The sequence below is a fragment of the Uranotaenia lowii genome, chromosome 2 (assembly GCF_029784155.1).
Source record: "Uranotaenia lowii strain MFRU-FL chromosome 2, ASM2978415v1, whole genome shotgun sequence".
NCBI lineage: Eukaryota > Metazoa > Arthropoda > Insecta > Diptera > Culicidae > Uranotaenia > Uranotaenia lowii.
In genome coordinates this window covers 283,551,419-283,695,597 of record NC_073692.1, presented here as the reverse complement: position 1 = coordinate 283,695,597, position 144,179 = coordinate 283,551,419, and the positions used below count along the sequence as shown (strand labels likewise).

Here is a 144,179-nt window from a genome sequence, read left to right as displayed (position 1 = left end):
ATTTATTTACATTTCTAACTTCGCGAAGCGTACAACATCGAAATCGAATAACTGACCCAGGAAAACCTTTCCTTGGACGATGTTTTGGGCGCTTGATCGGTAATTTGTTTTGAATGTTCCGAGTTTCCCCGAATTGATTTTGTGCGCATTATTGAACCGCCAACTTATGACGGGCGATCCGCGTTTTCTAGAGCGATCGTTTTCCAACTGCGCAAATCGGTTCGCCGTTTTTGTGGTTAATTAGTCATACATGATTGCAATATTTTTCGCACGCACTTAAGTCAGCTTGGCATGTCACTGTCTGTCGGATTTGGTGCTCGGATTTAGGCAAATGAGGGATGGGTTTCTAAGTTCTCCTCAAATGTCGCTAGGGGCGGTCACTGCGTTTGCAGAATAATCTTGGTAATCTACTGTATGACAGAGATATTAATACCGTTTTTATGGCTCCGTCGTCCTGTCTGTCAACGAAATATTTGTTTGGGCTAGTTTGGAGTGATATTTTGTAGATGAATTTACTTTTACATTTTACCATATGCCTTTGTTTCTATCAAATAAATAACACTAGTTTACAGCATTTTTGAACTTAGTAAACTGAAGGTCATTTTCAATGTAAAATCTGACGCTGAATCCGAAAATGAAATTAAAAAAAATCTCAGTAGAACAGTTTTTGAGTTATGCTCCAAATATGAAATTTTGGAAAAATAAAAAAAGTACATATACTTAGATTAAAATATCTCGGACTGCATAACAGTAATTTGAAATCTCTGTTTTGCATATTAAAGGTGAAGAAATTTGCTATCGATCATTCGAACATCATTTTTGCGTATCATCAACAGTATTGTTGATATTAGCGGCTTTATGAAAGAAAAATGATAAAAAACGCAATTTTTTAGAGAAAATTTTGTTTGAGTGAATGTTTTAGACTCGATGGTAACATTTAAAAAATCTGATTTTCTATGGACCTTAAATGTGAAATAGAAACAAAGATTTCAAGTGGTTATTTTTCAAAAACGGTTGGAAATTGAAGAGGTTACGGTTACTTTACCATAACAGTAATTTTCTGCATTTTTGAAAAATTAAACGAACCGCAGTATACTAAACATAGTATAGGAAGAAATTAACATGGTAAATCTCACTCGCTCCGAGTCAAAATTATTTTTTAGCTTACCAGAAGGTCACATGCCAATTTTCAGAACGATCTGACCATGGGGAGGGGTTGATTGAGTCCCAAACGTGAATAGGATTTTAAGGTTTAATGCTCGGGAGAAGCAAAAAATACTGTTTTTTCAATAATATCTTTTTTATTCACCAGCCGATTATTATTCCTGATGGATTTTATTAAAGCCTAAGTTAAGAAAAACATTTCACTCGAAGACTGCAACACGATTGGACTTGAAATAAAAAAGTTATTGCGATTCGAAGATTGTATTTCGGCCGATAATTCTCGTATAAATCGCAATGTGTAAAAAGTACTCATTGCGTGTTAGACAAGGTTTGCGGCCTTTGAACCGCAATAACTTTTTTGTTCAAGTTCAATCGTGTTACAGTCTTAGAGTGAAATGTTTGTCTCAACTTAGGCTTCAATCAAATCAATCAGAAAAAACAATCGGCTGGTGAAGAAAAAAGTTATTATTGAAAAACCAGTATTTTTTGCTTCTCCCGAGCATTATATCTTAAAATCCTATTCACGTTTGAGACTCGTGAAACCCCTCCCTATGGTCAAATCGTTCTGAAAATTGGCATGTGACCTTTTGGTAAGCTAAAAAATAATTTTGACTTGGAGCGAGTGAGATTTATCATGTTATATTCTTCCTATACTATGATAAGTGTACTGCGGTTCGTTTAATTATTCAAAAATGCAGAAAATTACTGTTATGGTAAAGTAACCGTAACTTCTTCAATTTCCAACCGATTTTGAAAAATAACCACTTGAAATCTTTGTTTCCAATTCTTATTCTATGCCAATTGAAAATCAGATTTTTTAAATGTTACAATCGAGTCTAAAACATTCACTCAAACAATTTTTTTTCTTAAAAAATGCGTTTTTTATTATTTTTTCTTTCATAAAGCCACTAATATCAACAATAATGTTGATGATGAGCAAAAATGATGTTCGAATGATCGATAGCAAATTTCTTCACCTTTAATATGCAAAACAGAGATTTCAAATTACTGTTACGAAGTCCGAGATATTTTAATCTAAGTACATGTATTTTTTTGATTTTTCCAAATTTCATATTTGGAGCATAACTCAAAAACTGTTCTACTGAGATTTTTTTTTTAATTTCATTTTCGGATTCAGCGCCCGATTTTACAGTAAAAATATAGGTCGGTCAATAAAGTTCACGATTTTTTTTTTAAATTTTGTAAACTTGTGTAATTTAAACTGGGAGAACTTTGATCACCGGATATATTACTAAAAATGTTGTTTTAAAGTTTTAAAATATCTGCTTTTTCGAAGACTCACAAACAAACAAACCTGATAAAATGATAGCATTTAGGAGCAAATGGGTTGTTTTATTTGAAAGTTAAACCGTTTTCCTTTGTATAGCTATAGTTTTAGAACTATTTTTATGGTCATTCTATGATAATTTTTGGATATTATAAAAACGGATATTTTCTATGAAAAAGCCTGTTGGCTAAAAACCCAATCAAATGGCTAAGTTTGAATAGAAAAAGAACATAAGAACAGGAGGAGGACCTAGGGAAATGCATGATGATAAAATTTCATTTGTTTTTGAAGCCAAAAAGTATTGAGAAATGTTTATAATTTTTGTCCCTAAATGTATGCAGCAACATTGTCCATCTTTTGAGTGTATTTGTTTTTGAAAGAAAACGTTAAAAAATTCAATTGAGTCCAAACAAAAACTTATTGTTACTGATGTATTAAGACTTCTGTGCTAATTGGCATCAAAACAATAATTTTGAAGAAGTTGAGATACGTTAAAACCATAGTGATCAAAGTTACCCCAAAACATGAAATCTGGGGCGGGATTATGGAACTCGAAACAATCGAGTTTCGTTCGATTCGACCAACTTTGGCATTACAGATCTCGATTCGAATGGAACGTTTCGAGATGATCTACCACCAGATTTACTCGAAATCTAATACGTTAAAATTTAGAACTCGAACGAGATTCGTAATACTGATTCTAACTCGATTCGAGTTCAACTCGAAACGGGTAACTCGAATCGAATAGGATTCATAATTTCACCCCTGGTTTTGTAACAAACATTTAGTTATAGCCACTTATGTCTTTTGAATATTGTGCAATTAATGATCATGTTTTACACTCCTTAACTCGAGTGTTTTAAAACTTTTTAGTGTTAGAAAAAAGCAACCCCTTCCAAAATATTCAAAAATGAATAAAAACTTTATCAATGTTCCCCCAGTTTACGGTACGACAAATGATGAAAAAAATGAGTTTTTCAAAAAGTCACATGTGCAATTTTTGCAATGCCGGAAATACCCATGTAAAAATAAAGTTAAACCTGCATATTACGGTTGCAGTTTAACAGTGTTTAAAATCAGCACTTTTTGACACTTTGCAAACTGTATCGAAATACACTTTCCGATATTGTTTTTATTTTCGGTAGAAAAAGAAGGCGTTTTCAAACAAAAACTTTGTTTTGAAGATAAATCCATTGCATGGAATTGCAGAAAAAAACTTTCGAATGCTCACGTTCAGACCGATTGCTGATGGTGGCTCCAGAGAGGATAAAATTCGTTAATAAAGTGAAAATTGATTGGGTTCAAGTTTCCATTAAGCGCATTTCCAAGAATGGAACTTATTGTTTTATCAGTGGTTGCATACTTATAATATTTTTTTAAACAATAATATTTTTAGCAATATTGAATTAGAGTTACGGATCATGTTTTTTTTACTACAGCAAAGCCTTTCATATTTGTTTGTTTTGAAGAGATATTAAGTCAGTAGGGGAGAGTGGGGATACTTGATCCCCTTTTCTTATTTTCACCATATCTTTTAGGAAAAAATTAGCAACTCGCCGTCTTTGACATTTTCTGACAGCTTGTAACTTCAAGTTTCTATGCTCCAAAAATTAGAACGATACTTGAACCCGTTGATGAACTAGAAGCATTTTCGTGGGAGTAAAAAAATTGCGATTTTTCTGAAGTTAGGGGAGACTTGATCCCCTATTGAAGGAGACTTGATCTTTTATTCAGGAAGCCCTAATCCTTGTATAAAAATCAAATAAAACCCCAAAATAGAATGTTAATTGACTATTTTGGTCATGTTTGTTCTCATTTAACAATTTATAGCAGACATAAGAAGAAAATCCTATAACTTTGTCTTAACGCTAATGACATTGCATACTTAAAGGCGCATTTTTTTTATAATTAAGTGAAAATTAATTATTGTTGCTCTTATCTTCAAACAATTGTTAGATAAACATTAGTTTTTGGATAAATATTAGTAATTTCGTAATCAGCAATCATGACGATCAATTCGGAAGAAGAATATGCCGTTTGGAAGGGGGATCAATTGTACCCAACTCTGGGGGATCAATTGTACCCATAATCAACATTTTAGAAAACTTTTTCTGAAAAAACATGAGAGTTTTCCATTGCTTTGAATATATGGCGTTATGAAGTTCATTTTACGCTCGAACGATTGATACATTGGAACAAATATTTTTTTCATAATTTTCCCATGTAAGGAACATTTTAAAGTGATGAAAAAAGATCTTCAAGTTACATTTTGTGAAATTTTTCAAACAAAGTTCAATTACTCAAACAATTATTTTGTTAAAAAAATTTTAATCTGCAAGCATTGTTATTTTGCTCATTTTGGCACATTTTTCTAGAACATTTGATCTTTGTAAGACATTCCAGTTTCGAGATATAGCTAAGGAATCAAGTATCCCCAGGGATCAAGTATCCTCATTCTCCCCTAAATATTTAATTTCATATAAAAATTTATTTCATCAATGCATATATGTACAACTTTTTTTTTAACTATGAATAAATTAGATGCCACAAAATGACGAAAATAACATTTTTCTTACTAAAAATAGATTGTTAATCTAGAAAATTAAACGGAATAACAAAGATTTCATTCCGTCAAATTTTGCCGAAGATATAATTTTGATTTTTCCACCCATTAAGGCCAATCAGCAACAGTCAATTCTGTAGAATGATTCACTTGTTTGAAGCTGGCTTTTGCAAGTATTCCTTGAACTTTGGCCATATAATATAACTAAATTGATGCCAAAATGTGAACCGTTTCGATGCCGTGGCTGGTTAAATTGCTGCATCGGTGCCAAACTCTCTGCTCGATTCATTATCATGGGATTCATTTGGATCATGGAAGGAGCAGAGTTTTGGTGAAGAAAAACTTACCAGATAGGTACGTATCAGAAAATGTTACATTTGTTGTTATTTTAGGAGTTATTTATCTTTTAAAGACGGTGTATAATCTCAGGTTTTAATGATTTTTTCGTATTATGAAATTTATCAAATTTAACTCAATTTCGGATTATTTAATGTAGCTTGACTGACTTCTCTATCTACATTAATGACATTAAAAATACAATATGAAAAGATGTTTTTAAATTGAAGAACATTTTGCATTGGCGAAAAACAGCAACATATGCCTGCATGTTCAACAGTTTATGATGCGCCATTTCGAGTTCTAATCGGCGTAAATTACAAGACATTACTCACGCCTCTGTGCCTTCAAATCAACACCGCATGAAGAATGAAATCGTTGCCAACTTCTGCCGCTTTCGAAAAATTTAAACCGTTCGAAAGTGCTTTCCTGCTGGATGAAGGTAAGTTGGTATGTCGCTTGGAAAAATATCACTTCAGCCTCAGCATTCGGTACAACACCGGGTAACAAAAAAGATGGTTGAAAATTGTACGCGGCGCAGGGTGTTCGCAAACTGTGGCCAAATAGTGTTCCTCTAGGGGAAAATTTTGCAATTTGTGTACACCGATATTCCCTTCCTCCTGTACGGGCTTGTAAGTACAGCACCATTAGCCCTCCGCCGTTAAATTTTGTTTCGTAAGGTTTCACCTCAGTTGAGAATGTCACTCAAGCGTGGATGGTGCAAAAATTTTAAGTCAACGTTTGATGGTTGGAGCTGAAGGGAGTGAATAAAGCGATTATTTTTATGAGGAACCATTAATTAATATATGAATAAAAAAAAATCCAGGTGCGCTGTTGAGAAACTTTAGTGAAGTTTATTTATGTGATATGCAATTTCAAAACTAAATTTTTGGTACCATTTTGATACCAGCACGAGAAAGTCTCTTATGAGGTGCATAAATTCAAAGACAAAATGGTGATTTCAATAGATAAACGAGATATGAAATTTCCTAAAATCGATCCTAAAAATATTTTAAGTAGGTACCTGATGCGATAGAAGGTTTAGAGCATGGGTGGCCAACATTTTCAACAGACGGACCAAATTTAAAAAATGAGATTGGCTGGCGGGCCAAAAAAACAAATTGTTCTGAAATATTCGAAGAAAACGAATAATAAAAGAATTTTAAAATACTATAAACAACATTTGCCTTGGTCACATCAAATATAGATAAATCTTGCAAGATTACCCGATTTTATCCGGGTTTTCCCAGAATTTAATACAAAATTTGTGAAAAGTCCGGTCCGGTTGGTTGCCCGGATTTCATTAAAAAATGCTCGAATTTTGCCCGAATTTTCTCACCTTTTTTGCCTAATCGAAAATTTTTTTATTTATTATTTATTTATTTATGCGTCTAAAACGCGATTTTTTAGCAAGTTTTATAAAAATAATCATGAAAGGTTTTGTGGGAGCCTAAAATACAATTTAAAATCTGTTCTTAAGTTTTACGGGATTTTTTTTCAATTTTTTTTTAGTAGTTCTTGGGTATTTATCAAATTTGCCTGGATTTTTGATAGACAATTTTGAAATCAAATGCCCGGATTATGCCAGGTTTTTAGATAAAATAGCCTGGATCTGTCTGGCCTGGGTTTTGACTGAAAAAATTCTGGAAACCTTAGTATAGTTTCATCTTAATGAGTCATTTTTGTTACTAGCATATTTTTACAAACTTTGCTCAATTTTAAAAACAGTAGGAATAATATTCAATACGAAATGATTTATTTCTTCCAACTTATGTAGATCAATCTTTTAAGGTTATTAAAACTTTCTTGGTTTAATTATTCATCCCAAATATGTCAAATAGTGTGACTACAATGAATATTAAGTGAATTTCATGGTATCTAAGTATTAAAAAATGATCGCCCATTTTTGAAAGTTTTCAAGTTTACCGTTCTTTTTAGAAAAGTTTTATAGGCAAATAAAAAAATTGATTGTAATTGTTGAAATAAAGTAACGTCACATGCTTTTTACATTGAGAAGAATACTTTTTCAACGAACTCTAGTTAAACCATAAATAATATTGATATTTCAAAGTACGGAACTCAACATCTCTTCAATCCAACTATTTTTTTAAAATTTTCCAGCACCTCGATTTGACAAGTGTATTGGAAAAGCCTTTTATAAATAGGATGAATACGAATTTGATTCTTTGATAATCATGGCACTTTTAGTAAGTTTAAAATTTGGGGAGAGATTTGTCAGTACAAAACCGATTCTAGTTGAATTCTACTACTGAACTGTAAATTCTGTTTAGTTTTTCATTATTGATGTGCTTGTGCATAAATACAAAGCAAGATGCCAATTAAAATGTATATGGAGTTGGTTTAATTTTCATAAAGCTTAGCAAAAAATAACTGCTGTGAAAAATGTTCACAGCAAACTTTCGATATTTTACAATATTTGAAAAAGTTTTAAAATTTGGAAAGATGAAAGAAGTTGTTGAAATAGGATTCAAGTTACGAATGGTTGAAGTTGATGTAAAATTATTGTTTTAATTATGATGTTGATAAAATTCGGTGTTTTTTTTACGAGTTTCAAATGATTTTGAAACGATTTTACTATCTTTCTGAGGCTATTCAAACTCCTCAATATTAAGACTAGAGTCCGCTTGAATGCTCTTTAAACCAATGATATGTAGTCACCAAATCCCAATCGGAAAACATTGAAAAAATTGTTACGAAATTCACAGATAATGTGTCAAATACCGTAAAATTTTGATAACTTGAAAACCGTAATTTCAGCGACGGTATACTTTTTGGTATAATTATATGAGATCCTCAGAGCCAAAGACGTATATGTAAGTGCGAAAATTATCGATTTTGAGTAAATAATGCCAAACGATTGTCGATGATTCAAATTAAATTTGATGATTTTTTTAGATTTTATAATTATATCCTCATACATGTACGCTCGAATGAAAATTACAACTGTTTGAAAAATAAATGGAAAATAGTAAAACACAATAATTTAAAAGCATGTTTACTCGAAATTAGTTTTTAAACACTTTTACCCCTTTGGCTTATATCACTTCAAGGAGATTTCTAGATCTCTGAATATTGTTAGTTTAGATTCAGATATATTAAATATAAATTTTATCCAAATGATATTCGCAGACCAAGAAAAATGTCAAATTCTTAGACCAAAACTTTTCCAAAAAGAGCTTCGCGGGCCACAAAAAGTTGGTCGCGGGCCACATGTGGCCCGCGGGCCATGGTTTGGCCACCCATGGTTTAGAGCCACGAGGATTACAAAATGATGAACTATTTCATGTATGGCCAAACCGGCATAAAAAATATAGCGTTCTACAGTTATCGGAACTAAAGATAAACAGAACTTTGATAGCTCTCTAAAAAGTTCTCGGACTCTCTAGTGTTGTGTGCCATACATTCATTACACTAGTTTTCAAAGTTTTCAAAAAATCGTGAACTTCATTGATCGACTCAAATTTTTAATGTGAAATCGGGCGCTGAATCCGAAAATGAAATTGAAAAAAAATCTCAGTTGCACGGTTTTTAAATTATGTGCCAAATACGAAACTTTGGAAAATTCAAAGAAGTTTCTGTACTAAGGGGGCATTCATAAATTACGTAACGCTCCTAGGGGGGGAGAGAGTAAGCTCGAGCGTTACGAATTGTGACATAGGGGAGGGGGGGAGGTATGCTCATCGTTACGTAACGATTTTTTCTTTAAAAATTTCAGTTTACTTAATCGCAGCTATTTTAATGTTATGCTATTTTTGGAGAATTATAAACAAATCAAAATCAGCTTTGAATTTGTAAGCTTCAACAAGATTAATACTGGTTTGTAAACTTTCCTTTTTAAAGATTCTGAGAGAGACTCCTCAAAATGTGTATTGAATATCAGTGAAATAACCATTGGCAAACCGAATATTAGGTACATTTAGCCCCAAGAACTCAATCCAATCTGAAACGGAAATTTTACTAGTTTTGCATTTTGATTATTCCGACGAATATTACTCAGTGGAGTACATTTTGCATAAAAGTTTTGCTCCTTCATCAAAATAAAATAAACATGGTAGATCATCAGTGAACAATCACAGAGCAACTCGTAATAAGACAATCGATTTATTTTATCAGAGATTTATGTCATCAGTGAGTCATCAATGTGTACTAAGAAGCGATTTGGGCTAGATATCAACTCCGTTTTAAAGAACGTTTAAAAGTATTATTTTAAAATCGTTTTTTGATCTTCGAAAATCAGTAGGGGAGAATGAGGATACTTGATCCCTGGGGATACTTGATTCCTTTGCTATATCTCGAAACTGGAATGTCTTACAAAGATCAAATGTTCTAGAAAAATGTGCCAAAATGAGCAAAATAACATTGCTTGTAGTTTAAAAATTTTTAACAAAATAATTGTTTGAGTAATTGAACTTTGATTGAAAAATTTCACAAAATGTAACTTGAAGATCTTTTTTCATCACTTTAAAATGTTCCTTACATGGGAAAATTATGAAAAAAATATTTGTTCCAATGTATCAATCGTTCGAGCGTAAAATGAACTTCATAATGCCATATTTTCAAAGTAATGGAAAACTCCCAACTTTTTTCAGAAAAAGTTTTCTAAAATGTTGATTATGGGTACAATTGATTCCAAACGGCATATTCTTCTTCTGAATTGATCGTTATGATTGCTGATTACGAAATGACTAATATTTATCCAAAAACTAATATTTATCAAACAATTGTCTGAAGAAAAGAGCAAAAATAATTAATTTTCTCTTAATTATAAAAAATAGCGCCTTTAAGTATGCAATGTTAATAGCGTTGAGACAAAGTTATAGAATTTTCTTCTTATGTCTGCTATAAATTGTGAAATGAGAACAAACATGACCAAAATAGTCAATTAACATTCTATCATGGGATTTTGGTTGATTTTTATACAAGGATTAGGGCTTCCTGAATAAAAGATCAAGTCTCCTTCAATAGGGGATCAAGTCTCCTCTAACTTCAGAAAAATCGCAATTTTTTTACTCCCACGAAAATGCTTCTAGTTCATCAACGGGTTCAAATATCGTTCTTATTTTTGGAGCATAGAAACTTGAAGTTAAAAGCTGTCAGAAAATGTCAAAGACGGCGAGTTGCTAAATTTTTCCAAAGAGATATGGTGAAAATAAGAAAAGGGGATCAAGTATCCCCACTCTCCCCTATTAAAAAACAAGAGAAGATATGGCGAGGGGGGGGGGTAATTATCAGCGTTACGTAATTTTCATAGGGGGGTACGTCGAAGCGTTACGATTTGTGATAGACGGGGGGGAGGGGGTCGAAAAAGTGTATTTTTTGCGTTACGTAATTTATGGATGCCGCCTAAGATTCAAATATCTCAGACTGCATAATATAAATTGGAAATTGCTTTTTATCATATTGAAGCTGAATAAATTTGCTATCGATATTCTGATTTTTTTTGGTGTATGATCAACAGTATTGTTGATATTGGTGAATTTATGATGGAAAAAATAATATAATATTTTTTAAATTAAAAGTGATCTTTAGCTTACTTAGTTCAAATATGCGGTCAACCAGTGTTATTTGTCTTAAATATATAATTGGATTTATCTTATGTGTCAGTAAATTAGTATGGGAGAGTGGGGAATCATGATCCACTTTTTTTCGTTGTTCCATAACTTCTTTACTTCAAAAGATAAAATGAAAATAAAAAATGGTGTGGTTTTCTACATTTTCAAGGTATCATAAGGTTTTTTTTTTAATTTTTATTGATTTATTTTCCCCAAATTTTGCCTATTTAAAAAAAAGCAATAATTTTTAGATTTTGAAAAATGGTGGGAAACCCAAATTGACCAAATAACATGCAAAGTTTATTAGTTGACCCAAAACTGTGATTTCCGAATTCATATCGTTATTTTAAAGAAATTTCAGAAGATGAAATAAAAAAGAGAGCTGTGTATGATCGCATAGATTCCAAAACCTGGCTCGCAAACGTTTTGGCAAAATTTCTTATATAGGATGAACAAAATATTTTTCATAACTCTTCATTTGGCATAAGAAAACTTTAGGGGAGAGTGGGGATACTTGATCCCCTTTTCTTATTTTCACCATATCTTTTTGGAAAAATTTGGCAACTCGCCAACTTTGACATTTTCTGACAGCTTATAACTTCAAGTATCTATGCTTCAAAAATTAGAACGATACTTGAACCCGTTGATGAACTACATGCATTTTCGTGGGAGTAAAAAAATTGCGATTTTTCTGAAGTTAAGGGAGACTTGATCCCCTATTGAAGGAGACTTGATCTTTTATTCAGGAAGCCCTAATCCTTGGAAAAAAAATCAAACAAAACCCCAAGATAGAATGTTAATTGACTATTTTGGTCATGTTTGTTCTTATTTCACAATTTATAGCAGACATAAGAAGAAAATTCTATAACTTGGTCTCAACGCTAATAACACTGCATACTTAAAGGCGCTATTTTTTTTATAATTAAGAGAAAATTAATTATTTTTGCTCTTTTCTTCAGACAATTATTTGATAAATATTGGTTTTTGGATAAATATTAGTAATCTAAAATTGAAAGGCAACTACTGTCCATGGATGTCACTAGATCTTTGGACACTCATAAAAATTAAAAATAACTATTTAAAACGTTCTAAAAGGCACCCCGATGATGCCCAACTAAAACAAATGTTGAGTCATATAAATAAAAAATTGTATTTAAAAAAACAGGAATGCAAAAAGTTATATTATGAACGTTTACTGAACAACACACCACATTCGAAGCTTTGGAGAAATATAAACACCCTCATGGGTAAAAACAAACCAACCACATCAATCAACCTGTCTGATGAAGAAGGCAGCACTACCAACAATTTAGAAGTTTGTGAAAAATTAAACAGGCACTTTTCCACAATTGAACATTGTACAAAACAAACATGTACGTATTGAACATGTACAAAATACAATATTTCTACATCCAGCTACTGTGAATGAGGTAAGGGTAGTCATTCTATCCCTTAAAAATAAGAAGGGCTGTGGACCTGATAATTTCCCAGTAAGTGTCTTGAAAAATTACCATGACAAATTCTCTATCATACTTAAGGAATATTTTAATTACATTTTAGAGACTGGAATTTATCCTGAATGCCTCAAAATCGCAAAAGTTATTCCTGTTTTTAAGGCTGGCGATTCCCATGATATAAACAACTACCGTCCAATATCTACCTTAAGTGTTTTTAGTAAAGTGTTTGAAAAACTTCTTGTGACCAGAATTGTAAATTTCCTGAACCAGCATGACATACTTTATAAGCTGCAATATGGTTTCAGATCCGGCTCGAGCACACTAATTGCCATCTCAGAACTAGTCGACTCCATTATATCTAAAATTGATTCCAAAAATATTGTGGGAGCATTGTTTTTGGACCTTAAAAAAGCTTTCGATACATTGAATCACGAAATATTACTATCCAAACTAGACAAATATGGAATAAGAGGAACAGCTAATAATATCCTTCGCAGTTACTTAGAGGGGCGGAAGCAATTTGTAGTGATTGAAAATACCAAAAGCGTGGTAAGAAATATTGATATTGGTGTACCACAAGGTAGCAATATAGGTCCGTTACTTTTTTTGTTGTATGTTAATGATCTCTGTAACTTACCATTAAAAGGCACAGCACGCCTATTCGCTGATGATACAGCAATCTTCTACTCAGCAGCATCTACTGATATTATCATTCAACAAATTGAAAATGACTTGAAATTGTTATCTAAATATTTTAATACCAACTTGCTCTCACTCAACTATACGAAAACCAAATACATGTTATTTCATTCTTCACATAAAAGATTACCTCCGAATATTGACCCAACGATAAATGGAAATGTTATTGAGAGGGTAAAATGCTTTAAATATTTAGGAATCTACCTAGATGAAACTCTTTGTTGGAGTCGTCACACAGAATATCTAGAGAAAAAAGTTTCTCCTCTTTGTGGTATCCTATGGAAATTGAGAAATTTTGTGCCTCAACATGTTTTATTGAAATTTTACTTTGCGTTTATTCACTCTCATATTAACTATCTTATTATGATATGGGGAAGAGCTTCCTTGTCAAATTTACAAAAACTTCAAACTCTCCAGAATAGATGCCTAAAAAATATTTATAGACTACCGTTGCTCTTTCCTACCCAACAGCTCTACACCTTAAGAGCCCATAACATTCTTCCATTAAAAGATCTTTGCGATTTACAAACTGTAATATATGTCTACGACAATTTACACACAAGTTTCAGTAATCAAAACATCCATTTTACAACGGGATTGCGTACTCATAACACTCGCCAGTCAGATTTTTTACAACGAAGCCGATCCGTGACATCCTTAGGTCAAAAAAGAATATCATTTATTGGTCCAACTAAGTACAATGCCTTGCCTAATGAAATAAAAACCATCAACAACCGTTCCACGTTCAAAATCAAAGTAATACAGCTATTAAAAGAAAAATTGAGTCGTTAAAAACCGTTCGATCAGTGACCAGTTTTCTTCTTTTATAATTAATTTTTTGTGAATTTTTGTAGCAATTTAGTTTCTTTGTGTGTTCTTTTTTTTTTTTATTAATTATTTAAATTATAATGTCTTATTTGATTAAATGTTTGCTTAGTAGTATTAATATCAAATAGTGGATCTCTTTAAAGGAAATCTGTTTTCCATTGAGATCCATGTAGTATTTAATTTAGTATTATCATTACATTTCCTCGCACTAAATTTAAACATTTCAGTTCTCAGCATGAGTAAAATTTTGCCCGCGTTTTTATTATTATTTTTTGTTGCTGCCAGACATGCTGAGAACAGTAGCGTCCATTACCAGGGGGCTCTAATGAGCTTTTTGGTGTGGGGGAGTGTGGTGGGCCGCTACAAAATTATAAAAAAAAAAAAAAAAATCTCGTAATCAGCAATCATAACGATCAATTCAGAAGAAGAATATGCCGTTTGGAAGTGGGATCAATTGTACCCAACTCTAGGGGATCAATTGTACCCATAATCAACATTTTAGAAAACTTTTTCTGAAAAAAAGTTTAGATTTTTCTATTACTTTGAAAATATGGCATTATGAAGTTACGCTCGAACGATTGATACATTGGAACAAATATTTTTTTCATAATTTTCCCATGTAAGGAACATTTTAAAGTGATGAAAAAAGATCTTCAAGTTACATTTTGTGAAATTTTTCAAACAAAGTTCAATTACTCAAACAATTATTTTGTCAAAATTTTTTAAACTACAAGCATTGTTATTTTGCTCATTTTGGCACATTTTGGGTGTTTTTTTAATTATGTAAGTGTATAATTTTCTAACTTTTTTTAGCTTGATAAATAAAATAAGTATATGATGCGTATTTCAGTCAACAACATATAGAAATATATGCTCACGCAAAGCGACGGCGATGACAGTTGGTTTGAGATTTTTATCTCAACACACATCTGAGATATTAAAAGTGGCCCACGTTTCCCCATGGCCCATGATACCCCACTCTCCTCTATATATTGTATCATTTTCATGAAAGACGTTTTAAAACTTTTACTTAATCTGAAAAATCTGTTCTTAAATCTGAATACTATATTACAGAGTACAGGACAAAAAATCGTGGAAAATTATATTAAACTTCTATAATTTTTGCAACCTCACAGTGAAATTATAATAATGAAATGAAGATGAAAGTATTATGATTATCATGAGGATGATGATTGATGACAAAGGTATAATTTAAGGACACAATACCATATTTTTCAAATGTTGCTAAGTCTATTGCGTAATAAATTCTAAGCATTTTATGCCATTACTACTGCAATTAGACGAAACTTTTTCATGCTTTGAAAAATACCGGTTTTACCGGTTTTATCTGTTTTATAAATTAAGAATACCGAAATACCGGAATTGAATCCTACACTTGAAATTTTAAATTCTTTATCTAATTATGATGATTGAGTAACATTATTCAAGAGAAATCTAGAGTAAAACTCGAAAACTAACCCCAAGTTTAGAATTCCATGACTGTTTTTCAAAATTTTTGTTCTGAATTTTAAATTCCATATTAAATTAAATTGATTTCGGAAATTATGCTTCTATATTACCAAAGCGAAAATTGTATTTCAAATCTCGTGTTTCGTATCTGTATCCAGTTTAGGATTCTGATTGATTAAGAAATGAGAAGCTGCTTTTAAAAAATGGTTCAAATTTAGTGTTGCTTTTCATACCAAATTTAATTCATGTTTTTCGAGAATCATATGCATTTAAAATATTTGTTTAGTATTGAGATTTGAAGTTTTTAAACTTCTTTTGCAAAATTCTAATATAACAAAGCTTCAGAATGGTGATCAAGAATTAAAAACTCAGAATCGGATTTATCGTTCAAAATTTATATTTTTATTCAAGTCCACAATTTGAGTAAGAAATAAATAATCTGTGTAATAAATTCAGATTGGATTCCAGAAAAAAAGTATTAAAATAATAGGTTCATGATTGAGGTCTCTAAATTTTCGGTATATTTCAAAAATGGTATTGGCAGATTCAAATTTCAGGTTTTAAATTCAGATTCAAAATACAGATAAAGAATGCAGATTCTAAATTCAGATTCAGTTCGTAAATGAGTATTACAATCAAGATAAAAAATCGAAATTACTTTTAAGTTTAAGAATTCAAGAGATCGGAATCCTATCAGTTTGCTTGACAATTCAATTTAATTTTTTGTATTGTTCAACATTATTTATATTGCAGTTTATCAAACGCCAAATTTCCAACTGCTACCGAAAAATCTTTTACTTTTATTTTCGTACATTTGTTCTCACCGATGGTTTAATTCTTTGAATTTGATCATGAGCTTGGAAGAATAAGATTATTTGATTTGAGCATAAAAACGTGTATCTGGAAGTGCAGGCTTTCTTCTAAAAACTTATTCTGTGCTGTAATAAATAACAAATAAGCATACTCTTCCAGACTCTTGAACAAAAGTAAAGATTTTAACCTTCGATGAAAGGAATTCTCTATTTTGTTACTTAAGACTTCATCAAACAAATTCAGTTCACCAATTTAAGAACAAGAAGAATAAGAGATTTTAGAACATATTTTCTAAATTTACTTTTTAATAAGAAACACTACGAATGTTAAAGAACTTAAAAGATAATCAATCAAATGTAATTCGTTTTAAAGCTTTTTTTTATTCATAAATTGATTGAGCAAAACTTGCAACACACTAGAACCGATTTTATTGAACATATACTTCTTCCGGAACACACAAGTACGTTTTCCAAATTCTATCAACCGAATGCTAAATACAGCTCAATTGTAGTGGATGAAGGAAAAAAACAAATAAAAATGTGTAAAAATGAAGTCAGTATAAAGCTGTCCACACTGGCTCCAGGTATGATTTTTTTTACAAAACACTTTAATTTTGTCTTCATTTTAGGTTTTTTTTTAAAAAAAAACTCTGTTTTCTTCATTTGATACCACCGTTATCTTTTATAATTTGTTATTTTGAATGTGATTATTTCTTACATTAAAATTGCAACTGAAAACTATGCACATCTACTCGACATCGTAGTTAAATTATCAATTTAACAAAAAGTCGCTTTTAAAAAACGTTATTATCGGAATGGATTTTTACAGTTATTTGGGTAGATAACAAGTAAATTTTACATTCTGCATTTGAAGTTTGGAAAAGTAGGGGGGGGGGGGGGGGTAGCGTCTAACACTTTAAAAAAATCGATTTTTTTATATTTTTATTTTCTTATTGTAAAACATTTCAAGAATGTTGTGTCAAATTTTCAAGTCAATTGAAGCAAAACTGTAGAAGTTATAGGCCTTTATCTCCTCCTATCTAATACTGCAAGAAAGCAAGAGCAGAAATTTCAAACACGTTTTTCTCGAAAGCACATTTTTAAAGTCCGTGGACATCGTCATTTGAAAACTACTTATCCGATTCTTTTCAAATTTGGAACATATTTTCTACATATAAAATACCAGACCCCAACGTTTTCCATTTTTGTTTTTTTTACTTTGGGGAGATTATACAGGTGAAAAATGGCGGATTTTTTCGTGAAAAATCGTAGTTTTTACTTTAAACAGCCACAAAAATTTCATAAAAATTTTTTTAAGTTAAATAAAAACGTTGGGGTCCAGAAAAACATCTATTACAAATATTTTGCTATGATTTTTTGATTTCAGATGATTCTGTGCTGAGATACAGTGTCCACCGCAAATCCTGTTTTCTAAAAGGCATCCTCGAAAGTGCTCCGTCACCGGCTCATTTTTCAATATTTTTCTACGAAAAAATTACTAAATGTTTTTTTAACAATGCTTTGTATAATGCAAAAAATTTGAATACATTTGTTTGAACGATAGCTCTAGAAAAAAATCGTGAAAATAGTGTTTTTTTATACCCGTTAGACCCTACCCCCCCTTAAGGGGTACACATTTTTATAAAAAAAAAACTTATACAGATTAGTAGTTCGCATATTTTTCACGAATGAAATTTTACTGCTTTAAGACTTTTGTAACAAAACTATCCAGTTCAAGCATGTGGAAATGACAGGAAAAATATTCACAAAGCTGCAAATTTTGTTGAAATTTTTCCCAGATGGGTCACTGCAATAAAAAAACACCCTTTTAATTGAAATGGTTATATTAAATTCAAGTGAATAAGTTAAGACCTCAATGTTATGATTTTGGAAATATTTTATTATAATTTAAAAAAAATCAAAATTGAAAGAGTGGTATGTAAAAATTGAAAGATTTTTAATATTATCATCCAATTTCATATCTTTTTAGGATTATTCTTACTGAATAAATAATGAACATACAGAATTTGACATTAGTTGAATATTCTGAAGCATCTCAAAATAATGCAGTCTGTAATCTAAGTTTTTTTTCATATAATCTGTTAAATCGTAAATTTCTTGGCTATATGATGTTTTTTTCAGAGAATTAAAAAATATCTGATTTGATAAGGAATCTTGTTTTCGGTTTAAATATGATTTAAAGTTAGAATGAAAACGATCGTTTTTTTTCAAATAATTAAATTTTAAAATTTATCCTCATCACCTCCTGAGCACTTTCAGTGACATTCATTGCTGCCTGCAAGCTTTTGAAACATCTCAGAGATGAAATTTTTGAGTACCTTCTTACGTATTGGGTGAAATCTATTTCTTAGCTTCTATTTTCTTACTGGTTTATGTTATTTATTTCGATTTTCTTCTATTTTTCATAATCCTTCCTTCTCCTTCTTCAAATTAGAAGGTATGTACTTGGTAGGTACTGTTGAGATTTGTTCTACATGTCTTGATATAGAAACTGTATAAATGTGCAAAAAATGGAAACTTTATGGGCATGGTATTTAAAAAAAATGATAAAAACTGTTTATTGAGAAAATTTCTCTTTAGACAAATTCTCCATTGTCAAGTTAAAGAACTTGAACAAATTCATAGTTTCTTTCTCAAAAAATGTATTTTTAATAAGTGGGAATTAGAAAGACAAAAAATTCAAAAGAAAGGATAGTCAATAAAGTTTCCAGTTAAAACATGTGTTACATTATAAATCTGGAATGTTGGTAGGTGAAAGTCTTTATATTTTATAAAATTTTTATAAACTATCTGTTTTAAATATGTGATTCTCTTTCCCTACCTGACATGTACCTTCCACATGATAATGTGTACCTTCTTACTCGAACGACTCTTGCAATCAATTTTTAAATCGCCTTCAAGTATGCAATATTTTGTAAAATGTTATCTAAAACGTTGCTCCATTTCTAATACGGCTATTTCGAGAAAGCTTTCAATCATCACTGGATGGAGCTGAAATAAATCTAATTACCTATCCAGCAGAGAGAAAAACTTGGCAATTGGAAATGCGGTTGCAAAGTCCCAACAATGAAAATTCATAACTGGAGCTTCTCAGTGAAAAACTTTGAATGCATTTCGTACTTTTCCCACAACCAGTGATCATAAATTTATGAACGAAGCACGAAGTTTGCAAGTGGGAATTTTCAATTTACTAAAACTTTGTTCTAGTGATTCTAGATGTACATTTTCCCTCCCGAGATTGCGTGGAAAACAGTAGATTTCGGATCTGCCTCGACAGCACAAAGAAGTTCTGCGCTCTCCCAGCTGAAAAGTTTCACCCGGTTTATGATTTAGTGTAACCATTTCCCTTGACCAGGCGTAATCTGAACGGCAAATCTCGGAAGCAGCAGTTCGATGATGGATAAAACTCGCATCGGCTACACTTTTCTTCTAATAACCTTCTAAAGGCTGCTGGCGGGAATGTGCTCGAAATCTGTCAGGATTGGGATACATTGATTTATCTTATGATATTTTATTTTATATGGCATAGCTTAGGGAAACATATTTTATACCATGAGCTTCTCAATTAGATTGAGGACACGAAAAGGTTAATCCTTGCTCTTGTTTCTGCAGTAAAAATTGATGAAGGGGTGTGAATGTCGGCCAGCTGTCGATGAGATGGCCTTAGCAGCACTCCATAAATGGCGCAAGTGGCAGTATTATGGAAGCCCGGTGAATGGTCGTTCTCTGTAGAGTAAGTTTTTCCTGCCTTTGCCTTTGTACTGCCACAACCGACTGCAGGAAATTGAAACTGTAATATTTCTTTTGTCTATATCAAAGTTTATCTTTAGTCAGAAGAAATTCTCGTGATAGAACCCAGCTTTCGTCGGATCGATTCTAATTGACGGTCGGCTTTCGGTTTCTAGGGTGGAGTCGGCAATAATCGAGTTATCGTTAAGGATAATTTGAACGTCGAGGAGTCCAGGGACAATTGCTTCCCCATTTTATTCTGGCCTTGCAAGGGTTAATCGAGAGATACTCATAGCCAGGTCTACAATCTCCTATGATCGTAGTTAATATTATAAACAGGAGAAAATTTACTATTATTTCCAACCCAAAAAAATATTAGCTTTCAGCTTTAACTTGGATTCTAGGAATAATTTTTATAACTTGACTATTTTTTTACCCTGGATTTAACATTTCTTGAAATATATCTAAGCTAGATAGTGAGATAAACTATAAAAATTAAGGACATTTTCTTATTTAAAGAAGGATGAAAATTAAAACGATTGATCAGAGGCATAGCGTAACGGACCTATTTTGGACCGCTTTGGGAAGTGACTATGCTATTTCCTGAAATAAAAAAGTACATGTTACAATTTTTGACTGTTTTATCTGTTCATTACGAAGATCAAGGCATTCTCTATCGAAACAGATAGTCGTGTGTTGCAATGTGACAAGATTTAAGCCTAAAAACGCGTTTTCTCGATCATTAGGGGAGAGTGAGGATACTTGATCCCCTTTTCTTATTTTCACCATATCTTTTTGGAAAAAATTAGCAACTCGCCGTCATTTTCTGACAGCTTGTAACTTCAAGTTTATATGCTCCAAAAATTAGAACGATACTTGAAGCCGTTGATGAACTACAACCATTTTCGTGGGAGTAAAAAAAATGCGATTTTTCTGAAGTTAGGGGAGACTTGATCCCCTATTGAAGGAGACTTGATCTTTTATTCAGGAAGCCCTAATCCTTGTATAAAAATCAAACAAAACCCAAAGATAGAATGTCAATTGACTATTTTGGTCATGTTTGTTCTCATTTCACAATTTATAGCAGACATTAGAAGAAAATTCTATAACTTTGTCTCAACGCTAATTACATTGCATACTTAAAGGCGCTATTTTTTATAATTAAGAGAAAATTAATTATTTTTGATCTTTTCTTCAGACAATTGTTTGATAAATATTAGTTTTTGGATAAATATTAGTAATTTCGTTATCAGCAATCATAACGATCAATTCAGAAGAAGAATATGCCGTTTGGAAGGGGGGATCAATTGTACCCAACTCTAGGGGATCAATTGTACCCATAATCAACATTTTAGAAAACTTTTTCTGAAAAAAGTTGAGAGTTTTCCATTACTTTGAAAATATGGCATTATGAAGTTCATTTTACACTCGAACGATTGATACATTGGAACAAATATTTTTTCATAATTTTACCAAGTAAGGAACATTTTAAAGTGATGAAAAAAGATCTTCAAGTTACATTTTGTGAAATTTTTCAAACAAAGTTCAATTACTCAAATAATTATTATGTTAAAAATTTTTAAACTACAAGCATTGTTATTTTGCTGATTTTGGCACATTTTTCTAGAACATTTGATCTTTGTAAGACATTCCAGTTTCGAGATATAGCTAAGGAATCAAGTATCCCCAGGGATCAAGTATCCTCATTCTCCCCTACTGTGTTCGGTATTTTGGACCACCAGGTATAAATTTTGGACTACCCTCTGGACCTATTTTGGACCACCTTTAAACTAAATAAGTAGTTTTTTTTTAATTTTGCTATATTTACGACAGCGATTGATGCGGAATTATGCGAATAATTCAATTAATCTTGTCTTTTCTTATTCTTGTATTCAAGTTTTGTTTGTTCGATAACAATAGAGCAAAAACTGCACACTGCACACGAAATTTGTTCTGCAGTGTTAAATACTGGCTAGTTGGCTTATCTTTAGGATCAATTTTCAGGACGCGAATCTCCTTCAGGCGACTCAATGATAATTTAAGAAAGCCTGACATCGTCAACTTCGCGACATCAGTTGATGCATTTTGACTTCCAAAACCTTAGTGGATTTGGTTTGGCTTCAGTTCTGTAGAAAACATAGATTCAAAATGATAGAAATATGTGAGAATTATGCGATTTTTTTAACCATAAAAAAGCCGGAGTTTATTCGCTGAAAAACAAAATTCACAAAAATTCTGTTTTATCTTTAAAACAACTTCTAGGAAATAAAAACCGTTTAAGTAAATTTTTCAACGATTGTTTTAAATTGCATAAGCACAGGGGCTAAAAAAACTAGATTTTTACTGCTTTTTTGCTTGTAATTTTTACACATTTAAGAATTTTTTTTCCCAAGTTCTGAAACATTTAGAAGCATGGTTGAATATATGTTTTGTTACAATTGTTTTGATATTAATTGAGATATCTCAACTGTTACAAAAATTAAACTCGTTTGCATAATTGCCAAATTGTTGTCGCAACGCCTGTTTTTTCATGTTTTAAGTTTCTTGAAGCTATCTGTAGCTTTTGACAACTGCTTATCAAACAGTTGCCATAAATGTGGATTGATAGATTAACGTGGTTTAAAGCAAAGTGAACAAAAAGTAAGTTAAAACAATGATTGGATTGGTTTTATGCCGATTGAAGTCCCGTCTAAAGACGAGTTAGGGTTTTGGCGAGTTGATTAAATAAAATAATGCCAAAAATCCAAATTTTATTTATAATAATTGATTGAAAAAGTGTGTATAATTCTTTCATATCGTCGTACAACGTCTTATCACGTTCATGAACATTCAACAGCAAGTTCAATACCCAGGTGATGGTGAGTGGTCCAAAATAAGTCCCTAAGTAATTAAGTAGGACCTATTTTCGACATAGGTCTAATTGCTATTAAAACAAGTTTTTTAGTTCTTCGAGCTTGCAAACTAGATTGCAAGTGTTTTATTATAGCTGTGAACATGTTTATAGTTGTTAAATACATCACAGCTATGCAGAAAACCTCTTGAAAGTTGACTCCAATAAACGCACGTCTTCCTGAAATGACCTTGATTCGGTCCAACTGTGAAAAATCAAATCTTTATTTTCAATTTTCTTTCCCTTATCAGCTCATTTGAATGAAATATTAGAAATGATTAGCATCATAAGAAGTGGCTTTAACTATATTTGTTCAAAATTTTCATGATTAACATAATTTTTGAGCAAAATATGGGAAAAAAGCTGCAAGGTGGTCCAAAATATGTACCCGGTCCAAAATAAGTCCGTTACCCTATAAAAAAAACATAGATTTTATATTATTTGGAGGGAATTTCTCATGTAAAATATTGATAGAACAAGCCATCAAAATTAAACTGATTATATCAGCTCGAGTTTATGAGATTCAAGGGATCAGTTTATAATGTACTAGGTTAAAATTTATATTAATACAATGTTTAATATTTTACTTATGGGAAAAAATTGAGCAATTCCTTTTTTTTGTTCACCGTTCTGTAAAATTAAGGAGTTTTATCAAAAAATTTAAAACGCTTGAATCAAAAAGGAAAAGTTGTTTGGATTATTTTTTTAAGTCTAAGAAACGTTTTGCAGCCTTTAACGAAGATTAAAATAATTAACCACGTACATAGAAGAGATTGCAAAAATCCATTAGCAAATCACTGTGCCAAAAATGCGCTGAAATATGTAGGGAAGAATGGGGATACTTGATCCCCTTTTTGGAAAAAATGGCTAATACAATAATTACGGAATCTTAAACCGTATTTGTTAATCCCGAGTGTTGCCCTGGGCTTGCACTGATGCACCATTAAGTGTTGTCATTGTGTTTGTTGTGGTTATGACTTGGTGTCGCACTGCCATCGGGCGGTAGTGCATCGAAAATTTTGTCAGTGTTGCGAGAGAGCGAGTGAGTGAGTGAGGTAGCAATACACTGGCGATGATTTGTGTTTATTTTTATCGGGTTAAGTGTAACACGGAACGAGGGAAGAAAACAAATACGGTACAACATCTTTCCAATCATTTAGCAAAAACCAAAATTGATTGTTTACGGCTTTTGTTATGTTAAAGTAAAAAGCCAAAGGCTAAATTTTGTTTGATTAAAGGATAAGATCGTATTCCTTCGCGCAGACGAATCCTTCTGACGGTGCACCGGTCGGCATAGAATTTCTTTGCGATGTCTTAGTCCCAATGCCCTAGGTTTACCTAGATCGTTCTCAACACCTTCAAATGCAGTTTCCGATCTTTAGGTCCACTATAACGCTTGGTATGAACCTGCCGATCGATAGTGTGCATCTCACGGAAACGTTTGAGAACGCTGCACACGGTCGATTTGACCATCTTTAGGGGAGAGTGGGGATACTTGACCCCTTTTTCTTATTTTCATAACATCTTTTTGGAAAAATTTAGCAACTCGCACCCTTTAACATTTTCTGATAGCGTGTAACTTCAAGTTTCTTTGCTCCAAAAAAAAAAAGAACGATATTTGAACCCATAGATGAACTAGAAGCGTTTTAGAGGGAGTAAAAAATTTGCGATATTTTTTAAGTTAAGGGAGACTTGATCCTCTTTTGAAGGAGACTTGATCATTTATTCAGGAAGCCCTAATCCTTGGAAAAAAATTAAACAAAACCCCAAAATAGAATGTCAATTGACTATTTTGGTCATGTTTGTTCTCATTTCACAATTTATAACTGACGGAAGAAGAAAATTCTATAACTTTGTCTCAACGTTAATGACATTGCATACTTAAAGGCGCTATTTTTTAAGAGAAAAATTAATTTTATTAGCCCTTTCTTCACACAATTGTTGGAAAAATATTATTTATTGGATAAATATTAGTATTCTCGTAATCAGCAATGATCACGAACAATTCAGAAGAAGAATATACCATTTTTAACTCTAGGGATCAATTGAACCCATAATCAACAGTTAAGAAAAAATTTTCTGAAAAAGTTGAGAGTTTTCTATTGTTTTGAGAATATGGTATTACGAAATTTATATTACGCTCGAATGATTGATATATTCGAACAAATATTTTGATTATAATTTTTCCATGTAAGGAACATTTTAAAATGATGAAAAAAGATCTTGAAGTCACATTTCGTGAAATTTTTCTTACAAAGTTCAATTACTCAAACAATTATTTTCTCAAAAATTTTCGAGCTTTAAGCGTTGTTGTTTGTTCCATTTGGCACATTTTTCTTGAACATTTGATCTTTGTAGGACAATCCAGTTTCGAGATATATCTAAGGAATCAAGTATCCCCAGGTATCGAGTATCCTTTTTTGGAACAAAACGAATCGTAATGAAATTTTCAGCCCTGATAGAGGAAACATTTCCGAACGAAGTACTATCAAAACATTCCAGATCCGACAACTAGGAGCGCTATGGTATAATAAACAGTGCGTCCAGATTTAAGAAGATCCATGCTTTATTCAAAGAAAAAGAAAGGGCTTATAAATTTTACTATGAGAAAAAGTAGGTTTCCTTATTGATAAAACGTTATTTCCGATTCATGCGCTTTCGATTTTTGTACAAGTCTATAACGCAACTTGCTGTTATGCGTGTTTCGGACTGTTTGGGTGCTAATTGCATATTCAAAAGTTCCGTCGTGCGGGGTGACTATGGGCCAAACATAGTGTTGTATGAGTTATTTCTTCAAAAGCTATTGCAATTGTGCTTATTTAGAAAATATAAGAAAGCAGATTTGTTCTTTATTAGAATACAACTGCACTTAATTTGGTTGAAAAACATAATTTTTTGAAAAAGTTACAACACAAAGACAATTTGCCCATTCTCACCCCTTAGAGAGGGTGACTATGGGCCACCGTTGTAATAGTTGTCTGATTTTAGAGAACATGTTACCGAAAATTAGAAAAAAAATTGAATCCATTTGTTTAAGTGAAGAATGATCCCGTAGAGTGAAAAAAATTCATCTGTCATGGATTTTGGCCTACAGTTTCGTTTTATGGTGATCAATACAATGAATATTAAACAGTAAGTTCCTTTACTTCAAACGAGGCTATTCATTCAACAGGAGCAAATAAAATCATTCTTCGTTTCTATCTCATATTCTAATCCGTGGTACTACATTCCCTCCCTTTTTCCATTCTTCAATTTCAATTATTTCGATGTACTTCATTTGACCTATCACTTTGATGAGTCGATGCCAACTCCAATATACTTGGAGTGATTCCACTGCAGAGTTGTAGCCTATTCTTTTATGGGGTGGAATGCATTTAACTCAAATATTCCCGCTCCAACACCAATCGCGATTTACTGGATTTTCCAGCTCTTTTGTGAAGCAAAAGCATAATCCGAGAGTACCGCTGACCACCTCCAGTATAAACCAATTTATGACGTGCGTGGCATTAGAGTGCCTTCTGACACCATTTGAATCGAGGTAAAATAACGTCTTCTACGGAAATCAGCTGAATCGTAGCGTAAAGTTCTGGACGTGTGTTGTAATAAACACGAGTCCAAAATGATTGACTCTCGGTTCGGACTCGACGAAACTTAAGTTGTTAAAAAACAGAGGTCAGGCCTCGTATCATCAAGAAGACATACATTGGTTTCTACTGGAGGTGGTAAGCGGTGGGCTGGGATTATGATTGCTTCGCAAAAGAGCTGGAGACTCCAGTAAATCGCGATTAGCGTAGGATCAGGCAATATTTGAGTTAAATGCATCCAATCCCATAAAAAAACAGGCTACAGCTTTGCAGTGGAACCACACCAAGTATATTGGAGTTGGTCTCGGCTCATCAAAATGATAGGTCAGATGAAGTACACCGAAATAATTGAAAATCGAAGAATGGAAAAAGGGACGGAATGTAGTATCTAAGTAGTCAGGTATTTCTATGCTGTTTATCTTATGTCAACTAAAGATCATTTTGAGTTTAACCACGGCCAATTTGCAGCATCTTGAACCTTCAAGATCCGTGGTTAAACTCATAATGATCTTTAGTTGATATAAGATAAACAGTATAGAAATACCTGACTACATAGATACTACAAAATACACCTCTGCTTCTCGTTGAATTTTACCTTTATATTATTTCTCGTGTAGGTAACTTTCGCGACACAGACAAAAAAGTAGGACTTTTAAGGTCAAACGGTAGGCCAACTACATTAAAAAATCAGTTTAAAGCAGTCATATTCAAAATTCAGATTCAGATTAAAAATTAGAAATCATGGTTAAGTTATAGAATTAAGACTCAGAATTAAGTTCCACATTTCATATGTTGAATCTGAGTTCAGAATTCTTATTCCTATCTCAAGTTCCGAGTTCCCATTCCAAATTGGGAATTCAGAATAAGAACTAAGATTTCAATTCAGCTGAATTAACATTGAAATGTCGGATCTAGAGTGCTTAGAAACAGAAAAAAAACGATTTTCTAACCTTCCATAGTGTGAGGAATAGCTGGTCGGGTCTATATGACCCGAAACGTACATTCAGATCATCTTAATCTTCAATTAAATATACTGAAGAACTGAGATTTTTGAGAGACCAAGTATGTTCTATGAAAATGATAACCAAATTAAAGAGAAAAAAATAAAATTTGAACCTTAGATATCGGTTCATTGAGAAATGAGATATAGCGTAGCAAAGCCAAAATTGGATGTCATTTTTTGAAGTTAGACATCATATTTATACATCATCGGATAGATTTATTCATGACAATTCTAAAGATAAAAGAAAAACTTAAATAGAGCAAAGTCATCTGAAGTTATAAACAATTTCAAAATAATATTGTTTTTCGGGACATTTTCATTCGAAACCAACTACAGATAAAATGCTTAAACATATCTGCATAATTTTGAAATATTCAAAAATCAGAACAAATTATCTACACAATGAATCTAATATCATCATTAGAGATGTACCGAATAGTGGTATTCGGCGAAAGGCCGAATACCGAATATTGACCTTTTCAAGTATTCGGCCAAACGAATATTCGGCCGAATATTCGGCCGAATATTCGGTCGAATATTTGGTCGAATATTCTGTTGAGTTTTCAATAGAAATACTTGTATTTGTACTGCTTTTTGTGATAGAAATCTTCTATTTCTGCCATTTAAATGTCCCTTAAGTTTTAGGTCGATTTTTTCAAATGGATGGATAAGATCTTGTAGAGGTCTCTTTGATTTCCAAAATGTCACCATTAGCTTAAAGGACATCAGATGATTTGTCGCTTCTAGGACGTTTATCACAAAAGAGATTGGATTCTGGTGAAATCTGGGACAAAATATATCAAAACAGACTTTAGCTATTTGAAATTGCTTTATTTTTATATCGAATTAGAGGAATATCCAGATTTTGCTAGATGTCAACAAAATAGTTGCCAAATAGAACGATGAACTTTAACCTTACGCATATAATGTTTTCTACAACACGTATCCACACGGCCAGGTCTGAACGTTTTTTTTCAAAAATTTGGAACACATTTCGAATATTTAGCCAAAATATTAATTGTTGCAAATTTTCAACAACATGAAATGGTTATACCTTTTTGTTCCTCACACAAGACAGCTAGATATAAATGTTTACTCTTAGTTTATCTTGCACTAACCATAGTTTTAGCTCAAAAACTTCGTAAACCTAGTGTTTGGACACCATTTAGATGGGGGTAGAACCTATGTATGCCGGTTATCCACCATGGGTGCATGGATTCACCGCACAATCTAAAAAAAGTTCATTCTCGGCTGACAACAATGAATTATAAAACCTTCTATAACAGAAAAAGTGATTATTGTATATGGTATACTTATTTGCAAAGAACCAAGTTACTTGAAAATCAGGGAATACAAATTGTTGAAGAAACAATTTACATTGTTTATTGAAACACCAATAATAAAAAAAAAAACAAAAAACAATATGTTCAATATTCCTTAATAAAGAAAACCGATGAATAAAATACCTTCAAAATGCACTCATATAACTTTTGTTGATTTTTTTTAATCATAGGTTTATTTATTAAGGCATTTTACTTTTCATTTTACCGAGTGGATCACGATTTAATCCATGTTAGTAGAGGAAGGAGCCGTTATAGTTGCGGTGACTCAACTGTTAGCTTTGATTCTAATTTGGAAGAGGGAAGGGGAACGTTTGGGGTTCAATATCGAAAACGATTTTCCGATGGTACACATTCAGAAGAGTTAACGGAATTATAAGTAGGACAAAAATGAAACTGCTATTTCACCATAATGCACCGTTTCCTTATCACATTCGTTCTGAAAACATAAGTACTGTTTAAATGATAAAAAGTAATTGAAGCACATTATGGAACTCATGTTACAAACTAGGGTACTACATTGTATAATGTTGAGAACATGTAATGCATTTGCTTTTAAAAATTCAATGTACTGGTATGGAAAAAGTTTGTTAATAATTAATTTACTAAAAATGCGAAAATATTTATTTCGAACCCAGAAAATCTTTCCCGTGGATCACAATATAATATTTTGAATCATAGAAACACAGCGCTTTTTGTATTTCAAAAATTGAAGATTCAAACTATTACTACAAATACTTCAACTACTCAAAAGTCACAAATTTGTACCAAATAAGACCCTTAGGAAATATATTATCGAAATTAATAATCAGAGAATACTTTTGAAAACATACTTAGGCAGAAACTGCGGTGAATCCGTGCACCCATGGTGGATAACCAACATACAACATACATACATATGTGACCCTTTGGAAATACAATTTTTCAATTTTCATGCAGGATTTCTAACGAGGTTTCGTAATTAATGCCATTTTTTTTACTTTATGATACTAATGGTTGATGATCTAGTCAAAAGGGTTTTTACTGTTTTTTCCCATATTTCTACAGTTGGTAGCCATTTTGTTCAGTTAGAGGCTAATGCATCTGCATTTTGTTTTTAAATGTCTCGATAACATGATAATATAACATTAAAATAATAATACTTTCATTGGGAAACATATACACTGTTTAAACGATGAAACTTTCGAAAACACACTTTGTAGTCCATATACGTTACTAAAGGTACTACCGTTGCATGATGTTGCAAATTTGTAACAATTAATAAAAGGCCATTTTTTCAGACAAAAATTAAAAAAAAATCTTCAAATTGTATTCAATTACGTTAATTGCATTACTGAAAATGCGAAAATATTTTTTCCAGTCCATTTTTTTTTCCTCGGTGCGAATTGGACTAGGTCAAAATTCTGAAAAATAAGCCTATTTTTACATTTCATATTTTTCAGATTGAAGTTGGTCTAGTTTGTACATGTATACTCGGAAATTCTTTTTTTTTCTATTGAACGGTATTTAGAAGTTAGAAATATGATTGTCGTGAAGAAAAAAGTTGACTATTTGGATTTCTGCATAATTTACAACACCTTTAATTAATTGTTGCAAATTTGTTAGTTTATGAAACGAAGGGTTAAGTTTTTTTTAATCTGAATAAAGAGATTTATTAACAAAAAACAAATGTTACAATTCTCGAGTACAATGATACGCAACTGCACCCTAGCAATGGGAAATCGTTCGAACTGCCGCTTGGCAGAAGCATTGCTATGTAATTTTGCAATTACCGGAAATGGATTTTTATTTGCTTTCGCGAGCATCCGTTTGAACTCTTCCTCTCCTATCGGCACAGTTGAACTCATTCGTTCACGATCCAGATATCGGACGTGCAATCACCACCGGGATATCTATCAAAGGGAAGGGGAAAATTTAATACTTCTCTCGTGTAACAATCAATCTGATTAATTGATTTTTGGATCGCTAAGCTTACCTCATTTCGTGCGGGAGGGATGGACCGTACGGCTCGTTACCGAAATCGACCAAAAAGCTTTCGTTGATCTTCATGCCCCCATTGACCGTGTCGATATCAATTAGTGCAATTGTCCCACCTGCCTTGACCATGTCCGGGTAGAATTGTTTATCCCAGGGCGAGAACAGACTCGATGACACGTACAGACGTTTGCCGTCCAGTGACAGTTGTAACATCTGGGGCCCGCCCAGAAGACGTCGGCCCTTAATCAATGTTGGGTCCGGCTGTTTTGTCAGTTCTTTGTCTTCCAGGACTTTTGTTTTGGAATCACTCAGGATGGAACCACCCAACCAGACTTGGCCGGTTAATTTGGGATTCCGGCGGTCAGTTATGTCGTACTGGCGAATGTCTCCGTGCATCCAATTGCTGAAGTAAAGGAACCGGTCATCGAGAGAGATAAGAATATCGGTCATCATGCCATTGACATATTCCGGTTCCTTTCCATCCACTGATACTTTCTTGGCCGGGCAATCAATTACCTTTTCCGTCAGATACTTGTCCGAGTTTTCGTCTTTGTAGAAACGATAGACATTGGAATATAGAGTGCAGCCCACATAACCTTGGTTTTCTTTTGGATTATGCAAAAATCTTATCTCTAGTGGAGTCATTCCTTCTTCGCCGAGATCGATTGTTTGGAACAATTCGCGTTCGTTCCATTTGTAAAAATTTAAACGCCGCCCGTACTGAGTAGGGTCCTCGATGTCCGAAGGATGATAGCCACGACGAAACAGACGAGGAGCACCCCATTCGGAGGCGACCATAACATTGAAAAAGGGCTGATACCAAAAGTCATATCCACACATAGCCACTTTATCTCCCTTGGTCCATGTTCCGACAAAGTTGAAGTTCTTATCAAACTCCACAAAGTCTCCCTTGGCTTTCCCATCGGCATCGCCCATAATCGAAATCATAATGTTTCCGTTTGGCAAACAGTGGGACGTATGAGGAGCAGTAACGTTCGCATTCTTCAGCACATCTGGTTCGATAACTTTGTGAACGGTAGGCGCCCGTGGATTTGTAGCGACGTCAACCACGAAGATCCGATCCGACGTCAAACACGGTAGAATCAGCCGATCTCGTTTCGGTGCTTTGCTTTCATCTCCCACGAAATGGCAGCTCGAGCAAGTATTCCAGCCGCTATGATGAAGCTCATTTCCCTTGCTATTCGTGAAGGTACGATGTATGACCTGTGCATAACACAAACACATCCATAAAAGATGTAGGTACTTTAATCTTATCATTCCGAGAGCAACCAAAATTAGCACCCACCTGACAATACGTGGAGCTCTCCGGGTCAACATCGACCGTCGACAGATAATCCCCGTGGGGTTCGTCCAAATCCGGCTGAACAGTGACCACGTACAGCAACTTCTCCCGGGGCCCATCGCGTACAGCATCCAGTGGAGTGGCGTAGCCTGGACCACAATAGCATTCTGGAACAAGAGCGAATTATGTAGGCAACGAGGACCGTACAGCAAATAATATTATTGTTCCGATAGCAGTTTACGCTCTTACTTGATTGCTGCATGGCTTCTATAGAAGGTAAAGGGGACACAGCAAGAAAGCGACTGTTGTTGACCGGTTTTGCCGGAATGAGCGACACTTGAGCGAATCAACTGGTCAGCAGAGATTTCGTTTGCATGAATGAGTGACTTGTTGTTTCGAAAAGATGGTAGGGTGGATAGAAAATAAACAAATTATGTCAAGCAAATTAATTTGTTGAACAAAAAATTTGAATTACTTAGGTTAAGTTTTGAGGAATAAAGCTCTTGAAAAACACAGTTTGTTTATCGCAATAGTTAATGTTAATAACTCTTGTTGAAGCTCCACAAGTCACTACAAAAGACAAGCAGTTTGATTACCCAAACCTCCCTATAACAGTAGAGCGAGTATTGCTGCCAACGTAAAGTTTGTGTTCTCTTTCAAAATGTGATACGAGTAGGTAAGCTTATCGTTTAAATTTAATTGTTTGCAGCACTCGCTGTGCCATTTTCAGCACGAATGGTTTTGGTATTCAAATGTTCAATAGGTGGCTTTCTCCAACGCATTGTTGCACACAATTTCAATATCATCAACAAATATTATCTATCTTTGTATTCAAATTCAACTAGCAACAGTGCTTCTTTCAAATTGTTAAATGAGTGATAGCAAGTAGAGATGATACAAATGTCCCTTGATAACGTCGTGCGGAGATGACTATGGGTTAAAATAAAAAAAAATTGTTTTTGATATATTTTTCTATTATTATTGAGAGCATCTGTTTTTTCACGGATGTGGACTTTCGAGGTAGTTAATCGACACGATTCAGCTGGGCAAGATGTACATTTATTCAACGAACAAACGGGTTTCAAAAATACAGCGCGACGGTTCGGATCAACTAGAAAGACTTTTTATTGCTTGCTTAGGTACACGGTACGACACAGGACAGACACAAAAGATGCGTGTGATCTGCTGGCCGTTTATTGCAAGTCTGTTTCTGTCTCTAGGTACTATTCTAATTGCCAGCAGAGTACTAGCTATTGTGTGGCGCATGGGTAGTTTCGAGTGGCGCTAAATTTTCTTGTCTCTTGGAGACTGCGAGGTAGAACGTTTGATTGATTGAACTGATTTGTTCAATAGGGATTGCAATACAACCTGATTTTCAGACAAACATACCGGCCGCCTTGCAATACTACCTATACTAACTAATCCTAATCTTTGGTAACCTAATCTAACCCATGCGCACGACTTCTATCACTAATAATGCTAATTATAACTAAACTAACAATGTACTGGTAACGAAGACTACGATGACGAAGACTACGCTGACCAAAACTGCGATGACGATACAGGTAACGGTGATTCACAGCCCAGGACTTCCAACGCAACGCCGACCCTGTGAGGGAGAACAAGTAAGTTCCTAACAAGATGGATGTAAAGCAGGGTACTTAACGTTGGGTGGGGTTGGGGTGACAGGTCCGACCCGTCCGATCGCGACCGCGTCACCCCCCATGGCTTTAGGGCTGGAATCCTGCTCAGACTGGCTGCGTCTGGTTGCGCTTCTGCAACTACGGGACTGGACGATCCTTACCAACGATACGGAAACCGGACGATATCTACCAACGGTGACAAACGACAGGACACGGAGACACATATCGCTTGTAGTACGGATGGCGGTTGAACGGACGATGTGGACTGGACTGGACTGGACTGGACTGGACTGGACTGGATGACGTGACGACAGGAGAATGGAACAACTGGATGACTAGATGGCTAGATGACTAGTTGACTAGATGACTGGATGTGGTCCACCGGACCGATTCGACCTAATAAGATGAGAGGGTGCTTTTTTATCTTTTTAATCACACATTACAAAAACTTCCCTGGAGCGGAGGCCTCCTGGCCTCCGCGAGCGCCCCATGCGCTGATGACGATGAAACTGCGATGCAAAGCTACGACGATGATGGAGGGTCACTGTCAGCTCACGATGACCCCCAGGTAAAGTTGGCCAAACTCGCTGAAGATCTTGTTTGCTGACTACGTGCAGAAAACATGTACCATGGATTTGTCTTCGACGTACTTGAAATCCACCGGTGATGTAGCTCGAAACAACAAGACGTGTCGATGGGAAAAAAAGAAATGGGTCGAATTCGGTGGACAACTTTACTGATGATTTTTAATCTGCTTAATATGATGGTGAATCTGGTTGGATGATGGCTTGGTAATCGACTGGAAAGTTTGCTGTTCTAGGGGGGATGAATTCGGTTTCGTCGTCTACGGCGGAATGGACAACAAGTCTCTGGAACTGTTCGTTACGAAAACGCTGATGAAGTTCATCCAATCTTCTCAATCCCTCACGCACGGAAGTAACAAGAAGCTGAGCTTCGGTACGAATTTTCGCAAGGTAATGTTTAATCCACAGGATCATCGCATATTTTCTATTTTCGCTAAGTGCATGTACGCGCGCTAGCCGGCCGCCAACACGAATTATGCTAACGACAAACACATGATACAAGAAGAGGATCGCGAATGATGCCTTAAGCGGTCGTCCTCTCTTGAGAACGTCGTATTTCCCTGGGAAACATTCTGGTTGACGATCGACTCGGGGGATGGCTGCATACTGATTAGGTTTCCACAGTAAACTCACAGTCTTCGAAGCTACAGTCGTAGAATCCACTGTCAAGGAAGCGCGCTCGTCGCTAAGGTGATCCGGTAATGCAGACAGTACTTGTGCTGAATTTGAGTTGAACTTTCTCAACAAAAAACAATCTGCTGCTGCTAACTCAGTCACCTCCTTTCTTAACTTCTTCGCACTGTCAACTGAACTCGCTACAGTTAGCGAATCATCGACATGCGTTCCGTATTGAAGACTATTAGCTGCTTCATGATATGATTCCTCCCCACTTTCTGCTAGCTGCTGAAGGCACTTGGTTGCCAAATAAGGTTCACATGTTGTGCTATAAGTCACAGGTACGAGCTCGGACATACGAACGGGAATTTCTGGAGATTCTCTCCACAGACTACGGTGCAGAAGATGACCTTCGACTTGTACCTTCTTTTCGCTGTTGGTAAACTGGTTTTCTACGCTGGAAGACCGTTTCAATGCTGCGTTACGCGACTCCCCCAGTTGCCGAATTACGTGGTCACGTTTCGGCAAAAAGACACCTTCTCTATCGCAGTCACGGTTGTTGGTTTCAGCTGAAAACTCCTCGTTAGTCGACCTTTCAACGGATTTTTTACTCGCTGCTACTGGACATGCCACAGTGGAAAACGAATAGCTTGCAGATTCTTCCGGAATGGTGCCTGCGATGATCCATCCAAGTACGGAATTTTGCAGACTAGGGCCATCCTTCGTCACTCTAAATCTGCCTTCCAGAAGCAGATCGAAAAAGTATTCTGCGCCGATAATGATGTCGATCTCTCCTGGTTCCGAAAACCTGGGATCGGCAAGCTGATCTTCTGTGGGTAAACTCCAACTCTCGAACTCTATTCGTTTTGCAGGAAGTGTGGCTGTCAGCTCAGGTAAAACAAAGAAATTCATAGCAGTGTTGAATGCTGAAATGTGCGCGGTGCGAGCACTAACGGAAGCTTCCACCAGTTTGCTTGACACAGCTCGTGATCCACCGATGCCTTGAACGGTGAGGTTTTCTGGAACGTGTCGCAGTTTTAGTTGTTGGCTGAAACGAGTGGTCATAAAGCAAAACTGGGAGCACGAATCGAGCAAGGCTCGGGCTAGACGGGTATTTCCAAGAGTGTCTTGGATTCGAACAATGGCTGTGGACAACAGGACTTGTTTCGTAAGGTTCGGTGTGTGGGAGGGAAGTGCTATGGCTTGCTGAGGGTCTGTGGTGAGAATGGGCTGTGTAACTGGATACGAGGTCGAGGGTTGAGTGTTGGGAGGGTGGCTTGGGGTTGGCTGGTTGGATATCGGTGGGGTGTGTGGTGGTGATGAAGACTGACGACGAGGCTGAGACACTGAAGGTGTAGGACGAGTCGATTGCTGCGAGACGGAGGATATGGGGTGTAAAAGCGAGTGATGACGCATTCCGCAATGGTGACAGGAACCTTTCACACAATCACGAGCTAGATGACCGGAGGACAAACAATTGTAGCACAATCTAGCTCGCTTCACTGATCCACTTCTTTCACTGACAGTTTGTTTCAGAAATTTGGTACACCGAAAGGCAATATGAAACACATCACCACAAAACGGACACTTCACTTGGGATGGAACTGCAGGGTTGCTAACACCAAACTTGAAACGATTCTCGCTGCTTTCTGGTCGTTGAGGTCCCCGATGAGCGATGGATTCCAACATCGAACAATGGTTGCGCAGGAAACACATCAGGTCGTCGTACAGCGGAACCTCTTTGGAATTGTGGTGGGTTTCCCACTGGCGCAGGGTGGATTGATCCAGGCGAGAACACAGCATGTGAACCAGGAGCGTGCTCCACTGGCCTGGGTTCTCGCCTACTTTTTGCAGCATTTGGAGGTTCCGCTCGAATTCGCTGAGCAACATGTTGAGTGAATCGTAACTCTCCTTCCTCATCGGCTCGATGGAACACAGGGAGTCCAGGTAGGATTTCACCAGCAGCTTCCGGTTTTCGTACCGCTTTTCGAGGGTAGACCAAGCGATATCGTAGTTTGCGGCGGTGATGTCCACTGAAGCAATCGCTTGTAGAGCTTCACCCGTCACGGCCGAACGAAGGTAGCAAAACTTGTCAGTATCGCTGAGTTGATTGCTGGAGTGGATCAGGCTTTTGAACGAGTCTCGAAAAGTTACCCATTCTTTGGTCTTCCCACTAAAGAACGGCAGGTTAATTTCCGGCAACTTCACCCTTGCCAGAGTTGATGGGGGACCAGGAGATTCGGCTGCACTTGCTGGAGTTGCGTGGGTTGAGGCTCGTATCGCTGACAATTGGCGCCGGAGTTCACTCTTCACCACACAGTAATCTTCCTCGAATTCTATCAGAATTCCCACATTCTCGTCCTCCCTTGCTTGATCCAATGCCGTTTGTTCACTGAATTCGTCCGTTGAAGCGCTCAGGTGGTCAGTTTGCAGCTCAATTTCGGTTCTCACTTTTTTAAACTGTTCAAAGGTGGATTCTAACAGTTCCAACCGCACACTTATAAGTTCACTGTTGTTGCTTTCACTGGACGCAAACTGACGCACCGAGTTTAAAGTTCTTCGCAGGTTTCGATCCTGCTTAATAAGCTCACGCAATTCACTGGGCATTGTCACAAGCAAGGGTTCACTGGGTAGCACTATTTCGCCTTCACTGGATCACCGAATACACCTTGACACCCGACCGATCAACTCAACGTCTCGCGCAAATGATTGACAGCAATAATAAAGCAGGTTTTCCGGAGCTGATGTACCGCAAAAATCAGCCAAATGTCTCAGCCTAGCAGTTAATCAAAATCAGCCAAATTCCGATTGTGGTCCGGGTGCAAATCCAACCAGCAGTTAATTTAAAGTTTTCTTCTCGACCAACACTCAAGCGAGAAGTCCAAAAAACTTTACACAGGCCAAAATGTGTGGGATTCTAATTTCTCGATCACCACAGCCCTCAATAAAAAGCAAAATAGTACTTCCCTGTATTCCTGTTGGCCACGAAGATCCTCTGCGATGGAGAACAGCATCCGTTGCGACTCGTCCAGAATCGCACAAACCAGCAACGAGTTGCTAAGAGGCAGCACGGGTGATCAAACGGCCAAAATGTCGTTCAATCGGCAGCCACCGAAAGTTCGGCAGCAAACAGCAACAGCACCAACTCCTAAAACCGCTTCGCAGTTTCTTGCCAATCCTGGCTCACTTTTTGCACTTTTTATGCACTATGTGCAATCACTTTTCCCCCGATATATCACAAATGATCGTCACATTAAGCGTAAGCATAAAATTCTTGTGTTTTACACAATTCAACATCAATCACCGTATTGTTTACGCAACATTAATCCCCCACACAAAGCACAAATAATTTGCAGGAATTCCAAATATTCAATTTGGTTTTAAACGGAATAATCATCCGCCAATTAATCACGGGAAAACGGTACAATTTTTCTCTTCTCAAAGTGGCAAACGAATATAGCGGCAATAACTTGCCAATCAGCCACGAGAAAACGGCACTTTTTACTTTCCCCCCAAGTGGCACACGCTATTTTTAGGCGGCAATATTAACCCGCCAACCAGACAGGACAAAGCAATTTTCTTCTTTCCTGCTAACCGACGCACTGATCAAAACGACTCCTTTGGTGCACACTTAGCACGTACAAAGGGTCAACGACCGAACAACACACGCTTGCCCAGCACTTTGTCGCAGCTCACGGTGTTCACCAAGATCACTTGTTCCGCGGTGGCTTGTAAAAGTCCCGACATCCGGCTCTCGAAGGACCAATGTTTTTTCACGGATGTGGACTTTCGAGGTAGTTAATCGACACGATTCAGCTGGGCAAGATGTACATTTATTCAACGAACAAACGGGTTTCAAAAATACAGCGCGACGGTTCGGATCAACTAGAAAGACTTTTTATTGCTTGCTTAGGTACACGGTACGACACAGGACAGACACAAAAGATGCGTGTGATCTGCTGGCCGTTTATTGCAAGTCTGTTTCTGTCTCTAGGTACTATTCTAATTGCCAGCAGAGTACTAGCTATTGTGTGGCGCATGGGTAGTTTCGAGTGGCGCTAAATTTTCTTGTCTCTTGGAGACTGCGAGGTAGAACGTTTGATTGATTGAACTGATTTGTTCAATAGGGATTGCAATACAACCTGATTTTCAGACAAACAGCATCGAATTCAAATTTTTACACAAGATAGCTGGCAAATAACTTCATTTTTCATTGTAAAAGTAATTTCTCAGAAATATTTAGTTTGAATTATCGATCTTCTAAAATTATTTTTGATGCAGCAGAAAGCAAAGCTTTGACTAAATGCTTCGTTAGAATGTTGTCAAACTATATTTAGTAGAATTATAGGAAAAAATATCAAAAGTCAACACACTAACACATTTTTAAGTCCTAGAGTAAATGATCTTGAGCGGAACTAGTCGAAATCTGATCTTGAGCTGAACCATTTACCTTTCCTAAGATCTAGGCAATGATTGTTTATGAATCTTATCAAAATGTTGAAAAAACACTTTTTCAAGATCTTTTCATACAACCACTGACATTTTTATTAACAAAACAAAACAACAAAATTTATTAACTGAAATAATGTCATTAGAAGATTTAAAAACATACGCATTTCTGCTGCAAATTTCATCAAATTACGCTGACTTTGAACGTCAATTTATGTCACCCTTGACCGTTAAAAACTGATTCTTAATGAATAAAATGGTTGGAAAACTTATAAAAAAACATTATTCGGGTTTTTGTAACAAGTTTTCTATCAAAATATCAATTTATGGAGTAGTTTTTAAAAGTAAAATATGATCTTGAGTGGAACCATCTTCGATCTTGAGCGGAACTACTTGCTTTCGAAATAAACCGCTAGGTGCGCTGCCTTATGCCTAATGTCTCACACGCGGTTTTAACCCCTGAATGTATGCAGCACCTTTGTAAATTTCTTATTATATCAGCTTAAGGAAAGAAAAGATACAAAATTAAGTTCGAATGGAACAAAAATTAATAAACTTGTGTAACAGCGTACCAAAGGCACACAAAAAGTTTATTTTTGTTGGTACAAGAAATTTGTTTCGACGACGGGAAGGAGGAGGAATGCTTGCATACATATTTTTTGGCATAATTCGAGAACTAATGAAGACAACAAAGTTAAGTCATTATTTCAGAATAAGAATCAATCTTCATTGAAATTACTATTCGTACTTTGAGAAATACCTAGCTTTCATTTAAAGAGGTTGTTTTAGAAGAATTCCAATTGAAAACGATATACTACCTAATAAACTAAAATTCAAATTGATTTTTACACACATTCCTTCACATTTCACGAAATTTGGAGGAAACTTTTATCACAGCATCTGTGTCACAGAACACGAAATTTTGAAATATTTACATAATAATAATAATAATATTTATTAGAGACCTTTTAACCTTGAGAGGTCATTCGGGTCTGAAGTTGAAATATTTACAGATTTCATAGATTTTTTGAATTTCGAATGGATTTCCATAATTATAATTATTTGGTTTCTTACTTTGAAGTAGAAAAGTATGAAAAGATTTTCAACGTAAACTGATTTTTCCCAAATGAACTATAAAAATGACACTATTTATCATTAATTTCCAATGAAATTAAAGGAATAAAGGGAATAAACAAACACAAAAAACAGATTTTTTTCTCAAAAACATTGATTTAGAGCAATGTACAGTTTTTTTTTGAAAAATCTGTAATTTAAGGCATCTTCTTTTGTATTACTGACTTTGTCGTTACCTTCAAAAGTTGTTCGGGACAAAATGACCCTAAAGACGCACATTCAAATAATCAATCAAATATACTAACGAATTTAATTTTTGAGGTTAAAAAAAACTAAAATTTGAGTTTAGATAATCGATTCTTTCAAAATAGGATACAGTGAATCAAAGTGAAAATTTGACTTTCTTTAAGCTGGAAATAAATTTGAACGGATATTTTGAGAACAACTTTGGGACGCTAAGTTTCATTTCTTAAGAAAAAACATTAATTTTTGAACTTTAAAATCTTCAAAGATGAAATTTAATTGAAGTTTTCTCAGTTACACAAGTATTAGGAATAAGAGCTATTAAAGATGTTGACATGCAGAAGAAAATGGTTCCGCTCAAGATCATATTTTAGTTCCGCTCAAGATCAGAATTCTTTTTTTTTTTCAGTAAAACAGCTTTTGAGTTATTAGGATTTACTCTAAAATTTTCTAAAAATCATCATTAGAAAGCAGAAACCAAGATCTTTCCGCTGAACTTAAAAAAAAATTGTTCGGATATAATCCATAGCCTTACCGCTTGATCAACTTATCCGAGTTGCGTCGAATCGAGCCATTTAGTTTCGCTCAAGATCATTTACCCTACATATAAAATCTTCGAAAAAAAAAAACCTTGCGCTTTACAAAATCTGTAAAATGATAAGCTTTTCAAGCTTAAAATTGAGCATATCTTTCGGGCGCTCTTAGAGAAAACTCTTAACTGTATGCTGCTTTCAATTAAACTTATGTGCCAATTTCTATAGAACTGAACTATCAGCGGTGAAATATTTCAAATTTTCAATAAATACAATTGGGTCATTTGGGAGCGCCACGGTCCTCGACTGGTCCGGAAGGCGTAAAGCATGGATCATCTTAAATCATCGCTCCTTGTTGTCGGATCTGGAATGTTTTGACAGTAGGGGAGATAAGGGCATAACGAGCACCCAGGGCATAATAAGCGCTCCTTTTTTTTTTTTTTTCTAAAGTACGTATTTTCTTAAACAAATTTTCATGAGGATTTGTTTCGTACTACCAATTGCATAAATTTTTCACGAAAAAGGAAATATCCTTTTCATCTTTACAGATCTATTAAATAATAACCAGCTAGGTTCTCAAGTGACGAAAATATAATAATTTTTGAGCACCACCAAATAAGCTTTTATGACCTTTAAATCATCTTGATCTAAAATGTATGCACTGTAATCAATTATAAAACGCGTTTTTACATAAATTTGTTGACCTGGGGTGAACAGAGCACTATTAATCAGGGCAGTAAGAGCATTTTATGCCTTATAATCTAGCAGCGAATTCATCTCGATGAAGTCAACTGAATAATAGAGCTACAGCTTGACTTATTTCATCTGTCGATTTGGCTTATTGGTAAGGTGTCGGAGAGTAGTAGACTCGAGTTCGATTCCTGTTCGAGAGGATTTTTTTCACACATCATTCATGATTGATTTTTTTGATTGTTACATCATACGGCTAAGAGCATCATCCGTCAAAAAAAACACCAAAAACATAATGTATGAGCATGTGTTAATTCTTTGAAATCTACAAACAGACCTAGATTATTTTGTTATTGCTTTGTTTGATTAATCTACGCCTCACCGTTTAGTGCAAAATACATCGATCATGAATGATATATGAAAAAAATCACCTTGTCCAGGAATCGAACTCGAGTCTACCTGTCCGACACCTTACCAATAGGCCAAATCGTCAGATGAAACAAGTCAAGCTGTAGCTCTATTATTCTGTTGATTTCATCGAGTCAAATTCGCTGTTAGATTCCCCGCCAGAAAACGCTCATCGTGCCTCGATTAATGGTGCTTATACTGCCCCAGGGGGGGTTCTCATTATGCCCTTTCTGTGACTGATTTTCAGCTCACGGCAAAAAATTTGAAAATGCATTTTTAATCGTTTTTATCTACTTTTCAAGTTTCATCTAATTAGGCAATAGACTATTTGAGTGTCTGAACACGAAACAATGATGTAATTCACATATTATAGCTGTTCTCTATGGTTAAATAAGCGTTTTCCTTAAGGTGGCCACTATGCCCTTATCTCCCCTACGATTTGTTTTGTTTCAAAAAAAAATAACACGAGATGGAAGCCGCCAGACGAAAATTAATTTTGGACATCCACGTTAAAGACCTGCACGATAAGGTTCAAAAACCGCGGAATCGTTAAAAATGGTTAAATTTACCGTGTGCTGCGTTCTCAAACGTTTTCGTGAGATGCATACTATCGATCGGCAGGTTCATTCCAAGCGTCATAGTGGAACTAAGGATCGGAAACTGCATTTGAAGTTGTTGAAAACGATCACGGCAAATCCAGAGCAGTCGGACTAAGACATCGCCAAGAAATTCAATGCCGAACTGTCGTCTGTGCGAAAGAATACGATCTTATCGGGCCAGTAAGCAACCAAACCGGACATTGAAGCAGAATGTAGTAGCCAAAGGACGTATCCGGATAGTATACAACAAGGTTCTAACGAAGTACGGCAGATGCATCCTCATGGATGACGAAACGTACGTGAAGATGGATTTTGGGCAGCTTCCTAGCCAAAAATTTTATAAAGCCACTGCAGTGGTGCACTGTACTGGTCGGAGTGATGTCCCCGGCATGTTCGAATTCGTTTTCGCTGATAAGTTTGCAAGAAAGTGTTTGATCTGGCAAGGTATTTACAGCTGCGGACGAAAAACACCGGTTTTTGTGAAAAACAAGGCCATGGACTCCGAAATGTACAAGGAGGAGTGCCTGAAAAACGTTTTTTTTTTCGTACATTAGATCTCACAAAGGACTAGTAAAGTTTTCGCCAGATTTGGCAAGCTGCCACTACAGCAAAGAGGTACTACAGTGGCATCAGGCCAACGTGTGGATTTTGTCGAAAAGAACATCAACCCACCCAACTGCCGTCAATTCCACCCTATCGAAAAATTTTGGGTAATTGTCAAGCAGCAGATGAAGAAGAATGGTAGGACGATTCGAGATGGAACAGAGATGAAGAGATAGTGGAACAAAATGGCCGCTGAGGTCAGCGAATAGTGGGTCCAAACTATAATGAGTGGTACTCGACGATTTTTTAAAATTATTTTTCCTTTAAAGTGCTATAATAACTCTACATTTGAAGTACAAAACATTTCTATTTCTTTTACATAGCTCCGAGATAGACCCGTTTTAATGCGTCCAGATTTGTCGGGATCCATGCTTTATTCAACATCGAGGAAATTTTTCAGTTTGGAACAAGTTTAAATTTTTTAATACCAAAAACAGGTAATATGCTCTAAAAATTTTATATCACATTATGACATCACATATGAAGTTTAAAAAGATAATTGAAATACAAAAGATTTGGGAGAATTGAGTGGTAAAGTAGTGATAAATTGCAAAAGACTCGTTTTCTCAAGAAGTTTAATCATTTTTTTCAATGAGTTTCCAAGGATTTTGAAGCTTTTTGAATGACAGTTTTTATTAGCTTAATATAAATGTTTGACTGTATAAAGGGTGATACGGTCAAAATTTGGTCAATATCAACTTAACGTATTTCTTTCAATTTTGCATTTAAAAAACCTGAACACCCCTCATTTTGAAGGTGTGTGTGTGTGTAGAATGTTGCTCCTATTTTGATTTTGGAATTCACTCTTCAGTTGTCAAAATGCCGTACAAGGAAGAAGAGCAGCATATCAAAATTTTGCTCGCGCATCGCGAAAATCCGAGCTACTCGCACGCAAAGCTGGCAAAATCGCTAAAAGTTGCCAAATCAACCGTAACAAATGTAATTAAAGTGTTTGGGGAACGTTTGTCGACAGCCAGGAAGTCTGGATCGGGAGGAAATCGAAATCCGGAAGCCGCTGAGACGACAAAGAGAGTTGCCGGTAGTTTCAAGCGAAATCCTAACCTCTCCGAGATACCGCAAATAAGCTGGGTGTATCGTCTACAACCGTGCATCGAGCCAAAAAACGAGCCGGACTATCGACTTACGAGAAGGTACCCAAGCAACCAAAAGTCTCATATCTACTTAAAATCGTGCATCCAAAGTTCGAATTACGCTGGACAAAGATTCCAAAGGGATTTGGTATCGAATTTTCTCGAATGTGAGCATGAGAGTTACAAAAGTTTCCTCAAAAAGCCTTCTATGGACTTGAAGTTCCTAAAAGTTCCTCAAAAAGCTTTTTTTGTGACATATAAATCGTATCCACACAGCATAAAAGTTACAAATAAGGTCTCAAATAGCCTTCTGTGGACTTCAAGTTCCTAGAAATTCCCCAAATAGCTTTTTTGTGACATGTCAATCGCACCCACACAGTATAAAAGTTACGAATTAGGTCTCAAATAGTCTTCTGTAAACTTCAAGTTCCAAGAAGATCCTCAAAAAGCCTTCTGTGAACTTCAAGTTCCAAGAAGTTCCTCAAATAGCCTTTTTTGTGACATGTCAATTGCATTATTCAGAATAAAAGTTACAAATCGGGTCTCTAAAAGCCTTTTATGGACTCGAAGTTCCAAAAAGTTCCTCAAATAGCCTTTTTTGAGACATGTCCACCATTTCATGAATATTAAATGTGAACGAACATCACAAAAGGGCATATAATAAAAAAATCATTTTTTGAAGCTCGGAGGATCGGGTTCAAATCTGGTACCAGGACTAATTTTTTCCATTAGGTTCTTTGATTGCTTGAGTAAGCGAATCAAATAATTGTGTAGCAGAACTGGCGTGCGTGCTGGCATGTATCGAACAAAGTTAAAAACAAAGCAATTAAGTAAGATCAATTGAGGGAGGTGATGGATGCCGAGAAACCGGCAGTGGCTGATGATGACCAAAGTAAGAGAGGAGAGGAGAATAACTTTTTAGTTTTTGCTGATTAAATGTTTACTTGTGGGCTGAATAGAAGGCCGTTCAAATCTGTAATGGAACTTCAAAGTTTCAATAAGAACTTAAATTTTGGGCTGAATAAAACGAACTTCAGCACATTGATTTTGCTGATTAAGCTGTGTTCGACCTTTTTAACGAGAATTTTGGTTGCTTCGGTAGTGACTCCAAATCGCGATGATAAACAAAATACGACGGCCAAAGCGCGATCCCGGAGGCTGTACACGACGATGCTGACGAAGTGTGACTGCGTGATAATGGACGACGAAACCTACGTCAAAGCCGACTACAAGCAGCTTCCGGGACAAGAGTTTTATACGGTGAAAGGAAGGGGAAAGGTAGCAGATATTTTCAAGCACATGAAATTGTCAAAGTTCGCGAAAAAATATCTGGTTTGGCAAGCCATCTGTACCTGTGGCTTGAAAAGCAGCATTTTCATAGCTTCCGGGACTGTCAACCAAGAAATTTACGTGGAAGAGTGTTTGAATAAACGTCTGCTGCCTTTCCTGAAGAAACACGGTTGTTCCGTACTGTTTTGGCCGGATTTGGCATCTTGCCATTACGGTAAAAAGGCCATGGAGTGGTACGCCGCCAACAACGTGCAGGTGGTTCCCAAGGACAAGAACCCTCCCAACACGCCAGAGCTCCGCCCAATTGAGAAATACTGGGGTATTATCAAGCGGAACCTAAAGAAGACCAAAAAACTGCTAAGGACGAGTAGCAGTTCAAGGAAAACTGGCTTTCTGCGGCGAAGAAGGTGGACAAGGTGGCTGTACAAAATCTGATGGCAGGGGTTAAGCGTTAGGCCCGGCAATTCGGATTTGGAAAAGCGGAAGCCTAACTGAATATTTTTCCTGATATTTATACTAATCAAACTTGAAAAAGAAATTTAATTTGATTTTTTAAATAAACGATTTCTCTGATTTACACGCGTTTTCCCTTGACCGTATTTCGACCGTATCACACTTTAGTTGGCAGTTGGAAAAGACAATATAAACGTTTATATTCATGAGAGAAATACGCCTGCAACTTAGATAATTCACAAAAATATGTCAAAAAATATAACAAGATTGTTTAATTCAATGAAGAAGTTAAAAAATTTGTGTGATTAATAATCACCAGATTTTACGATATTGTTGATTTTTTTTGTTTGAATAGGAAAAACTATTAACTTCCAAAGATTATTGCCTCGATTACAGAAATTCGTTCGTAGGGCTTGTGATATAGCTCAGTTGGCAAGTCGATTGCTTCCTGAGCCGGTATCCGTGAGTTCGAGCCCAAGAGTAAACATCGATCACAGTTGTACCGGATAAGTTTTTCAATGACTTGTCCGCCAACTACATCGTTGATATAAGTCGCGAATGACATAAAGATGTTAAAACGACTATAATCGAAACAAAAAAAAAAAAAAAATTCGTTCGATAATAACAAATTTACAGTTTTAATACCTATTTATTGAAAATAAATTCTGGGTGAGGCCTTTCTTGATGATAGATATTTGAATTTGCGAGTCTTAACATCAATTGTCCTTTTCCTTTCATTTATATTTGCCAGAAATGTATATGGCTCAATTCAATATGAATAAGAGTTACAGCAAAAAACTTTTAGGAGTTTTAGAAAATTATGGGCTATAAATAATGAAACCTCAATCATACTGCTTAGTTTACAGTCTGATTCAATAGTTTCAATAAGAAACTTAGACATTTCAGGAGATCAGCCATCACTTTTTTGACTACAAACACTCTTCACCCCCACTTAAAAAAACAGAGATTCAAACAGATCCCTAATTTGTTAGTTTTTTCTACTGTTTTTTCAACAATATTGATAAAATGCCGAAGCAGATTTTGATAATTCAATTTGCTGCACAAATTGCTAAAACTGACGTCTTTTGAAAATAACGTCTTTGCACAGCGATCAAAGAGGTTGATTTAAAAACAGCACTTAAACAGTGTTGATTGACGTTTTCAAAGATTATCTCGCAGTATAAAGTAGAAAGGCGTAGAACGTTCTCCGTCCAAGAGTGGCGTTATTTTAGAAAGGTTGGAAAATTCGAGCAAAACATGAAAACGTCAAAATAGAATCTTGGAAAAACGATCACCAACACAAGTCCCGGGACGATATTTGTAGTGGTAAATTTTCACGAATTCCCAATGGTCGAGAAAATAGGGGAAATGATCGCAACCGGCTTGGCATGTATCGCTAGGTTTTACTCACGCGACTTTCGTGAAGGAAACCGTGCCTAACCGTGAGAACAACACAAGCTGAGGAAAAATCTCAGTCCTCGTGCGATCATTGGAATGGAAGCTTCTTTATAGATTAGTGCAACTCGCGGCCCGGTTTGTGCGGATGAAAATTATTCGGTTGAGATCTTTTTTTTTTCGCAATTCCTAATTTGGAATAAAAGTTAGATTCCACTCGCGCTCGAGCTAATAAAGTCTTATTCTAGTGCTAGTGGCGAGGCACGCGATTTTTAGAAGTGCTTTTTCCGTTCCCTGCTGAAAGAATATTATTTCATTTCGTGATTAAGACAGTATCGCTGAGGGTGCTAAATCGTTGGAAAAAGTAATAAATTGTAAATCTGACAAAAGGAAACTGCGCTCACGTTTATTCTTTGCGCTCGCGTTTGAGGAAGAAAGTTCGTCCAAGTGGAATACATCTTGGTTCCGTACATTTAACAACAGTTCCGGACGGCAGCGTGTGAAGGGAAGTGAAACGAAACAATGGTATCGGAGACGACGAAGACGACCGAAGGCAGCTCGGCAGCAGGACAGTCTTCCGGTTCCGTGGCAACCGGCGGGGCACACGACGTCGTCGTCGGCAGCAAGGAAGTCCCCGGAGGAATTTGTCCAGTGTGCAATCAACCGGCTAAGAAGCGCTGCTCCGGGTGCAGTTCTGCGTACTATTGCAGCGTCGACCATCAAAGGCAGGACTGGAAGCATCATAAAAATGTTTGCCATCCATTCAAAGTATGTTTCCGTTTCAGGGCATCGGGAGAATGGGCAGCATGAAGTGGCATGGCATGGGATGGGATGGGAAGGCGAATTTATTATTATGCGCTTTTTTCATTTGACGGTGAAGGAAATTTCTGGTTGTTCGCTCGCTTTTCCCTGTTGTGCCTTTTTTGCAACGCTAGTAATAGTGAAAGTGGGTTAGAGGTGTTCAAAAATAGCTCCGATGGGTATGATATTTTTAGTGACCTTTGGATTATTAATTTCAATGATCATTATGCTTCTAATGATTTAATGAAAAATACTTTAGTTAAAATTCTATCGGTCTAACAATGTAAATTTTGATAGTTTGTGGTTTGATGGTTATAGATACGAGATATGAGAAAATTTTACCGGTACACGAAATGTAATTTCGGGTACACGAAGGTACACGGAATGTAATTTCGTGAGTTGTCTGACAACTCGTTACTCGCACATTTCTCATTATTTCACGATTAATTAGCATTCTCTAATTGAGATAGTGGAAAGACTAGGCCCGCAGCTCAATCTATTTATGAACCATGACGATAGATGCATACTTTTGCAGCAGTTTTCGTACAAAATTGTGGATTGAAGTTGAAAAGCAAAAAATTCAAGTTAGGAACGTATGTTTAGAACGTTAATTGATAAAACTTTCAGGTCACCATTTTCATTTTACTAATCAGTGGGAAGTATCCCTATATGCGCATCCCGGGTTAAATAAAGGTAAATAATGATATCTCATCAAAACAGTTATAAAGCATTTTGTTGTTATAAGTTGAAATTTAAAAATCATGTGTATCATGAATCTTTAGACATAAATGTTAATATATAAAAAAAACAAAATCAAACATTTATCAAAAGTTTCAGGATAAGATATTCAAATAGGAAACTGCTGTTGCATGATGCCCCGTTTGACGGTACATAACATTATGAATCCATCAACATGGCGTAAATTTGTGCCTTTTGATTTTGCAACCAACATGGCGTTAGTCAATTCATTGCTTAAAACGTTTATTATTGTCAGGTAAATGGCTAATTATCTTTGTAACGGTTTTTATGAGAGCCATATATGTAAGTATCTATCTGAAGCCATCTTGAAATCGACTTTTAATCCTATGAAACCCTCAAATATGGGTAAATAGGCTAAACTAATAGAAGTCAAGTTTCTCTTTCTGACGCCATCTTGAAATCCAAGATGGCGACATCCGCTTGCTGAAAATCCCATTCAACTTATACCCATATTCCGAGGGTTTCATACGATTTTCAGTCATTTACAGCATTTTAAAGTTGAGCGGATGAATCCAGATCAGATCAGCTCAAGCGTTGGACTGAGCATTTTGAACAACTCTTCCGAGTTACAAATAGCAATGGCCAACAGAACCCGCAGCTCGAGGCGCCCACAGTAAGTCGCATTAATGGCGTAAACTCGGAAGCGCCCTCGCTGGCTGAAATAAAAGCGACAATCAAGGACATGAAATCCAAAAAAAGCGCCTGGAATCGATTGCATTCCTGCTGAAATGCTCAAAGCCGACCCTGCCTTGTCAGCACAAATGTTGCACCGTCTTTTCGCTGACATTTGGGATACTGCAACATTCCCGGCCGACTGGATGCAGGGTATCCTCGTAAAGGTCCCGAAGAAAGGAGACCTAACAGAGTGCGGTAACTGGCGTGGCATAACTTTGATCTGTACAACCCTCAAAGTACTCTGCAAAGTGATCCTGAACAGGATCCAGGAGAAAATCGACGCTACACTCCGACGGCAACAAGCTGGATTCCGATCCGGACGATCATGTGTGGACCACATCACAACGCTACGAATAATACTGGAACAAATCAACGAATTCCAGGACTCTCTTCTGCTGGTTTTCGTTGATTTCGAAAAAGCATTTGACCGACTGAACCACGAAAACATCTGGGCTGCTCTTAGACGACGAGGGATCCCAGAGAAACTAGTCCATCTCATCGAGGTACAGTACGAGGCATTTTCGTGCAAGGTCTTGCACGACGGTGTCTTGTCCGAACCAATCCCGGTAACTGCTGGAATGAGACAGGGATGTGTTTTGTCACCGCTGCTTTTTCTCATCGTAATGGATGAGATCTTGACAGGATCGATTGACTGTAGACCAAACCGAGGATTGCCGTCTAATCCTTCAGCAATTGAGCATTTGAACGACCTTGACCTGGCAGACGATATTGTTTTGCTCGCCCAAACACAACAAGACATGCAGAGCAAACTCGACGACCTCACCGAAAGCTCCAAGGCAGCAGGTCTCAAAATCAATGTCGGAAAGACCAAGTCGATGGAAATCAACACAGAAAATCGTTCCAGTTTCGTGGTAGCTGGACAACAGGTTGAGACAGTGGAGTGCTTCCAGTATCTTGGTAGCCAGATTACGCCTGATGGTGGTACCAAGAAGGACATCGAAACCCGGATCAGAAAAGCCCGATTTGCGTTTGCGAGTCTACTACGAACTAAGATCCGAATCTTCAACTCAAACGTCAAATCCGTATTGCTGTATGGGTGTGAAACTTGGTGCACATATGCGGTGACGACGCGAAAACTGCAAGTTTTTGTGAATCGCTGCCTGCGGAACATCATCCGCGCTTGGTGGCCTGGCAACTGGATCTCAAACGTTGAACTTCATCGCCGGTGTCATCAAAAGGCGCTAGAAATCGAGATTCGGGAACGTAAGTGGAGATGGATTGGGCACACGCTGTAAAGAGATGAAAACGAGATTTGCAGACAGGCGCTTGACTGGAATCCAGATGGGCATCGAAGAAAAGGCAGGCCCAAAAGCTCGTGGCGAAGTCTAGCCGCTGAAATCCGCACAGTTGACGAGAACCTTGGCTGGCAGCAAGTGAAGACGCTGGCTCCGGATCGCCAGCAGTGGAGATCTTTTATCTCAGCCCTATGCGTCGGTCAATCGGCGCCGGACCCTTAGGTAGGTAGGTAGGTAGGATGAAACCATCTTGGATATCAAGATGATGTCGGACAACGAAATTCAACTTCCGTTCGTTTAGCCCTTTCACCCAATACCCAATATTGTGGATGTTTCATGAGATTGTCAGTCATTCAAAGCTTTGAAAAGAGAAGCGAAAGCCGCTTTCATAGATTTATGATGGCCTCAAGCAACACATTTTTTTCCTACTAGTTGGGCCCTTTCACTCAATACCAGTGATTGAATTTTGCTGAGCATGAATTGATCAACCATCTCTCGCTCAACGCTTTACTCGGAAGCAAAGGTTGCTTTGAGGAAGCGAAAACGACAAAACCGATGATGCATACGCTCTCACATGGCCCGCCTTCAAGAAGCAATATACATTCGAGGCAGCGAATCCTAAAAACCAAACGAATGGCTCTCACTCATCTCCTGTTACATTCTTTAGGGAACCGAATTCAAAAGGCAGAGCAAACCCGAGTCTCCTCGTTTGTGCCTGGATCGAATACCCGAGTTTTTTCTGCTATTGCTATTATTGCACAGCAACCGCACGCAGGCAGCTAGTTTTTTCGTTTCTTTTCCTCCCCTCTCCTTGCTCCATACGTTGCGGGCCTATGCAATGCAATAAGTTCGGTTGTTGTCGTTGTTGCCTCAACCTTTGCGGCGAGGTTGAAGATGTTCTCCTCAACGACAGCTATCGGCTTGAGTCCATCAAATTCAATAACGTAAATGAGTATGTGTGCCTCGTCTACTTCATGCATCATGTAGCGACCGAACGTTGAGAGAGTTCGTTCTGAGCAGCGAACGGATAGTGTCTCTCGGAGCAGATCCTCCTCATGGGGGGAGATTTGAATGAATGTATGTGTATCGTCTCCTGTATTACTATACGAGGCCTCAAAGTGTGTATTTTGAATGCCTCTGATGAGAAAATGGTTGAGGATTTCAATCACTGCTCAATACTAAAGAGATGTTCATACCACTCTCGGAAACTTGAAGTATTTCAAGATATTCATACATATTTTTCAATTAACTCAAAAATAACACACATGACTTATCAAAAATGTGTAAATGTGGGAGTTCCAGTACATGCAATCTAGTCTGAGCGTGACCTGTTTTGTTATTTTGATCGAGAACTGTCACCTAATTTTATTACGGTTTTAAAATCAAGCACTGCGTGCCTTTATAAAACTAGCAAAAATGCTAGAGACAAACTTCTTAGTTTATGTTTTAAAGGAGTTTATATAGTGCATTCAGAACTCTTTCAAAACAACTTAAACAGTACCCATAGTAAAAGCTTTATAAGCGTTTTTAGAATTACCTAAAAATAAATGGTTGAATCAAGAATCTAAGAATTTTTCATACCATGAAAAAAACAGTTATAAAGTTTGCTGCATATAAAATGTCATAATAAAACCATAATAAAATTTTCAAATGCTAATTGGCTTAATCTGTGTTACTTGGGAATGCTTTGTTATTGGAAAAAACAGGTTATCCAAACACAATTTTTGCTTTTCATAATTGACACATTAAATCTGAGCTCCAATCACAAACTTACGGTGATAATAGAAATTCTTAATGCTGGTATAATTAAAACTATCAAATGGATGAAATGGTATCATAAAATAGCAAAACTCTTTGTGTTTTATGTTGAAGAATTTGTAGTTTCTTTAATCTCACCAAAATTTACCAAGGCAACCAAATTCATATTTTCACTAGGTGCACAGAATTTGAGACTAAATTTTTTAATGTAGGGGCGCTGAATCTTAGTATGCAATTTTTCAATGGCGAATAAAAATTCATTTTAGAAATAAGTGTACTGTTTTGAAAATACTGTTAAATGATATAAAATTTTATAAATAAAGGTCAATGATAGACTTTTCCATGTCCTGAGAATAGATTTGACTTCTGAGAAAAAAAAATTCTATTTGTTACAGTTTTCCCGTTTTAAAAATATTAAGACTGTCATGAGTGATGAAACAAGAACTTTTAGGCATAATCTATTTCGATTGAATTCTCGAAGTTCATCAGTTAGGCAGAAAAGATTGATTTCACTCAAAACCAGTGATTGAATTTTGCTGAGCATGAATTGATCAACCTTCTCTCGCTCACTGCTTTACTCGGAAGCAAAGGTTGCTTTGAGGCAGCGAAAACGGCAAAACCGATGATGCATACGCTCTCAATATGGCCCGCCTTCAAGAAGCAGTATACATTCGAGGCAGCGAATCCAAAAAACCAAACGAATGGCTCTCTCTCATCTCCTGTTACAAGCTTGAGGGAAGCAAATTCAAAAGGCAGAGCGAACCCGAGTCTCTTCGTTTGTGCCTGGATCGAATGCGTGAGGTTTTTCTGCTATTGCTATTATTGCACAGCAACCGCACGCAGGCAGCTAGTTTTTTCGTTTCTTTCTCCTCCCCCCTCTTTGCACTTTACGTTGCGGGCCGTGCAACGCAATAAGTTCGGTTGTTTTTGTTGTTGCCTCAACCTTTGCGGCGAGATTGAAGATGTTCTCCTCAACGACAGCTATCGGCTGGAGTTATTCAATTCAAGAACGTAAATGAGTATGTGTGCCTCGTCTTCTTCATGCATCATGTAGCAACCGAACGTTGAGAGAGTTCGTTCGGGGCAGCAAACGGATAGTGTCTCTCAGAGCAGATCCTCCTCATGGGGGGAGGTTTGAATGAATGTATATGTATCGTCTCCTGTATAGCTATGCGAGGCCTCAAAGTGTGTATTTTGAATGCCTCTGATGAGAAAATTGGTGAGGATTTCAATCACTGCTCAAAACAGATCAATTCCAAAACTTTCAATCGCTACCTTACTAAACCTGGAGGTTATAGATAAAATTTGGCAAAAGATTCGAGTTCGCCAAAATTTTCGAAAATCTGTTTGTATAAAATTGGATTTCTGTCCGTCTATCTGTCTGTTTCCTAAAGACTTGGAAACAACAATACCGATTTGCGTGAAATTTGGCAGGTGGGGTATTGGAGGTCGGGGAAGGTTCCTATTATAGTGTAAACCCCACCCTCTTACAAGAGAGGAAGAGGGGGCCTCTCAAACAAAAAACAAATTCTGGCAACTCCTAAACCGATCAAGAAAATAGTACCAAATTTGGCGTCAGAGGGTTTTTTGGTATGAGAAATATTTCTATGGTTATTTGAGATTCCTCTCGCTTTTCAATAGGGATATAAAAAGGGAGGAGGGGGTCTCCCACCATTTTTACATAGCTCAAAAAGTTATCAAGCAAAATTTGATGAGGGGTGAAAATTGGTTCAATGAATATTTGGAACCCGTCCATCACGACAGGCATTACATTTGATCAGTTCCGCGGCCCTAAGGAGTGTATTCGAAAAAAAAATGCAACACTTTGATTTGCGAATAACTTTTGAATGCATGGGTATAAATTGATGAAATTTTCAGCGAAGTTACCTGGTAATGCGATGCTCACATATGCAAATTTTTGTGGTGTTTTGTCAAGTTGATTTTAGATAGCGTCCGATGAAGAAATATTTCGACTTTAATTTTTTGGGCAACACGTGCGCCATCTCTAATGCATACTATGAACCACCTTTTCTAAAATCAAGGCTAATTTTGATTACGTTTTCTGCTTTCTGAGGTTTAACCTTCAAAAAAACATAAAATTTTAAATTTCACCGAAGTTATAATAAATTTAGCCAAATGTCCTCCTTCGGCAAAAAACAACATGTTTGACATTTTATCTCTCCACCGTCGTTTCTGCGTAATGGCATGTTCAATTTAAACAGAGTATAAACTTTTTGGGACCTATTGAAAAGTTGGCAGAGAAGCGGTAGCATTTGCAGGCAGTCTTTTTGTATTTTTAGCCATTAATCCTGTAAATCGCAATGAAATTTTCCGTCTTAGACATTAAATTTTCAAATTTTGTATCTTTGTTTATCTTCAGAAAATACAAGCGAGACTTGTCAACGAAAATTTTCTGGTTTGAAATCTGCCAAATGACTCTTCAGTGGGTTTGTTTTGCTGTGAATTACGATTTAAAAAAAAATATACATCCCCACAAGCAGTCCAAATATTTTGCGCACGATTTGACCACCGTATTTTGTTTATTTTATCGGTGGGCAGCTTTTCTACCTTGTAGACATGAAGACAAGCCTATTTATAAGTCAGCTAGACAAATCAGTCAGAAAAATTTGACTTTTTTTTATCACTTACTCATTCATATTTTCTGATTGAAAAAATCTCTCACATTTCTTTTACTTCATGGAATCAATAATCTTCACCTTAGTTCAAAGTTTAGCTCACTGTTGGGTCCTCTAAGACTTCTTAAACGATTGACCATGTGAACTTTGATCGAATAGTTGATATCCAGCTGATTTAGGGTCTTCCACGGGGATTTTTTTGGATTTTTCTTGATACTGCCCAAAATTTTTTGTCAATCAACTTCAATATTTGACGCTATTCTAGAAACCACTTGATTGATTGTCACCAAATTTTGTGCACATACAACTTACACTACTAGGTAGCTTCACTGAAAATTTTATCAATTTCCTTTCGGCAGTCAAAAGTTATCTACGAAATAAAGTGTAGCATTTTTTTCGAATACACTTCTTACTATGATCATGACGTTTATTCGGATCTACCCCTCTTAGCCCTAAAGCGGAGCAAAACCAAAATTTAAATGCTTTTTAAAGTAAGATTTTTTCTACCAGGATGTCCAGTATAACGTTCAAAATTTTCGTTAGACCTATATTTATACATCGTCGGCTAGATGTATTCTTGAATAATTCAAAAATCAAAGAAACACCTAAATACAAAAAAAGCTACCAGAAATTATGAATAATTCAAAACAAAAATTTTTTTTCACCCTTTTTTCATTCGGTACCAACTTCAGATAACCTGGTGAATAATATGTACTTAAATTTAAATTGTTGAGAAATAAGTTAAATTTACCTACACAGAGAATCTAATATCATCAAAATCGGTCAACATTTGCGGCCACGGGAAGCCCACAAACTGCAAGTTACACATCTCCGAATCGCATATTTTGCAATCAGCTTTGGAGGGTTAAGATGCGATGAAAGGTTTTTAAAAACTATTGTTATATCTGGAATTAAACTCTCGGAGGTTGAAAAACTTTTTCTGGTTTGCTAAGTAGAAGGCCGCATGCAAAATTCCAGCTTAATTTTTAGCTTGAACTGGGGGAACTTTGATCCCTTTTTTCATTCATTTTTGAATATTTTGAAATGGGTTACGTTTTCCTAATACCTAAAAGTTTTCAAACATTTGCTGAATAAAGGAGTATGAAGCATGGCCAGAGGTTGCAGATTATTCAAACGACATGAATTGCTTTGCTACAATTAAATGCTTATCAAAAAACCAGTTTCGAGTTTCGGGGTACCTTTGTTTAGAGCAGTTTTTACGTATCCCAACATGTTCAAAATAATGAATGCATAAAACATCAATTACAGTTTTTTTTCTGGTTAAGATAAAACTATTTTATAAGGCTTTCTGCCAAAAACATTTGTCATTGAAGGATTTACAATTATGCTGCATAAATTAAGGGGCAAAAATTATAAAAAATGCTCAATATTTCTTAGCTACATAAGACTCTTATGAAAAATTAATTTATACTTCTAGAAGTCATAAGATCTAAGTATGTTATGAAAACCGTAATAAGGATTCGCCTAAGCGTAGAGCAAATAGCGGATACCCTTAAAGTCCACCAAAAAGCTGAAATTTGGCATGGGGCCTTCTGGAAGGTCAAAGTACGATTTCAGCTCCCAAGGATTTGACTCCGGAACAAACCTTTATTTTTTAACAACTTTAAGCATGTCAATGTAAACTTGCAATGATACGCGATGATTTTAACACATTAGGAACCGCAAAGAAATCTAGGCCGAAAATACAAAAATTTGGCACTATATATCTCAGAAACCCCTGAACCAAATTTTACAAACTTATTATTTATGAATTTGTGATCGTATTGTGTTCCATTGAGTTAAATATAGTTTCCTTACCAATTTATAATATTTACGTTATGCTACACCGCTATACCTAGCGAACTCCTGGCAACCAAAAAAACAAGGTATCTCGTATTTGGTCCGCAATGTGTCAAGATAAATATTCTGAATGTTCTTAAATGGTCTTCGGAAGAAAGTTTTAACTTCAAACATATCTTTGAAAGATCGATTTCATTATGTAAGGTAACGAGTTTTTGAAACCCTTCATCGAACGGTTTCTCACGGTTTATTTAACCACCAGAGCATTATTATTTTAAAATTGAATTCAATTTTGAAATGCAACTGTAAAATACGGAACAACACTCCACGGCCATAGAGCACCGAAGTTGTTGTTCTCCTGAGAAAAACAATGATGATTTCGTTCTATGGTAAAATTTTTTACGACCATACAGCATCTTTACAACCGAAACGGGGCAAACGGGCGCGATCGGTCGAAGTAAAACGTGACGCCCGGGATCTCATCAACATCGTCACCGTGTCGGCTGTCCGAATTTGAGGGCAAATGGAGAGGTGGGACGGTTTTACATCTTACCGTATTTCCTATATATTTTTGGCTGAAGGAAAGTGGCAGATGTTTGCAAACATCTCGTCATTTCTAGAGCCAAAACACAAGTCTCGTAGGAAGGTATGCTAGCAGGGCAACGTTTGATATTTGAGCAGCGCCATTCCCAACAAACCCAGAGCCATCATAGTGCATAACCTCACTCTCTCTATCTCTCTAGTTCGGCATCAACTGTGACTTAACTTTGATATTTATTTATTCATTTCTTCCATCATCAAACACCACGCTGAGCGCAGATATGCAGTGATGAACGCTATGGCCGGTATCTGGTGGCCACAAAGGACATCAAGGCCGGGGAGGTCGTCCTGAAGGAATCGCCACTGGTGCAAGGACCGGCTCAGATAACGGGACCCGTCTGTGTTGGCTGCCTCGAGGTGAGTATTACGACGATGATGGTTGGATGTTTGGTGATGCCTTTCAGCGTTTCCTGGCTCCCAGATGATAAGCAAACCGAGCGATGCACTTTGGATATAGGTATGAGCAAGCACAGATATCGGAGTTATTTTTAAAAGCTAAGTGAGTTTACTTTTCAACATAAGAACTTCTGGGAAAATTTAATATACTAATTTGAATAGTGATGGCTAAATCGTTGATAAATAGAAAATTATTCAATTAAAAACATTAATTAAAAATCGTAGGAGGTATTGTAGAAAATTATGGAACGGTGGAAATTTTTCTCCATGGATGCATAGACTAAGGTTGCCAGAAATTTTTCAGCACGTATTCGACCGGACAAATCCGGGCTATTTTTTCTAAAAACCTGGCAAAATCTGGGTATTTAATTTCATAATTGTCGAGCAGAAATCCGGCCAATATCCGGGTTTATCTGGTATGGAAGCAGAAATTACTCAACAACAACCAAAAAAAAACCTTGGAAAAAAATTCCATTAAAACCCATTTGCAGATTTTTAATTGTACACATTTTAAGCTCTCAAAAAACCTTTTATGATTATTTTTATAAAACTTGCACAAAAAATTTCGTTTTGGAAGCAAAAATGACCGGACTTTAAGTAAAACTTGGATTAAATATCCGGGTAAACTCGGATAAAACCGGGGTAAACCCAATTAAAACCGGGCAATCTGACGAGCTTAGCATAGACCCACTCAAATTTTGCAAAATTGACGATTGCATACTAGACTGAGTCGATTTGGGGTCATTTTTGGATTATTTCAAACCCTGGGGTCTAAAAAGCTTCGTTTTGATTCAAAACTCATCCATGATTTTTTGCAGAATTTTAAAGTAACATTGACATGAGTAAATTTGAACCTTTAGGTTCGTAAGGGAAAATTGATTATTTTGTACTGAAAAATCAACATAATTTTTGTTTCTTCTGTGGAACCGAGCCTGCTTAAGGTTTTTGTGCCAATTTATATTCTCTAAACAAACAATTTTGTCCAATTCCATACCTTCGTTTTTTATTAGACAAAAAATTTATTGGCTGTATAAGAGGGGAATGACTTTTGACATAGAAAAACAATAAATTCAATAGACATCACTGCTCGTGCCTCGCGAAGTATTGCGTGAAAAGTAGTCATGCACCATAGTACTTTGAAATATACAAGGTAGGCTATTCCGCTCTCTTTCAACGTATTGGTAGGAGGCCCCGAAAAATAGTTATGGAAAAAACTGGCAAATGTATGGAATTTATCAGAAAATTACATATTTCTTAAAATAGACAAGCATTAAAATTATGAGAATAATATGCACGTATGCATTTTTTATGCAACAAACAGTATTTGGCTTTTCAACATCTCTAAAAGAAATATGCAATGGGATTTTTGTCGATTTCAAACTAAAATCTGGTGATATTTTTGCCTTGTGTGGCCTTTTTCTTGTGCGATTTGAATAAAAATTCAAACAAATTGACTTTTTATCACAGAAACAGTGAAGTATTTTAGATCATTTATCAAATTTTTATATGGACAAAAGAAAATATTACATAGCTTGCTCTCAAAAAACAGGGACGGCGATGAAAATTTCTTTTGAATGCTTATTATTTATGGTCCAGATCCAAAAATCCAATGCAAAAAATAGTTTCCGATGACCCTGAAGAAACAACCTTTAATCTGAAGCCCTTTTCAAAAGAATCGAATGGCTATCGACGGAGAAATTAACCCGATCAGGAGAGCATATCAAAATAATAACTCAAACGTATCTCACCAAGATATTTACATCTGATTCAGTTATAATTAAGTACTGAAAAATTTAGATTTTAAGTTTCTCCAATCTGAATTATATCTTATTCTGATTGACAGACTTGAATGGGGTTGAGATAATTTTCAATGATAAAGAATTTTTTCGGGTTGTCCCAAAATAAAATGATTATATCTTATTTTGATATATGTACAACTTTTTCTGAAACACGGACATCGAAGTCAACGGCCCAAACCCTATATATTAATGAGTTTCGCTCAACAGATCCATAAAATTGGATCCAATTTTTTGGGAAACCAAAAATGGAACATGGTTTTAGCAAATAATATGGTTTATTGACATTCCACTAGAAATTTTTTTCGAAGCACTCATATCTTGATAAGTTATAATTTTGATAAGTTTTGTTCTGCCCAATATCAAACAGTGCCATCTGAACGAGATATAATCTTGATAGGAGCATATCTAAAATTGATATAATTGAGCTATGATCGTATAGATTTTTTGATATAATTTGAGATATTTTAACATCCTACGAGTATTAAATTATATCTCATGCAGATAGGAAAAAATTGAATATCAAAATATCTCATCTTGATATAATTTAGTTTATCTCTTCTGATCGGGAATAATTTTGATTGCCATTCTATATAAAACTGCCAAATTCTCATAACTATTTTTGTTGGTATGCAAGCATGCTGTGTACACCCGATCAGAAGAGCATATCAAAATAATAACTCAATCGTATCTCACCAAGATATTTACATCTGATTCAGTTATAATTACGTACTGAAAAAATTAGATTTTAAGTTTCTCCAATCTAAATTATATTTTATTCTGATTGACAGACTTGAATGGGGTTGAGATAATTTTCAATGATAAAGAATTTTTTCGGGTTGTCCCAAAATAAAATGATTATATCTTATTTTGATATATGTACAACTTTTTCTGAAACACGGACATCGAAGTCAACGGCCCAAACCGTACATTAATGAATTTCGCTCAACAGATCCATTAAATTGGATCCAATTTTTGGGAAACCAAAAATGAAACATAGTTTTAGTCAATAATATGGTTTATTGACATTCCACTAGAAATTTTTCTCGAAGCACTCATATCTTGATAAGTTATAATTTTGATAGGTTTTGTTCTGCCCAATATCAAACTATGCTATCTGAACGAGATATAATCTTGATAGGAGCATATCTAAAATTGATATAATTTAGCTATGATCGTATAGATTTTTTGATATAATTTGAGATATTTTAACATCCTACGAGTACTGAATAATAACTCATTTAGATAGGAAAAAATTAGTATCAAAATATCTCATCTTGATATAATTTAGTTTTTCCCTCCTGATCGGGCATACACGGAGCTTCGAAGTGAGGTTAAGCGCAATGGCCTATCTGTTATTTACCATGTACTATGGTCATGCACACCGCCCGGTCAGAAGAGAATAACAAAATTATATCAAGATGAGATATTTTGAAAGTCAATTTTTTCCTATCTAATTGAGATATAATTTAGTACTCGTAGGATGTTAAAATATCTCAAATTATATCAAAAAGCCTATGCGATCATAGCTAAATTATATCAATTTTAGATATGCTCCTTTCAAGATTATATCTCGTTCAGATAGCATAGTTTGATATTGGGCAGAACAAAACCTATCAAAATTATAACTTATCAAGATATGAGTGCTTCGGGAAATATTTCTAGTGGAATGTCAACAAACCACATTATTTGCTAAAACCTTGCCCTATTTTTGGTTTCTCAACAGCTGGATTCAATTTCATGAATCTGTTGAGCGAAACTCATTAATGTACGGTTTGGGCCGTTGACTTCGATGTCCGTGTTTCATAAAAAGTAGTTCGTATATCAAAATAAGATATAATCATTGTACTTTAGGACAATCCAAAAAAAAAAATTTGATCATTGAAAATGAGCTCAACCCCATCCAAGTCTGTCAATCAGAATAATATATAATTAAGATTGGAGAAACATAAAATCGAAAATTTGGAGTACTTAATTATAACTGAATGAGATGTAAATATCTTGGTGAGAAACGTTTGAGTTATTATTTTGATATGCTCTCCTGATCGGGCAGGGCTGGAAACAGAAAATAATAAAGGGTGATACGGTCGAAATTTGGTCAAGGGAAAACGCGTATAAATCGGTGAAATCGTTTATTTAAAAAATCAAATTAAATTTCTTTTTCAAGTTTAATTAGCATAAAATTCAGGAAAAACATTCAGTTAGGCTTCCGCTTTTCCAAATCCGAATTGTCGGGCCTTACGCTTAACCCATGCCATCAGATTTCGTACAGCCACATTGTCCACCTTCTTTGCCGCAGAAAGCCAGTTTTCCTTGAACTGCTGCTCGTCCTTAGCAGTTTTTTGGTCTTCTTTAGGTTCCGCTTGAATATAGCCCAGTATTTCTCAATTGGGTGGAGCTCTGGCGTGTTGGGAGGGTTCTTGTCCTTGGGAACCACCTGCACGTTGTTGGCGGCGTACCACTCCATGGCCTTTTTACCGAAATGGCAAGATACCAAATCCGGCCAAAACAGTACGGATTAACCGTGTTTCTTCAGGAAAGGTAGCAGACGTTTATTCGAACATTCTTTCATGTAAATTTCATGGTTGACAGTCCCGGAAGCTATGAAAATACTGCCTTTCAAGCCACAGGTACAGATGGCTTGCCAAACGAGATATTTCTTCGCGAACTTTGACAGTTTCATGTGCTTGAAAATATCTGCTACCTTTTCCCTTCCTTTTGCCGTATAAAAATCCTGTCCCGGAAGCTGCTTGTAGTCGGCTTTGTCGTAGGTTGCGTCGTCCATTATACCACGCAGTCAAACTTCGTCAGCATCGTCGTGTACAGCCTCCGGGATCGCGCTTTGACCGTCGTATTTTGTTTATCATCGCGATTTGGAGTCACTACCATCGGTGCCACATTTTGATCGGTATTATCAGTGTATCGCTTTCTGTTATATTGAGACTTTTATGGGTGAGAATAAGATACACTGATAATACCGATCAAAATGTGGCATCGATGGTCACTACCTTCTTGTAAGTCGATAGTCCGGCTCGTTTTTTGGCTAGATGCTCGGTTTTAGACGATACACCCAGCTTATTTGCGGCATCTCGGAGAGAGAGGTTAGGGTTTCGCTTGAAACTACCGGCAACTCTCTTTGTCGTCACAGCGGCTTCTGGTTTTTCGATTTCCCCCCGATCCAGACTTCCTGGCTGTCGACAGACGTTTCCTAAACACTTTAATAACATTTGTAACGGTTGATTTGGTAACTTTTAGCGATTTTGCCAGCTTTGCGTGCGAGTAGCTCGGATTTTGATACGCTGCTCTTCTTCCTTGGACGGCATTTTAACAACTGAAGAGTGAATTCCAAAATCAAAATAGAAGAAACATTCTACACACACACACACCTTCAAAATGCGGCGTGTTCAGGTTTTATAAATGCAAAATTGAATGGAATACGTCAAGTTGATATTGACCAGATTTTGACCGTATCACCCTTTAGATGCCACATTTTTGTTTCGATTGCAACCAAAATATGGCATCATCGTGCTTTCGAAATTGCTATCGGAGGGCAGCCCAAATGAGTTATCAATAGGCTTTAATTGAAATAAAAATTTGACTCGGTTACATAAATTGGGACCGCATTCATCGCATCATTTTTATTCAGGCAAAACGGTACCAAATTTTCCTATCAAGGCATCATAGCAAAATAGTTATTATAGATTCCGTATTTCTTTTTTTTTCATTTCAAATTAATCAAAACTAACTTTAAACATGGATGAAATTTTTAAAATATGGCTCAGTTATATAACCTAGAATTAAATGATAAAAAAAAAAACTAACGGGAATTGAATTCTTCATTGGAGTATTTTACTGAATCGTGATTTGGAATTTTAGTACAGTGAGCGAAATAAGAATAGCACCACTATGTGTTTTGCTTGTTAAAATATGAATGATTGAAAATTACGAAAATTTTCTTCCACAGATTGTTCTGAATTGCTTAACGGATAAATCAAGCATAAGCTCACTTTTTTTGGACGTAGCAATTGGCGTTGAGGACCAAAAATGTGGAAAAAGGGTGCGAAATAAGAATAGAACCACTTGAGTTTTTCCAACAAAAACGAGATTAATTTTAAAAACTTACTGTGTAAAAGTGAATAATAATACTTCTACGAGTTATTTGAATAGATAACTGCATTTTAGGAGTTTTCCAGAATTCCGAAGGTTTTCAAAGGTTTTAAAATGGGGGTTTTAAGAGATGCTCCTCTAGCGTTAAGGAATTAAATATTTGAGCTATAAAACTTTATCAAACTGCTTGATTTCTTCATTTACATTCATAAGTATGATGCAAAATGATGAAACATAGATTTGAGGCTGAGTTTGAATCTAAAAAGTAGGTTGGAATTCAAAAATACTAATGTTTTTTAATAATCAAACACTATTTCTCTAGTTTTAAGTCATAGATGGCAGCACTATCTTGCCATTTAACCAAATTCATGTCCATTTTCGAATATCAGGGATTAATAAGGGATAGTTAGATGATTTTGGTCAAGAAATAAATACATGTACCGTGTGAACGCTTTGGAAATTCTAAGATCACTAAATCCAAAAAAATAGAATTGCATCAAGTTCACTAAAAGTGAATTTTACGTCCGATTATCAGAATAAAGTTATACTTTGGGATGCAGCTTGATGGACCAGACGGCTAGCAGTATTATTGGTATGATTTGCAATTGGATTGGAAGTTGAGATGAGCAGGAATTTTTGGCGGTTGTACATTTTTGTGCTGATAATTCTTTTGCAAATCCGGAAAAGCTTTCTGCAGCGTGAACTTCCACAAAACTGTAATGGTAAAATACCTCGAAATGATGAATGTGGGCCTAAATAAATCTGGAAAATCAATATTGAGACAAAATTTGGATTTAACTGCAAGATAGTGCTGCCATCTACGACATGAAACTGGAAAAAAGTGTGGTTTACTGAACAAAATCAAAGTTTTTGATTTCCAACCTATTTTTTTCTGATTAAAATTTAATCCCGAATGTTTGTTTCATCATTTCACATCATTTTAATGAAGAAAGTTAGTAATTTGATAAAGAAAACCTTTGAAATCCTTTGGAATTTTGGAAAACTCCTAAAATGCAGTTATCTATTCAAATAACTCGTTGAAGTATTATTATTCACTTTTACACAGTAATTTTTTGAAAATAATCTTGTTTTTGTTAGAAAAACTCAAGTGGTTCTATTCTTATTTCGCACCCCTTTTTCACATTATTGGTCCTCAACGCCAATTGCTACGTCCAAAAAAAGTGAGCTTATGCTTGATTTATCCGTTAAGCAATTCAGAACAATCTGTGGAAGAAAATTTTCGTAATTTTCAATCATTCATATTTTAACAAGCAAAACACATAGTGGTGCTATTCTTATTTCGCTCACTGTATTATTATTTTCAAATTGAAAATTTTTGTTTGTTTTTTTTTTTTCAATTTCTTAATATATAAAATCACCACTTGTGTAAATATAAATTATGTGGAAAATACGATTAGCAAAATCAGTTTCTGAAGTATGAGGCTACTGGAATCAAATTATGTTTGATTTGCTCTTGAATTTAAAGTTATCATAAAAAATTTCAATTTCAATTGTACAAAAACGAATGAAATAGTCACAAATAAAACAAATAATTATAAAAAAGTGATTAATTCTTTTTTATTATTCATGTAGGTATCTGCACATAATTCCAAATTTTTTAAATGATTTTGAATTATAATAAAAAAAATGAAATGAAGGGTTAATTCTGAAAGTTAATACTATTCTTTAGGGAACTGTCTAAATCATTTGCAATTGAAATAGCCAAGCTTTCAGATTCAGAATATCAAACCTTACGCTAAATTTTAACTAAAAGTTTCAATATTATTGTGTAGATGAGCTGAAAGCAGTATCGGCGAAACAATTGGTGTAGATCTCGAAATCCAGTAGTATCTATAAGTTAAAAATCACTGAAAGATCTTCCGCCTGTTAAGCATGATAGATTGCCTTGTTGCCGAAAAAATAGTGGAATGATAAAGGGATGGATCTAATTCACAAGGGAAAAATTAAAACAGAGGCAAACTGATTATGGAAGATTTTTGCATCTCAAACTCAATTTTTTTGCCAGATTTCATCTCTCACTTCTTATTTTCTAGCGTTTAGTAATTTTAAATCTTAACAGTTTAGAGTTAAATCGATCAATGATAATAAAGTAAAGTAACTAACCTACATGAACAACAAAAAAATGTTCAATCTTTTCATTATCCTTTATTCATTCAACGATACAGATTAGAGGGAAGAATTCCACAAAGAGGCCAATTCCCAAAAAAAAAAACAATTCAGATTTTGTCTAGTTAAAATATACAAAAATATATTGAACATTTTCCTTTTGCTTTTGCTAACTTTTGCTAACATCACAAAAAGAAGGTTTATTTTGTTAATTATTTGATACTAAAAATTTTGATCATTTTCACAACTATGTTGAACGCTGAAAAGTATTTTCTTGTGCATTATCATAAACATATCTGGTTGATTTTGGTTCAAAAGTTTTCAAAATTCCCGTATTTTACTAAATGAGGAAAAATACTTAATTCTATAATTTTTTCTCCCAGAAGTCATGGTAAATTACTCACAGTCTTCAATGAAATTGATCATTAATTGATAATTTTGCTGAAAAGTGCACAAATTTTTGTAATGAATTTTCACCTTGGATTTTCAAAATTTATACTGGAAACAAATTTGCATTTAGTGCTCCTAAATAAACCGAAATCAGTTTCCAAACTCTTTGCACCTTGGAAAATGTGAATTTTGTTTCCTTGTGTTATAGGTGTGAATGTAAATTTTGGGTTCTGAAGATGGATTTGAATCTCTATCGCGAACACCAATTTCTTCATATTGAAACAGCTTTTATAAATACTTTTTTGTTCCTTTTTGGCTCAAAAAACCCATAGGGAAAGCAAAAGTTGTAACACGTAATCTCTTCTTTCGATTTATTGTTGCTGGAATGTCTTGTGTTTCAAGTTTTCTAAATTCAAGCTGATGAAATTTAGAAATTTTGGGAAGATTTAAAAAAAAATTTAAACTGTTATGAATATTCTACATTTGATTTCTGTTCAGCAGTGTTTGCATTTTTTTAATGGTCATTCATGATATGAATGTTAGATGTGATACATTGCAAACTGAATTAAATAAAATCGAATCTAAAATTTTATTTTTTTTTTGAATTTCATAAAATAGGTTATTAATTTTAAGTTTATAATTCATATGAGAATGATGGAAAATTGAGGGTGAAAAAACTCGTGAAAAAGAATCTTTGCTGTGATTCAGAATCTGAATTCTTATTTGCCAAAGTCATAAATTCCTTGTAAACGCAAGTCAAAAAAGCACAGCTTTAGATTTTAAAATGAGGTTAGAAATAGACATCTGATATGACTTTATAAAGTTTAAAAACTCTCAATAAATCAGCTGTGAACAAACAAAAAACAGAGTTTTAAATTCAAATTTATAAATCAATTTCAGATAGAATAAGCTTTTTATACTGTAAAATATTATTAGAATAAATTGTCCTGATTCTGAATTTATAATTTTCCATCGGTTTTAAAAATATTTTGATTTAAAAAAAGAAATTCTAAAGGGGGGGGGGGGGGGGAACTTTTCGCTACTCAAAACTTTATCAAAAATAAATTTCATGCGGCATCATCACTTGTTATTTATTGCGATTGAATTTGTTCAGTGGAATATTGGTGAAAGACAAAAAGAAAGATTAGAAACTTAGAATTGAAGTCATACGTTTCTTAAGCGCCTACTGGAAAATTGTGCTTGCGATGGAGAACTTGACTAAAATTTAAATTTCTTACTTTAAAGGCAATTTAACACTTGAAACATGGTAGCACATGGTAGAAAATTCTTAAAATTAAAGAAAATTGAAAGTCGCATGATTCCGTACGTTAAAAGTTTAATGATTTTTTATTGTCATCTGCTAAATCTGAGCAAATAAAAAATGTATGACGACAGCAGAACAAATATTTCAAATATTTCAGTCTTTTAACCATATTCACCCCCCTATGACTTTTTCAAATTTGTCATTTCATTAAAATTCAAAACAAAACTGAGAATTTAGAAGCTCTGAATTTAAAGCAAATACAAAATTTATAACGATTTGCTCGTGTTTATTTAGGCATATGAGGGAAATTAGTGACAATAAAAAAAAAAGTTGTCCCTACATTCCATTATTCAAAATCAACACTCTAAGTAACTAAAGTTATTTGGTATACTTCAGTCCATTGAATTGCAAGTTAAAGCTGCTTGAATTTGGTGGACTGACTTTATTCAAAATTTAGCCTTTTAAGTGATAAACAAACTTTTTTGTTGAATATTCACCCCCACGGAGTGGAAAATTTTTAAAATTTAAAAGCACATCAACTAAGAAAAGGTTAAAGTTTTTATAGAAATTCAAGCATTTGTGGGTATTTTGTAACGATTTTCTACCGCTTAGGGGGAAGGGGGGGTGATCACCCTGATCACCCCCCAAAGGACCGCGCCTGATTCAGGCATAGGTATTAAAACCTTGAAATAAGCTTGCGAATATCCCTCAAGTCCAGTTTACCCAAAAACTTTATCGAATTAGTTTATCGAATTCGATTTGTAATCGTTTTGTTTAAGTGAAGCTTATTTATGATGAAGTTGATAATCTATTCGGATGTAATGAATAACTTGCAATAATGTAGGATGGATAACCAAAAATTTAATATTTTTCTAACATAATACCTTGTTAAACATTTGCGTAGCAAAACACAATTGTAAATTGAATGACATTCAGCGATTTTCCGTTGTTTGTATCCAAATCTTGTCATGTAGCGCTTCCGCGAGCCTTTCGAGTTGCTGTTTCAATGCATATTCTCCTGAGTATGACATATGGGACAAATAATTTTATAGCATTATTCTGCAACCGATAAGCTACCTGATTGGGTTCGCAAAGCCATGGAGTCTTATCCTCGAAATGTGCATCACCAAACAAGCATCGGCTGCAATCATGACGGCGCTCAGTGACGACGCCAAGCACTGGCACAGGGCGGCCACGCGTCCGTAATCAAAATCCATTTCCGGTAAAACTAATCCTTTCTGTGTTCTGAAACTTGCGCTACTTCCAGGGCCTGAAGGAAAACCAATTTCTGGAGTGCGAAAGGTGCGGTTGGCCTGTTTGCAAACGGGAATGCCAGAACAATCCGAGTCATCTGCCGGAGTGCAAATTCACCATCGCTCGCGGTAGCAAGGTAAGTAAGCAAGGTGTAGCGGCCGTCAAGCTGTTGTAATTTGTTGATTCCTTCACTTTAGCATTCTTTTTGTTCTTGTTCTAAACTAACTGTTTTAAACTGTCCTGCGTTAAACGTTAAATGACCAATTTCAGTTTTAGTTAAGTTAAAATGGTTAGAAAAATAAATAATTTACACTCTACTGTTGCATCCACAGTATGGATTACTGCGTTATGGTGAAGATAATTCCAAAAGGAGCTTAGTAAAAGCGGGCGCGCGGGTGGTCTCAGAAAATAGCTTGGCACGTGGAATTGTATCGATTGTTGTTTCAAACCGGAAACTAGCTCATTCTGGAACCGGAGATTCCGGCGCCCCGGCCACGGTTATGCCTTCCTAGGTTCTGTGGTAATCCCCGTTAGAATGCAAATTTGCGGCGATGCTTGAAGCCTCAATTGATTGGATGCTGGGCATTCGCGACAGTGTTTCGGTAGGAAAAGTTGGCACTCTCTGGACAGCTTCTGAGAATTTGATTCTTGATATATTTCTCTGATGTAATAGAAAGATGTCACAAAAAGTAAGGCTATGATCATTTAGTATCCGGGCAGTTACAAACGTGTGTATTTTAAAAACTATTCATTTGATCGAAAAACTTTCTATGAAGGAAATGAAGGTGTTAATATGACATTTAAACTAAAAATATAAAAAAAAATCATCAATGATTTCAAGAAATACTCTAACTTTTTCATAAAATCTCTTTTTCATCTTTGCACACTTTTTTCAGTCATGTTTTGATTTATTTTTTTTTACCACAGAACCAAAACCTTTGCAAAATCATGATATTTTACACAAACTCACCTGGAAAAAGCAATTGGAATCTGGTTGGAACCTTTTCATGAGTTGGTATCACGAAGAAATTGATCTCTTATATCCGGTTTTAACATAAATTTTTTTGTCCATCAGAACACATCTGTCACATCTGTCATATAACCGGATGCACAGATTGCGATCTTTGGATCTGATCATTATTAGTTATTTACTTGGTGTCTACTAGTCAGGCAATACTTTTTGCCTCTGCCGGAAATGGATTTTTTGCATTATTCAGGGAGTCTTCATTCAGTTATCCCAAATAACCATAAACTTTTTACCATATTTAAGATCAAGAGTTGCACTCCGATGGTTGATTTGAACTTCGAGTGGTTCCTATAGTGGCTCCTTATACTTAATAACCATTTGGTACGAAAAAAAATCAGAAAAATCAACAGTTCATGAGCTTTCGAGTCAACAATGAAGAATTTTCGAGGCACAAAATGCGCAAAAGGAGCAAATTTGTGCAAAATTATTTTTATCACGTCTTTTTGCATAGTAAATATCTCATACACACGTAAACTTAAAAATCTATCAAAAATAGGCAAGATAGTCTTTTTCATAACCAACACAACGCTAAAGTTTTGCATATCCGAGCTCTATTAACGCAGCTATCACCAAAATAAAGTGCCCGGATACTAAATGATCATAGCCTTATTTGGCTGTCCATTTTTTTTTATCTCCGAGCTCACTACTTAGCTTTAAAGGGATCTTGAAAAAAAAAATCAAATTATTTCCTCAAATTCATCCTCACAACATCCTGTTTTTTGTAAATGTTGTTACAAGAAAATTAAATTCCCCAAATTTGGATGTCGACAATCAAACTCATTATTTAAGCCATTCCTGGTAAACCACTTGTTTCTTCCACACGGTATAGATTAACTGTTTCTTTTGTCAAATAAATTGATTCGATAATTTTCGGTTTAAAAAATGACTAATAATTTCTTCCAATAATCCAGTTGCTGTTATTGGCCAATATTCTTCCAGATTACAAAAATGTTTTGATTCCGAATAACACTGGTGTCTTCAACAACAGTGACAGTATTTAGGGTGTCAAATGTTAAAAAGAGAGATGGCACAATTGATAAAATAAAGCTAAAGCATTGAATTTGCGTATGAAAACAATATGCAAGATTCGCTTTTCCGGACTTTTTTGAACTGTTATCATTCTAGAGTTTTACAAATTAACTGTAGAATGAAAAAAATAGCGAACGGTAAATTCAGTACATATCACCTCAAATTCCTGTTCTTTCTGAGGAAATAGAATATTGATGTCTTAGAACAATTTGTGATCGAATTATATACCGTAAACTGGGGGAACTTTGATCACTTTTTTTATTCATTTTAGAATATTTTGGAAGGGGTTGCTTTTTCATAATACCAAAAAGCTTTAAAACCCTTACTGAGGTGAGGAGTTTTAAACATGATCATGGATTGCAGTAAATTCAAACGACATTTATGGTCATAATTAAATGTTTGTTATAAAACCAGATTTCAAGTTTCGGGGTAACTTTGATCCCTATGGTTTTTACGTATCTCAACATCTTCAAATTTGTTGTTTTGATGCTATTAAACACAGAAGGCTCAAAACATCGCTAACAGTGATTTTTTGTTTGGACTCAATTGAATTTTTCGACGTTTTCTTTCAAAAACAGATATACTTGAAAGATGGACAATGTTGCTGCATACATTTAGGGGCAAAAATTATAATCATTTCTCAATATTTTTTGGCTTCGAAAACAAATAAAATTTTACCTTCATGCAATTCCCTAAGTCCTCGTACTGTTCCCACGTTCTTTTTTTCTTCTAACTTTACCATTTGAAAGGGGTTTTAGCCATTTTTCCTAACAGGCTTTTTCATGGAAAATGACCGTTTTTTTTTTATTATCCAAAAATTATCATCAAATGACCATAAAAATAACACTTAAACTTAACCTAAACCAAGAAAAATAGTTGAACTTTCACATTAAACAACCCATTTGCTCCTAAATGCTTAAATTTGATCAGGAGGGATGTTTCTTTGTGAGCCTTTTAAAAACCAGATATTTTAAGATTTTAAAATTATATGTTAAGTTATATTAAAAATCCCCTAAGAAAAAGCAAATTTAGCTTGTTTATAACTCAATTTACAGGCTTTCTAACGTAGTAAACAGTTTTCAGATATTTTAATTTTATACTTAGTTAATGATGATTATCTGCAAAAATTTAATGTTGATCAAAGTTACCCCGCTGATCAAAGTTCCCCCAGTTTACGGTACCTACAATTTGATATATGTAGCGTTCTGATTGAATAACAACAAACAAAGTTATGCCTTTTTAAAGTTGTGACGTGAATTCACTCAGTTTGAACAACCCTATTGTGAACTAAATTCACATAACGATATTTCTACACTCAGGCAAATTCTTATTACTATTTTCGTAAGATACGATAAGATCATTCTTATAAACCGCTTTTTAGAGTGCAAAATTAGATTCAATAAAAGTCTAATGAAGTTCTTTCAATAAAGGGTGTTACGGTCCAAATTTGGTCAAGGGAAAACGCGTGTAAATCTGTGAAATCGTTTATTGAAAAAAATTAAATCAAATTTCTTTTTCAAGTTTAATTAGGTGAGTGCTCCTACTTTGGACCTAGAGCCTACTTTAGTCCTAAAATGCCGGAAATTGTAAATAATTCATTTTGCTGGCATAGGATAAAGACACTCTCCTGCACACAATGAACTCTAATTCTTCTTGAATCCTACCATACCGCTTTTTGCCATAAAAAGTATTTCTCATAGAATTTTCAATGTTTTTAAAAATGTACCTCCTCATCGGTGGTAAATCAGACAACTCAATTAGTGAGGCGTGATTTGAGAGATTAGAGTGAATATGGAAAAATCCCGTTTTCTTACTGTCCAAGCCAAAAAAAGGAGAAATAACTTTCACTGTGAAGAATATGAACCATTCCACCTATTTTTCCTAAAATAAATAAAAAACAATGGAAATCCCGGAAAATTTGCAATGGGCCAAAAACAGTAGACTTTTGACTCTGATGTTCCATTTTTAGACTTAACATCACCAAAACTTTGTTTCTATACCAACAAATCAACAAAAGTGCAAATTATTATTTGGGGAATAATTCAGAACCTTTGTTGAACATTCGTGGATCTCTCTAAAGAAAATCTGTTTTCCATTGAGATCCATGTAGTATTTAATTTAGTATTATCATTACATTTCCTCGCCCTAAATTTAAACATTTCAGTTCTCAGCATGAGTAAATATTTGCTCGCGTTTTTTATTATTTTTTGTTGCTGCCAGACATGCTGAGAACAGTAGCGTCCATTACCAGGGGGCTCTAATGAGCTATTTGGTGTGGGGGAGTGTGGTGGGCCACTACGAAAAAAAAAACATTTCTAACATTTTTTTCAGCTTTACGCAAATAAACTACAAGTAAGTAAACACAAAAAAGTTTCAGCTGTTGTTCTGCTGATAGAGCTTTTGTATGATAATATTTGATTGAAAAAAGCATTTTTAATGAATGTAGTTTTATAGTTTCGGAAAATCATACTTTAGATGAGAATTTTTGTTCTAGGTCCAATGAAAGGCACCAGTTCAGTACCAAAATAGGAACAGTAGGTTCAAAGATGGAAATTTTGATCTTCTATATCTTTGCAAATCTTTCAATAACGGCGAAACCTATGTTGAAATTTTTTATTGAAACTTGCAGATAAGATCATGAACTATAAATAAATTTCCTGAAAGATATACACCTCTCGTCAATTCATGAGAAAAACATGATTATTTAAAAACCACCGCTTAATGGGTCCAAAGTAGGGCAACTAACCCTAGTATAAAATTCAGGTACAGATGGCTTGCCAAACCAGATATTTCTTTGCGAACTTTGACAGTTTCATGTGCTTGAAAATATCTGATACCTTTTCCCTTCCTTTTGCCGTATAAAACTCCTGTCCCGGAAGCTGCTTGTAGTCGGCTTTGACGTAGGTTTCGTCGTCCATTACCACGCAGTCAAACTTCGTCAGCATCGTCGTCTACAGCCTCCGGGATCGAGCTTTGGCCGTCGTATTTTGTTTATCATCACGATTTGGAGTCACTACCTTCTTGTAAGTCGATAGTCCGGCTCGTTTTTTGGCTCGATGCACGGTTGTAGACGATACACCCAGCTTATTTGCGACATCTCGGAGAGAGAGGTTAGGGTTTCGCTTGAAACTACCGGCAACTGTATTTGCCGTCTCAGCGGCTTCCGGTTTTCGATTTCCTCCCGATCCAGACTCCCTGGCTGTTGACAAACGTTCCTCAAATACCTGACCAGCTGGCAACTGATTGAACATTCCTATTATATAGTCAGTTATAGAATGAAACTCATCTTACCTGTCGGAAATTTCTGGGAATCGAACCCAAAAGTTTTTCTTGCCGATACCGGGAATCGAACCCAGTACGCCTGGTATACCAATACCAGACTCGCGCCAGCCTATCCGTTAGACCACAACGGCGCTTCAATTCAAACTTCCTTAAAAATGATGGTTGTGAAATAAGAATGCCAGATATTTTTCCGGACGTATCGGGACCGGACAATTCCAGCCAATTTCATCAAAAAACTTGGCAAAATCCAGCATTTGATTTCAAAATGTTCAACCCGATATCTGGCAATATCCGGAAAAACTTGTCAAAACCGCGGAGTTATGTAGTAAAAATAACAATTTTGTTTTCATCAAACCACATCAGCAGATTTTAAATTGTATATCAAGCTTCCAAACACAAGTCATGATTAATTGAATAAAATTGCCATTAAAAATTTCTTTTTGGACGTAAAAATAAAAATTATAATTATTAAATTTTAGTTACATGTTACATTTTAAAAAATAAATTAATACATCCGGGCTTTTTCCAACGAAATTCGGGCAACCGGGCCGGACCAAACTTTCCTCAAATAATGAGTCAAATGTGCAGGCAAATCCGGAAGAATCCGGGCAACCTGGCAATCTTAGATTAAAATACAAAGAGCGAAAATCGCTATCGTAGCAGTCGAGCGAAATAAGTTTGTTCTGGTTCACGAATGAGCTTTCAACTGACTGACAGATATATCGACAAAGCTCGACGAAAGCGTGAGAATGACTGAGCCGATCAGAAGCTTTTTAATTTGTTGACGCCTCGGCTCCATTCATGGCAGCTTGAGCTTTCTACACTGATAGAAATTCAAATTCATTCTCATTCCGTGCTTTCAGAAAGTTGCAGCACTGACTAGAAGTCCGAAAGAAATGCAACACTTTATGCATTCATGGCACAGTACTTTAGGTTTCTCTACTTTGTTGAGTTTTCCAAACGATGAATAAAAATGGAAAGCATCACAAATCGATTAAAATCTAAACTTTTCGTTAAAAATAAGAATTCTATTTCATCAGCAGTACTATTCAATAAGTAAAATACAACAACTTCGACAGTTTTTAAACCGCCTTTAAGAAAAGCTTCTCTTAGGCCTCGAAATAAACTGTGCAGGCAATCAGCGCCTTTGAATATGTAATTAGCGCCCAAACAGTTGGCAAAGAGCACAACAGTAATTTAAACTCTATTTGAAATACAACATTTTCTCATATTTGCGATGTTTTGATCTCTATCTCATCGAATTATCCAACGATCCTTTGACTTATCACTAAAAATCTGCAAGAAAATTAACAAAAACTACAAACGATAACTTTCAATTTGTTTAAGTATTATTTATCAAATTGTCAAGTAAGTCACATAACTAGCAACTTATTGTCACTTTTATAGCTTTAAATTTCCTGGTTTCTCCGGTTGCTATTAAAAAAAATATTTCAATATACTCTTTTTGGCATTGAAAGATATGGTAACCCTAGTAGAAACACTCCCAGAAAGATGGGTGTCGAAAAATAGATTATTAGGTAAATTTTCAGCGCTAGTTTTCGACAGCTCAAAAAACAGTTGAAATTTCATAAAATATAGGCAAAAATATGAAACAAATTACCGAAAAGATTGATTTCGGAACCTTATAGGCACATCCATTGATTCCATTTATGTTGCTTCTATTCGAATAAAAGGGGGAGGTTTTTCATGATTCAAAATCATTCTTATTTGGTCGATGGCATTGAATTTCACAGGTGATTTAGAATGTCACTTTTAAATTATTCATTTAGTAGTAAATAAAGATCTTCTTTAGAAGAATTTTCATGTTCAACGTATATTTAACTGGGAGAGTAAAAATAGAAAAAAATGAACATAGATAGCTTGTGCCACCGAATGGAAAGATAGCTTTTCATTAAAAATTTGTCGAAAACTAGCTCCTGTCGAAATCTAGAGTAGGTATCCACCCTTTTTATTTTTAAAAAGTCGTAAATCAGACCTAATTGACTATCTATTTTGTATAAATTGTCAAAATTTAAACTTTTTCTAACAAAAATTTTGATATTCAAAACATTTTTCTTTTTCGTCCGTTGTTTTTTTTTGTATTTGAAGATTTTGAGAATTTTCGACTCGAGAACGGATAAAAATCACTAGTAAGTGGTACAAACAAGTGGAATGAACCCAATATACTTTATTTTTGTGATACTGAAGTTTTTGAAAAATTGAGTAAGATTATATTAAGTTGAACTGTTTCTTGAATAAGCTAAATAAAAAAAAATATGTTGTTTTGTTTAAACCCCTATTAAATGTAATTTTTAAACGAGCTTAAACTTCTAAAAAAATCACATTTGATATTCATGTTTGCAGAATATTATACAGATTTTTTTCTGTTTTGTTTGCAGTATTTAAAATGAAAAAAGTCTACTTTGAAAATATTTGCTTACCCTTCTTAAATAAGTGAGAATTTGTACCACCACGGTTCAAATCTCAACCTAATCTCTAGTCGTTTGGCTGCCGAGGGCGCTAAATTGATTGTTCGGAGTTAATTAACTTCGCATGGGTCATTGATAAATGCAATAACAGTAATTCTACCACCCATTTGGGTATCGGTCTCTGTAATTTCAGATGTCGCTGCAGCATTTCTACGTTCCCCATCCGGGTTATCAGTGCGTGACCGCCTTGCGGTGCCTGCTGATGGCTCAGTACGAACCGGCCAAATGGCAAGCGCTAAGTAAACTTGAGTCCCATGATGAACAGCGCCGAGGAACGGAACAGTGGCGTAACGATCGAACTTTTGTGGCCAGTTTTATTCCCAGGTTCGTATTTTTCTGACATTTTGATTTCAAGCCATTCAAATTTATCATTGAGTTTAGTTTTTTTTTCGGATAAATAAATAGAGAGGAAATCTGTTAGACGTGCATGTAATAACTAATTAATTTGCTTTATCTCCTTACACGGCTGATTTGAATCGTCCACTCGACGACACTGAACGCACGTACTGGCTTCCTGGTGTTGACAACGCAAATTATGCTTGGATGACATGCCGTGAATTTACTACCTTCGATTGTGGGGTCCTTCGAACGTTCGAATCTCACCTACCGACCACATTTGCTCATCTCGGCCTACAGATTCTTCAAGTGCGAAAACAAATGGACTGAAGATGAAATATTGAAGGTGGTTGGTATACTGCAAGTGAATGGCCATGAGATTCCTCTAACGGAACCGCCATCGGTGGCTGTCTATAATAATGCCTCGATGATTGAACACTCCTGCCGGCCGAATCTGTCCAAGAGTTTCACCAGCAAAAAAGAGATTGTCTTCTGGGCTCCGAGTGCCATCAAAAAGGGTGAACGGCTGAGCATCTGCTACACGGACGTCCTTTGGGGCACGCCCAGTCGAATGGAACACCTGCAGCAGACCAAGCTGTTCCGATGCTCCTGTGCCCGGTGTTTGGATCCGACGGAATTTGGCACCTACTTCAGCGCCCTGAAGTGTTCCGGGTTCAAGAAGGACTCGGACTGCAACGGGCTGTTGCTTCCGGAAAATGCCAGCAACTGGTTCGGTAGTTGGATATGCAACAAATGCCGTAGTTTGGTGGATGTGAAGGAAATTTCCAATATAATGGACAGGGCCCGAGTGGATCAGAAAGCGATGCAAAAATCGAACGAGGAACACTGCTCCAAGTATATTGCCCACTACTCACGGTGGCTCGCACCGAATCACCACTTCATCGTGGACGTAAAGTTGTCCTTTTCGCAAATTATCGGCGGCGGTCCACCACCGGAAGCGATCCAGAAAATTTCCGACGAGAAGCTAATGACCAAAATTAAATATTGCCAGGATTTGATTGGCCTGTTCGAGAAAATATGTCCAGGTAATAATTGATTACCCTGAACTTTGACAAGATTTTTTTTATAGAATACTAACTCAACCCCTATTTGCATGGCAACACACTCATATAAAAACAGTTTCAACTCGTAAAGAAAGTCATCTTTGATAAATTCCTTATCTTCCTTCATGAAATTGAATAAAATTTATTTTTTCCTGTCCTAAAGTGGATACAAAACAGTAGCAATATCAGTTGGTTTACTTGTAGTAATTACGCTAGACACAGTCGATTTGGGGTCATTTTTGAATTTCTCAAACCCTGGGATCATAACATCTTCGTTTTTATTCAAAACTGATCAATGTTTATTTTGCTGAATTTTTAAGTAACGTTTACATGAGTTAATTTCAACTTTTATGTTTGTATGAGAAAATTGATTATTTTTCTCCGAAAAATCAACATTATTTTGTTTCCTCTCTGGAACCGAGCTTGGGTTTTGTGCCAATTTATAAATTCATCAAAGCTATTTTCCACTGAACAACTTTGTCGAAGATCGTAACTTCGTATCTTATTAGGCAAATAAGTTATAAGCAGTGGAATATGGGAATGTCTTTTGGCATTGAAAACCCATCAATTCTTCTGACATCACTGCTGGTGCCTATACTTTTCAAGCAATACTTCGATACGCATTAGCAGTGATGTCAGCAGAATTGATGGGTTTTCATTGCCATATTCAACAGCTTATAACTTTTTAGCCTGATAACATACAAAGTAACGTTTTTCCTTTTTTTTCCTTTTTTATAGGAATTTAACCCATTAAGGTCATTCTTCCTCGAGTTACGATTTTCGACAAAGTTGTTTAGAGGAAAATTCCTTTGAAATTTTTTGAATTGGCAAAAACCCACTAGCAGGCTCCGTTTCATAGACGAAACAAAAATGATGTTGATTTTTCGGAACAAAATATTCTGTTCTTCCATACAAATATAAAAGTTTAATGTAACTCATAACTTGGAAATTCTGCAAAAAACATGGATGAGTTTTTGACCAAATCAAAGCATTCAGACTCCAGGATTTGAGAGTTTTTTTTTCGAACCGTGTATTACACAGCCATGGACACTAGAAAATCAAATTGCTCGTTCTCCTTTGTAATTTCAATTAGACTTTCATAAAATTAATTTAATTCCTAGAGGAATTAAAAATTTATCTTTGGGAGACTACAAATGACCGAAATTCCTGTTAAAATTTAAAAAACATCGAAACGTGCTTCATTTGTTGCTCGTGTGCAAATCAAGTCTTCAACGGATTTTTTTTTCTTGGATTTTGATGATTCTTTATTAAAAATTCAATCATCAAAGACTTTAGGACTTATTTTTCGAGTCGGGTCAGGTGACACGTGAAATTTCATTTCTATGTCCTGACTCAAGAAAACGCGTTCGGAATGAAACGTAAATTCGTTTTTTTTTAAATTTTAAAATGGTTATTGAAGTCATCGTTTATCATGGATATCGGTGTAAAATATCACAAGTCACATCACGTGACTCGCAGAAAAAGCTCCACCGATATCCTGACTCCAATAACTATTTCAGGGTAAAAATGTTAGCTCGGTCGAGCTGTGATCGGTCTACGATTCACTTCCAAATTTACGTTTCATTCCGAATGCATTTCCATGAGTCAGGACAAAGACTAGTAGAAAATACTTCCCCTTACTACTAAAGTATCTTTATAAACTGCTGCTTTGTTTGGTTCAGATGAATCTAGTTTATGGCCAACAATGCTTAGCCACTTAAAAAAGTACAGCTTGGAATTACGTGTAAAGCATACTTTCTAACATTGCGAAATCCGAACGTCAATTGATTAAAGCTTGCTTTAAAGGGTGAACATTATTTCAGTTTTTCTTTAGCTCTTTTTATGCACTCGGGCATATACAAAACATTATCTACGATATGTTTCTACAGGTTGACTCCGGAGACAGTTTCGGATTCCTAACAAAAAATTATAAGATATGTATTGAATATTTTCGAATATGAAGAAATTAACATGATGAAAATATTGATAAGGAATATAACTCTTCAACTGTTTCTTATTGACTGCACTCAAATTTCTATAAACGCTAAACAGCATTCCAGTTCGCTTTTGTTCAGTCATTAAGCTGAAACAGCAATTAGGCTTTAACTCAGCTCTCGTTCATTGAGCTGTCGTTTTGAATCAGCCTAAATGTTTATTGGGAACTCTCTTCTCTCCATGAAGAACATTTATATACTGAATTCAACTAAAATGTTTATGAATTAACAGATTTTTATTACATGTTTACCAAAATTTTTATAAAGGCCCTCTTTTCTATGAGGGGGACGTATTTCAAAATTTTAATAATCAATTCTGGACCCCAAAAGTTTCCTAGTCGATGCGTGACAAAAAGACATAACAAGCCTGTTATATATTCTCCTTCATCTTGCTGGGTGCTGATAGAAAAAAAATAATTTTGTTAATTATTTATTTTGATTATTGATATGTGGATGTTCTAGCGAACATATCTTCACAATAGAGTGACTCAAATTATTTAAGATTATAAAAAATAAGTTGAAAAAGGCCAAAACTGCAAAACAAAAAGCTTCAAATTTTCATGGACCTTATTGCAGGCCTTGGATCAACTTTATTGAAATTCGGGTCCATTCTATTTGAGGCCCTTGGAGCCAAAGGGGTATAAGTGCATAAAAATTTATTTCGAGGAAACACGCTTTAAAGTTTTTGTGTTGGGCCATTTTCCATATATTTTTAGAAAATTTGTATTTTGCTCTCGAACGTAAAAGCATATAAATAAAATTCAAAAAACCTGAAAAAATCACCAAATATAGTTTGAAATATGAAATTCACTCATAGTATACATGTTTGTATGTATGTATTGAAATGTATGAGATATTTCCATCATAGTATTTCGAAAATGAACCAAGTCAATGCTGTTATTTGGTCCAAAAAACTTACCTGCTTAAAAATTAGCTCAATCGGACTTGGCTTGGTGGTGCCCCAAAGAGTTTTTTTTCCTGAAAAATCAACTTACAAAAAATAAAAGGAAATAAGGGAAATTGGAATGACAAGGAAGTACAAAGGAAGTCGGGGTCTGGTAATATTTTTTAAACACGAAATTTTGGAAAAACATAGATTTCGATGGACCATCAAATGTTAAAAAAAATAAAAATGCCAGAAATTTAAAAATTACAAATATCACAAAAATAAATGTTTGATATGTCTTTTTGTGTAATTTTTGTCATTTTTGTCATTTTTGTCATTTTTGTTATTCTTGTCATTTTTGTCATTTTTGTCATTTTTGTCATTTTTATCATTTTTTTCATTTTTGTTTTGTTGTCATTTTGTTATTTTTTTTTATTTTTGTGATTTGTGTCTTTTTTGTCATTTTGTCATTTTTTAAGTAAAAAATATGCTTTTGATGCGATGCCTTATAATCACTCGAATGGTTAATATGACCTTAGGAGCGATATGGGATTTATTTTATAACTGTAATCTGTAATTTTAAACATTCTTTAAAAAACGGCTTCAAAAGCCTTAAGACAATTCTTTTTTTTTCCGAAGTAACATTTGATCTCTTCGTTTTATGCATTTCTTAGTTATTTGGCATCAAAATTAAAATTTCGATCTTCTCGAATTTTGGTGGTCTCCTATTAGCGAAATTTTTAAGGTCAAAAATGGTAATCAAGTCTGATTCAATAAACGAAATATATTCAATCGACATTTCAATCAACGAGTAAATCAATAAATTAACAAAAATATATAACAAGCAAACAACATATTATATTTGGTCTGTGTTTGAAATTTGATATTACTATTTTTGCTGCCACTCCCATAACAAAGTTGTACAGGGTGACAAAAAAGTTCGGTCACACAGGAAAAGCATAATATCTCAAAGAATAAGAAGAAAATCTGGATCTGACTTTCATAGCTTTATTCAGTAACTCATAAAGATACTTTACAGACGATATCTCGGAATTACACCACCTTCATCTGATCGAACCAGCTTCAGACGTCTCGGAAAGTCGTCGCAAGCGGCGCGCACCTGCTCCATCGGCATCTCGTCCCAGATTTTCATGATAACTCGCTTGAATTGTTCCAAATTTGCTATTTTATAGTCGTTCAGCTTCGACATTATGTATCCCCACACGAAAAAATACATTGGTTCAGATCCGGAGATGACGGAGGCCATTTATTCTTCGAAATGAAATCGGTAAAGTTTTTTTCACACCACGCCTGAACAACCTTTGCGGTGTGGGATGTTGCGCCATCTGTCAGGAAGCAAGACTGACGTCTTATTTCGGAACCGGGAAACGTTCAGCTTGTCCGCAAGAGCTAGCTGGAGGCTCACACTCCAAACTCGATAATTTTGGCGATTTACTGTTTGCTCCAAAACGAACTCGTCATGTCCGCTCGTCATCTGCGCGCCAAACCGACCAGCGATAACAGCTGCCCTTAACTCTTCCATGGCCCACAATTCAATGTTAACAAATTGCACAGAAACGAAACTCTTCCACTTTGGGCAGCAAGGTTAACCCTTTCATTTGACATATAGAAGACACCAGATAGATGCATCGTGTAGGCTACAGGTGACCCCAAAAAAGTGTGACCGGACTTTTTTGTCACCCTGTATACTTAACAAGATTATTGAAAAACGAATTGAAATTAAAACTCACTTTTTAAATTCTATTTCCAGCTGAAGCCCGAGTTATTGGTGCCACCAGATTTGAGCTGCATGCAGCCTTGGCCGAGTTTGGCCGTCGAGGAGTGGAATCTAAGAATCCAGCCGTTCGCAGTGCCATGGAGGACTCGCTGTTCAATGCCAAAGAGTGTGTCCGGATGTTGTCCCATGAGCCGAGTGAGCTTCCGGAAAGTAAGATCTGTGAACAGGCCCGTATCAATGTGGATTCGATAAATGTTTTGTTGGGTTTGAAGGAGGGTTAGGTCATAGCTGTGTGGAATATTTTTGATAATTTTGTTTTTCCCAAAAGACATATTTGTGTCGATAGTTGTAGCTGATAGTTAAGTGCAACATTTGTAGGCTATGCAATGTACGAACTGCTTTTGTAAAAGTTATCACCTGAAACGATTTTCAAATAAAATACTCATAAAATGTTTGCTTTAAATTTGTATTTTTATCTTTGAAAGTAATTTTGTGAATTCGCGCGACGTTTGAAACTTATAGGTTAATATGGCTAATATTATTAGCCCTTAGCTTACCCTTTCTTCAATATGACTCACTCCACATTTGTTGTTGGTGATTTGGCAAACACCACCTTAGTCTAAGTCAAAAGCTTTAAAACATTGAAAGCATGCAGGATCCGAAAATAAGTATGATGTCAAAATTCGTGATATTAGAGCCCGCAAAAAAACTAGACTCTAACGTTTGTCTGTGAATGCGTTACGAAGAGACATACTCGGTATGGCATCAGAATAGGTAGAACTTTTCGAACAAGTGAACGTGACAAACTATTTTTATACATTTTTTAAATGCCCCCTTAAAAGGAGGCATGTTACGTGACGCTTTTTATGATTGATTTTTTTATTTCTACTTGGAACTTCCGCTTTTCACTTCAAACGCTAGCTTCATTCAAATCGGAAGTCGTTCACCACAAGCAATATGTTACCGGAAACCATATCCCAATTTGGTCGCTTCAAGGATTCAAGCGACATGCTTAGTACCAGTTGCACAACGTTTACTCGTCTTTTCAGATCTCTTTGGTGGACACGTCTGGATTAGTAAATAATTGTTGGTTTTTTGGTTTTTTCATAAAACGTAAAAAAAGTCGCTGACAGGTTATGTTTTCCTCGTCAAAGTAAAAAAAATCTTGACAATTTTTCTCCAATAAAATCCTTTCTAGAAACACTTTGCAACTTTTTCGAGGTCATTTGGTGCAAACAACATCTCTCTTCGATAGTTATGTAGTGCACATAAAAGGTTATTACCCCACCAGATTATTTTTTCCTATCTTATCAATGTAAGTATTACACAAAAATTTGAAAATTTCTTATTTGTCGAGAATAGAATCTTTTTTATACAGTTCGGCTTATAGATTGTGAACACATCGGAACTTTTGTTCCATTTCTTAAGCAAACTTGTATATGAAGATAATCACTATTAAAATATAGAATTAATCATTTAGAAAAAAAAATCATCTTGGGTCTCAGAAGTACAAAGTAGCTCTCGCAAATATCTTTGACACTTCACTATGTATGAACCGTAAACGAAATTAAAATGACTGTTTGTGTATTTTATTGAGATCAACAAGTTTGCTGGAAACATGAATACAAAATTCAAAATTGCTTTTGAATGCAAAATGTATGAAAAATCGACATACTTTCACTTTTTTTCTAAAATATGTTTCCAGTATGCTAGAAGGCTCAGAATTTAAGAAATTGTAGTTCAAACAATGACAACAAGTTTGTAGAAGATTGTGACGCGATACGAGTTTACTGTGATGAGTTATTTGCGATTGAATGTGTGTTTTGTTTTCGCATTTCATCGATATATCGTGAACGGTGTATGGGCTTATAATCGCACTTACTTGATCGCATCGTCAAATGAGAATAACAAATAGAAAGTTTGTGTCCTCGGCAAAGTTGCGAAAAAAGCTCTGACAAACATTATTGTGAGGCATTTAGACCTTCTTGCATTCATTATTATTGAGTGGCAGCGTGATGATTCAGCTCCTTTTGTCGCTAGTTCCGTATATAGACACTATAATTTCATATAGTCTGGCAAAGAGAATGACGGGAGCCAATGGAACTGTCCGCGGGAGCCAATCGAGCAAACTTTCTAAATATTGGAAAATCATGGTTGAAGTATTGCGATTCATAATGCTTTTTTTGGCTTCTTAGCAACATTAACAAAAGTTATTGAGCATAATTTTCACTATTTTTACACCTTTACATTATGTTATATTTTACAAAAGCCATTTCTAGTTGAACTGACCAAAATAGCATGTAATTACGAATCTGATAAACTATTTTTTATATTGCAACTGGAGAAAGTTATTAAGAGCTTGAACATTATCATAGAATGCTCGATTGGCTCCGCGCGAATGACAGTTCGATTGGCTCCCGTCATTCTCTTTGCCAGACTATATGAAATTATAGTGACTAAATAAGCTACCTTCCATTCGACAAGTACAACAAGTTTTGTTCTACAATTTAAAAAAAGTAAGGCTTAACCTTAGAAAAAGTGCAGCCAGTGGCCAAGGAAGCACAACTGTTTTCGGATAAAGCAAGAATAATGCATTGATGAAATGCGAAAAAAAATCACACATTTAATTGCAAATAACTCATCACAGTAAACTCGTATCGCATAAAAATCTTCTGGAAAATTGTTTATCATTATTTGAACTACAATTTCTGAAACTTTGAGCTTTCTAGCATACTGGAAACATACTTGAGAACGCATAGAGTAAAAGTATGTCGATTTTTTATACATTTCGCCGACAATCTCCATACATATTTGAAATCCAGCTCGCCAGCTCGTGCTTCTGCTAAATGACCTTTCAGAAAGTCATTTTTTCACCTGAATGCACCAATCTAGGGGGCGTCCCGTTGAAAAAAAAATGTTGTTAAAATCATCCCATGCTAATCTGGGCCAGTCTAGGCCGCACTGCCTTTAGCCATTAAGGCTTTCATCAATTCTTCCACGGATTTAATTTTTTTTTATACAGATAAGAATCCCTTTTTCTATTTCCATTTATTTAGTGTTTCAATTCATTAGATAATAAACTCTGGATAAACTTTTTGAAGTTCCGTTTATTTTGAGATAGTCGTTTTCTTTTCTTATCTCTTCAATGAAGAGTTCCCGATATACAAAGTCTCTGAATTTTATTTGTAATAAAAATGGATGATCAATTGATTTTTCTCTTTTTTTTCGGGAATTTATTAAATTGAAAACGTTTTTATATTCATCCGGTGGTGGTTCGTAAAGTATTTCATGGTTGTTGTTCATTGATAATAAATTCACAAAGTCACAAAAATAAAGCAGAACACTTAAAATTTTCGAATATTTAAAAAAAAACCCGCTACGGTTATATATGGTTAGTAATGTTTTATCGCTGCTTTATATTGGTTTGCTGTTTATTCGATTTTTTTTTATAATCTCAGCGTTTTTTTTACTTATTTTAAAGATGTTTAACCGTAGGATTAAAATAAAAAAATTACAAAATAGCAATGCATTGTCAAAGAATTTGTGGATTCATTAAATCTTGACAAGAACATTTCTTAAAATGTTCTTGTAAAAGCTCTAGCCTGCAAAACCTACCATTTTCTAACAAACTTCATTGAATAAAGATTTTTTAATTTATAATTATTTTATTTTATAAATTTTTTTTTTGAGTGTTTAGCATATTCTTATGTTTCGAAATAAAGAAGCTTAAAAATAGGGAAAAAGAAACGTGTTGCGCTAATTCAGGAATCAGCCAAATCATCTCAAATTTTACACTGATGCATGGTGTTCCAAAAGACATCGAAAAAAATATGGAAGGAAAAAGTCATTTTTGCAGCGGTTTAGTACGCATGTAAGTATTTCGTGTAATCCGAGGTTTCACTTACTCGAGGTTGTACTTTCCCCGTCTACCTCGAATAAGCAGGGTTCTACTGTATTTGTATTTTGTAATATTTAGGTCTTATTTAGTTCCTGCTTCTGCCTTAAATATTCAAAACAAAACCTTTAATTCAATATTTTTTCATCAGTTTCATTTTGATCATTTAATGAAACAAATTTCTGTACTTTGTCAGGCTTTTCCCCAGGATAGTGAAGCGAAGCCTATCCAGTGCTTGCAAGGGAGTAGGGTGGTCATGGCTTCCTCCATTCAAACGAATCATAGCGAATAGGTTCTCAACAAAGTCTTGGTTGAGTTTGTTTGTCATGATAAAATCGATTCCATATTTAGCTCGCATTGTTTGCAATAGGCACTTAGTTGAATGGATGGAAATCAAAATGGCCTTCTGAAATGTCTGGGAAAAGAGAATAAGTTGTTGGTTATATATGTTAAAACTGTTACCAAAACAGGGTACCTGTAAACAAGATGCAGCGGGTTAAGCATGGTTTCTTAGCGTTCTCATGTTAGTCAGAAGCTCGGCCATCTGATCAAGTATTTTGTTCTGAGCTTCTTCGGCTAATCCATAACACTTTTTATCAGGTATTGATTGGTGCAAGCTATAGGAGTTCATAACGTCGAACCACAAATTTGTAATATCGATTACTTCGGCCAACAAAAGCGCCTCCTCGTACTCTCCAAAATGTCGTCTGAGGTTGACCGCCGTAGTGTGGCTTAGAAGTTCTGCTGCTAAGCGAACATTTTGTTTTTCTGGTCCCTCAGCTGTGATGTGTTTCAAACTCATTTTGAACATAGCATTAAGTTCTACATTTTTAACATTCCCTTCAGTTTTACTCAAAGGCGAGTTCAAGGTCGACGCTTTTTTGATCAGTTCAACCAAAAAATATTTCGTGATCAGCTTTTCTGAAAAATAGGCATAATTAATTGTTCCTTCCAGATGGTTCCTTTCATTTTAAAAGTTATAATTACCTTTATAATAGAATCCGTGCTTCACCAACCAAGTCCTTACGAGTTTCAACAAATGGGGTCCATCGGGGAAAAAGAACATGTCGTCTTTTGTGACGGGGTGTTGGATAGAAGTTTTTTTTGTAACGTGGCTTATATTGGCTTGTTTCCACAGAGACAAGTTGCCTCAGACACAATCATGGACGACTGCTGCCACTGTGAATCCAATCGAGTGCAATTGACTAGTAACATCGTTGAGAATCTCTAAGGTCATTGGGCAATCCAAATCTGCAAATACAGGCGTTTTCCATTTGGAAAACAGACCCCGTATCGAGATAATTTGGTCGTTCCTTGTGTCCATTTCAACAGCGTTTTTGACGGCCATCTCATCATATGCCAAGACTGCCACTCGCTCTCTAGACGTCATGTGTTTCCCAGTCGCTTCGAGTACTGATAACATATCCTTCAGTACACCACTTCGCATGTGTATTCCTGAAGCATACTCACGAAGACTACGTAGGCTGGGCAAAGGAATTTTCATCTCTTTTCTGACTATCTCGTACGCTGGCTGACTGTGGATCTGGTAATAACAAATTGATTTTATGAATCAGTGATATGATAAGCTTTAAAAATATATTTTAAGACAAAGTAATATCGGAGGTAACATCCTGGTCATCGTTTTACCATAGTTTTTTTTTTTTAACAAAGCGATCATACCTTAGTGAAAATGCTGTCATGATCTCCTCGGACGTCCACTTAACTTTCTATTTGCATCCTAAAATCAAATCGGTTTCATTTTTGTAAAAACTTTTGCAAAAGCTTCATCTACTTCTTTTTTTATCAACTGTTCTGGAACACGCACAAGCTCTTGGTTGGATTTCCGCAACAAGTCTATCTGCCTTTCCTGCGCTTTCAACTCCAACGCATACTTACGATGGAGAAACTTAATTTTAGCATCCTTTTGTTTCTCCTAGAACAAAGAATTGAATGAATATTGATGATAGTGGCTTATTTATAAGTTTTACCCGTGTACGTAAAGAGCTAATTGTTTTCCGCTGATCAATGATTATCTGTTGTAACGCAGTTTTTGTCAGCGTCTTCGGTACTGAAATGGTTTTGGTCAGTGTGTTCGTCTCCATCTCGATCGCCTTACAGATTAACTCGAGACCATCGAAGTTCATATCTGCAGGTTGAGACAGTACCGGATCAAAAGCGATTTCGTGCAACGGTTGGTCAGAAACAGTATTATTCGCAAGACGACTTGGATTACTTTGGCGATTTGTTTCGACCGCGTCAGCACTGTGGATCGCAGTGCAAAGCAGGTCAGAAGTTTGCTGATTGAGGAAACGATGACTCTTCGGTGCCGGTGTTCTTCAACGACAAATCAAATATACCTCTGTCGTCGTTCTCAGGGTTCACATTCGACGACGCTTCTTTCCCAGAAACATCGGCGCGTATTCCTAGCGGTTCACCATCCATGGCCACCTCACAAAGGAGGTCGAGTCTACAGAGGGCTGCTGATTCAGAAAGTGACGGCTTCTCGAGACATGTTTTATGCGAAAATAGTTCAAACACCTCGCTGTTTCCATCGTACGCAGGATTTAGATTTGGAATAACTTCTTCCGGCCAATCAGAGTTGGTTTTCAACGGATCGCTTATCGCCTCACAAAGTAGGTCTAGTCCCCGGAAGTGATCATCAGTTTGGTCTGGTAGCTCTTTGTCCTTGACTTTAGTGCTGTTCTATAGAGACTCGATTGAACTGTTGTTTCCCACCCTGGATAAGTTTGCATTTCTCTGTAGAAGTTCTTCGACCACTTGCTTCCGGTTCCTCACTTTAGCTCTGATGGATCGAGCAGACTCAGTTGGAGGGCAACGAATGGATGGCAAAGCTGAGAGAAAAAAACGAAACATAAAGAATATTGCGATAATGGCCTAAGTTAGAAATACTTACCAGATTTTATAAGAACCCTCCTTGCGTTTTCCATATAAACATTGACAAACTCCGTCAATTCGAAATGCTGGGAGCACACGTATATGCCGGATCCATCCTTACGGCCACAGAACGCGAGCTATTTTTTGCTTACCGCGGGTTCCTTCGGTAGCTGATGAAAACTCACTGCTCTTTTTTGCTTCTAAGCGTCGACATGCGAAATTTTGCAGGTTTTTTGCAGCACTTGGTCATTTTTTCATTAAACAAAAGTTATCTAAATCAAAAACTCTTCCGTAATTGCAACCCAAACAACTCTTCTGACGTCATTGATGCGAATTAGACCGCATTGCACGCACACCAGTCTGAAGATATTGATGTATTTATGACAGCATCAAAATATCTCCGCACCTTATGTAAAGCTCATGGGTCCAAAATAGGTACCCGGTCCAAAATAAGTCTGTTGATTCTCAACAGAAATGGTCACTGTGAGATAAACGCCACGTTAGCCCCTTTTTATTGTTTTCTATGTTGTGATCTGCTGAGTGTTGCCAGTTCATAGTTTTAAGAGTTTTTTGTATCCTAATTTTAAGCGGGAAAAAACTGTAATGTTAAGCGAATGCAAAATAAATGATTCTCTTTATTTCAAGTCGTTAGCGCAAGAACAAGTCTTTTTATGCATCCGGAATGGTCTGACACAACAAAGTCCGTTACCCTACAAGAAGGAAAAAAAATGAAAAAAATATTATTTTCGCATATTTCGGCTATTCAGTAAAACTATCCATTGTTGCAAATTTGCAACAACACGAACCGGTTTTACCTTTTTGTAATTATAAATACCTAAACTTTGCAAAAGTTCAAAACTTGTATTGAATGTGACCCTTTAGTATCAAGAAAAATTGATTTTTCAACATTTTGCAGGATTTTAAAATGGTTCTAATGAATGTTGCAAATTTCTTCCTTTTAAGAACGAATGGTGGTAAATGATCTAACCAATACATGGATTATGTACTTGTTTTTTCCTCCCTGTTTCAATAGTTGGCCGAATTTTTTTTTTTCAGTCAACCATTATGATAGAAAAAATACTAAAACCAATCCGCAAATTGTGGTCACCCTGTGAATTACTTTTCTGAGAATACGAAAAAGAAATTTCCAGTAACAAAAATCTCTCAATGTAAATAAGACTAGACCCAAAATCTGGAAATAAGGCTTTTCAACATTCCATATTTATAGATTCAAGTTGGTCTTGTTTGTACCCTTGTACACTTTAAGTCATTTTTTTAACACGTTAACATTCGAAGTCATATGTACTTTTAATATTGGTTGAAAAATAATAAATTGTTGAAGAAATTCGCGAAAACTTTTTCGCGCTTTTTTCTTATTTGCACTGTTAATGGGACACACTTACATCTCGAAATTTCATCTCAAAATCTTTTTATACATAAATGAACAATTTAAACTTAATAGACGGTTTTCGATTTCACCAGAGCACTTATTTACGTGTATGTCCTGAGAGTCGATGTGGTCTAGTGGATAGGCTGGCGCGAGTCTGGATTTGGTATGCCAGGAGTACTGGATTCGATTCCCGGTATCGGCAAGAAAACTTTTGGGTTTGAATCCCATAAGTGGCCGACAGGTAAGATGTGTTTCCTCATATAACTGACTATATAATAAGAATGTTCAATCAGTTGCCAGCTGGCCAGGTATATACAGGGATGCCGGAATACCTGTAAACTAGCCCACCTGATTGATTCGTTCTTCCAAAATATACCTACATCAACACACGCAATACATTCACTCCATAAAAGTTCATACGAAGCCATGGGGTCCGGGTATGAAGTACGCGTTGCATTGGAGATTTGTCGAACTTAATAATCTAAGAATGCTTGTGAGCACATACTTAGGCAGAAACTGCGGTGAATCCGTGCACCCATGGTGGATAACCAATATACATACATTGTTGAATCTCAACAATAATGGTCACCCTGAATCGAACGTCACAATTGTCGATGGGTTACCTTTTGTATCGTACCCATTTTGTTGAGTGCTTATGGTTGCCAATTTGTAAGATTTCCCCCATTTATTTCTTGTGTTTTACGCGCGAAAAGTTGTCATTATGGCAAAACATGAATAAACTTTCTCTTTTCAAATCTACCGTTAACGAGACAAGTTGTCTTTTCATTTAAAGCCCAAAATCATTCGAAAAGTCTGGAAATAAACATACATACATACAGCACTTATTTACGTGTATGTCCTTTCAATGTTGTTTTGGTTATGGTGTTCGCTTCAAATAAACTCAAAGTGGATAATCTTCTACAAATAAAACTATTTATTTAGGGATGGATAAGACTTAAAAAAAACAACAGCTAGTCAATCCCAAGCGGCTAGAAAATCATCTTTGAAATTGGTTTCGCGGTAGCATGAGTTGGCTCTCGTATTACAAATTCCTTTTAATCTTGACTAGAAAGCCGCTAGCAAACGCCAAACTTTCCGAAAAGGCAGAAACCAGGAACAAACAATGACACATTTCCTGGTGACCGACAAATTCCAATGCTCCCAAACGACCGAAAGTCAAACTTCATTGCCGGAACGGGAGCTCACAATGTCGATATTCGTTTTCGTAAACCCCAACCCAGGCCCCAGGATCTGGAACTGAATGGCGGACGGCCGGGTGTATGAGTTGAGTAGCATCAGGCATTCTTCACGAAAAACTGCAAGGAAAATGAGAAAACTTTTCATTTATTGACATCTCCATTCGGAAATCGTGCCGGAACAAGTTTCCGAGGGATTCTTCATCTTCCGGCAAAAAAGCCACATCACGAACATCCGAAGATTTCCGGAGGCGGCAAATGCGAAGAATGTGGGTCTGGTTGGGCGGATTCGGATAGCTAGCTAGCTGGTTAGAATGACTACTTTTGAGACGGAACAACCTAATATGGCAAGAGGAAGATGCTAGAAAACGGGGTTTGAGTATTCTTTTTTTCCCTTCCCTTCTCATACACGCTGCTGTGATTCTGAGTTACAACCATACGGTTCTGGATGTGACAATAATGAACTTTTCGATGGAATACGCTAGTTACATTCTGGAACAGGAAGCATTGCAGCGCGACAAAATCGTTAGGGAACACAAACAGAAGTAAGTCAATAACGATTTTAATTAAAGTCACACATCCACACGCACACCTACATACACATCTGCACACGTACAACCCAGCACACGTACATACACACGTGCGTTTCAGGGAGATTGAAATCTGGGCTCATCATAGATGGCTTAAATACACGCTAGGTGGATACTTCACGCGCCCAATGTGTGGTTTTGTGGAGTTTAATTAATTACCGACGTTAACTAAACATAAATTGGGGAAACCAGAATAATATGCTAATAGATAATTCTGATGCCAATCGTTTGCTCGCTTCAGTTGCCTGAACCGGATGATTTCCATTGAAGTACCTACCTGTATGTAGAAGACGCATCGTGCTTTGTTTCAAGTACAATAAAGCAGGTAATAAAACCCCATCAAATTAAGCAATTTTCAAGCGTCTGTGAGTGCTTGCATATTATTGATAAAGTTTTATCATCTTCTTGTTTTTTTTTCTTTTCAATGTTTAAGTCTTTTCCTGCATGTGTTGTGTTGTTTATGTGTTAATGCATGAAATATTAGGCAAAGATTATTTTATATTGAAAACATAAAGAAATATTTGCCTTGAGTTCGAATCTGTCTTAAGTTTTTATCATTGGCTGCATGAAATATGAATATGCTTGTCAGAATACCCGGTTTTATTCGAACTTGCCCGGATACTTGTTATACAATTTAAGAAAAGTCCGGTCCGACTCGGTTGTTTGGATTTCGTTGAAAAAGCCAGGTAGAGTTAGAAGCTTTTTCGAGATCCAAAAAAAAAAAAAAATGTGCGGAAGAAATCTAATTTGATTTCAAGAATTCTTTATCTTTCATTCAGGGGACAATTACCTTCGTTAAAACAAGCAAGATTGATAGATAAGAGGAAAAATAACCATGTTTTGGCCATGTTGCATCTTATGTATGTTGGAGTATATAAGTCGTATTAAAAGAGATTTCCAAAAAGTCTTCTATTTATGAGATTTAACAAAAAATCAGCTTATGACTGTTTAGTCCATTGCAAAAATCTTCAAAACCAAATCTATATTTTTAGTCTTTTTTTTTTTACCCCAATCCGCTCTTGAGTGTTAGTTTGGCGACTTGTACTTTTATGCAAGCGCATCCAAATAATTTTTTTCCTGGGATCCTCAATGAATTAATATAATCTTGAAGCATCATTCCTTTTTATGGACGTCTGCAAGCTCAGAAAAAAAATCCCTATTCAGACGTTAAGTGTTAATTTGACACTCCTCGCTTAAAATCGCTATATATGTACATATCTCTAGTTTCTCTATCGATTTTAATCAAACTTATAGTTTTGAAACTTCTTTATGGAACTTATATATGATTCTGAGACAGTATTCAGCTCCAGCTATTCATTCTTTAATCCGAAATTATGTTTCGCATAAAGACTATAGACCAGCTACCAAATGCCCAAAAAATCACTTAGTGCCTAAGAAAGCTGAAGCTAAATAGAAGCTTCATGTTACCGATGAGGATTTTTTTTAAGATCATGACCACAAAAAATGTAAGAAAATTGGTTCAAAAACAGTACTTTTCAATCATTGAACCTTCAAAACGGTTTTATTCACATCAAGTACAAAAACTTTGAAAAGTGGATTGGAAGGTTGGCGTTTTACACATTTTTGCATCTTCAGAATCTTAAAATACGAAGCACATATTTTTTGACGAATTTTCAAAGGCATCTTTTTTTAAACTTTTCATCAAATTGCGAATTCTTAGATTTTTTTAATAACTAAATTCTACTTTGCACTGGATTTTGAGTACATTTTCAAATTCTCGTTCTTAGAGTGCCATTTAGAATAAATGATGCCTTTTGAAGGTTTTGAGATCAATTGAAACCGAAGGTAATTTTTGAAAACTTGATCACATCAAAATCGATATTAAATCTTTGCTCTGAAAATAAAGCATTATTCTTCAATAATTGACATATGAGAATAAATGTTTATTGTTTCGTTGCTGTTTTTTATGACACGAATACCAAAACGTTGGTAAAGTGTCACAAAAGAAACAAAAAAAATGTGTTTTTTTTTTGTTTTGTTTATTATTTATGATTGCTTCTCGATGAAAAAGTTTGGAAATGAAGATGATTAGCATTTGAATAATTATTGAAATTAAAAATTTTAAATTTTTAAAAGTTTAGGCAAATTGGTATTACTTCATTTGTACACTTTTCTTGAACATTTATAACATTCTATAATTCAGAGATCTGACTAAGAAGGGTATCCTTTGCAATCATCAGAACAGAAAAATTATAAAAAAATCCACTGAAGTCTTTTTTGACGCGAGGGATACGTATTTGAAGCTTTAAAAGTAACCACGTGAAAAACCACGTCAATTTGTGAAAACTACTTAAATGACCTGGCAAAATCCAAGACTATGAAAATAAGTGCGCAATGGATATGACGTGAAATCTTATGGAAATGAATACACTCGTAGTTTATTCAGACACCCACCTTTGCCAGATGATATTAAGATAATGAACAAATAATTTAGAATTTGTATCAACTACTTATATTTGTTTGAAGTCAGATTACAAAGCTAAAAAGGAGAAAGCAAAACATTAAAAGATAAAGAAAGATAAACGATGGAAAGCAGGACAAAACAAAATAGAACAAGATAAAATAAAGTTTACCATGGAAACAAAACTAAACAAAATAAAATAACACAAAGTTAAAACAACATAAAACTAGCTAAAATTATATAAAGAGAATAAGTAAGGTAAAACAAATTTAAATAAAATATTACAAAGGGAAACAAGATAAAACGGAATAAAACAAGGAAAAAAAAAACAAATCAAAGATGAATCGAGGAAAAATTAAAAGGACAAAATGGAACATAATAAAAGTTAAGTATCAAGGTGAAATAAGACGATAAATTATTATAGGTAAAGCATGTTTACGAGGTTAAACTTGATAAAACAATTGAAAATAAGATTAATAAATATTAACATAATAAAAATATAGAACAAATTAAAACAATAAAACACAATATAAACTCAGAAAAAACAGGATAGAACTACATCACCCAAAATAAATAAGGATGAAACAAGATAATACCAGATGAAACAGGATAAAACAAATAAAAAAACAATTCATATCAAGATAATACAAAAAAAAACATAAACAAGACCAATCTAGATTGAACGGAATAATATAAATATGATAAAGGTATATGAAACAGAATCGAACAAAAGAAACAAGATTCAAATATATGTAACAATATAAAATCAAACAAAAAATGATAAATAAAGAAAAAATAGTCAAACCAAGAAAAAATGATAAACAAGTTCATCCAAAATTAAACGAGAAAACAAGGCATAAAAAGATTTAAAATATGATGAAATTCGATTAAAGTTAAGGTCATTCCATAATAATGGCTTCCGTTAAATTTTATATGTTTTTTCGACAAAGTTAATTTTCTTTATCTTTGTTTGTCTTTTAAGTTGTATTTAATGTAGTTTTTCCTTGTTCTGTCTGTTTTGACAATGTTCCGCATTGCTTTATGTTGTAAAATCTAGTTTTGATTTAGAGTATTTAGTTATTTTCCATGTTGTTTCATGTTGAAACTTGTTTTATTTTGTTGTACCACGTTTTATTTAATGCTATTCAGTTTGGTCTTATTTTATGTAATTTTCCCATGTTTTATCTTAATTCCTAGTGTTTTGTAAAATTTTTCTATTTTTTATTTCTTTCTATGTTTGGAGCATAGTTCGTTATTTTACGTTAAGCCCTCCCATTTAATACCCATATTAAAGGATTTCATGTGATTTGTCGTACAGCGAAAAAAAAAGACTCCAGAGTACTTTGCACAATAATGTGTGAACTTGTTTTAGATTACAATTACATAGCTTCATTAAATCATTATTTGGGTTAAAACAAAAATTCCTATCTGGAGAACAAAAAAAATAAACTGTTTAAATTTCGTGAAGTCGTAAGAATCGAACAACTTAAGTTCTTTAATAAAAGATGCTAAGTTTTAGTCTACTTTTATGATCCAGTTGATAAGTTTGGGTTTTGAGGTGGATCATATATGTATGTTCATTGGAAAGATTACAACACATGGGGTGCAAATGAAAACCAAGAAATAGCGGCAAAACTCATTAATCTCAAACTAAAACGATCCTGTTTTATAAAATATTTCTTGTGTATATCCATTCATCAAAAGTCCAAAATTAAGATTTTTGAAATTTTCATTTTTATCGTGAAAAATGGCAGCCATGACACTTGGCATCGAGCAAAACAAAATTGAACGTTTTGCAGAAAAAAAATCCATACCTAACTTTTAATATTTTTTCACATCAGTGGTTATTTTAGTTGATGGAATATCTATTCCGAAGCGAAAAAACTTTTGACGGAGTGATTTTCATGAGTATTGATAAAAAGCTTAACAAGAAGAAAAGTACGTTTTGTTCCCAGTGTATCACCGGTGATCCACTCTACTTATTCGAAAATGTGTATGATTTAGTAATCAAAGTAAACCACTATTTGATTCTGCTTGGATATGCAACCTTCTACACGTCAGTATTTTTAGCTGGGGATAGTTATGAAAGCTCCCAACCCCCCCCCCCCCCTCCCTCTTTTGACTTGTCAAAAAAACCCGAAGGGGAATAAACAAGGTTTTATGAGGCTTATTCTGCCACTCGAGTGACGTGACTACGAAAAGTCATTTCATTTTCCTGGCTTAAGGGGGGGGGGGGGGTAGGGTCTAACGGGTATAAAAAACACCATTTTCACGATTTTGTTCTAGAGCTATCGTTCAAACAAATGTTTTCAAATTTTTTGCATTATACAAAGCATTGTTAAAAGAACATTTAGTAATTTTTTCGTAGAAAAATATTGAAAAATGAGCCGGTGACGGAGCACTTTCGAGGATGCCTTTTAGAAAACAGGATTTGCGGTGGACACTGTATCTCAGCACAGAATCATCTGAAGTCAAAAAATCAGAGCAAAATATTTTTAATAGATGTTTTTCTGGACCCCAACGTTTTTATTTAACTTAAAAAAAAAAATTATGAAATTTTTGTGGCTGTTTGAAGTAAAAACTACGATTTTTCATGAAAAAATCCGCCATTTTTCACCTGTAAAATCTCCCCAAAGTAAAAAAAAAACAAAAAAGAAAAACGTTGGGGTCTGGTGGGCTTGTGATATAGCTCAGTTGGCAAGTCTGTTGTCTCCTGAGCCGATGTCCGCGAGTTCGAGCCCAAGAGCAAACATCGAACACAGTTGTACCGGATGAGTTTTTCAATAACGATCCGCCAACTGCACCGTTGATAAAGTCGCGAATGCCATAAAGATGGTAAAACGACTATAATCGAAACAAAAAAAAAAGTTGGGGTCTGGTATTTTATATGTAGAAAATATGTTCCAAATTGTAGAAAATATGTTCCAAATTTGAAAAGAATCGGATAAGTAGTTTTCAAATGACGATGTCCACGGACATTAAAAAGGTGCTTTCGAGAAAAACGCGTTTGAAGTTTCTGCTCTTGCTTTCTTGCAGTATTAGATAGGAGGAGATAAAGGCCTATAATTTCTACAGTTTTGCTTCAATTGACTTGAAAATTTGACACAACATTCTTGAAATGTTTTACAATGAGAAAATAAAAAAATAAAAAAATCTATTTTTTGAAAGTGTTAGACCCAACCCCCCCCCCCCCTTAAATAGCCTCCCTAAAGTCTGCTTCATTTAATATTGGAACAAATTCTTTTGCTCATTGTGGCGCTCCTAGTGGACGGATTTGGAAACTTTTTTCACCCACGTGTCGGGAAATTCATTACCTTTCACCATGTATTTATGTCATAACACCAAACGATAGCATTTTGTAAACAACCGCCATGGAAGCCGAACGGAGAGATCAAATTGTGCACAGTTTTCTTGAAAATCCATTGTTGTCGGCATCGAAGCTAGCTAAACAGCTTAAAATGCCCAGAAATACCGTATGGCGTGTTATCAAGCAGTACAAGGAAACATTGACGACGGCTCGGAAGCCGCATTCGAAGCGTCGGAGTGGAACTGTCGACCGGAAACTGCGTGGGAAAGTCATCAAGGCCGTCAAGAGGAATCCCAATCTTCCAGACCGCGATTTGGCCAATAAGTTCCAGGCCGCTCACAGTACGGTGCGACGAATTCGTCTCCGGGAAGGAATAAGGTCATTCCGAGCCAGCAAACAGCCAAATCGGACGCTGAAGCAGAACAATGTGGCCAGAATCCGTGCTCGAAAGCTGTACGACCAAGTGCTGACCAAGTTCGACGGATGTATTCTGATGGACGATGAGACCTACGTGAAGGCGGACTTTGGGCAAATCCCAGGTCAAAAATTTTATTTGGCGACGGCTCGGGGGGATGCACCTGCAAAATTTCAGTTCGTGTTTGCGGATAAATTCGCCCACAAGTACATGATTTGGCAGGGGATATGCAGTTGTGGACAGAAAACCAAAGTCTTTCTCACTGACAAGACAATGACATCAGAAGTCTACAAAAAAGAGTGCCTACAGAAACGTATTCTGCCGTTTATTCGTGCCCACGACCGTCCAGTAATGTTTTGGTCGGACCTCGCAAGCTGCCATTACAGCAAAACGGTTATGGAATGGTACGCAACGAACGGGGTCAGCGTAATACCGAAGGACCTCGTTCTGAAGAATTTTCTGAAGAATTTTCTGAAGCCAGGACGAATATGTAAAATTTCGTGAGTCACGTCACTCGAGTCGTAGAATAAGCCTCAATGCCTCAATGTTGGTAATTTCTACTAGAATTCAAACAGTTGAATGAGTTTAAGTCAGTAACTGTATAGAATGGGAATCATATACCGTAAACTGGTTGCTGTTTTGTAACACTAAAAGGTTTTAAAATACTCACTGAGGTAAGGAGTATGAAGCATGATCATTGATAGCTGAATATTCAAACGACATTAGTGGCTATAACTAAATGTTTTTTACAAAATCAGATTTCATGTTTTGGGGTAACTTTGATCATTATGGTTTTAACGAATCTCAACATCTTCAAATTTTTTGAATTTTTCTGTACAAATATTCCAAAAGGAATCGGTACCGAATTCTCTCGAATGCGAGCATGAAATTTACGAAATGTTCCTCAAATAGCTTTTTTGTGACATAATGTCTGCATATTCGCCTTTCCATGAATAAGAAATTTGGACGCATTCTGCCCCAGTTTTGATATGATTGTTTTTAGTAAAAAATTGAGAATGAAATATATTCACTCGAAAGTTAATACGAGAGAATATAAGGGTTACCATATCCCGCAATCCTAAAAATGAGTACATTGAGATCATTTATCAAATAAATCTGGAGATACTTAAACAGTAGAACCCCGCTTATCCAGTTTTGTGAGCTCCCGGATTATCCCAGTCAGCAGGTTGAAACGATATGCACATACAAACCATACAAGCTTTGCGCCCGGATGGTATGCAAAAGGATGTACAGTAGAATCCCGCTAAGGTAAGCGGAATAACTTCATAAAATGGATGAAATACGTTGGTTTTTCTGATCAAATGTCTTTGAACAAAAAAAAAGAGTACATTTGATAAAATTCCACAGAAAGAAGAGTAGTGTAGTCTTAAAAGAGTACGTAGATATGGAATCCCTAGAGGATATACGAAAAGCTGTAGTTTATTCAGACTGTGCAGGCTGGTGTATCATGAAACTTATATGTTAACCATGAAAAATTACAAGTTTTACACAGATTTGACTCATCCTTTTGTTTCCAAGAATTAAATCCGTTTTAGTTAACCTTTCACGTAAGAAATGATAGAAAAGATTGTTTGCTACAACATAAATGAAGAAAAACATCATTCGAAGCCATTGGATAGTGTGTATTTGAGAAATACTGGCATGGTCCACCCTACCCAGTTTTTCTCTATCACGAAATAGGGCTAATGATGACCGCAGTAAGAGATGAGATGTTTTTTTTTGTTTTTGCTCATTTAACGATTACTTGAGTACCGAACAGAAGGCCGTTCAAAATTATAATGGGACATCAAAGTTTCAATAAGATCTTGAATTTTGAATAAACTGTGTTTGACTTGTTTAACGTGACATTTGGGTTATTTATCCGCTAAAAACGTACCGAAAGTTTTTCAGAAACTTTTCTCACTGGGTGGTTTAGTTCTGCGGGTATAAGATTAAAACAGTTTTATGAATAAAAATTGTGTGCTTCTTTTTTCAGCTGACTTTTAATTTTAGTTTTCTTGAAAAGTTTATGTTTGCTGCTATCTAAAGAAAAACTTCAATAGGGTAGCAACACATTTTTGTTTCATACAACTCTTCGAAATAGAAAGCGGCGTGTAATTATAAAATCTAATTAAAATTAACGCATTATAAAATCTATTATTTTTTGCTGGATAAAACTTCGAAACCTTTTCTTTTATAGAATCAAGAGAAGACTAGTTGAAAGTTTGTCGCTACTGGTTTATCAACCCTTCTTATTAGATATTCTATGAATGTCATTACAAGTTCAGATCAAAGTTGTAAAATGCTTAACTTTTCACCGTACGGTCAGTGGCAATCCTCGTTTCGGGAAATAAAATGTCCCCCTAGATTCTAGGTTGAGGCTTAAGGTACACGCGAAAGCAGACTGTTTTCCTTGGAAAATACCGGCTAGTGAGCAAAAGCAAAAGAGAACGTTTTCCAAACACCATTACCCACCACTCTGTACCACAACTTGAGCAATCTCGGAAACCCAAAGAAGGACTTCAGTGGGGCAAGCAGGAAACAGATATTAATGTCATCGTACCAATCTACAGCTTTTTTGGCTTTCTTACAGAAAGGCATAGGGAACGGTCAGTTGGGGATATCATTAATTAAGGGTCCAAGACCCCACTTTATAGGTACCAATCGATTCAGCTCGACGAGTTACGATGATGTCCGGGAATTTGTATGTTCCATAAAAACGTTCTTAACACATTAACTCCTATTCTAGGTTTCACGATTTTGATGAATTTAGTATCAAAAAATTGGATTTTTTTTCTTGTAGGACCTATCTCAAAACCAAAAAAAAACAAAATTGTTTAAAATTTTTCTATTCCATAGAACATATCATGCTTACGTTGGCTCCAAAAAAGGTAGCCATTTGCTCAGCAGCAGTAGCCAGCAATCGCTAAATTAATTACAAAGGCGATCAAAAATTTGACAAAAATTTCAAAAAACAGCAGAGAATCGATCCCACGCCATCTAGCATGAGAGTTTAGGAGGTTAACCCCTTGACCACTAGTGAGCGTCGAGATATGTGGCTCTCAAACTTTAACAGTTTGAATTATTTGGATTATAAATGAACTCGTTGAATATAAGTTCGTGTATCCTCCAAAAAACGTACTGGGCACCTTTTTTTTATATTGAGTTTAGTAATTTTTGCTATCGATTTTCTTTAATCATAATCTTTTTTATAGATTAATAATAAATAATTCAGAAATAAGGAATCCATTATTGTGTCATTTATTTCCAAAGATAATTGACACTCTGTAAGAAAGCCTCCAATCCACTGATAAGTGTATTAAATCGGGTTTTTTTCTCTTTTACCCGCTCCTTTTCTCGTTTTCTTAGTTTTTCATTTCCATCGTCAAGTTGAGTTTAAAATTTTCATTGCACTAAGACAAAAGAGGCTTGTTAGTTTTCCGGTTGCGCTTGAAAACTTTACTATATCTTAATGGGACAAAATGGATTCTTTCTGTAGAAACTCGGCCGTCTGGAGCTGTGTCTTTGGCTGTTGTCGTCGTCGTTGAAACTTTTGTCCGGGGGAGCATTTCTTCCGCGATTCCGGCCAACCTGCGAAGCTCATGGCGAAAGTCGGCTTAAACTTTTCCCATTCGTCATCCTGCACAATACATACAGGATGCAGCATGCATCGCCATTGAGAGTGGAAAGAAGCGGGGGACGCAAATGCTTCTTCAACGTTTCCGCATCAACTCGCTGACACCCACGCTGCTGCCTCAAATGGGAAGGAGAAAATGCAATAGAAAAAAAAACCAGAGACGAACTCAAATAAACCAAAGCGCAGTATGAGGATTGGTGGAGGAATTCATTTGTCACGTTGTTGAATCGTCGCTGCAATTGTTTTTTCTTGCAACGTGTAGAAGATGAAAATCCGAAAGAATGGATGCTTTCTTAGAAAAACTTGTGAACATTCTTACCGAAAATGACTTGCAAGCAGGGATTTGTTTTCTTATCTCATGAGAATCCACTGCTCGAACGACGAATAACAAATTGTGATATGAAAAAATAAGCGAATTAAAAAAAACGAAGATAAGATAAAATTCAAGTGAAAAAAGGAGCAAAAGAAAACGCAGAAAAAGAAGAAGAAAATGGAAAAAAGTGACAATACAGAAGAAAATAGAACAAAGCAGATAACAAACTAAAAATCCTAAAGAGACGGGTCAAACCCCGAGCAAACCAATAAGAAGAGAATGGAAGAAAAAATGAAAAGAAAAAAAAAGAAAATGACAAAAGAATAAAAAAAGAGGTGGTATAAAAGAAGAAAACCATGCAAGGGGGAGAACAGAGAGTTGTAAAATCATAATTTTTACATACAAAAATTAAAACAGAAGAAAAAAGAAATGAAACTGATAAAGTTGTAAAGAGAACCGAGAAGAAAAACGGAAAAAGAGAAGTAAGAAGAACTTAAAAGAAAAAGTAGACACATTATTCATAAAAGGAAGGAACAAAGAAAATGAATGAATAATAGAATGAGAATAAAAGGAAGGAAAACCAGGAGAGAAGCAGATGCAAAATCGGAAATGAGAAATGAGAAATGAGAAATGAGAAATGAGAAATGAGAAATGAGAAATGAGAAATGAGAAATGAAAAATGAGAAATGAGAAATTAGAAATTAGAAATGAGAAAGGAGGAATGAGCAATGAGAAATGAGAAATGAGAAATGGGAAATGAGAAATGAGAAATGAGAAATGAGAAATGAGAAATGAGAAATGAGAAATGAGAAATGAGAAATGAGAAATGAGAAATGAGAAATGAGAAATGAGAAATGAGAAATGAGAAATGAGAAATGAGAAATGAGAAATGAGAAATGAGAAATGAGAAATGAGAAATGAGAAATGAGAAATGAGAAATGAGAAATGAGAAATGAGAAATGAGAAATGAGAAATGAGAAATGAGAAATGAGAAATGAGAAATGAGAAATGAGAAATGAGAAATGAGAAATGAGAAATGAGAAATGAGAAATGAGAAATGAGAATTGAGAATTGAGAAATGAGAAATGAGAAATGAGAAATGAGAAATGAGAAATGAGAAATGAGAAATGAGAAATGAGAAATGAGAAATGAGAAATGAGAAATGAGAAATGAGAAATGAGAAATGAGAAATGAGAAATGAGAAATGAGAAATGAGAAATGAGAAATGAGAAATGAGAAATGAGAAATGAGAAATGAGAAATGAGAAATGAGAAATGAGAAATGAGAAATGAGAAATGAGAAATGAGAAATGAGAAATGAGAAATGAGAAATGAGAAATGAGAAATGAGAAATGAGAAATGAGAAATGAGAAATGAGAAATGAGAAATGAGAAATGAGGAATGAGGAATGAGCAATGGGAAATGGGAAATGGGAAATGGGAAATGAGAAATGAGGAATGAGAAATGAAGAATGAGAAATGAAGAATGAGAAATGAGAAATGAGAAATGAGAAATGAGAAATGAGAAATGAGAAATGAGAAATGAGAAATGAGAAATGAGAAATGAGAAATGAGAAATGAGAAATGAGAAATGAGAAATGAGAAATGAGAAATGAGAAATGGGAAATGAGAAATGAGACATGAGAAATGGGAAATGAGAAATGAGAAATGAAAAATGAGAAATGAGAAATGAGAATTGAGAAATGAGAAATGAGAAATGAGAAATGAGAAATGAGAAATGAGAAATGAGAAATGAGAAATGAGAAATGAGAAATGAGAAATGAGAAATGAGAAATGAGAAATGAGAAATGAGAAATGAGAAATGAGAAATGAGAAATGAGAAATGAGAAATGAGAAATGAGAAATGAGAAATGGGAAATGAGAAATGAGAAATGAGAAATGAGAAATGAGAAATGAGAAATGAGAAATGAGAAATGAGAAATGAGAAATGAGAAATGAGAAATGAGAAATGAGAAATGGGAAATGAGAAATGAGAAATGAGAAATGAGAAATGAGAAATGAGAAATGAGAAAATTAGAAACTAGAATTGAATAATGAGAAATGAGAAATGTGATATGAAGAATGAGAATCCATATATTTTTTGAGTAACATAAAACATGAAACATAAAACGACGATTTAAATTTTCAAAATTAGCAATGGTACATTAAATAACGATCCTCACATAAGAAAAGCGAGGAGTTAATCGAGCGGTGCTATAAAATAGGCGCAACGATTTAATCTTTCAAAATAACATCTGTTGCGACCGCAAATCTACGGTCAGGTCATAAATCAAAAGTTTATTTTCGACGGCAGCTGCGTCATGAATTAATGTTTCTTTCACGACGGACCAGCAATGCAAAAAAACGAATCCACCCCATGAAATGCGAAACACTCTTCACCGGCATCTGCTGGTCGATGTTGCAGTAAGCGGGTCTAGAAGGCTTCAACAGACGAGAGGCTTAAATTATCTCTTAATTTTGTTCAGAACTCCATAAGGAATTCACAAAATGCGCCACAAATCCTATCGCCGTTGCAATACAATCCGTTACTATGTGGACGATAGTTGGCTTCATTAGTCTTGGCTCGCTGAAAATTTCATCTGAATGCAAAATAGTTTAGCGCTGAGAAACATCACCACCACAAGAAGAACAAAGAACGAAAGATAATGTCACCAGTTTCTTGAGCCAGTGAACTTTCTTCCTGAACTTGCTGCTGGTTGCATAAAAACGAAGAAATGCTAAAGGATAAACTTTTAATTAGAAGCCATGTTAAGCTTCTCTAACGGATCATTTGATAGTGACAGCAGCGACGATGCACGTGAGGCGTTTGCTGTCGAAGCTGCTCAACATTCATGTAAAATGAAAATTGACAGCTTTCAAGATGAACTATTTATAATGCTTATCATATCTTTAATGAAAAGCGTCTTTAAATATTAAAAATTGGTCACAAAATAGTTAAAAACTAGGAACAAAGCATCCTCGAGAAAATGGACTATAAAGTAGACTGAGTCGATTTGGGATCATTTTTGGATTTCTCAAATTTAATTTTTAAGTAACGCTTATATGAGTAAATTTGTTCTTTTAGGTTTGTATAGGAAAATAATATATTTTTTACTGAAAAATCAACATCATTTTTTTTCTTCTATGATACCTAGCTTGTTCATGGTTTTTGTGCCAATTTATTAATTCATCAAAGAAAATTTACCGCTGAACAGCTTTGTCGAAAATCTTAACTTCTTAATTAATTAAACAAAAAGTTGTAAGCTGTTTTACTGGGTTATATATTTTGGCATAGATAAACAATAAATTCAATTGATATACTGATCAACATCAGTTGTTGTATTTTGGAGCATTCTCTTGTTTTATAATTTTTTCTCACAGCACAGAACAAATAAGTGATGCATGGGTGCATGGTTTTTTTTTAAATATCCAAAAATTTAGTGCGTGAATAATTTCTATTTTATTCTATAATAAAATAGAAGATCTAGTTTTTTTTCCTTTTGAACGACTGTTGGAGAGATATTTGTTAGAAAAAATGTTGAATAAAGAATTAAGTTAGTAAACAGATACTACCCAAGTAACACAGATAAGCCTGACTAGCATAAGGATGTTTTATTATGGTTTAATTATGGCATTTTTTGTGCAGCTCGTTTTATGATGGTTTGGTTATGGCCATGAAAAATGCTTATATTCTTGAATCGACCATATGTTTACAGATAGTTTTAAAAACGCATATAAAGCTTTTATTAAACATACTGTTTTAGTTCATTTGAAAGAGTTATGAATGCTCTGTTTAAACTATAATACAACACAAACTTAGAAGTTTACTCCAAGCTTTCTTTTGCATGTTCTATACTACTTACTTACTTACGAATCCCGACGTCCGACGCATGTTCTATAATAGCACTCAGTACTTGATTAATAAACCGCCATAAAACTTAGTGACAGTTCCCGATCAAGATGTCAAAACAGGACATGCTAAGGTTCGATAGCACATATCCCAAGTAACACAGATTAAGCCAACTAGCATTAGGAAGTTTTATTATGGTTTAATTATGACATTTTTTGTGCAGATCGTTTTATGGCGGTTTAATTATGGTCATGAAAATTTTGTTTCGACCATATGTTTTCAGATAGTTTTGAAAACGCTAGTAAAACTTTTTTTAAACATACTGTTTTAGTTATTTTGAAAGAGGAAGTTGCTATATAAATTTGAAAAATTGTTGTAACAACATATTTCTCTTTGTTTTTCTCAGTGGTTGTTTTACAAGCTTATGTGTTTGCACGAAAATCCGACTATGAAGCCGAACTGGAACCGGGCAGCACTGCTGTGTGTAGTTCAATAGTTTTTTAAGTGGTTGTTTTTTTCTAAATTTTATTGGGAAATATTCGATGAAGGGAGTTGTAAGGATGTTGAGTGGACGCAGGAGACAATTTTTGGTGTCCTTATCGTTTTGAATTGTAAGGAAAGGTGTCTATTGGTAAGTTTTCCTCAATTCTAATCTGGCCTCAAATTAGAAACTCAGCGAAATAAGGAAATTTTCATGCATTAAAGCAAAATTCCTTCAGATAAGAAAAATTGAGACACCCAAAAAAACGTTTATCAGGAGCCAAATAAAGTTGATAGATATGTGAAACAGTCTAACACACGTTAGACATTTGTGGTGCTAAAACAACGAATAAATTTCAGAATATAAATGCACGGAACTTTATTAAAATATATGTAGAAGTTAAATTAAAAAATTTATTCAGATAATGATTTTAGCTGTTAATGAAATAAACAGATCTATTTCCTCCGTGCAGTTGAACGAATTTCCCTTTTGCTGCGTGGGTTGTTCCCTTTAAAGAAGACTGAACTTAAAGGTTGTGTAATTAGAAAGACTGGTCAACAGTTACATATTAATGATTAAAATGGAAAATAATAAACGTATATTTTGATTTTCATTTGATTCATTTGATTTTTAATGATACAGTAATTTATGAAACGTAATTCAACATTCTATTTAAATTACCTGAATTAAAAAAAAAAACAAACAATATTTAAATGTAAACGATTCTACTTTACCGTCTTTCAGGGGCGGTCCTAGAGTCGGCTCTTGGGGGGGGTGATTTTCCAATTTTCAAAAATCAGTCAATATCAAGGAACGTTAATATCTGGTGAAAAACACAATCATTTCAGTGTGCGAAAGGAGAAGGGAGGGATTGCGGGGGGGGGGGGGGATGGGGGTATCCTTTATAAAGCAACCAGCGAATCTTTAATAACCACTGCGAAAAAATGTTGATATTTTTTTATTTGTAGGTATATCTGGTATTTTAGAATTGTCACTTTAAGAGCTCTTTAAAAAATTTCTCGTTATAAATGTAATTTTTTCAATGAAAAAAATACACACGTTGTTGAAAGATGAACACGTAGAAAAAAAATTCAAGTTCTCTTCATTTTTTTCCTGAACTTCCAAATATTAGCGCTCTGGTATTTTAAAATTTATCGGAAGTACTTAACTTTTCACCGATAAGTCCGATAAACAAATTAACAAACATAACTAACGGGCATTGAATTCTTCATTGGGGTATTTTACTGAAACGTGATTTGGAAATTCAGTATTATAATTTTCAAATTTGGAAACATCAAAATCAGCTTCTAAATTCTGGAACCGAATTTTATTTGATTCGCTCTTGAATTTAAAGTTTTCAATTTTAATTGTATTACAACAATTAAATTACAAAGAAAAGTGATTAATCTTTGTTCACCTTCACATAATTATCAATTTTTTAAATAATTTTGAATTATAAAGAAAATTATGAAATGAAGGGTTAATTCTGAATGTTAATGCTCTTCTTTAGTGGACAGTCTCAATCATTTACAATTGAAATAGCCAAGCTTTCAGATAAAGAATATCAAACCTTAAGCTAAATTTTAAATTAAAATTTCAATATTATTGTGTAGATGAGCTGAAAGCAATATCGGTGACATAATTGCTGTGGATCTTGAAATCCAGGAGTGTTGGTTAAAAATCACTTAAAGATCTTCTGACTGTTTTGCATGATAGAATGTTTTGTTCCCGAAAAAATAGTGGAATGATAAGAGGATAGTTTTAATTCACAAGGGAAACATTGAAACCATGGCAAACTGATTTCGTAAGCTTTTTGCGTCTCAAACTCGATTTTTTGTCTGTTTTTCTTCCTTCTTATTTTCTGGCATTAAGTAATTTTAAAACTTAGCAGTTCAGAGTGAAATCGATCAATGATAACTAATGAAGTAACTAACCTGAACAACAAAAAATTTGTAAAATCTTTTCATTATCCATCATATTTATTCAACGATGAAGGTCAGAGGGAAGAATGCTAAAAATTAACAAATTCCCGGAAAAAAACAATACAGATTTCGTCTAGATAATCTTCGTATTTTACAAAATGGGGAAAGATACTTACTTCTATAATTTTTTTTCTCATGGTAAATTACTCACAGTCGTAATAAAAATTGATCATTAAGTTAATACCTTATTTTCTAATTTTTTTTATATTTAACACTTTTGCTAAAAAGTGCACACATTTCTCCAATGAGCCTTGTATTTTCAAAATTTATACCGGAAAAAAGAACTGATAAAATTATACAAATTTGCATTTAGAGCTCATAAATAAGTTGAAATCAGTTTTCAAATTCTTTGCACTTCGGAAAATGTGATTTTTTTTCTTGTGTTTTATTTTTTAATGCAGATTTTGGGTTCTAAAGATGAATTTGAATCTCTATCTCCAACACCAATTCCTGAAACAGCTGATATAAATACTTTTTTGTTCCATTTTGGCACTAAAAACTCATAGGAAACGCAAAAGTCATAAAACGTAATCTCTTTCTTCGATTTATTTTTGCTGAAATCTCTTGAGAGGATTTTTTTTTTTAATTTCAACTCTTACTATGAATATTTTATATTCGATTTCTGTTTGGCAGTACTTGTATTTTTTCACAGTCATCCATAATATGAATATTTGATGCGATACATTTCAAACAGAATTAAATAAAATCAGATCTTAAATTTAATATTTTTGTTTTTGAATATCATAATATAGGTTATTAATTTTAAGTTTATAATTCATATTTGAATGGTGGATTTGTTACTGCCAGATCCAGAAGGGATCAAGCCTAAGCCCTCGAGTCCCTGGTCGTTCCTCTGGAGACTCAGTGGAGGGTGGGCACACAAGGCCTTCTTTTGGTTGGCTGAGCTCGAGCGTGTGATGACGGAGATCCCAAGGTCGGCTCCTGGATCTATTGGGCAAATCGGAGTTCCTTTCGAAAATGACTGAGCAAAGCTTATTTACACTTTTAATGTTTATTTTTCCTAACCTTACAAAATTCCTTGTGTATGTGTGTCAGTGTGTTTTGTATGTGTGTTTTGATTCACAGGTACCTGTTTTGTTGCTGCTGGCTGCTGGTCTCGATGGCTCAACGGGAATTGACCGGTAAAGATGATTGATTCGGAGGTTCAACTATGTTTCCACTTGTTATACCGCGTGTGCTCTTAGGGTGTGGAAAGAGCGGTTCGGCGGGATTTTCGGCAACAAGGATGGCGGATCTTGTCAGGCGGTGTCAGATCTCGGCAGATCGTGCAGGATGTGATAATTTGTGGTGGGCGGATGAAGGATGCGAGACTATCAAGCCGGAAATGGTTGTCTAGGCTATCAAGCTATTCTCGGGCTGAGACAGATTTCGATCACCCAGCTAAGGCAGGCCAATATTTTCGGGTCCTGGGAAATCGTATAGTTTTAATTCCCAAAACATGCTCATAGGGCCAGACATGATTTGATTTCTCACCTGATCCTTCCTTTAAACACTTTATCACGCTCAACTTTTCACTTTAGTTCGATTCGGAAACGCCTCGAACTCTGCTGCACTGAAGTCCGCCAACAAGAGATCGACTAGCCGTGTTCGATATCTTATCGAACCCCCTATTTTCCCTCCTAAACTTTCCATCTCTCTCTTTCCGTTATCTTTCTCGTTCATATTTTCCTTAGACCAGTGTTTTATACAACTTAAGTGTTATACTGTCTGTAGTGAGGGGTTTGTCTGTAGTGTTGTATAAATTTAAATATAATTCAAAATAAGTCTACCTTAAGTTTAGTGGGAAACGAGCACAAACTCCAGACTCCATAAATACGAACGGTAACACTACCCTATACCTCCTCAAAAAAAAAATAAATTAATCATAATTAATTTTTTTTTATAATTAACAAATTTTCCCCCTTCTTGGGATTAAATTGAACCCAGGTATTAGTTTGCATCTAAATTTTTTTTTGCAATCTCGATTGTGTGAAGGAAACATACCATCCAGCTAAATAGTCATCAAACTTATTATTTAAAATAAATCTATTTAAATTACGGATACGTCCTTCTCAACATTTGTTCTAGATATTCTGGTATAATCATACAAAAACAACTCTATCTCTCTGCTATTGCTTCTCGATAAGCAGACTCCAAGCTACACAATTGAAATTCGTTCTACGTATCTCGGTGTGCTGAACGTGATCGTTTTCTATTTATCTTTCTCGGGAAAAGAAGCGATTAAAAGGATAGAAAATGCAATTGGACATCTACGAAGAATGCGCTGCTCGGTCCGGACCGAAAAAGCAGAAAATTGTCATCGTAATTCATCATTTGGCGGTTTTAATAACTTTTTATCTTTTTAGAATTTTCGATAACGCGACTCTTCATAAAATGCAAGATGGAGGATAAGGATAGACGGAAAGACAAAGAGACTTCGATTACGTCGAACTTGGACTTATCGCGAATTTAGCATTTCTGCTAAACGGTGCTTAGACAAAACGGATTAACGCGACATATTACGTCTACTACTAGGCGTCCCTAGAGTAGTAAAAAAAAACATACATGACGATATAGTATGTAATATTTCGCCAGACGCTACTTGCTAATTTCAACGAATGATGGATAAAAACAAACACGGGTCATTGACCCTCGGGTACACCGGGTCTAAGATCTGAGGCTGAGTAGATACCGATTATTTTGCCTTGATCATCGGCGAGCTCATACGAGCTAGTTCCGCGGCGCGAAATAATTCGACACGGAAGATACGCGGATCCCAGCTTCGCATTGAACGCGTTCGCGGCGGAAGATTGCGCGAAATTTCTGCGAAAAACTCGTTGTCCTACCTCGTAAACGGGAGCTGATTTCTGAAATCGTAAATTGTAATTGTGTTGACTACGTTCGTGAGCTTTTCTTAAGTTCTGACAGACAATATCGTAGATCTTCTTATCTACAGTCTGCTTCTTCATGATTCGTTGTTGATCAGTAATCGTATCATCATCAACTTCTTTGCGGTGATCATCACCTCTCGCGACAATTTCGTGGCCAAACAAAATCCTATACGGGCTAAATCCTGTTGATGAATGCTTCGTTGTATTTATGACGTACTCTACTTCTGATATTCGCGTATCCCATATTCGCTGATCGGTTTTAACGTATGTTCTTATACAGGTCTGAATGCTACGATTGAGTCTCTCGACTGGGTTCGCTTGAGAGTGATGTCTCGCGTTAGCCCAATGTTTCACGGAATGAAGGTTTTGAATGAAGATACCAATTATTTTCATCGATTATTCTACCGTATCGCTTTAGTTTAGCTAGAGTGCGAATATTAGCGCCTGTCATGGCATTCTTGTACTCATGACGAAGATTCCTCCAAATAATGGCGAATCGTCTTCGTTCAGAAAGAGGCTTAATCATCGAATGGAAAATTTTAATCATATCGTGGAAAAAGTCAATAAATTTTTCCCCCCGGCCTTGCCTTCTGTTGGAAGCTTGCAATTCCAACTGAAAGTCCAAGTCCGGTGGCAGAAACTCACGCTTTAGCTCACGCTTCAGTTGGGACCAGGTTCTATACTCACAATTCTCATAACCGTCTAGAAACCAATCCTTTGCTCGACCTGCGAACAAATGGATTGCTGATCGGAACAGCTCTCGATCGCTTACTTGCTCGGACATTGCTCTCATTTTAATTTCTTTTAAAAAGTCTATTAGTTTTCTCCCCTCATCTCTGCCATCGTATTTCAATTTCCATTCAGAAATAGGGATACGCTTTATGTTTCTTTCGCGAAACCGTCTACGAACTCTCTCATGCCTACGATGTTCTGAAGAAGAGCTTTCAGAAGATGAACTTTGGGAGATCATTTCTGAGCTTTCCTGAGTTTCTGTTTCAAACTCTCTCTCGAGCTTTTTATGCTTTCGAGATTCTCTCGATTTTATGCTACGATGTTTTCGTTGGTTGCTATTACGTGGTTTATCAAACTTTCTTGACGCGGATTGAAATCTATTCATTCTCGGAAGTTCACCTGAAGAACATTCAGAGAGTGAAGTATTACTCGAAGTAATATTCTCTACTACTCGCGACTTTTTAGCTATCAGAAAATCTGAGCTTTTGGATTTATGCTGTGGAATACTATCTGGAATAGTCGTATCTGAGGAGAGATATCTTGCGCCTGAATGTTCTTGACTATGGGAAGCCAATTCTATTTTATCGTTTTTCGGTTTTCGATCAAGGTTCGATAACAACTTTTCAAGTTTTTTCTTATCGCGCAGTTTCTGCTCGAGTTCATGAATCTTTTGATGCTCTTTTTCTATTTCTTTACTACGCCTAGACTTTTCTAATTCTGTCGATTGCAAAACGAATTCTTTGAACGTTTTTATCAGCTCCGGGAAACTTTCCGCGTTACCGTTTTCGAATTCCGATAGTTTTTCAAGAATTTCATTCGCGCGTTTATTCGACGTTTCTAATTCGCGTTCCATAACTTGAATAATTTGGACTCTATTTTCTTGAGGATTCGTTTCAGTGGGATCGTTTTCCATCGCGATAGACTGATTTATATTTTCGATTTCCGACCTGACTTCTACTAACGTTTTCGATATTTCGTTTTCGACGTTTTCGATTTCTGGGATAGGTTCTAAAATAGGAAAATAAACGTTACACAATCTCGTGATGTCCGTTTGCAATTTCGAAATCTCAAATACAAATTTATGCGCGTTAGGAAAAGCATTTAGTCGCTTTATACGAAACTTGTAGTGAACTAATCTGGTTTTCAATTTCATTTTATTTCTAGCGTCAACCTTTGGACATTCTAATACTGAATTTATCGCGATCAGCTTGGAAACAATCGATTGCATTTCGTCTTTGATATTTTTCCACGACGGGTACTTTAAAACATCGCACGCTGCGCCTTCACGTTCAGCTTTCATAACTTCTTTTAATTTTCGACGTTTCACGCTTTCGTGATCTTTCGATTCGAACTCTACTAATCGAATTCTAAGCTCATATTCAACTTCGTCGATGCTCAAATGTGCTACTTCGAGCTTTTCATAATGATTATTGAAATCCATCTTTGTACGAAAAATAACAAATATTTAATAAAAATTAAACAAAAAAATCAATTACTTATTTCGATGATATCACAAAAAAAATCTTTAGTTTTGAAGGAATCAAGACCCGATTACCATTAAATAGTAAGAATTCTAATTAAGAAGCCGAATCTTACCAGCCAAACGATCAATGAATTCTGCACACACGTACGCGCACTAGAAAGTTCAATTTAACCCCTTGAAGTTTGTATTGAGGCGGTATAAAGTTGAGTCACTGTTAATATTTATGATGTGTGTTGTGTAAAAATGTTAAATTTTTAATTCCCCCTACACTCTCCGGTCAAAACAAATCTTGAAAATATTTTTTTGAACTCAGATTCGCCGTTCGACCACTATTAAATTGGGCGCCAATTGTTACTGCCAGATCCAGAAGGGATCAAGCCTAAGCCCTCGAGTCCCTGGTCGTTCCTCTGGAGACTCAGTGGAGGGTGGGCACACAAGGCCTTCTTTTGGTTGGCTGAGCTCGAGCGTGTGATGACGGAGATCCCAAGGTCGGCTCCTGGATCTATTGGGCAAATCGGAGTTCCTTTCGAAAATGACTGAGCAAAGCTTATTTACACTTTTAATGTTTATTTTTCCTAACCTTACAAAATTCCTTGTGTATGTGTGTCAGTGTGTTTTGTATGTGTGTTTTGATTCACAGGTACCTGTTTTGTTGCTGCTGGCTGCTGGTCTCGATGGCTCAACGGGAATTGACCGGTAAAGATGATTGATTCGGAGGTTCAACTATGTTTCCACTTGTTATACCGCGTGTGCTCTTAGGGTGTGGAAAGAGCGGTTCGGCGGGATTTTCGGCAACAAGGATGGCGGATCTTGTCAGGCGGTGTCAGATCTCGGCAGATCGTGCAGGATGTGATAATTTGTGGTTGGCGGATGAAGGATGCGAGACTATCAAGCCGGAAATGGTTGTCTAGGCTATCAAGCTATTCTCGGGCTGAGACAGATTTCGATCACCCAGCTAAGGCAGGCCAATATTTTCGGGTCCTGGGAAATCGTATAGTTTTAATTCCCAAAACATGCTCATAGGGCCAGACATGATTTGATTTCTCACCTGATCCTTCCTTTAAACACTTTATCACGCTCAACTTTTCACTTTAGTTCGATTCGGAAACGCCTCGAACTCTGCTGCACTGAAGTCCGCCAACAAGAGATCGACTAGCCGTGTTCGATATCTTATCGAACCCCCTATTTTCCCTCCTAAACTTTCCATCTCTCTCTTTCCGTTATCTTTCTCGTTCATATTTTCCTTAGACCAGTGTTTTATACAACTTAAGTGTTATACTGTCTGTAGTGAGGGGTTTGTCTGTAGTGTTGTATAAATTTAAATATAATTCAAAATAAGTCTACCTTAAGTTTAGTGGGAAACGAGCACAAACTCCAGACTCCATAAATACGAACGGTAACAGATTAAATGAAGGTGAAAAATTCTTGCTAAAGAGAATCTTTACTGTGATTCAGAACCTGATTTTTTATTTTGCAATTGAAGGCAATAAATGTATGATGAGAGCAGAACAAATATTTCAAGTGTTTCAGTGTTATAACCATTTTCACCCCCCTATATGACTTTTCCAAATTTTTCATTTCATTAAAATTCAAAACAAAATCAAGAATTCAGAAGCTCTGAATTTAAAGCAAATACTAAAATTTGTTGCGATTTGCTCGTGTTAATTGAGGCATATGAGGGAAATTAGTGACAATTTAAAAAAAAAAGTTGTCCCTACATTTTATTAACAGCAAATTCCAAATCAACACTCAACAACACACTTTTGTTGAGAAACTTATCAACAAAAGTTATTTGGTATAATTTAGTCCAGGGAATCCTAAGTTACAGCTGCTTGAATTTGGTGGACCGACTTTTTTCAATATTGAGCCTTTTAAGTGATAAATTAACTTTTTTGTTTAATAAACACCCCCACGGAGTGGAAAATTTTTAAAATTGGAAAGCTCATCTACTAAGAAAAATTCCAACTTTTTATAGAAATTCGAGCTTTTGCGTGTATTTTTTAACGGATTTTTGCCGCTTGGGGAGGGGGGGGGGGTGTGATCACCCCGATCACCCCCCCCCCATAGGACCGCGCCTGCCGTCTTTAAAGAAAAGTGTCTTTGCTCTAGTGGAACCAAAAACAAAACATAGTTGAATGGACATTTGATAATCAATTAACATTTGGCAATAAATATATTATTTGATTCCTCTTTGAGTTAAAGTTAGAAACCTGAATCTATCATGAGCTGCGTTTGTGGGATGGAAGAAGTTGCCAATCAACAGATGGACGGAAGAAGACGGTGTCGTAACACTGATGTAAGTTGTGGAAATTATCTGGTAAGTGGTTTTCAAAATTTATTAGGTGAAAAATGCATAGCTTCAAGCTTGTGAAAAAAGTTTCTCAATGTTAAGACATTTCAAAGACAACACCAAAAGGTTGAATCCAAATGGTTGAATCCAAAACATCGGTCCAGTAGCGATCGGTTCGTCATTTCAATTAGAGCTACAATACCTCAAAGTTTTAGAGATTTTTATCCTTGTTTTGAATGATCTTTCATTTCTTTGAAATATTTTCCAATCATTATGATTGAACCATGGAAAATATCTGTACATACTTGTCGCTTAAAATTAACAAAAAATATATTAATTGTTGTAGTGGAAATTCATATTTCGTGTATTGTGTGGAAGAACTGTATTGCTTTTAAAACTTGTTAAACTCGTTCATCACTGTAGATGAATAGAATGCTTTTTGCTAAGTTGCTTATTTAAGAATTATGATATTATTCAAAGCCTTTTGTGTGTGTTTGTTTTGCTGTTAATTTTCTTTAGTAACAAAACATTTACTAATAATGGTAAATAATATTAAGCAACTTCGAATGCAATGAGCTGGTCTTTTTGAGAACACACAGTTAGATACCAGTTTGAAAAATGGATATCTATGAATATCTTACATTTTTTCCTTCTATTTTATTTATTAAATTACATTAAACTTGATTGCATTTCAACAGATTTTGATTAAACAACGGTGTTCTTTTTTGAAATCACCTTTTATCGCTTCTTAAATTTATTGTTTAAATGAAATATTTCTGTACAGATTTTATGATAAAATTGATTAAGATTATTAACAGTAGCAATTCATTGAACTTAAATATGTTAAACTTTTTTTTTTAAATCAACTTTTTTTATATCATACTTTCAACAATTGTTGAAGTTCGTTACATATTAGCTTATCAATAATTTCACTGAAAAAGTCTTTTTTTTAGTGTATAATTTAAATTCATACTAATTTTTCTTATTAAACTTAATTTTCAGGTGATTTGAATGCATGAAATTGAAGTTATGATAGAAGATATATAAAAAAAAAATACACAAAATTCTAGCTCTTCCGAACAGAATTCATCATATTTTTCTACGATCTATATATTTTTTACCCATAAGAAATATCTGTTTTTGAAAATGAGAAAATAAGATATATTAGGAATATATATGTATACCAATACCTAATTTTCGATTCAGTAGCTTTTGAGCCGAGAAACCATCTCTAACCCGTATTGTATCACAGTTTTCAATAACTCAACTGTTTTTTTTTCTTTCAAATAATAGTTTTTTGTTTATTTTTATTACACAGTGCTATTCACAAAATTTAATTTTTTTATGTAACGGGTTTCTATAAAATTTTGAAAAAAATCAATAATGCTACAGTTTTGGAAATCGATAGATTTCAAATTGTAATGAAAGGTAAAAAGTAGCTTTAAGCGTTGACCTTCAGTTATGTCTTTTTTTACCATAAATCTTAGATGTAATTAAATAGATTAAAATTAATTCAGTTTTAAAATTACACTATTGATATTTAAAGTATCAATAGTATAAATTTAAAACTTCATTTAAAATCTACATCAACATAAAAAAAATCAGTTTTATTCTGAACCATCTTTTTTCAGCTCATAACAGAATGACTTAATCATTTACCTTATAAAATCAATTTGATCTTAACAATAGCATTCTTGTTCAAATCATTTACATGCATAACCATATTATTATTGAATTTTAGAAAATGAAGCTACATAACAAAGGAACAAAGAAGGAAAAGTAAGAAAATCAATGGTAAGATATTTCTGATTCATTCATAAAACAACAAAGAAGCAATAACTAAATAAATACGAGTCAATCTTTTATTGTACATATTAGGATACTAACTTAATATAAGCGCACGCTTAAATTTAGTAAGTATCTGGATGTGTACTGAAATAAAAGAGTGAAAGTCTAATCATAATCCCATAACCCATTTGGTTATGAGGCTAAGATTGGGCGGGGCTTATTGGCAATGAAAGTAGCCTCGGGATGTGCAGTTGCCATTCTGAAATGGGTTACTGGAATTTCAATGGAGCTAACACAACCAGCACCCGCGATTGAGCAATGTTAATCAAGTGGAATAACATTGGCTCTTTTGCATAACATACCTGCCAGCTCAGGGGGTCGTTGGATGGATTATACATGCATACATATATACATGTTTTAGTTATTTCGAAAGAGTTATGAATGCTCTGTTTAAACTATAAAATCACAAACTTAGAAGTTTGCTCCAAGCTATCTTTTGCATGTTCTTTAATAGCACTCAGTGCATGATTATTAAACCGCCATAAAACTTAGTGACAGTTCTCGATCAAGATGTCAAAACAGGACACGCTCAGGTTCGATAGCACATATTTAAATTGGAACTTTCATTTTTACACATTTTTTATAAGTTATGTGTGTTGGTTTTGAGTTAAAATAAAAAAAATATACATAAAAATCATTAAAAAATTTGGAATTACCGGAAGTGGTCAATATGAGTATTGAGAGAAAGGGCCAATATAGTGGGAAATTTTGTTGATGTATTTTACTGAAAATATCCTGAAACCTTCACAATATGGTTATTTGGTGAAATTGATAAACGAGTAGAAGTCGAATTTCGCTGTCCGTCGCCATCTCAAATTCAAAGATGGCGGCAATAACTCAACTTGAAAATACTTTAAATGACTGAAAATTGCATAAAACCCTGGGTATTAGTTGAAAGATATCAACCAGTAGAAGTCGAATTTCGTTATCTGACGCCATCTTGAAATCCAAGAAATCCGCTGAACTTTAAAATGTTGAAAATGACTTAAAATCGCATGAAACCCCATCAATATTGGTATTGGATGAAATGGCTAAACGAATAGAAGTCGAATTTTTCTATCTCACGCCATCTTGAAATACAAGATGGTGGCTTCCGCTGAACTTTGAAATCCTGTTTATCATTGAAAATCAAATGAAACCTCCACAATATGAGTATTGAGAAAAAGATCTAAATAACTAATAGAAGTCAAATTTTTCTATCGAATGCCATAAAGAAACCAAGATGGCGACTTCTGTTGAACTTTAAAATGCTGTTAATCAGTGAAAATTGCATGAAATTCCCACAATGTGAGTATTGGGTGAAAGGACCAAACGAATAGAAGTTCAATTCAGCTATCAGACGCCATCTTGAAATCCAACATGGCGGATTCCGCTGAGCATTAAGATAAATATTTTAAATATAATTACTCAAAATCAAATGAAATTTCCAGTATATGAGTATTGGATGGAAGGAATAGTTAGAAGAAGTCGAATTTGGCTACCTGAAGCCAGGCTTGTAATTGGTCACCATCGTTTGAATTTTTCCGGAGACAACCACCACACATCGTTCGTGACAATCGTGGAGAGCGCAATCGTTTGATCGGAGAGCAAAAAAATGTAAAACGAAATTTTGATCTTTTTTGTGATTAGTCGTTTGACTGTCATCCCTCTTGCGTAGATAATCGAGATAATCATTCCACATTGTTCGACCAACACATCCAAACATCACCCGGCGCTGCAGAGTGACGAATTTTTTTTTCAACAGGAGGGAGTGAATAGAAAAGATTGCATTTGCTTATTGAGTCTGTAAGTTCTGCTGCGTGAAAGAGATAGGCGATGTCGTAAACTGTCGGGAATGATGGTCGTTTGACCATCAAATTATCCCTCTCGTGTACCAAGACACGAAATTTTGTTCGACAATCACACAAAGAAGAATGAATGTCGTTTCGTTTGATGGTAGTCGACTGTTCGGCAAGTTTTCGGTCGCATTCGTTTAATGGCACGAACAATGATACTGATAAAAGCAGGCTGTGCGACTGTCAGAGAAAATGTCGATGGTTTACAAGTCTGCCTGAAGCCATCATTAATCCAAGATGGCGGCTTTCGCTTTTCTTTTCAAAGCTGTAAAGTACTGAAAATCTAATGAAACTTCCACAATACGAAGTGACAAGGCTAAACAAGTAGAATTCAAATTTCGCTATCTGTAAATCTGTAAATGACAAAAAAACTGCATTAAACCGTAACTACATATATGGATACTGGGTGAAAAGGCTACGTTAAATAAGGCATCTTGTCTTTCAAGATGGCATCGGACAACGAAACTCGACTTCTAATCGTGTAACCTCTTCTCCCAATACTCCGTATTGTGGATGTATCATGCGATTTTCAGTAATTTACAGCTTTAAAAAGAAAAGCAAGAGCCGCCATCTTTTTATGTTTGGAAATCGACGGATTGTTGTGTGTTTTCTTGGGAAATTTCGGCTTGCAGTCTTTTTTAAAGCGAAAACGATTGTTGTTCTATGCATCCAACGTTTCAATCCGTTTTGGATCTGCTTCGGGGACCAAAAAGTGTCGTTTTCGCTCTGAAATAGACTGCAGGCCGAAATTTCCCAAGAAAATAGCCGCCATAATGGATTTCAAGATGGCGTTTGATAGCAAACTTCGACTTCTTCTAGTTAACTTCATTCACTCAATACCCAGATTGTGCGGGTTTCATGCGGTTTTCAGTGATTTTAATCATTTTTAAGCTCAGTGGAAGCATACACTTTGCATTTCGAGATGCACTGATAGCTAAATTTGACTTCTTTTGGTTTAGCCTTTTAGCCAATACCAATATTGTGGGGTCGCATGCTCACAACATTTTAAGGTTCAGCGAAAGTCGCCATCTAGGATTTCAGGATGGCGTCTAATAGAAAAATTTGACATAAACTGATCAAGCCATCTTACCCAATGACCATTTTATGAAAATTTCAAGTGATTTTTTTTTTAAACTGCGACCCAGAGATGGGTCTTGACTCAAACATTCAAACATAGACCAAGAAAAATGATTATGATCACATGGGAGAACTATTCCCTTCATTCCGATAGACATCGACACTCAACCAGTATAATATTCATACGCCAGGTTGGTCTCCTGTAGTAGAATGTTAATACATGGGCCCCGGAGAGGCACAAGATGTGGGTTCAAGTCCTACCGGGAGACAAGGCGAATTTTTTTCGCATGTTTTTAAACATCGATTTTTTCTTATCTAGTCCCTGAAATTTCATCTAAGTTGGATTCATTTCTCTACAAAAAAAGTTTCGCTGACTGAATGTTTGAGTCAAGACCCATCTCTGGGTCGCAGTTTAAAAATAGAAATAAGGCGGTGCCAAACACCGAAATTGGCTGGATATCCAAATACGGCAAACGCATAGTTTGTCATCATAACTGACAACCCGTGCAGGATATGAGAAGGCAATGCAAATCTTGCCGTGCTTAAAAATGTCCAAACTTGATTCCAACTATCGTAAGACGAAATGATGGGAATAGAAATAGACCAAGAAAAATGATTATGATCCCATGGGAGAACTCTTCCCTTCATTCCGATAGACATCAACACTCAACCAGTATAATATTCATACGCCAGGTTGGTCTCCTGTAGTAGAATGTTAATACATGGGCCCCGGAGAGGCGCAAGATGTGGGTTCAAGTCCTACCGGGAGACAAGGCGAATTTTTTTCGCATGTTTTTCAACATCGATTTTCTTTTATCTAGTTCCTGAAATTTCATCTAAGTTGGATTCATTTCTCTACAAAATTTCAAGTGATTTTCAGTGATTAAATCTTTTTAATATTCAGTGGAAGTCGCCATCTTGGATTTCGAGATGACGCCTGATAGCGAAATTTGTCTTCTACTCGTTGATCCTTTTCAACCTTTCCATATTGTTGGGCTTTCTTGCGATTTTCAGTGATTAACAGAGTTTTAAAGTTCAATGGAAGCGGCCAACTTGGATTTCATGATGTCGTCGGATAGCGAAATTCGACTTCTACTAGTTTAGCTATTTCTCTCAATACTCAATTGTGGGGGTTTCATTTGATTCCCAGCGATTAATAGCATTTCAAAGTTCAACGGCAGCCGCCATCTTGAATTTCAAGATAACATCAGAAAGAAAAAAAAACGATTTCTACTCGTTTAGCCCTTTCACTAAATACCATTATTGTTGGGGTTATATTCTTATCTAAGATGCCGATATGCCACAAACTTAGATAAGATTACATCATTTTAGAATTGTAGCGGAAGCCGCCATCTTGGATTTTAAGATGGCGTCAGACAACGAAATTCGACTTCAACTCATGGTTTATTCCACCGATCAGCTTTTTATGAAGATTAATGCTATAGTCCTAACGAAATTCTGCTGACCATAACAAAGCTTTTATGAAGATTAATGCTATAGTCCTAACGAAATTCTGCTGACCATAACAAAGCTAAAATTGTCACTTGGGAATGCCACCTACCTTTGAATGAACCGCTTCGGATTTCTTCAAATGAGCAAAGATGTGCCTTGATAAACCTAGCCACTTTAAAAAAAACGCCGAACTAAACTGCAGCAAACCGCGTTGACTCAGCATACATTCCCCAACGGGTCAATATATATGCATTCACTAGGACACTTCGACAACTTCAGTTTCTCTGGATACCTTACCCTCGTAATACTTAAGGAAGAAACCATCCGATGGATAAGTATTGTGAACGTTTCAGTGCATCATCTGCTCGATTGTAACATGAGTAAGCGTAATTTTAAATTAGTTTTAAACAGATTCCCTTAGTTTTTAAAATATTTGTCCGCACTGTAATTTAAAGACAAATCAATCAAAAATATTCGTACGCTTCTGAAAAAAAATAAAATCCCTTTTAATCTTGAAATAAAAAAAAAATCAAAATGAATCATAATATCGTTTGTTTTAAGAGCGAATGTTTAGCCTGGTTAGGTTAGGATAAGATTTAATAAGTTTAGCCCCAGAAATTCTAATTACTATTTTTTTTGTTAACCCAGTACAAGCTGATTGCAATGTCTAATAAGATTGTATCTTGAATTGCAAGAAAAAATAAATAAATCAAACCAAATCAAATCAAACTTCCAAAAGTGTTATATTTACACTCTACAGTGGATTGGTTTAAATTTTATTTATTGTTAGTTTTATCGTAAGTTTCGAAAAAGAATATATTTTTACCGTTAGAAATTTTAAATAGTCTGCTAGTTTTTCAGTATTGAATAGGATTTTAATAAATTTGTTTAATTGGAATTCGACAGTCGATGGTAGATAAATTTGAATGAAAAGCAGACAGTTACAAATAAATCATTGAACAGAGCTATTGAAAATTTCCTCTAGTATGATTCAGTCGTACCATCTTGGTAATATTCTAAATGGCGCTGCGAGAGTTTAACTTTTCGGAAACTCTGGTGATGCGAAAAAGCGAAGCATATTTAATTAAACCAAAGCATGTATGCACAAATTATCATTACCATAATGATTTTAATTGTTATTCCCCCTGAGAAGAACTCGTACGGACCCGTCTTTGCTCGTCTCGTGAAAACATCCCACGATAGACGAAATACTGGCAGACTCACATGAGCGGACTTTTTGACACGGTAAAATTAAGCTTGTTTTCAAACTGAGCTTATTCACACAATGCACGAAGGCACGCTGCTAGTCTGCAAATTGAAGTTGATTCTTCATATGCTTCTGAGTACGTGCATTCAATACTTCATCTGCTATAGATTCGGGTTTCATTAACCAATTTTGGCTGATCAAACTTTCGGGAGCGTATCGTTACAATTAGTTCGATAGAAATTCTAGGAAATTTATTGCAATTCGACTTTTGGGAGTCTAGGATCTTTGCTCCTGTTTCGAACCAGAGGTAGGAAAAATATTTTCAAAAAAAAATCATCCAAATCGCTTGTAAAATCGCGTCGGGGAAGGTGTTTGATCCAGCTGAACGAAACCATTCACAATGTCACGTTTCCAGCGCATTGGACACCATTCTCATTAACGATGTTTTCACAGTCTATCGCACATTCGACTCGAATATCAAACGTCGATGCTTTGCATACCGGGCGATGTCGTTGACAACACTTTTTTTTATCCGTTCATCCTTTTCTCCAGCATACGGAGAGCAATGCCTTCCGATGTAATGTAATTTGCATATGTTACACGATGCTACTGTCAGAGGTGTGCATTTTGCATGAAACGGCATTGCGGTGTCGTTAAAACTAGTAAACTGATTTCACGTCCCACGGGAGAAGGAGGAAGAACACGTGCCGCGGTGTGGCTAAGCTCGTTCATTTACATTTTGTATTACAGTTTCGTTGGCACTCAAAGCACGTGTAAGCGCCGAAAAAATGGAATCATTCATTCATTACTTTTTACAAAGGTTTTTATTGGCTTTATTTGAGTTTGTATTTATTTGTTCTTTCGACGTATTCATGAAGCTCGCACTTCGTTTATTTATAAAATCATGCGTAACACACCATCAATTGATTTTTTTCACATTGATTACATTCATTTCTATCTGTACCGTTGAGCCGTCAACACGTACGCCGTTGAAAGCAAATTCAATGTTTGAAGCTTTCCAAACTTCTTTTAATTATGCTAACAAAGTTATTATGACTTACGATTCCCTCATGGATTCAAATAGGTGTTTAAATAAAATGAATTGGAACGCCAGATCTTTGCTGGATAATCAAGATGAATTCTTTTCATTTTTGAAAACTCAAATCATACATATTGCTGCCATCACTGAAGCTTGAAAAGCAATGCTTTCTTTAAAATTTTACGAAATGATTGACTTGATCGACAAGGTGGGGGTGTAGCTATTGTCATCAATAGTCGTCTCAAATTTAGACTTCTGCCTTCTTTCAATACAAAAGTCTTAGAAACAATTGGAATTGATTTAGAAACTTCTGTGGGGAAAATTATAATTGTTGCCGCATACTTGCCTTTCCAATGTAGCGGTGAACAGAAAAGTTTTTTGAGGGACGATTTAGAAAAACTCACCAGAAATAATTCGAATTTTATTTTAAATTGGTAACTTCAATGCAAAACACCGATCTTGGAATAATATTTCATCAAATTCAAATGAGAATATTTTATTTAATGACTGCTCAGCAGGTTATTGTACTGTTGAATATCCTAATGGGCATACTTGTTTTTCTTCAATTAGAAATCCCTCCACATTGTACACAATTTGGATGTAAACGTTCCACTGAATTCAATAGAAGATATTAATTTGGCTGTAGAAAATTTGACAACTTCAATAGTCAATGCTAAAGCCGCTTCAATAACCAAAGTTAAACATAAATTTAATCAACCTTTAATTGATGATGATCTTCAGTTTTTGATACGACTGAAAAACATTCGTCGTCGCCAATATCAACGAACTAGAGATCCTTATTTGAAATTTATTTATTGCGACCTTCAAAAAGAGATCAAACTTCGTTTAAATTTCATCCGTAATGAAAATTTTGCTAAAGCAGTAGAGGACATAAAACCCTACTCAAAGCCATTTTGGAAATTAACTAAAATTCTGAAAAAGCCCCAGAAGCCAATTCCTGCTCTGAAAGATGGGGATATACTTATTTTAACTAACGCAGAAAATAAGCCCAACAGTTTGAGTCTGCTCATGATTTTAATTTAAACGTTGTAAGTCCAATTGATGCTCAAATTTTCCTAGAATTTGATGATATTCTTTTTAAGCAAAATGTATTTGAAAGTTCCTGTGAGACCAATATTGATGAACTTAAATTGATTTGTGGCGTACTTTACCGCCGATCCCTTCTTGCGTCATCGCATCGAACTATCTAGAACATTCTACTCATCGAGAACGTTCGACATCCAGAACGCACGACGCTTGCGCCAGCCAATCAGCGACACGACAATTGCGTCAGCCAATCAGCGACACGCAATAGCAGGTAGCAGCAATTACCGGCGACAGACAATAGCCGGCTATCAACAACAACAACAGCAGACGACAGTCGACAGCGAAAGCAGACAATAGAGAACAACAATAGCAATAACATACACTCACCTGCATGTACAATAGCAAACACGACACATTCAATCTCTCACACACACATACACATTAAATAGTATAAATAGCAATAGTTGTACATAGAAAACGAGTATTAATAAAGTTTACGTCAAACAGTGAACACGCGTTTCTTAATCGATATCCGATAATTTGGACCCCCAAAGATTTTCAAAAAATTTAAAAATATGAAAGCTCCGGGGGAAGATGGGATTTTCTATATTCTTATTAAAAAGTTGCCTGAAAGCACTTTAAATTTTTTAGTTAAAATCTTCAATAAATGTTTTCACTTGGCTTATTTTCCCAATAAATGGAAAAATGCCAAAGTAACTCCAATTTTGAAATCTGCAGAAATGCTTTGAAATGCTTCAGAACCTTCAAGTTATCGACCAATTAGTTTGCTTCCTTCTTTAAGTAAACTATTTGAGGGAGTTATTTTGAATAGAATGATGATCCACATTAATCAGAATTCTATTTTCCCTGATGAACAATTTGGTTTTCGTCATGGACATTCTACTACACGTCAACTTTTGAGTGTAACTAATACGATTAACGCTAGCAAATCTGAAAGTTATTCAATTGGTGTTGCTCTTCTAGATATTGGAAAAGCTTTTGACAGTGTTTGGCACAAAGGTTTAGTAGCTAAATTAGCTCGATTTGATTTTCCTGTATATCTCACCAAAATTATTCAAAATTATTTGACTAGCCGAACCTTACAAGTAAGCTATCAAAATTCATGCTCTGAAAGAACACCCATTAGAGCTGGTGTCCCTCAGGGCAGTTTACTTGGGCCCATTTTATACAATATTTTTACTTCTGATCTTCCTGATGTACCAGAAGGAAAAGATAGAAGATTATTTGCTGATGATACTTTGCTTTCAGCCAAAGGTCGGAATTTACGGGTGGTACGCAGTAGATTGCATCAAAATTTGAATATTCATTTTAGAATTACTTAAAAATGTGGAAAATTTCTCCTAACGCTTCTAAAACATAACTTATTTTATTTCCCCATAAGCAAAGAGCTGAATTTTTAAAACCTAATGAAAATCATTCAATAACTTTTAATGGGGTTTCATTAGAATGGTCTGATCACGTGAATTACTTGGGACTCACACTTGATCGGAATTTTACTTTAAAAATCACATTGAAGATATTCAATCTAAATGTAATAAATACACTAAATCTCTTTATTCTCTCATCAACAGAAAATCCAAACTGTGCCTGAAGAATAAGATGCTTATCTACAAACAGGTGTTCCGACCAGCGATAATGTATGAAGTTCCGATTTGGTCTAGCTGCTGCGCGACGAGGAAAAATCCATCCAGAGGATTCAGAACAAGGTTCTGAAAATGATTTTGCAGCTTCCACCTTGGCACAGCACCGAAGATCTCTATCGGCTTTTGAGCATTGAATCGATCGGAGAGATGGCCAACAAAATCATCTAAAAACTTCAGAGGCAAATCGATGCAGTCTTCCATCGCAGAGATTTGTTCTCTCTATAATGAGTTTAATTTTAGGGTAGTTTTATTTTTTTAGTTGTAAGTTTAACTTATTTTTGACATTACTGGATGTTTTTCTACATAAAAAAAAAACTTGATTGCGCTCAGCAAATTTAAGTCGAATAAATAAATTTTAGTGATTTGTAAACTATAGGGTTCTGGACAGTTCATTATTGAACTGAACACCTAATTTAATGAAATAATGTAATATAAATGTAATGATGAATTGGTTCGAATAAAGACATATTCAAAAAAAAATTCTCCAAAAAAAAATTTGAATTGTTTTTCTAACTTTTTCAGCCGTTTTGGCTCAATCTTGATGATGTTCCATCCGACGTAATGAAAGTGAATGCGAGAATTATTGATCATTTTCCTTTAATACGATACTTTAGTTCGATCACCTCAACTTCTTTAATGTTCATTCTGTTCTTAGTCGAATTTTGTGCTTTTGAGCTTATTAGCATTTTCGTTGTTTCAATCTCAAATTTTCCCTCTCATCAGTTCATAAATTCTAGCAGCCCAACGTGTGAACAAATAATTTGAATTTCAATTTTGCTTAAACGATTTTTCAACCCGCAGGAGCATTAATTCAATTTCGTGTACTGAAACTCCAGCAATCTTCGCTGCCTCGTATAGTTTTCGAAACCCCCGCAGCAAGAAGCAAAAGAAAAAAATCTGCAACCCGGGAAAGCTCCACAACTGTTTGCGGCTAAGAAACAGCTAGAAACTCTAATGATGGCGTCTACTCCATTCGTTCGTTGTGCGGTTGTTCTTCTACACAGCAATGATGTCGTCATCTTCATCAGCGTGTTTCCGAGGAGTCGCTTGATCAAATTAGTGGCTTTCAATCTAGCTGGCGTTAATTACTACTTAAAAGCTTTTCGTCTAACCCTCAACGCGCACACAAAACAGGGGATATAGTGTGGAAAGTGTTTTGCTAGTTATCGCTTTTATGGCAGGAAGCGAACTAACTGAAGTTGTGGAGCATTGCTTAAATTTTAACCGAAAAAAATCAATTATGCTTGAGCAGGAGCTGGAAATTTAAATTGCTTTAATTCATTGTTATACATTAGCGGCAATTTTTGGCTGGAATCTTGTTTTCAACGTAAGCATTCCTAAAAATGGTTGCGCAAATATGATCCAGCTTTTCGGCACTTCAAGTAAGTGGTTGGAATTTCTGCTACCGCAACCAAAACTTTCCAGCCAGCCAACACGCGGATGTTTGATTTCCCGGAGGAATATTTGCAAAATTGTTAATTACCAACATGCCTCCATCTATGCCTGTACCTTTCCATGTTTCATGCGAACGCCAGATAATTTTGCCCATCATCGAATAGACTGGCGGTTGTAGGCGGGAATCCGGAGATGGCTCATCAGAAAGAGTGCATCTACCTTCAGAGAGAGAGCAAAGTTTTGGCAAACATGTTTTGGCGGATTGCTAATTTATTTTCAGGTGGTATTTTTTTTTGCTGCATCATATTTTTGTACCTAATGTTAAGCTGTTTCACTGTTGATTCCCTTTAAGGTACGAATATGGTTATGCTGTTTGGTTAATGGCATTCAATGTGAAATCAAATTGATAATTTTGTGGAGTTTGATTAAAAAATCTGGGATGGCGGTTACCGAACAGATTTTACATTTTTCATATTTACAGTTGAATCAATGATACCGCTGAATCTTTCGTACTTATAGTTAAATGTTAGAGGTCAACCAAAAATGTATAATTGAACCTTTTATATTTTGAGTTGAATAACTAAAATCAATCATACATTTGAAGTTGAATGTGTCATATTAACAATTGAATTAATTATACCAGGGATGAGCAACTTTTTGAACCCACGGGCCAATTTGAATTTGAAATTTTTGCGGCGGGCCGCTCTCAAAATAAGATTTATAAATAACTAACAGAGCTTAACCTTAAAACTATTTGTGACAAAATCAAATCTGAAAATGGAAGATAAAACGACCATTTTTTGACAAAAACCCTTTTTTTTTTTTAAACCGTTTAAACTATGTGTCATTTACTTCCATCAACTAGTTTTCAGGGACGAGACCACAGCGTTGCAAGTTGAACATTAATTTTTTTTTGTGAGTATTTTCGTGAATATTATAGTTCTCCTACAAAATGAATTTGTCCTCGACGTCCCGATCTTTTTACATGTAAAAACTGTGTTTGGAAATAAGAATTTTCGTACAAGATCATGCATTGAGAAGTTGAGCAGGATTGTCCAAATCATAGAAAAATCCATAATTTCTAAAAATTTTAAGCAAATTTGGTCAAAATTAAAGTAAGCATTCTAGATTCTTTTTTATTTTACAGATTTCGTGGATTTTTTTTTCATCCAGTTAAGAACCTTTGGGATAGGATTGACAAAGCTGAATTAAGAAAGTCTTTTGATTTAGATAATGTGGATTTCTAATTTTCAAGTTAAATGGCTAAATTGATCGAATTTTGGCAGGATTTGTCTTCGAGTTTTTTTTAAACAGCATCACAAAAATAACCACAGACTTTTTTTGGTAGAACCACAGAATTACAGATTTGTTTTGCCAAGAACCCAGAATTTTTTTATATTGGGTCATGCCAATAACAAATCTCGGATTATTCATCTAGGCTTTATTATTAAAATTTTCTCATTATCCTCATTAGGTAAGAACTAAATTAACTCACTTGTTATTTTTTGCCAGTATTTGATCGCTAACAGATCGCTCTTTACGGAATTTGTTAAACTAAAATTTTCTAAAAAAAATGATCTGCTGAACATTTCTATCGTACAACTTTATCATTGCTTGAAATGAAAAAATAATGACTTTACCAACAGATTTAAAAATGCCTATTATCATCTGTAGTCTTTCGATGTGTCTGTCGTTTGCTATTCCAATTCGCTTTTTGTGATTTTGTAATATTATACTGAGTGTTAATCATAAGTATAAAAAACACAATAAATGCTCAAAATGCTAGAAAAAAGTTAAAAATTTTGAATGATTGAGTAGCAAATGCAGCTCCAAACAAATGAAGTGCATATTTGTTTAAATCACTGGCACACCAATTTTTTTTTGGTTTAGTACCTATATGTAGTATTTGTAGCCAAACCGGACTATCAGCTGCTGGGACGTCGATGGATCCAATTTACGTTACAGGATCTGAACAACTTGGTACTGACACTGACTTTTTGTAATGTTACTTGGTGATATTTCCACTAGTAAAAAACGTGAGTTCTAGTGAAAGACGAAATTACTTGTCTTGCAATATCTTTATTGCTCGAAGTGCTGACCAAGACTAACTGCTGCACAATCATTGCCCTAGCTTGTGGCGGGAAGCGCCCAATTTGATGATGACGATCATTGATTCAATTGAACAATGAAGTGGGAGAGCAATTACAATTGAGTGAGACTTTGCGTTTCTAGGTACTATTTTAACAATTTGAATTTTGGAGTTAGGGATGTTCAAATTTCAAGTTTAATATCAAGTTCTGCAACAGTATTATTTTATGCTAATCAATCTATTCTAGGAAAAGTTAAATTAAAAAAAAAAATATGAGGAAATATTTGTGGGCCGCACAAGAAGGTCTTAAGGGCCGCGTTTAGCTCATCCTTGAAATATACCATTACAGTTTATTCTATTATTTTCATACCCAAGCAACCAAAAAGTCCCACCAAAAACAGGTACAAAAACGCATACTCAGTCCCTTTATTTACACGAAAAACGTTCTTTGCAGCTCAAAATTTAAGTTCTTATTGATACTTTCAAGTTCCAAAACAAGTCTCGATGACCTTCTATTCAGCTTCCAGCGGCTTCCTAATTCAGCTTTCAAAAATTCGCAAAATGAGCAAAAAGTCTCTCTCTATCTCAACTGAACTCTTGGCTTTGGTTCATATCACCTTCTCTTGATTATTTACTGTGTTCTGTACCGGTGCCGCCACGCGCCGTATTCCAAACACAACAAATTGCTCAATTGCTTCTTCCCTACGTTTTCTATGTATATCGCATCAGAATGGTCACTAAATTACTAAATAACTTAAAAAAAACTGGCCCGGCTTGGGGATCGAACACCAACCTTCGTGGTGAGAATCGAACACGCTACCACAAAACCACGCATAGATGTTGTTCTAACTGAAACTAAAGCTCGAAGTTGTGATTTCAATGCACATCAATGCACTTTTTGTAACTTACCAAATCCCGTTTTGAGCACTTTATGTGACTTAAGTCCCGTATAACGTACCTATAGATCACTTTTGCAACTTTCATGTTCGCCAATGAGTACATAAAGTTCACTCATGGGAATTGGGCAAAACAAGTTACATACAACGTACATATTAATCACTTTTGCAACTTTCAAGTTCATTAATGAGTACATAAAGTTCACTAAAGGGAATTGGGAAGTTGATTCTCTTTGTGAGCCAATATATAACTTTCAATGCCTTCATTTAAGTAAATATGTGACTTTTGGTTGCTTAGGTAGTTGGTTGTGTCGAATCAATCATCAGTTTGTAGTTGAACCAAATATATTTATAGTTGAATGCCTAAAATCAAATATACAACTGTAGATAAATTTATCATATTAACAGTTGAATGAATTATTGAAGGGGTCGTTCATGTTATATGTTCACTGTTTTTTTTTATGTTGACTTTATTATGCAAAGGATTGTATTGAAAATTGGCAAATGTGAGTTTTAAAGCACAGGTAGTTTATTTCAGGTTCCAAGTTTTGGATCGTGGTTCAAAAATGGGGTCGTCCATATTTGTTGTTTTCCGTTTTCCTGATATTGTCGTGATTATGCATGTTGGTTTGAATAAAAAAAATGGCAAAAATGAGTTTTGAGAGACGGAAAATTGATTGCAGTTATCTAATTTTGGGCCATGGAAAGATAAAAGAGGTCGTCCACATTAAAACTTCATGCCATAATTTTGTGGGATCCCACCTATCGAATTCGAACTGTATTACCGGCGCACCGGCGAATATTTTTAGATTTAGCCAAGTGTACAAAAATACTTCAGATGTGGTGCTTCTCTATCGACCGCAGCTATTTACAGACACAATACAGAAAGATCTGACCTTAATTGAGCAGCAAGATATCTCCTGGTGACTGCTACGCTGGATGCTGTCAGTTCTCTCCGAGGGTGAAGGTGTGTCTCGGCTAACTGCGATGTCTGGTTGACTGTGCTTCGCCAACAGTTTGCACCACGGGATTCGGGCTCCTGAAGATCACGAGGCAATTGACGACCTGATGACCGTAAGTGGACAGACGTGTCCACCTGGGCCCGTGAATGCGCGGGAGGTTGATCACTGACCCTAGGGTAACGGGACCAATCCCTGGAGAGTGGCAATCTGGCTGACCGTCACTTCCTGCACCCACCAGTAGCAGTCACCAGGAGATATCTTGCTGCTCAATTAAGGTCAGATCTTTCTGTATTGTGTCTGTAAATAGCTGCGGTCGATAGAGAAGCACCACATCTGAAGTATTTTTGTACACTTGGCTAAATCTAAAAATATTCGCCGGTGCGCCGGTAATACAGTTCGAATTCGATAGGTGGGATCCCAAAGAAAATGTTAAGGCCTAGGAAGCAGGAAAATAAATTTTGTAACTTCTAATTTTCAGCTGTTTGTCGATCGAAGAGAGAAAGGAAAATTATTGCTAGTTTTGCGACGCGTTTTTGGTTGGTCCCGTTGGAATATTTTTTTCGTTAATTCGGGAGTTTTCGCCAATGTAACGGTTCTCGAATTTGCTGATCGTCTGATTGATCAACTGCCTCCACTTAGCGCCAAACGAGCACGAGACAATCGTACTCGTATGTGAAGCAGCAATTTCCGTTCGTGCCCGGCTAGACTCCTCAAGGCGAGTCCTTCAAAAAATCAACCCGAACCAATAGCTATCCAAGTCCCATTTACTCCCGAATTAACGCAAAGAATAACCCAACGGGGACAAACAAAACGCGTCGCGAAACAAGCAATGAAAACCCTTTCCTTTCCGAACGACAAACAGTTAATTTTTCAGATTTAACAATTATATTTGGTTTTCCTACCTAGGCCTCAAATCTGAACAACGTTGTTTTTGGGATCCCACCTATCGACATGAACCTACTTTACCGGCGCACCGGTTGTCGAACCTAATTATAGCCAAGATACAGACAACACAATTCGTGGTACTCCTTATTATAAGTTGGAGTTATTTTTAGCACTTATCAAAATAGATCTGACCTTATCAAGCGATGAGATGTACTCCGAGCTGCTGGCTGGATGAATGCTGTCAGTCTGCTCCTCCGAAGCAGTGTGTCTTGGCTAAGCTGCAGTGTGGTCGTTTCCTTAGCCAATCGTTGTACCACGAGATTCGGGCTCCTGGAGATCTCGAAGCAATTGACGACTATCGAAGATCTCAAGTGGACAGACGGTTCCACCTGGGCCCGTGAATGCGCGGGAGGTTGGCCACTGACCCTAGGGTAACGGGACCAATCCCTGGAGAGCGTCGATCTGACTGACCGGCACTTCCTGCACCCACTAGTCGCACCTTCGCTTGAAGGAAATTCCTTCAAGCGGGAATACACAAAGTAGTCGAAATTTCTATATTAGAATTCTAAAATCAATCTTGAATAATCTCTTTTTCGTAAGTTACCTGATTAACTAGTTAAGGATCTTTACCCTCCTGGAGGGTCTGGGTTCGATCCTGGTATCGGACACTAGAATTTTTTTTAACTTATTATTTTTAGCTCACATCGAGTTTTAAGGTAACTTACAGTTCCGAATTTAGTAGCGCATATGTTCACCAGGTCCACGAAATGAAAACGGAATTCGGTTCCTGCCGCTAAAAGAATCTATTAACTCTCATTCTTTGAGCCACTATGATTATCTTACTCACGTGTAGCGTATAAGGCAGTATGCCTGAACCGAACAAAGTGACGATAGGTCACGATACTTTCTCGAAACTTATTCGAAACTGTAACATTAATTGGGAAATTAATTATCGGCTTTCATTTTTGCCAGTCCGCACTTAAACTTACTTTGCGGTTTTTCCTTATCTCACCAATTAGACTCACTACTTGTGCAACTTTCGAAACTTAGATTTTCAGCTTGGCTAATGTGTTAACTGTTTGCCGTACGAATCGAGAAAGAATTCTTACTGGCAAAAAAGGGGCATTGACCCCCGGAAATTCTAATCCCGAATCGTAGCCCACTAATACATCCAATCTATAAATACATTAGATGTATTATCCGACATATCATCTTCGGAATTGGCCATAATTTCCGTTAACCCGGTGAATTTGGGGGGGGAGATTGGACAGCGATTGGTTACCAATTGTGGTACCAACTCCCACCACTAGAGGCGCAAATTTAAACTACGACGGAACAGAAATTATTGCTTATAAGTTGAGCAACTATGTCTCGACTTGATTGTTGCAGGAAGAAAGTTTTCCAATCAAACGTAAAGAAAGATCTAATGTTTGCCGCAAAAAAAATTACAACAAACCTTAAAACTCTCAATCATTTTGTAACCGTGTTACAGAAAAACAGAAATCTTAGTCATATTTTCAGATAAATAGCAGAATTTCATTTTGGTCTTCCTAAATTATCCATTCAGGCAATACTAAAGGATATCCAATAAGGATTACGCACGCCACCCTTTAAAATAAACAAGTTCAACAAAGAAATCAGAGACACTTATCTCTTTTTAAAAACGGTTAAACTCGCCCTTATTTTTATATGATTCGCATAGCCAAAAAAGTTAATTTTTTTAAAGCGACTAACCAACACAAGTAACAACACCAGCATCAGCGTGACGTTAAAATACTTGTGTCGATTATTAAAAGCGTTTTTAAAATCGAAATGACGATTTTAAACACTATACAGATAAAATAAGCAGTTCAATGGCATTTCCATATTATTGGATACCTATATACTATAACATTAATCATAAAAAATATCATAAACAAAGACGCTCTATGCTTTTGAATGAAAATTAAGGACCTGGAAATGGTTTCTAAATGATTTCTTAAAAAGCGTGATAAAATCGAAACAATAACCGCGTACGTCTCGGTGGTCGAGTGGTTAGCGTGGTAAGACGGTAATCGCTGGTCCACTGATGGCATGGGTTCGATTCCCATCTCGGTTCTGGGTGTTAAATGTGTTAATCTTAAGTTGTCCACGTCATTTATTCAGTCTGTAAAGCCTAAATTGGCTAAGACGGTGTATGTTTTTTTTTTTTTTTTTTTTTTTTATTTTAAATCGAGCGTGAATTTGGCGAGTATTGATAAAATCGAATAGTGATGTAATCGACAAACTACTGTACATGTTTCTTTAATAATGTCGTGATTTTGCAACCGATCGAATAGAAAATACTGTGACATGCATTTTATTAAAAAGCCAATCAATCTCTTAATTTGAATTTAATGTTGAAGGACAAGAAAAAGTTGAATGTTTTACCCAATATTGTTGAAAGCATGCATCGGATTCTATATTCTAAATTCACCTTCACGTATTAATGATTAAAAGCGAAACGAAGTTCATACGGGATCAGCTAGTAAAAGGATAAAAAGTACCTTGAACGGATGCATTATTAGAGAACGAGAAAACCATTTATTACTGTTAGGAAACATTTATTTGTGTTTTTAAACTGAGGCCAACATATTCCTGCAAAATTCATCTTGGATGAATTTTCAAGCTGTCACAGCTTTCCGATTTCCTAGTTTCTCCAATGTTTCGTGTTAAGCAAAAAGACGTCAGAAGCACCTGACTGTAACTCTTTCGAGCTCTCATACATATCTCCCAGGAAAATGAGTTCCTGGGTGGTTTGTGGAAGACCCTCTGTCTGTCCTTTCAGTTTCCATTTAGTTTGTCTGCAACACCCGACTGGATGACAGCTACCGTCTTGAGCTCTTCCAATTCCCATGGGCCAACTTTTCTGCCCAGCGAAATTTTCTCTCTCTCAAAACAAAACTGACAAGCAAAAGAGAAACCCTAAATCTTACTTTTCTTCTGCCCTTTCCATACGCTCCGTAATTTTCCCACCATTTCCACTTTGCCCTAGGTTAGTTATTTTTATTATCTCTTGTATTTTTTGAAGCTCGTGGGCTAATCGTCTTTTCTGGTTCTTTTTCGACGGTCGTCCCTATTTCGCTTCTCTTGCGTGTGAACGTTCTTTTGTCGCAGCCATCATTTTGGAAATATTGTTATTGGCAGGGAAGCGCCCCGATTTCGTGGCATTTTTAGACAGATTCTGGCACGGCAGACGATATTTCTGGGAAAAGAAGATTTGCAATCGATAACGAGCAGAGCAAACAATGCACAGGATCAGCAAGAAAATGTCAATATTTGACATCGATGGATGTTGTACATATATTTTGGAGGGCACATGGCGGATGACCAGAAAACCACAGGTTGGCTTATTGAGTATTTCTACATCAGTTCATTTTTGTTCTATCAAACAACTATAAATAGTGGATTGAATGTCATCTGTAATTGATAACATTCGATCAACTATTTAAAAAGCGTATTTTTTCCTGAGATATAAAGGAATCTACGTTACATCAGTCATAGAAATGAATAGTAAACTGATTGTTACTGAATAGTAGTAAACTGATGGTGAACTGATTGCTGCTGAGCTACAAAAAAAAACTAATAATAAAATCAAAATTTTTATTAATTTTGAAATTATCAGCTTTTCAACGAAATCGTCAAAATTGTAGAAGATTTTGAGAAATTTCAAAATATCGGCATTTCAAGATGGTGAGTTGATTTTTATCTGTGCCGGTCACTTTATATGCAGAATATATGAAGCTTTACATGAAAGTCAATAATGAATTAGATTTAAGGATTTTTCAAAATAAAATAAATGTTTATTTTATTTACATAGTATTCCGTCTCACGACATAACTTGACGAACATAATTCCTAAAATTCACTCGGTTCATAGCAACCGTTCTCCAATTTCTCGGGCACCCCACGTTCGCCAGATCACGCTCCACTTGGTCTAACCACCTCGCTCGTTGCGCCCCCGCTCGTCTTGTTCCTACCGGATTCGTAGCGAACACCTGTTTTGCAGGACAGTCGTCCGGCATTCTCGCAACATGTCCCGCCCAGCGTATCCGGCCAGCCTTCACCACCTTCTGGATACTGGGTTCGCCGTAGAGGCGCGCGAGCTCGTGGTTCATCCTTCGCCTCCACACTCCGTTCTCCTGTACGCCGCCAAAGATGGTTCTTAACACTCGTCGCTCGAATACTCCGAGTGTACGCAGGTCCTCCTCGAGTAATATCCATGTCTCGTGCCCGTAGAGAACAACCGGTCTAATGAGCGTCATATACAGGTTACACTTCGTGCGAGGGCTAAGTCTTCTCGACCGCAGTTGCTTGTGGAGTCCATAGTAGGCACGACTTCCGCTGATAATTCGCCTCCGGATCTCACGGCTGGTGTCATTGTCTGCGGTCACCAGTGAGCCGAGATAGACAAAGTCTTCGACTATCTCCAGCTCGTCGCCGTCGATCGTGACCTTGTTATTACTGGACAAGCGGGTTCGGTCGGTCTCGGATCCGCAGGCCAGCATGTACTTCGTCTTGGACGTATTTATCATCAACCCAATCCTTCCTGCTTCGCGTTTCAGTTTGCGGTAGATCTCCTCCACCGCCGCAGATGATCTGCCGACTATATCAATGTCATCGGCAAATCAGATAAGTTGACTGGATCTGTTGAAAATCGTGCCCCGCATTTCGCCCACCGCTCATCGAATAACACCTTCTAGCGCCACGTTGAACATCATGCAGGATAGACCATCACCTTGTCGAAGCCCCCTGCGCGATTCGAATGAACTCGACAATTCACCCGAAATCCGCACACAGCACTGCGTTCCATCCATCGTCCCTTGATCAGTCTGATCAGCTTCCCGGAAAAGCCGTTCTCGTCCATGATTTTCCATAGCTCGTTACGGTCGATCGTGTCGTATGCGGCTTTGAAGTCGATGAATAGATGATGCGTAGGGACTTGGTGTTCACGGCATTTTTGGAGGATTTGCCGCAATGTGAATATCTGGTCCGTCGTAGACCGTCCCTCCATGAAGCCAGCCTGATGACTTCCCACGAATCTGTTTGCTTGTGGCGTTAGGCGGCGGAGTAGGATTCGGGACAACACTTTGTAGGCGGCATTGAGGACAGTGATCGCTCGGTAGTTCTCACAGTCCAATTTGTCGCCCTTCTTGTAGATGGGGCATATTACCCCCTCCTTCCACTCCTCCGGTAGCTGTTCTATGTCCCAGATCCGGATTATCAACCGATGTAGGCAATCGGCCAACCTGTCCGGGCCCATTTTGATGAGTTCAGCTGCGATGCCATCCTTCCCAGCCGACTTGTTTCTATTCAGCTGGCGAATGGCTTCCTTAACTTCACTCATCGTTGGGAGTGGCTCCTCTTCGTCGTTGGCTACACCGGCGATGTACCTTCCCCCACCGTCTTGATCTCCTGCATGTGCGCCGTTCAGGTGTTCATCGAAGTGCTGCTTCCACCTTTTGATCACCTCACGATTGTCCGTCAGGATACCCCCGTCCTTATCCCGGCACATTTCGGCTTGCGGCACGAAGCCTTTGCGGGATGCGTTGAGTTTCTGATAGAACTTTCGTGTTTCTTGGGAACGATGCAGCTGCTCCAGCTCCTGGAGCTCCTCCTCCTCCAGGCGGCGCTTTTTCTCCTGGAAAAGTCGGACTCGCTGCCTCTTCCGCTGTCGGTGATTTTCCACATTTCGACGGGTGCCTCTTTGCACTACTGCCGCCCGCGCGGCATTTTCTTCGTCCATCACCCTCCTACACTCCTCGTCGAACCAGTCGTTCCGTCGAGATCGCTCCACATAACCGATGACGTTCTTCGCCGCACTGTTGATGGCTGTTTTGATGGTATCCCAACAGTCCTCGAGAGGGGCTTCGTCAAGCTCGCCCTCTGCCGGCAGCGCTGCTTCGACCGATTGCGCGTAGTCTGCCGCGACCTCAGGTTGCTTCAGTCGCGCGATGTTTAACCGAGGCGGGCGCCGGTTTCGCTTGTTGTTCACTACGGAGAGTTTTGGGCGCATCTTCACCATCACCAGATAATGGTCCGACTCGATGTTGGCGCCCCGACAGGATCTGACGTCGATGATGTCCGAAAAGTGCCGGCTGTCGATCAAAACGTGGTCGATCTGTGATTGCGTTTGGTACGGTGATCTCCAGGTGTACTTGTGTGGGAGGCGGTGCTGAAAAAAGGTACTACGTACGGCCATTCGTTTGGAGGCGGCGAAATCAATAAGTCTGAGGCCGTTTTCGTTGGTCAGCTGGTGCGCGCTGAACCTTCCAATTGTCGGTTTAAATTCCTCCTCCTGGCCGACCTGAGCATTGAAATCCCCGATGACGATCTTGATATCATTTTTGGGTAACGGTCGTATTCACGCTCCAGCTGCGCGTAGAATTCGTCTTTGTCGTCACCGGTACTTCCGAGGTGAGGGCTGTGCACGTTGATGATGCTGATGTTGAAGAACCGGCCCTTGATTCTTAACCGGCACATTCGTGAGTTGATCGGCCACCACCCGATCACGCGCTTTTGCATCTTTCCCATCACTATAAAAGCTGTTCCAAGCTCGTGTGTGTTGCCGCAGCTCTGGCAGATGGCACGACCATCTGGGTACGTTCGTACCGTGGAGCCTTTCCAGCATACCTCCTGCAGCGCTACGATGTCGAATTTGCGGCTCTTCAATTCGTTGGAGAGCACGTGGGTACTGCCCACAAAATTTAGAGATCGGCAGTTCCATGTTCCAAGTTTCCAATCGCTAGTCCCTTTTCGTCGCGTGGATCTTTGCCGATTTCCATCCGAAATTTGTTGTTCGTTATTCGTTGCTTATGTTTTTTTTTAGTAGTCACAGGCTCGCAAGGCCCGCAGCTAACCCCACTATCTCGCAGGAGGACCGTCGTGATGTTGCTGTTTTGGGTCCCGAACACCACCAGGACGTTGTTGCACTCCGCACGCCGCCCCTAACATGGAGAACAGACGCGTACGAAGCCCCCTAACTCATTCAAACTTTACTGATTGAATCCCTTAAGACTACTTCGAAGTAATTTTTGGGAAACATTAATTAACAAATGTGTTGGACCAATTTTAATTTTTATCATCAGAACATAATGGGACAAAAAAGTACCGTCAAACGGGGCATCATGCAAAAGCAGGGTTAGATGCTACATTTGTATACCACAACACTCATTCAATGTTTATTTCAATATACTGTTATAAAATTATCATTAAATGATAACAAATTGATGATGACATAGTTTTAAACATCGTGAAAGAGTTTTTGAAAGTTTTCGAATCTCATGAAAAAAATAATAAAAAATTGAGCAATAGATGTACAAATTTTTATATTTTTCGATGCCGTAAAAAACTTTACCTCGTATGACGAATTGGCTTGATGATATCACCTACAAACTTTATATTTTTTCCATAACTTAATACCTACACTGTTGGTGTAAAAATATTTTTCGTACAATCACCAAATTTAAAAAAAAATTATTGTTCATTTTTATTTGAAACGGCTCGTACCTTCAGGTTCCAAGGAGCCAAACTCCTTTTTTTTGTTTTTACAAATGTTTGTTCTATCTTAACACTTTTTGTTTAAAGAAAAAGAAGAAAGAAAGGGATATATGAAAATAAAAAGAATTATAGACGGAGATCGATAGCTTTTAGAAAAGGTAAATTTCGAACATGTAGTCCAAGTCTAGCACAGCTAGCACGTCTCTCACTGGAACGTTAGGTGGTTTTCCTCGGGACCAAAGGGAGTCTAATAAATTCGTTCTGGCGACAAGATGGACCTCACACGACCAGACAATATGCTCGATATCATGGTAACCTTGGCCGCAACTACACAAATTGCTGCCAGCAATGTCAAAACGATAGAGTACCGCGTCTAAGGAATAATGATTGGACATGAGACGAGAAAATATACGAATAAAATCCCGACTCAGGTTCAATTTATTAAACCAGGGTTTAAGGCTTACCTTTGGGATAATCGACTCATCTTCGTCCCATTTGCGCTGCCAGTTGACAAGAGAATTTCTCCTAACTAAAAAGTAAACTCATTTTTATATGATTTGTGCTTACGTAAGAACTTTAACTGAACATCAACTCCCAAGCATTCAGATGTGATGTTTTCCCTACAAACTTCCTAAATTTGACCTTTTTCCAATCGACGGAATGGTCAAACTCTGTTGTGTGGGCGGCAACACTCGATTCATTAATTCTCCCATTCTCAACGGCATTTTTGTGTTCTTTGAGACGGACTTTGAATTTACGGCGAGTTTGACCAATATAAATAGCCGGGCAGCTACTGCATGGAATTTCGTAAATTCCGGATCTATCCTCCTCAGGAATCTTGTCTTTAAGTGAGACTAGACGATCCTTGAGGGTGTTTCCACTCTTGTATGCGGTTTTTAGACCATGCTGCAGAAGAATCTGGCTAATTCCGTTAGTCAATTTTGGATAAAACGGTAGACTAACTCTTTGCGATTCTTCTTTTTCCAGTGTTAGTGTTGTTGCATCACTTCAATGCTTTTTTCGGGCGTGCTTGTGAAGAATTTTACGAACGAAGTCATTGTCGTATCCATTCACAATTCCTGCATCAAAAATTTTTTGCTTCTCGTTTTCAAACTCTGGCTTTTCCATTGGAATATGGTACAGCCGGTGTGCCATAGAGTCAGGCGGCTTGTTTTCGAGCACCAAAGTGATTAGAGTCGACCGTAATATACCTGTCAGTTGAGGTTGGTTTCCGGTAGATTCCAAACTTTATTGTGTTGTCCTCTTTCCTTGAGATCAGCAGATCAAGGAAGGGCAGTTTTCCCTCAACTTCTTTCTCAACCGTAAATTTTATCGATCTATGCTGATTATTTAATAATTCTAGTGTCTGTGCGAGGTAGCGTTCTTTTACAGAAGCGAAAATGTCATCCACGTAGCGCCACCAGACACGGGGGAAGAGTTTTTCCCTTTTCTCCAAATCGGTCTCAAAATCGGCAATGAATACTTCTGCCAGAAGGGGGGAAAGTTTGCTCCCCATGCTGAGGCCAAAGGTCTGTTTGTAAAACTTACCCCGGAACATGAAGTAGTTCTGCCTCATACACACTTCTGCGACAGTTATGTAGGCCTCAATCTGGTTGGGAGGAACTCGGCGGCGTTCCAAATGTTTTCGTAGGCTATGGAGGGCATCGGAAGTGGGAACACTGGGGAAGAGTGCGGAGACGTCAAAGGAGACCGTTATAATATAGTAGTGTCCTGCTGACCGTGAAGCGACGCTATCCAACGCCCAATAAATGGCTGCTAATTCTGCAATGTAAACAGAGCAGGGTGAATGGAAACTATGAGGCGCTAGCTATTTCGTTAAAAACACAAAATCCGGTTGATTCCTCTATTAGAGACCCGTCGGTAAAGTACATTTTGTCAGCATCGACGTGTCTCAATTTAGCATCGAAAATTCTTGGAATCGAAAGTGGACGATGCAAATCAGGGATTCTATGAATTTCTTGCTGCAAAGACAAATCAAACTGGACAGAAGAGTAATTCAGTTAGCTGACTGGGGCAAAATGCATCAAAATGCAAATCAGAACTATATCTCATAAATCGCGTTTTCATATGCTGGGATATGATTGTTTTGCATTATGCATTTGATAACATTAAAATTTCATCCATCCCAAGATTTATTTACATGATTTAAGATAATAGAATATTTTGAAGTATTTTTTAGGTCAGGTTACAATAGTGATAGATGTATCGGATTATCCATCCGTCATATTGGCAACACTTCCTTAATGATTCCCTATCTGATCAACTGGCAACAATTCCATTGAACGCTCTTCGTCAATTCTAGAACAA

At 35.9% G+C, this 144,179-nt stretch overlaps 2 protein-coding genes across 2 annotated transcripts; one reads left to right on the top strand and one right to left on the bottom strand.

Moving 5' to 3' along the window:
- Positions 1-30,441: 30,441 nt before the first annotated feature.
- LOC129745991 (methanethiol oxidase-like) lies at positions 30,442-32,534 on the bottom strand. The gene is made up of 4 exons (XM_055739405.1): positions 32,287-32,534; positions 32,041-32,204; positions 30,733-31,958; positions 30,442-30,649 (listed from the first exon to the last, which is right to left on the bottom strand). Exons 1-4 carry the CDS (start codon positions 32,297-32,299, stop codon positions 30,601-30,603), a joined length of 1,452 nt encoding a protein of 483 aa, XP_055595380.1. The 5' UTR covers positions 32,300-32,534; the 3' UTR covers positions 30,442-30,600.
- A 15,266-nt stretch (positions 32,535-47,800) lies between these two features.
- LOC129746217 (SET domain-containing protein SmydA-8-like) lies at positions 47,801-83,591 on the top strand. The gene is made up of 6 exons (XM_055739778.1): positions 47,801-48,475; positions 58,212-58,349; positions 69,340-69,462; positions 77,287-77,477; positions 77,790-78,535; positions 83,205-83,591. Exons 1-6 carry the CDS (start codon positions 48,230-48,232, stop codon positions 83,450-83,452), a joined length of 1,692 nt encoding a protein of 563 aa, XP_055595753.1. The 5' UTR covers positions 47,801-48,229; the 3' UTR covers positions 83,453-83,591.
- The last annotated feature ends 60,588 nt before the right edge of the window (positions 83,592-144,179 follow it).

What these genes read in the sequence shown, in the direction of transcription:
- LOC129745991 (XM_055739405.1), bottom strand. An exon ending in AGAGCTCCACGTATTGTCAG is followed by an intron (nt 31,959 to 32,040) that starts GTGGGTGCTAAT and finishes TGTTATGCACAG; the next exon opens with GTCATACATCGTACCTTCAC. An exon ending in TCCCTCCCGCACGAAATGAG is followed by an intron (nt 30,650 to 30,732) that starts GTAAGCTTAGCG and finishes TCCCTTTGATAG; the next exon opens with ATATCCCGGTGGTGATTGCA.
- LOC129746217 (XM_055739778.1), top strand. Translation starts at nt 48,230, where the DNA reads ATGGTATCGGAGACGACGAAGACGACCGAAGGCAGCTCGGCAGCAGGA. An exon ending in ATGTTTGCCATCCATTCAAA is followed by an intron (nt 48,476 to 58,211) that starts GTATGTTTCCGT and finishes CGCTGAGCGCAG; the next exon opens with ATATGCAGTGATGAACGCTA. An exon ending in CCATCGCTCGCGGTAGCAAG is followed by an intron (nt 69,463 to 77,286) that starts GTAAGTAAGCAA and finishes CTGTAATTTCAG; the next exon opens with ATGTCGCTGCAGCATTTCTA.